Source organism: Oncorhynchus nerka, linkage group LG22 (genome assembly GCF_034236695.1).
Source record: "Oncorhynchus nerka isolate Pitt River linkage group LG22, Oner_Uvic_2.0, whole genome shotgun sequence".
Taxonomy (NCBI): domain Eukaryota; kingdom Metazoa; phylum Chordata; class Actinopteri; order Salmoniformes; family Salmonidae; genus Oncorhynchus; species Oncorhynchus nerka.
The window spans coordinates 21,239,681-21,376,174 of NC_088417.1; the positions used below are offsets into that span (position 1 = coordinate 21,239,681).

General features: G+C 42.8%; 2 protein-coding genes across 6 annotated transcripts in view; one reads left to right on the forward strand and one right to left on the reverse strand.

Annotated features, from left to right (window-relative positions):
• Positions 1–8,349, reverse strand: part of cntnap2a (contactin associated protein 2a) — a 383,710-nt gene extending 375,361 nt beyond the window's left edge. The window contains exon 1 of the mRNA XM_065007055.1: positions 8,070–8,349. Coding sequence (XP_064863127.1) covers positions 8,070–8,166 — 97 coding nt within the window. The 5' untranslated portion in view covers positions 8,167–8,349. The remainder of the gene's footprint in view (positions 1–8,069) is intronic.
• A 38,434-nt stretch (positions 8,350–46,783) lies between these two features.
• Positions 46,784–121,156, forward strand: tpk1 (thiamin pyrophosphokinase 1). 5 transcript variants are annotated; one of them, XM_029648373.2, is made up of 10 exons: positions 46,846–46,867; positions 46,977–47,029; positions 47,819–47,898; positions 69,508–69,582; positions 72,294–72,363; positions 73,915–73,987; positions 85,335–85,430; positions 99,410–99,556; positions 104,768–104,879; positions 119,177–121,156. In XM_029648373.2, exons 3-10 carry the CDS (start codon positions 47,853–47,855, stop codon positions 119,320–119,322), a joined length of 765 nt encoding a protein of 254 aa, XP_029504233.1. In that variant the 5' UTR covers positions 46,846–46,867; positions 46,977–47,029; positions 47,819–47,852; the 3' UTR covers positions 119,323–121,156. The 5 variants fall into 5 exon arrangements, with proteins under 5 accessions (XP_029504231.1, XP_029504236.1, XP_029504235.1 ...); XM_029648371.2 differs by lacking the exon at positions 46,977–47,029 and having other exon boundaries at positions 46,784–46,867; XM_029648376.2 differs by lacking the exons at positions 46,977–47,029; positions 99,410–99,556 and having other exon boundaries at positions 46,784–46,867.
• Positions 121,157–136,494: the final 15,338 nt, after the last annotated feature.

Genomic DNA, 136,494 nt, shown 5'->3' on the forward strand with positions numbered 1-136,494 from the left:
CCTCATCCCATTCTCCCTCATGACCAACGCTCTCTCCATTCTACAAGCTATCAAACCTCATCCCATTCTCCCTCATGACCAACGCTCTCTCCATTCTACAAGCTATCAAACCTCATCCCATTCTCCCTCATGACCAACGCTCATGACCAACGCTCTCTCCATTCTACAAGCTATCAAACCTCATCCCATTCTCCCTCATGACCAACGCTCTCTCCATTCTACAAGCTATCAAACCTCATCCCATTCTCCCTCATGACCAACGCTCTCTCCATTCTACAAGCTATCAAACCTCATCCCATTCTCCCTCATGACAAACGCTCTCTCCATTCTACAAGCTATCAAACCTCATCCCATTCTCCTCATGACAAACGCTCTCTCCATTCTACAAGCTATCAAACCTCATCCCATTCTCCCTCATGACCAACGCTCTCTCCATTCTACAAGCTATCAAACCTCATCCCATTCTCCCTCATGACCAACGCTCTCTCCATTCTACAAGCTATCAAACCTCATCCCATTCTCCCTCATGACAAACGCTCTCTCCATTCTACAAGCTATCAAACCTCATCCCATTCTCCCTCATGACAAACGCTCTCTCCATTCTACAAGCTATCAAACCTCATCCCATTCTCCCTCATGACAAACGCTCTCTCCATTCTACAAGCTATCAAACCTCATCCCATTCTCCCTCATGACAAACGCTCTCTCCATTCTACAAGCTATCAAACCTCATCCCATTCTCCCTCATGACCAACGCTCTCTCCATTCTACAAGCTATCAAACCTCATCCCATTCTCCCTCATGACCAACGCTCTCTCCATTCTACAAGCTATCAAACCTCATCCCATTCTCCCTCATGACCAACGCTCTCTCCATTCTACAAGCTATCAAACCTCATCCCATTCTCCCTCATGACAAACGCTCTCTCCATTCTACAAGCTATCAAACCTCATCCCATTCTCACTCATGACCAACGCTCTCTCCATTCTACAAGCTATCAAACCTCATCCCATTCTCCCTCATGACCAACGCTCTCTCCATTCTACAAGCTATCAAACCTCATCCCATTCTCCCTCATGACCAACGCTCTCTCCATTCTACAAGCTATCAAACCTCATCCCATTCTCCCTCATGACCAACGCTCTCTCCATTCTACAAGCTATCAAACCTCATCCCATTCTCCCTCATGACAAACGCTCTCTCCATTCTACAAGCTATCAAACCTCATCCCATTCTCCCTCCTCATGACAAACGCTCTCTCCATTCTAAACTATCAAACCTCATCCCATTCTCCCTCATGACCAACGCTCTCTCCATTCTACAAGCTATCAAACCTCATCCCATTCTCCCTCATGACCAACGCTCTCTCCATTCTACAAGCTATCAAACCTCATCCCATTCTCCCTCATGACAAACGCTCTCTCCATTCTACAAGCTATCAAACCTCATCCCATTCTCCCTCATGACAAACGCTCTCTCATTCTACAAGCTATCAAACCTCATCCCATTCTCCTCATGACAAACGCTCTCTCCATTCTACAAGCTATCAAACCTCATCCCATTCTCCCTCATGACAAACGCTCTCTCCATTCTACAAGCTATCAAACCTCATCCCATTCTCCCTCATGACAACGCTCTCTCCATTCTACAAGCTATCAAACCTCATCCCATTCTCCCTCATGACAAACGCTCTCTCCATTCTACAAGCTATCAAACCTCATCCCATTCTCCCTCATGACAAACGCTCTCTCCATTCTACAAGCTATCAAACCTCATCCCATTCTCCCTCATGACAAACGCTCTCTCCATTCTACAAGCTATCAAACCTCATCCCATTCTCCCTCATGACAAACGCTCTCTCCATTCTACAAGCTATCAAACCTCATCCCATTCTCCCCTCATGACAAACGCTCTCTCCATTCTACAAGCTATCAAACCTCATCCCATTCTCCCTCATGACAAACGCTCTCTCCATTCTCTCCACAAGCTATCAAACCTCATCCCATTCTCCCTCATGACAAACGCTCTCTCCATTCTACAAGCTATCAAACCTCATCCCATTCTCCCTCATGACAAACGCTCTCTCCATTCTACAAGCTATCAAACCTCATCCCATTCTCCTCATGACAAACGCTCTCTCCATTCTACAAGCTATCAAACCTCATCCCATTCTCCCTCATGACAAACGCTCTCTCCATTCTACAAGCTATCAAACCTCATCCCATTCTCCCTCATGACAAACGCTCTCTCCATTCTACAAGCTATCAAACCTCATCCCATTCTCCCTCATGACAAACGCTCTCTCCATTCTACAAGCTATCAAACCTCATCCCATTCTCCCTCATGACAAACGCTCTCTCCATTCTACAAGCTATCAAACCTCATCCCATTCTCCCTCATGACAAACGCTCTCTCCATTCTACAAGCTATCAAACCTCATCCCATTCTCCCTCATGACAAACGCTCTCTCCATTCTACAAGCTATCAAACCTCATCCCATTCTCCCTCATGACAAACGCTCTCTCCATTCTACAAGCTATCAAACCTCATCCCATTCTCCCTCATGACAAACGCTCCATCTCATTCATCCCATTCAAGCTATCCAAACAAACCTCATCCCATTCTCCCTCATGACAAACGCTCTCTCCATTCTACAAGCTATCAAACCTCATCCCATTCTCCCTCATGACAAACGCTCTCTCCATTCTACAAGCTATCAAACCTCATCCCATTCTCCCTCATGACAAACGCTCTCTCCATTCTACAAGCTATCAAACCTCATCCCATTCTCCCTCATGACAAACGCTCTCTCCATTCTACAAGCTATCAAACCTCATCCCATTCTCCCTCATGACAAACGCTCTCTCCATTCTACAAGCTATCAAACCTCATCCCATTCTCCCTCATGACAAACGCTCTCATCCCATTCTACAAACGCTATCAAACCTCATCCCATTCTCCCTCATGACAAACGCTCTCTCCATTCTACAAGCTATCAAACCTCATCCCATTCTCCCTCATGACAACGCTCTCTCCATTCTACAAGCTATCAAACCTCATCCCATTCTCCCTCATGACAAACGCTCTCTCCCATTCTACAAGCTATCAAACCTCATCCCAATCTCCCTCATGACCAACGCTCTCTCCATTCTACAAGCTATCAAACCTCATCCCATTCTCCCTCATGACCAACGCTTTCTCCATTCTACAAGCTATCAAACCTCATCCCATTCTCCCTCAAGACCAACGCTCTCTCCATTCTACAAGCTATCAAACCTCATCCCATTCTCCCTCATGACCAACGCTCTCTCCATTCTACAAGCTATCAAACCTCATCCCATTCTCCCTCATGACAAACGCTCTCTCCATTCTACAAGCTATCAAACCTCATACCATTCTCCCTCATGACAAACGCTCTCTCCATTCTACAAGCTATCAAACCTCATCCATTCTCCCTCATGACAAACGCTCTCTCCATTCTACAAGCTATCAAACCTCATCCCATTCTCCCTCATGACAAACGCTCATCTCCATTCTTCTACAAGCTATCAAACCTCATCCCATTCTCCCTCATGACAAACGCTCTCTCCATTCTACAAGCTATCAAACCTCATCCCATTCTCCCTCATGACAAACGCTCTCTCCATTCTACAAGCTATCAAACCTCATCCCATTCTCCCTCATGACAAACGCTCTCTCCATTCTACAAGCTATCAAACCTCATCCCATTCTCCCTCATGACAAACGCTCTCTCCATTCTACAAGATATCAAACCTCATCCCATTCTCCCTCATGACAAACGCTGTCTCCATTCTACAAGCTATCAAACCTCATCCCATTCTCCCTCATGACAAACGCTCTCTCCATTCTACAAGCTATCAAACCTCATCCCATTCCTCCATCCTTTGTTCATCCTTCTTGAACCGTTTCCAATCGAGGTCGATGTGTTCTGACTTGTGCTAATAAGAACACATTCCACTAGAATAACTTTAGATTCTGCTCTCTCTACGCCTCCCTCTATCCATCTCCGCCTCTCTCGCTCGCTCTCTCTCTCTCACACACACACACACACACACACACACACACACACACACACACACACACACACATACGGACACCCACACACACAAACACACACACACACACCCACACACCCACACACACACACGGGTATGGTAGTCGTGGTAGTTGGACATTGTTAAAGGAATTATCCTGCATGGGTTGTCACTGTGCATTGACACAACCAGGAATTTGTTTCCTTGATAAAGCATAGAATCATCTTGGTATTCATGTCCCTATATGAAAAACTGAATGGAATAAAGATATTCCACTACTCTTGGAAGGAAATTGTATCTCTACTAAAGAGGTGTTTTATAGAAAAACAACATGTTTCAACATTATGTTCAGATTCAGATACAGTTCTATATCCTAATCATGTGTTACACCAAGGAGAGGGAAAGGGGAAGAGTTGTATGTAAAAGCCCCAGAGAGATTCTCTAGAGAGAATCCTGGTAGAAGGGAGTTTTTAGTAATCAGGTAGCGAGAGGGGAATAGGTGGAGGAGAAAAGGGGTGTAGCGGAGGAGAGACAAAATGAGGCAGAGCGAAAGAGAAGAACTGAAGAATGGAGAGAGATAGAGCGTGGGAGATGGGGATGGAGAGAGATAGAGCGTGGGAGATGGGGATGGAGAGAGATAGAGCGTGGGAGATGGGGATGGAGAGAGATAGAGCATGGGAGATGGGGATGGAGAGAGATAGAGCGTGGGAGATGGGGATGGAGAGAGATAGAGCGTGGGAGATGGGGATGGAGAGAGATAGAGCGTGGGAGATGGGGATGGAGAGAGATAGAGCGTGGGAGATGGGGATGGAGAGAGATAGAGCGTGGGAGATGGGGATGGAGAGAGATAGAGCGTGGGAGATGGGGATGGAGAGAGATAGAGCGTGGGAGATGGGGATAGAGAGAGATAGAGCGTGGGAGATGGGGATGGAGAGAGATAGAGCGTGGGAGATGGGGAGGGAGAGAGATAGAGCGTGGGAGATGGGGATGGAGAGAGATAGAGCGTGGGAGATGGGGATAGAGAGAGATAGAGCGTGGGAGATGGGGATAGAGAGAGAGATAGAGCGTGGGAGATGGGGATGGAGAGAGATAGAGCGTGGGAGATGGGGATGGAGAGAGATAGAGCGTGGGAGATGGGGATGGAGAGAGATAGAGCGTGGGAGATGGGGGTGGAGAGAGATAGAGCGTGGGAGATGGGGATGGAGAGAGATAGAGCGTGGGAGATGGGGATGGAGAGAGATAGAGCGTGGGAGATGGGGATGGAGAGAGATAGAGCGTGGGAGATGGGGATGGAGAGAGATAGAGCGTGGGAGATGGGGATAGAGAGAGATAGAGCGTGGGAGATGGGGATGGAGAGAGATAGAGCGTGGGAGATGGGGATAGAGAGAGATAGAGCGTGGGAGATGGGGATGGAGAGAGATAGAGCGTGGGAGATGGGGATGGAGAGAGATAGAGCGTGGGAGATGGGGATGGAGAGAGATAGAGCGTGGGAGATGGGGATGGAGAGAGATAGAGCGTGGGAGATGGGGATGGAGAGAGATAGAGCGTGGGAGATGGGGATGGAGAGAGATAGAGCGTGGGAGATGGGGATGGAGAGAGATAGAGCGTGGGAGATGGGGATGGAGAGAGATAGAGCGTGGGAGATGGGGATGGAGAGAGATAGAGCGTGGGAGATGGGGATAGAGAGAGATAGAGCGTGGGAGATGGGGATGGAGAGAGATAGAGCGTGGGAGATGGGGAGGGAGAGAGATAGAGCGTGGGAGATGGGGATGGAGAGAGATAGAGCGTGGGAGATGGGGATAGAGAGAGATAGAGCGTGGGAGATGGGGATAGAGAGAGATAGAGCGTGGGAGATGGGGATGGAGAGAGATAGAGCGTGGGAGATGGGGATGGAGAGAGATAGAGCGTGGGAGATGGGGATGGAGAGAGATAGAGCGTGGGAGATGGGGGTGGAGAGAGATAGAGCGTGGGAGATGGGGATGGAGAGAGATAGAGCGTGGGAGATGGGGATGGAGAGAGATAGAGCGTGGGAGATGGGGATGGAGAGAGATAGAGCGTGGGAGATGGGGATGGAGAGAGATAGAGCGTGGGAGATGGGGATAGAGAGAGATAGAGCGTGGGAGATGGGGATGGAGAGAGATAGAGCGTGGGAGATGGGGATAGAGAGAGATAGAGCGTGGGAGATGGGGATGGAGAGAGATAGAGCGTGGGAGATGGGGATGGAGAGAGATAGAGCGTGGGAGATGGGGATGGAGAGAGATAGAGCGTGGGAGATGGGGATAGAGAGAGATAGAGCGTGGGAGATGGGGATGGAGAGAGATAGAGCGTGGGAGATGGGGATGGAGAGAGATAGAGCGTGGGAGATGGGGATGGAGAGAGATAGAGCATGGGAGATGGGGATGGAGAGAGATAGAGCGTGGGAGATGGGGATGGAGAGAGATAGAGCGTGGGAGATGAGGATGGAGAGAGATAGAGCGTGGGAGATGGGGATGGAGAGAGATAGAGCGTGGGAGATGGGGATGGAGAGAGATAGAGCGTGGGAGATGGGGATGGAGAGAGATAGAGCGTGGGAGATGGGGATGGAGAGAGATAGAGCGTGGGAGATGGGGATGGAGAGAGATAGAGCGTGGGAGATGGGGATGGAGAGAGAGAAAGAAACGGAAGGGTGGATCAGTGGGGGAAGAGAAAGGGAGAGGTATGGAAAGAGACAGTAGAAGGAAGAAACAAAGAACGGTAGAGAGAAAGAAGAATGGACAGGGTCATCTCCAGAGGGAGAAGAGAAGAGAAGAGAGGAGAGGAGAGGAGAGGAGAGGAGAGGAGAGGAGAGGAGAGGAGAGGAGAGGAGAGGAGAGGAGAGGAGAGGAGAGGAGAGGAGAGGAGAGAGGAGAAGAGAGGAGAGGATTGGAGAGGAGAGGAGATAAAGAGAGAGAGAGAGAGAGAGAGAGAGAGAGAGAGAGAGAGAGAGAAATGGCAGTGCAATTAACAGCTAACAGTCTGGTTTCCCTCTCCTTACTCAACTGTCACTGAGCATGATTAATCTACAGACCACACACACACACACGCACACTCACACACACACACACACACACAGCTTCATGGATGCAGTTAAAATGAGATGTTGTAAATAAGACTGAGGAGGACAATACATACTGTAACAGTGCGCTGGACCAACATTAATAGTTCATATTGTTATAGTAGAGATCAGATTTGATGTGATCTGATCTAGGGCACATCTATGATTTATACCAGGGGCGTCAATCCTCCTATAGGTGTGCTGGTGTCCTGAGGATCATGTAGATGCAGGTATGTAAGAGCAGGGTTGGAACACAACCAAGCAGGCGCACTACAGTTCATGTATAGCCTACACTGAATCCAAATATAATCATCATCTTTATTGTGAATTATTTATTTGTCATAGATATTCACTACAGAGAAAATAATAATAATAATAACTGACCACCCACCAAATTACACATTAACTCTAAACACGCTACAGACAGGTCTCCAAAATAATCTAGGCGATCTGCAATGGTAACCCCATAGTTTTAGCTAGATACACGTTGACAAACTCTCAAAAAAAATGTAAGTGGCAACCAATCAAAGCATGAAGTTCCACCACCACCAGCATGTTTTTCTCATATAGCCTACCTTTTCCTCTCCGCACCGGCTAGGCGAGCATCCCTTCATGTATAACTGACCCTAGACAACAACACCAGCCCGGTTCTAATAGCGTAAGACCATTTAGCTTTGGGGGAATAAGAGGGAAATGGTCTGGAGCGTCGAAGCTGCACCATCACATACATTCACACACGAAACACTAATGACTAAATACAATCAGTTGACACCATCTACAAAAATACATGTTCATAACGGCATCAAGCCGTATCCATTCCGTGCATCAGCGTGCAGATCGGTTCTCAGCCCTCCCTTCCATCATCCCCTGCCCCAGGATGCACCCGAGAGCCACCACCACCACTAAACGGAAAATGACGAAGAAACAAACCGGTAACTTACGTGCGAAAGGGAGAGCTCCGTGCAGGCTGCGGAAACTGTTAAAAATCCACAGCATTGACGTTAACGTGAATGTTGAGACCAGCCCAGGACGGTGCATCTTCGCGTTGATAAAATCCCGAGGGAGAAAACAGGATAAATGAAAGTGGCGGAGAAATATATCCTTTTAGCACGAGACAATGCCTCCCTGCCGCTCGAGAGCTACAGACTGGCGAGGAGAAGACTCCGCGCGCGCGAATCTCTCTTTTCTACCACTTGTTCTCTCTCTCTCTCTCTCTCTCTCTCTCTCTCTCTCTCTCTCTCTCTCGTCTCTCTCTCTCTCTCGTTCTCTCTCTCTCTCTCGTTCTCTCTCTCTCTCTCTCTCCCTCAATCTTATTGCCTACCAACCAACAGTAGCTATCCTATCTTATCAAGAGAGCGGTGCTCGCGATCCCCAACTTTAACGACGCCACAACCAATAACTACATTAGAGGATAGATAGAGACTGTTAATAATTGTTACAATATCAAGCCATTTTTCAGGTAGGCAGCACTCAATGCACTGTCGACTAGTAAGATTGAAAGCTATTTGCTGATGGCTTCATGAAAGAAGCTTCGTTTCGCTCGGAAGTCCAGTGCTGATTGGTGCTGAAGTTCCTCTCTCGCTCTGTCCCTCTCTCCGCTTCCCACTTTCCGGTGGCAGTTGGTATGTTCCTCGCGACGTTCCCGCTGGAATCCTCTTGGGACACCATGTATTTGTAACCCGCTCTCATATTTAGAAAAGATTGTCAGACCTGTTGATTTTTATGCATTTAGGATTATTTGAGCATAGATCTACTGTGTTTTCCAGTGATATTCAGTGAAACGACACCTAATTACAATAGCAATTATACACATTATAGATAGCATATGGGCTATATAGGCCTACTCTACACATTTAAAAGGGATTGATTCAGGGATTGATTCAGGTGATTCAGTCATGATTCAGGTATTACATTCACTTTAAGTGTTAAATTATCAGTCATTGGTGTAAAAGAACCACGGTGTTGGTGTTAATAACCAGTGTCAGCCCAAAACCACACCTATCAATATCACATTTCCCAGCATGCTCTGTTTTTGGAATTGTTTGTTTCAATATCTATGTTTTTACATGCACATTGATTGAGTAATTCATATTATGCTACTCATATATAAGTAACATACATTTGTCTAAACCAATCTGTTACCTGGATTTTTGCACTCACTATTAAAATAGTTATTCCAGTTGAAAAGGTTATATAAGATGTATACAACAGTAAAAAGGGTAGGTAGTCTCATAGTGTAGTCTTCCCAAGCTAGCAGTCATTCTGGATGCAGGTTGTGGGTGAATAGTCATTCTAAATGTTGGATATCCCTACTCTGCTGAATTCCAATAGAAATTACACATCATTTTGCAAGCCAGCATAATGTGATTTACAGGCCTGATGTGACCTGTAAACAAACTTTGAGATTCAGGCGACTGTAAAACTATGCCTGCGAAATAAGGCCTTCTGAAATACTTGCTGTATTGCGTTAAGGATTTACATTTTAATTATAACATATTTAATTTCGATTTCACTTGGTGAAGGCCACAGGACTGAAAATAGTTTAAAGAAACAACCATGTCTCTTGTCACTAACAGATACACATGTACAGTCATGGGTGGTAACTCTACAATTCAATCAAAAGGCAAGGCATGGTATAACTTATGCAAATAAAGCTGTAGACGAAGCAGTGTGTTAATGTAACCCTGAAAAGTGTGGACCCAGTTTAACACTGGAGAATATGCTGTATAGTCAACAAGAGTGGGATAGAGAAAGGGTAGGTTGATCACTCGGTCACATGTGAATTTGCATTCCAAAAATGTCAAATGTTAATGTATCTATCCCTTCAAGAGTATCTTAAATAAGACAAAACATCTGTCGTCAAAACATCTGTCGTCAAAAAATAAAAAAGCTGTGCTTTACTTTTCCTACTAGCACTGACTTTGCTGATAGCTTCTTTATTGAGGAAAAATATACTGACTACGACTGTTATATGTGGGGGTCTCTCCTAGCTATCTTAAGATGAATACACTAAGTCGCTCTGGATAAGAATTTCTGCTAAATGAGTCAAATGTGAAGTGTGAAAATGTAAATTAGTTTCATGATATGATCTTGTAGACCTATATTTGATAGATACTGAAGTATACTAAACTCAGAAGCATGTCAACTAAAATGACTGTAAATTAGTTTTTTCAAAGTTGCCAAATGCTAAGTATGTCCACTTATATCAGTGCATTCGTAACCACCTAACCATTACACAACTTATGTTAGAGCAAATAAGCTTCACGCAGCAAATTAGCAATGACATTTTTTGTTAACCAAATTCCACTCTCTCGTTGACATCCTTACAAAATTCCTCACTTTGTGGTCTTATTTTCGTGGGCAGATTTTGTGCGGAGGAGACGCTTCACCGTTTCCTCTCTGACAACACATAAGAATGCCAAAATGGCTCCTACACTAGACTATATTTTCAGCATTTCGCTCCTAAATGAAATTCTGCAGAATTGACTTATGTTAATTAGTGACCTTCAGTGTCAATCGCTCTGTGGATTATTAGCATATTCTCAAAATAGCACTGGAAGTACTGAAGATTATAAACATCTACACTGTCTTGTGCACTAAGCTTTCCATATGTCTGCTTGTATTATGTCACACTTTACACCATTATTATAATAATACCGTATGTAGTCTAAAGTCTGACCAAATACAAGAAGACATATACATTTCAGTAGGCTAATGTTAGAATATTACTAATATTAGTAGTAATATTATAATATGATTAGTATCATATGTATTATGATATTATATAGCCTAGCTTCTATCAGAATAGATCATTGTATGTTATAGTATCTGAATATACGGTTAGCCTACATGTTATATTGTCAGAATGTACTGTGTACTGTACTTGTGTACAGTATGTTGAATGACTGAAATATGCAAAAAGAAAAGAGGGTTGAGCACACACCTGTGGAGGAAAACATTTTGGAGTATACAAGTATACCAATGTTCTGGGGTTCAAATAGGTGTTAACTCCAATATACTCCCATTTGTTTTTGTAAGCATACTACTGTTGTAGATCAGTGTGTTGTGAAAAGCCAGAGCAAGGCTTGAACCAGTGACCTCGTAATTACAGGGTAAGCACATTATCTCCTGTGCCATAAATGCACAGACTACTATGTCTGGATTCTTGAATGTCAGGACAATCCTAGTCCGACAGAGAAAATGTATTTTTATAGTAGAGCTACATATATATTTTTTATTATTTGAACTTTTTCTAAATATTTTCAATATTATTCATTTCCATGTCAGGAAATTCCCTTCTAACCCCTCTAAGATACATTTTCTTGTCAATATTTGGAATACATTTTTAATCACTGTTCTGCAAAATATGCTTAAATTATTGAAGTACATTACACGGCCAAAAGTATGTGGACACCTGCTCATCGAACATCGAATTTCAAAATCATGAACATTAATATGGAGTCGGTCCTCCCTTTGCTGCTGTAACAGCCTCCACTCTTCTGGGAAGGATTTCCAATAGATATTGGAACATTGCTGTGGGGACTTGCTTCCATTCAGCCAAGAGAGCATTAGTAAGGTCGGGCACTGATGTTGGACGATTAGACCTGGCTCGCAGTCAGCGTTCCAATTCATCCCAAATGTGTTTGATGGGGTTGAGGTCAGGGCTCTGTGCAAGCCAGTTACGTTCTTCCCAACGATCTCGTCAAAACATTTCTGTATGGAAATTGCTTTGTGCACGGGGCCATTGTCATGCTGAAATAGGAAAGGGCCTATCCCAAGCTGTTTCCACAAAGTTGGAAGCACAGAATCGTCTAGAATGTCATTATATGCTGTCGTGTTAAGATTTCCCTTCAGTGGAACTAAGGGGCCTAGCTCGAACCATGAAACACAGCGCCAAACCATTATTCCTCCTCCACCAAACGTTACAGTTGGCACTATACATTCGGGCAGTTAGCGTTCTCCTGGCATCTGCCAAACCCAGATTTGTCCGTTGGACTGTAGGATGGTGAAGCATGATTCATCACTCCAGAGAACACATTTCTACTGCTCCAGAGTCCAATGGCTGTGAGTTTAACACCTCTCCAGCCGATGCTTGGCAATGCGCATTGTGGTCTTAGGCTCGCGTGCTGCTATGAGGCCATGGAAACCCATTTCATGAAGCTCCCGACAAACAGTTCTTGTGCTGAAGTTGCTTCCAGAGGCAGTTTGAAACTCGGTAATGAGTGTTGCAACCGAGGACAGATTATTTTTATGCGCTACGTGCTTCAGCGCTCGCCGGTCCCGTTCTGTGAGCTTGTGTGGCCTATCACTTTGCGGCTGAGCTGTTGTTGCTCCTACATTTCCACTTCACAATTAAACACAAAACACAATTATTTTCCATCAATATTGCCCCTGTCTATCGGTGTGGTGCGTGCGTTTGTCTAACACTGTGTGTAGCCAGTTGTGATAACCATCTTGTGGCTGGGTTGAAATAAATACTTTCCCCAAAACCTTATCAATTTAATGTTAACTGCAAAATAGGCTTACCTAACAGAAGTATATCATGACTAAGTATATTATTTGTATCTATTATTTGTTATTTGCAATCTTTGCCATGAAATGAGCAGCAGCAATACCAAACCATCTGCTATACCGTCACATTAGATGACACTTTCATTACTAGCTAGATGCACAATTAAAGGGCCAGATATGCAATTAAAGGGGCATTACACCAACAAAAAAAAAATCGAAATTTGTTTGTTTTCTTCCAGACTTTTTCTTAATTAAAAAACAATTCTGATCTGATTTACACATTGACATGGACACAGAACATTCAAGTTTGTTGTTTCTGTATGAACAATTGTAATTCTAAAATCATGAACATTTTCAGAGTGGTGCAGCGGTCTAAGGTACTGCAACTCAGTGCAAGAGATGTCACTACAGTCCTTGGTTCAAATCCAGGCTGTGTCACATCCGGCTGTGATTAAGAGTCCCATAGGGCGGCGCACAATTGGCCCACCGTTGTCCAAGGTAGGCCGTCATTGTAAATAAGAATTTGATTTGAAGTGATTTGCCTAGTTAAATAAAGCTTAAAATAAAATTGAGAACATAATTTGGGAAAATAAAGATTTTATTACAGTTTTTTATGAACCCTTATTTTACCAGGTATATTGACAGAAAACTTTTATAGTGCAACTCAATATTAGGAAGGTGTTCTTAATGTTTTGTACACTCAGTGCTATAAAACAAAACAAAAATAAGTTTGGAGATGTCTATTACGTATTTGAATCATCTGATGTTAGAATGAAACAATCCAGGCCTTTAAACACTCCTCGGACAATACATGTAGATGTAAAAAGCCTTTTATGTTGTCTGACGGAGTTGACATAAATCCACTTTATTGCATTTTATGAAGATTCATTTTTTAAAAGTTGTTCATTTACATAGACCAAAGTATCAGCTATCACACTATCTAAATATATACAGTGGCTAGAAAGGTATGTCAACCTTTGGATTTCCTGAATTACCTGGATTTCTGCATACATTTGATCTTCATCTAAATCACAACAATAGACAAACACAGTGTAGAGAAACTAATAACACAAACATTATTGTATTTTTCTTGAATACATCATTTAAACATTCACAGTGTAGGTTGGAAAAAGTATGTGAACTCCTAGGCTAATTAATGACTTCTCCAAAAGCTATGAGATTAAGAAGAATCCTAGAGTGTCAGCTAAAGACCTCCAGAAACCTCTGGAACATGCTAACATCTCTGCCGAGTCTACAATACGTAAAACACTAAACAAGAATGGCGTTCATGGGAGGACACCAAGGAAGAAGCCACTGCTGCTGCACCTCTGAAGTTCGCAAAAGAGCACCTGGATGTTCCACAGCGCTACTGGCAAAATATTCTGTGGACAGATGAAATTAAAGTTGAGTTGTTTGGAAGGAACACACAACACTATGTGGGAGAAAAAAGGGCACAGCACACCAACATCAAAACCTCATCCCAACTGTAAAGCATAGTGGGGGGAGCATCATGGTTTGCGGCTGCTTTGCTGTCTCAGGGCCTGGACAGCTTGCTATTATCGACGGAAAAATGAATTCCCAAGTCATTTTGCAGGAGAATGTTAGGCTATCTGTCTGTCAATTGAAGCTCAACAGAAGCTGGGTGACACAACAGGACAACGACCCAGAACACAGAAGAAAATCAACAACAGAATGGCTTCAACAGAAGAAAATACGCCTTCTGGAGTGGCCCAGACAAAGTCCTGACCTCAACCCGATTGAGATGCTGTGGCATGACCTCGAGAGAGGTTCAAACCAGACATCCCAAGAATATTGCTGAACTGAAACAGTTTTGAAAAGAGGAATGGTCCAAAATTCCTCCTGACCGTTGTGCAGGTATGATCTGTAACTACAGAAAACATTTGGCTGAGGTTATTGCTGCCAAGGAGGGTCAACCAGTTATTAAATCCAAGGGTTCACATACTTTTCCACCCTGCACTGAGAATTTTTACACAGTGTGTTCAATAAAGACATGAAAACGTATAATTGTTTGTGTGTTATTAGTTTAAGCAGACTGTGTTTGTCTATTGTGACCTAGATGAAGATCTGAAGATCAGATCAAATTGTATGACCAATTTATGCAGAAATCCAGGTGATTCCAAAGGGTTCACACACTTTTTCTTGCCACTGTAGTTAATATAATGAAAAGATTATAGATTGTCCCATCGTTCAAACATCTCTGAGGTAGATGATGCAGTGCTCTGTCATACAGAGATGTCTACTTTGGTTGCCACTAAGCACTGGTCCACTTCACCCATTAACTGTCATGTTGCTATCTTCAGGTTTCTGCACCCAACATTCTGCTAATAGGCTATTCATTCCATGACAATACCTACTTCTGGATGATGTAGCGTTTCTGTATTCTTGTAGTTCCAAGCCTCCAGCCAGCCAATGACGTTAACATCTATTCAGTATTCAGGATAAAAGATCCAATATTGCCATGGCCTCGCAGTCATATGTTCATTCACTCCCCAAATTAACTAGAGATCCAATTTAGCACCTTCATAATGTTCTCCCGTATCTGATCTCAAGCTCTTTTCAACCCCAATAACATGACACAGAGGAGAATTCAAAGGTCTGTCATATCAACGCAGGTGAAAGCTACTGTACATACTAAGAAGAGAGAGAGTAAGAAACAGAGAAAGGGAGAGAGGGGAAGAAACCATCACTTTAGAGCAGCGGTCTCCAACCTTTTCATCAGAGCTACTTTTTTTTTTTAAGTAATATCTTGCGAGTTGCTCATTTTTTTCTAGCTTTCAAATGATAGAATAACTATCTTTGAAGTAATGACTCGGGATGTCGGTTGTAAGATGAACACTTATTTGTAGTAATAATACTTCTGTTACATTTTACCACTTAGAATTCTACAAAACAAAAGGAAGTTGCTAGCAAAAGCCAGAATAATCACTTGTCACTTGTACATAACTGCCGCGCTCTCTTTTTTCTTACTTCCTGTTTCAAGGTATTTTGGTACTTGTACATTATTGTACATATGTAAAAAACTGTAAAAGAAAAATCTTTAGATACAGCTCAATTAATTAACTGTAAACATTCACTCTCTAACCCATTAAAGTTACAACACAAGAAGGCACATTCTTCTCTTCTTCTCTCCCTTGCAACTCTTCCGTAGGTCCTTAGTGTACAAGAGAAAGTAGTGCACAATACACCTGGTAAAATAATGGTTCATTAACAACTCTAAGGGGGGAGGGGGGGGCTATAAAATCAGAGATTTTTTCCCGAAGTCTGTTTGATATTTTCCCAAATTATCTTCTCAGTTGACTTTTCCTGGTTTTAGATTACTTTTGTATTTTTTTATGTCTGGAAGAAAACATTACATTTATATATTTTTGTGTAATTCCCCTTTAATTGAGCATCTGGCCCTTTAATTGCACATCTAGCTAGTGAGGAATGTGCCGTCTAATGTGCTGGTCTAGTGATGGTTCTGTACTGCTGCAGCTCATTTCATGGTAGAGTTTGCAAATAACATATAATATACAAATTATATACTTTCTCATGATATACTTCTACTAGGTAAGCCTACTCTGCAGTGAACATTTAATTGAGTAAGTTTTGGGGAAGGTATTTCTGTCAACCCATAAGTTATCACATCAACTGGCTACACAACTGGATTGATAGACAAACACTCGCACCACACAGACAGACAGACGGGCAATATTGCTGGAAATTAATTGTCAGATATTGTGTTATGTTTGGCTTTTTAAGCCAAGAATGGCTAACCAGGGGTGTGATAATGTCAACATTGCGTTGATTAGATAATAGTTGAGAGCTCGCCGTGTCAGATACTTGTGAGATTTGTTTATGACAGTTTGTGGTGTACCGTGAAAATTGCATGTACTTTCAGAATTGTTTGGCGAGCTGCTCGTAGGTGGACTGCGAGCTACTGGTAGCCCATGATCAACCTGTTGGAGACCTCTGCTTTAGAGTGAAATAAAAAGACAAAAAGAGAAAGGAAATTGCTGACCTCATTGATTTACTGTTAGCAAACAGGAAAAACAATTTCCCTTTCCAATAACCTCTAGGGTCATACAAGTTTCATTTTCTCAAAAAAAAGAGAGAGAGGGAGATAAAGTAAGTGCTCTCACATAAGCAGCTTTATTGTAATGAATAATGTCAGGGAGTAATTGGTTTCTGAAACGTTTCATGAGCTCAATTAGCTAAATGAGTCTAAAGGATGGAGAGAAGAGGGGAAAGAGAGAAGGAGAGGCAGAAGTAGGGACATAGAGAGAACAAGCGAGAGATAGAGAGAGAGGGAGAGAAACAGAGAGAGAGAGAAGGGGAAAGAGAGAAGGAGAGGCAGAAGTAGGGACATAGAGAGAGCAAGCGAGAGATAGAGAGAGAGGGAGAGAAACAGAGAGAGAGAGAAGGGGAAAGAGAGAAGGAGAGGCAGAAGTAGGGACATAGAGAGAGCAAGCGAGAGATAGAGAGAGGGAGAGAAACAGATAGAGAGAGAAAGGGAAAGAGAGAAGGAGAGGCAGAAGAAGGGACAGAGAGAGAACTAGCGAGAGATAGAGAGAGAGGGAGAGAAACAGAGAGAGAAAGGGAAAGAGAGAAGGAGAGGCAGAAGTAGGGACATAGAGAGAGCAAGCGAGAGATAGAGAGAGAGGGAGAGAAACAGATAGAGAGAGAAAGGGAAAGAGAGAAGGAGAGGCAGAAGTAGGGACATAGAGAGAGCAAGCGAGAGATAGAGAGAGAGGGAGAGAAACAGAGAGAGAGAAAGGGAAAGAGAGAAGGAGAGGCAGAAGTAGGGACATAGAGAGAACAAGCGAGAGAGAGAGAGAGGGAGAGAAACAGAGAGAGAGAGAAAGGGAAAGAGAGAAGGAGAGGCAGAAGTAGGGACAGAGAGAGAGCAAGCGAGAGATAGAGAGAGGGAGAGAGGGAGAGAAACAGATAGAGAGAGAAGGGGAAAGAAAGAAGGAGAGGCAGAAGTAGGGACAGAGAGAGCAAGCGAGAGATAGAGAGAGAGGGAGAGAAACAGAGAGAGAGAGAAGGGGAAAGAGAGAAGGAGAGGCAGAAGTAGGGACAGAGAGAGAGCAAGAGAACATATAGAAAAAAAAGCAGAAGAAAGAAACGGCACAGATCCTGATGACCCGACACCCTCTCTCTCCTTCCCCCATGATTGGTTGGGCAAGGATTCTGAATATCTACTTCCTTTGTCCTCATTGGCCCTCAGATCTCTAAGAGCTTAGGATAGGTGGAAGAGAGGAACATTGGGGGCATTAACCACAGAACTGTTCACATCAGAAAGTTTAGTTCATTATAGCATTACAGAATGGTGCTGTCCTCACACAGGTCAAAGAAGGAAGACACTGATGGTGGTATTTTGTATTTGTATTTATTATGGATCCTCATTAGCTGCTGCCAAAGCAGCAGCTACTCTTCCTGGGGTCCAGCTAAATGAAGGCAGTTCATACCATTTTAAAACATTACAATACATTCACAGATTTCACAACACACTGTGTGCCCTCAGGCCCCTACTCCACCACTACCACATATCTACAGTACTAAATCCATGTGTATGTATAGTGCGTATGTTATCGTGTGTGTGTGTGTGTGTGTCTGTGCCAATGTTTGTGTTGCTTCACAGTCCCTGCTGTTCCATAAGGTGTTTTTTGAATCTGTTTTTTAAATCTAATTTTACTGCTTGCGTCAGTTACTCTATGTGGAATAGAGTTCCATGTAGTCATGGCTCTATGTAGTACTGTGTTCCTCCCATAGTCTGTTATGGACTTGGTGACTGTAAGGAGAGACCTCTTGTGGCATGTCTGTTGGGGTATGCATGGGTGTCCGAGCTGTGTGCCAGTAGTTTAGACCGACAGCTCGGTGCATTCAACATGTCAATACCTCTCATAAATAAAAGTAGTGATGAAGTCAATCTCTCCTCCACTTTCAGCCAGGAGAGATTGACATGCATATTATTAATATTAGCTCTCTGTGTACTTCCAAGGGCCAGCCGTGGTGCCCTGTTCTGAGCCAATTGCAATTTTCCTAAGTCCTTTTTTGTGGCACCTGACCACACGACTGAACAGTAGTCAAGGTGCGACAAAACTAGGGCCTGTAGGACCTGCCTTGTTGATAGTGTTGTTAAGAAGGCAGAGCATCACTTTATTATAGACAGACTTCTTCCCATCTTAGCTACTACTGCATCAATATGTTTTGACCATGACAGTTTACATTCTAGTGTTACTCCAAGCAGTTTAGTCATCTCAACTTGCACAATTTCCACATGATTTATTACAAGATTTAGTTGAGGTTTAGGTTTTACTGAGTGTTTTGTTCCAAATACAATGCTTTAAGTTTTAGAAATATTCCTTGCCTCCCACTCTGAAACTAACTGCAGGTCTTTGTTGAGTGTTGCAGTCATTTCAGTCGCTGTAGCAGCTGACGTGTATAGTGGTGGGGAAGTTATTATTATTATTATTATCTCAGAGCTCATAACCTGAGGGGAGATGCAGTTAGTTTCAGAGTGGCCCGAGAGCCCGTGGCCTGAAGGGAGATGCATATAGACCACATCCCCCTCATCCAGATTTAATGTCAAAGTATTAGATATGTACTCATTATACCCATCATCCTGGTCATTATTATACATCAGTCTCTTGTCATTGTGGTAAAGGTAAACACCAAGGGTTTGTAAACTGCGCTCCTCAAAGGCAGTGCATCTGATGTAGTAGACTTCTCTCACTGGTGCTGTGAAGATGCCTGCATCAGAGGAGAAGCAGGGAGTGATCATCACTGTCCATCTCTCATAGACACTGCTAGTAATACTGAACTGTAGCTGGATCCAGTGTGTGTTCAACTCACATTTGATTTGTCACATGGGCTGAATACAACAGGTGTAGACTTTACTACGAAATGCCCCAAGACAATTCGAACTGGCAACAGACAAACAGAGAACACAGGTATAAATACACAAGTGATAATGGGGCGGATGGCCGACACCTGGAGGGGGGTGGAGACAAGCACAAAGACAGGTGAAACAGATCAGGGTGTGAAAGTCAGTGTCGAGGCACAGATCTGGGGAAGGGTATCAAAAAATGTCTGCAGCATTGAAGGTCCCCAAGAACATGCCTCCATCATAAAATGGAAGAATTTGGAACCACCAAGACTCTTCCTAGAGCTGGCCGCCCGGCAATCGGGGGGCTTGGTCAGGGAGGTGACCAACAACCCGATAGTTCCTCTGTGGAGATGGGAGAAACTTCCAAAAGGACAACCATCTCTGCAGCACTTCACCAATCAGTCCTTTATGGTAGAGTGGCCAGACGGAAGCCACTCTTCAGTAAAAGGCACATGACAGCCCGCTTGGAGTTTGCCAAAAGGCACCTAAAGATTCTCAGACCATGAGAAACAAGATTCCCTGGTCTCGTGAAACCAAGATTAAACTATTTGGCTGGAATGCCAAGCATCACATCTGGAGGAAACCTGCCACCATCCCTACGGTGAAGCATGGTGGTGGCAGCATCATTCTGTGGGGATGTTTTTCAGTGACAGCAACAGGACAATGACCCTAAGAACAAAGCCAAGACAATGCAGGAGGGGCTTCAGGACAATTCTCTGAATGTCCTTGAGTGGCCCAGCCAGAACCCGGACTTGAACCCAATCTAACATCTCAGGAGAGACCTGAAAATAGCTGAGCAGCAATGCTCCCCATCCAACCTGACAGAGCTTGAGAGGATCTGCAGAGAAGAATTGGAGAAACTCCCAAAATACAGGTGTGTCAAGCTTGTATCATCGAGGCTGTAATCGCTGCCAACGGTGCTTCAACAAAGTACTGAGTAAAGAGTCTGAATACTTATGTAAAAGTCAAGGGGTCTGAATACTTTCCAAAGGCACTGGATATACTCTCACAAGCTGTCACTCTGGCCTCCCTGGCTGAAACAACATGAAGAGAAGCATTAATAAATCAAAAACACAATGAAAACCAAACATCAATTCTACTTTTTTTATAAACAGGAATTCAATTTGAGTTAATCAAAAATGTTGATTAGACCATTAAGTAACAATTAGATTGAATGATCAGTGTTCATTTCCTTTCTCTTCATCTCCTCCAACTCCGTCTCACTGGAACTCAGTCTGCCCTCCAAGACTGCGGTTAGTGAAAAACAGTAGTTAACCAATGTAATGGAGTTGGTCTGGTGAGCCATGCTCCTGTGATGAGTAACCTGGACTGAGAACTAAAGGCTTGCATTATCTCCCCAATCTAAGCGTCTTTTAGGACAGACAACCAAGGTTCAAACCCACTCTGTCACACTCACATACACTAAAATTATGCAAAGGATTATAGTGAATCTCTTCTTTTCCTTACCTGCTTTCCCACTCTCGCTGGCTGTCACTTTGGCCTCCGGGGTTAACATCAAGACTCTCACTTGCAACCAACCACAGTTCCCCTGATTGTTCTAAAGGAACAATCAGTCCAATTATGTATATATCAAGTAATAAATATAAACAAAGAAATGGAATTTCAACTGTAATTTATTCTTACACAATGATTATGTGTGATGTGGCTTTATAATATTACCTGCATTCTCTGTCTTCAGCTCCTCCAACTCCTCACTGGCTGTCACTCTGACCCCCATGGCTGACAGTTCAGCTGCTTGTTCTAGAATTATGGGAAATATTTTCTCCAAAATCTGTAGATATTTTACTGTACTGACTTCACAATGAACCAAACAAATGTTAATGTTTCTACATAATGAGGCATTACCTGCATTGTCTTTCTCCAGCTCCTCCACCTTGTTCTTCTGGAGCTGCTGTTGAGTAGTGGTGATGCTCAGCTCCTCTCTAAGAGCCGTCACCTCCTTTTTCTGCTCCTCCACCTCCTTCTCACTGGCTGTCACTCTGGCCCCCATAGCTGACAGTTCAGTTGTTGATCCGCCAATGAACTGACCTCATTAATCCCAATGCTTCTAATAAATCCTGCTACAACCTCCGACGAGCCATCAAACAGGCATAGTGCCCATACAGGACCAAAGTTGAATCCTACAATGCTGGCTCTGACGCTTGACAGATGTGGCAGGACTTGCAAACTATCACGGATTACAAAGAGAAACCCATCTGAGAGCTGCCCAGCGATGCGAGCGTACCAGACGAGCTAAATGCCTTCTATGCTCGCTTCGAGGCAATCAACACTGAACCATGCATGAGAGCAACAGCTGTTCCGGATGAATGTGTCATCTCGCTCTCCATAGCCGATGTGCCAGTCTAAACTGGGCTGTACCCAGTACCCTCTGTAGTGCCTTACGGTCAGATGCGGAGTTGTTGCCATACCAGGTGGTGGTGCAACCTGTCAGGATGTTCTCGATTGTGCAGCTGTAGAACTTTTTGAGGATCTGGGGACCAATACCAAATCTTTTCAGTCTCCTGAGGGGGAAAAGGTGTTGTCGTGCCCTCTTCGCGACTGTCTTGGTGTATTTGGACCATGATAGTTTGTTGGTGATGTGAACACCAAGGACCTTGAAACTTTTGACCTGCTCCACTTCAGCCTCTTTGGCCCTTCTTTTCCTGTAGTCCATGATCAGCTCCTTTGTCTCGCTCACATTGAGGGAGAGGTTGTTGTCCTGGCACCACTTTGCCAGGTCTCTGACCTCCTCCCTATAGTCTCATCATTGCCGGTGATCAGGCCTAACACTGCTTGGCCACGCGGTCGTGGGTGAACAGGGAGTACAGGAGGAGACTAACCACGCACCTCTGAGGGGCCCCAGTGTTGAGTATCAGCGTAGCAGACGCGTTGTTGCCTACCGTTACCACCTGGGGGCGGCCCGTCAGGAAGTCGGAAGAGGACACAACAAAGCCTCTTCCCCCATTATGGGCTCTCAGATCCTCAAAAAGTTCTACAGCTGCATCATTGAGAGCATCTTGACTGGCTGCATCACCGCTTGGTAGGACAACTACAAGACACTCGACCGCAATGTGTTACAGAAGGTGATGAGTATGGCCCATTACATCACCGGGGCCAAGCTCCCTGCCTTCCAGGACCTCAATATCAGACGGTGCCAGAGGAAGGCCTAAAACATTGTCATTGACTCCAGACACACATTTACTCCAGACACCCAAGCCATAGACTTTTCTCCCTGCTACCGCATGGCAAGCGGTACTAGTGCACCAAGTGTGGAACCAACAGGACCCAGAACAACTTCTACCCCCGAGCCATAAGACTGCTAAATAGCTAACCAAATAGCTACCCAGACTACCTGCATTGATCCTTTTTTGCACTAACTCTTTTGCACTGACTATATGCACACACACTGGACTCTACCCACACACTCACACATACTTACACTGACACCCCAACAAACACACACACACACACACACACACACACACACACACACACACACACACACACACACACACACACACACACACACACACACACACACACACACACACACACACACGCACGCACGCACGCACGCACACACACGCTCACAACATACGCTGCTGCTACTGTCTATTATCTATCCTGTTGCCTAGTCACTTTACCCCTACCTACAGTATATGTACCATAGCTAACTCAATTACCTCGTACCCCGGCATATCGACTTTGTTCGACTTTGTTCCCTTTATACAGCCATGTTGTTTTTCATCGTTAGTGTCACTCTATATACACTGTGTTAATTCCTTCTGTCACTATTTACATTTTTTATCTTATTGTTTTAATCTTATCTTTAACTGACATTGTTAAAAAGGACCCGCGTAAGTAATGCCACGTTTAGATGGTACGAGGTAGACGGTAGACCAGATGTCATTCTTTTCAATGAGAGCACAACAGTAAATGCTGTCGCATTCTGTTCCTCCAGCCAACGTTGAAATCGTTGCTCATCTACCAGGTCCCCACTGTCCTTCAGTTTTATCTCCATCTCTTTATTCTAAGACTCAATCATGGACACTCTTACTGACAGTTTAATCTCTATCTCTTCATTCTAAGACTCAATTATGGACACTCTTACTGACAGTTTAATCTCTATCTCTTCATTCTAAGACTCAATTATGGACACTCTTACTGACAGTTTAATCTCTATCTCTTCATTCTAAGACTCAATTATGGACACTCTTACTGACAGTTTTTCTAAGACTCTATCTCTTACATCTCTCAATTAATGGACACTTCTGAAGTTTTACTCATCTCTTCATTCTAAGACTCAATTATGGACACTCTTACTGACAGTTTAATCTCTATCTCTTCATTCTAAGACTCAATTAATGGACACTCTTACTGACAGTTTTATCTCCATCTCTTCATTCTAAGACTCAATTATGGACACTCTTACTGACAGTTTAATCTCTATCTCTTCATTCTAAGACTCAATTATGGACACTCTTACTGACAGTTTTATCTCCATCTCTTCATTCTAAGACTCAATTATGGACACTCTTCCAATTTGTAAGTCGCTCTGGATAAGAGCGTCTGCTAAATGACTTAAATGTAAATGTAAATGTCTTACTGACAGTTGTGGCTGCTTGGCGTGATGTTTTGTTGTCTCTACCTTCTTGCCTTTGGGGTGTTGTCTGTGCCCAGTAATGTTTGTACCATGTTTTGTGCTGCTGCCATGTTGTTGTTATGTGGTGTTGCCATGCTATGTTGTTGTCTTAGGTATCTTTTTATGTAGTGTTGTGTTGTCTCTCTTGTCATGATGTGTGTTTTGTCCTATATTTTTTTTTATCCCATCCCCCGTCCCCACAGGAGGCCTTTTGCCTTTTGGTAGGTCATCATTGTAAATAAGAATTTGTTCTTAACTGACTTGCCTAGTTAAATAAAGGTTAAATCAAATAAATTCAGCCTGGCTTCAATGTTCTTCAGCAGTCTTGGACAGTCAGCTCTGCTCTCTGTTTCACCACCATGTCTCTCAGCTCCTTTAGCCATCTCTGTAGCTTCAGTCTTTTGGCTCTCGATATGAACCACTTCCACCCTGATCTTTCCCTTCACTGTGACCTTGTTGAGTGATGCCATTATCTCTGACCCCTCCACTCTCTCTCTGAGCCCATGCTCCAGACAGACAGACCAGCAACACCAGCAGAGCTACAGCACCACTTTTTCTGAAATAAAACCCCTTCGGAAATGATGTAGCCTATGAATCTCAGTCCCCTTCTTTCTTTAAATACACTCACAACATAGTGAGCCAATGAATTAGAATTTAGCATATGTTTCTGAAGCACACTTTAAAACTGAAGCCAAGTATTCGGATAAAGGGAGAAACTGGGTGAAGTGACCACATAGCAGGTCATTTAAATATGTTGCAAAAAGGCCTTTGGAGAGGGTGTATTTTTATATTCGGAAGATTTTATCGGTAAACTGGTCACCAAAAAACACTTGTATCACTTAATCAATGTTCGTAATCGCCAACATGTTGAGTTGTGTGGGGTGTCATATGTTGTACGGGTTGTATCTCTGTGGCGTTACCACGGTGACAGTGGGAAAGTTTGTGTCAGAAAGTCATGTGCTGCAATGGCTTAGGCTGATAAGTAACATGACTGAGTCATCGTTTTAGGTCTGCCTCTGCCGCATATGCCTCCACTCCTCCCTTCTCCCCCTATCTTCCTCATCTCTCCCCTCCATACTCCTCCTTTCCTTTCTCTTCCATAATCTTCCCCTCTTCTCCTCTCTCTTTCCTCCATCCCCTGTTCTCTCCCTCCCACTTGATCTCCTCTTTTCTTTCTTTCTTTCTTTCTTTCTCCTTCCTTCCTTCCTTCCTTCCTTCCTTCCTTCCTTCCTTCCTTCCTTCCTTCCTTCCTTCCTTCCTTCCTTCCTTCCTTCCTCTCTTTCCCTCTCCCCTCTCTCGCACATCGACATTAACCTAATTATCTAGTGGCTGTTAGTTTACAGTAGGAAAAGAAGAGAAACCATTTCCAATTACCTCTAGGGTCATACAAGTTTCATTTTTCCAGGAAAGAGAGAGAGAGAGCTACGGTATGGTCTCAAATAAGCAGCTTTATTTTAGTAATGTCAGGGAGTAATTGGTTTCTGAAACGTTTCATGAGCTCAATTAGCTAAACGAGTATAAAGGATAGAGAGAGAAGGGGAAAGAGAGAAGGAGAGGCAGAAGTAGGGACATAGAGAGAACAAGCGAGAGATAGAGAGAGAGGGAGAGAAACAGAGAGAGAGAGAAGGGGAAAGAGAGAAGGAGAGGCAGAAGTAGGGACATAGAAAGAGCAAGCGAGAGATAGAGAGAGAGGGAGAGAAACAGAGAGAGAGAGAAGGGGAAAGAGAGAAGGAGAGGCAGAAGTAGGGATATAGAGAGAGCAAGCGAGAGATAGAGAGAGAGGGAGAGAAACAAAAAGACAAAGAGAAGAGGTCAAATTTGAGAAAAACGTCAAGGATCCTGATAAAGCAATAATCCCCTTTCTCCCTCACCCATGATTGGTTGATAAGGATTCAGATTCGGTAACTCTCTCCCCTTCCTCTGCCCTCATTGACCCTCAGATCTCTAAGAGCATAGGATAGGTGGAAGCTGTATACTATAGCTCCAACTTTATCAGGATAAAGCAATAACAATCACTTCAAGTTGCTGATACTAACATATCAATGATACAAGAGAGGGTTATCTGGCTTTTGTAATGCTTATTTATTGGTTAGAGAGGAACATTGGGGGCATTAACCACAGAACTGTTCACATCTGTAAACAGGATTAATTACAGCATGGTGCTGCCTTCACATAGGGCAGAGAAGAAAGCCACTGAATGGGGTGAAGTTATTATTATTATCCCAGAGTCCACGGCCTGCAGAGAGACGCATGTAGACCACATCTCAGCTCTAGAGACAAAGCATTAGATATGTACTCATAATACTGATCATTGGTGTCATTATTAAACATCCGTCTCTTGTCATTGTGGTAAGGGTAAACAGCCATGGCTTTCCCAGTGCGGTTTTCAAAGGCGGTGAACCTGAAGTAGTAGACTCCTCTCACTGGTGCTGTGATGATACCGGTATCAGAGGAGAAGCAGGGAGTGATCATCACTGTCCATCTCTCAGACACCGTTAGTAATACTGGACTGTAGCCTGATTCAGTGTGTGTGTGGTCAGTACTTGTAGTTGTTTTGTAGGCCCTGTTGGTGAAGACTTTACTGTAGATCAGTGTGGTGTCAGTATTGAAGGGTCCTACCCCTCCTGAACGAGTCAAAGCAGCAGAGAGGCCACTTTTGATCTGTCTGAACACAGATGATGTACTGAAAATAAGCACACATTATTCAAATGCATCTTCATGGCCTTCAGACCCAGGTTTGATCCCAGGCTGTGTCACGACTGGCTGTGACCAGGAGTCCCATAGGGCAGTGCACAATTGGCCCAGCGTCGTCCGGGTTAGAGGCTTTGGAGGGCGGACTTTACTTGGCTCATTGAGCTCTAGCGACTCCTTGTGGTGGGCTAGGAGCCTGCAGGCTGACTTCGGTCATCAGTTGAACTGTTTTTTTCTGGTGCAGCTGGCATCCAGGTTAAGTGGGCGGGCATTAAGTAACGCGGTTTGGCAGGTCATGCCTCTCCCGAGCCCGTTGGGGAGTTGCAGTGATGAGACTAGATCACAATTGGATATCACGGAATTGGGGAGGAAAAGGGGGATTTAAAAACAAATGCATCTTCATACTGAGAAGAATAATTTATATTTTTTGTCAACGACTAAATTATAATGACCTTACAATCAATGTAATGAGTTTTTAATGGCGTTCTGATTTACCTGCGTTCTCTGCAAGCACATGTGCATATAAAATACACTGCTGGAACGCCGATTACGGTGTTTACTAATAATAAGAATAAATGCTCAGGAAAGGAGAGACAGAAAAGGTTGTCATTTTCAAATAAAATGGAATTCAATATAAGATGATGTTGATTAGATGATGTTGATTAGGCTTATCAAGTAACAATTAACTTTACTCATCTGTTTTACCTGCATTCTCTCTCTTCAGCTGCTCCACCTCCCTCTCTCTGGTTTGCAGTTTGGCCTCCATAGCTGGATTTAGAAAGAAACATTTGTGCAGTTTTACTCAGTTAACCTATGTAATGTAAGTGGTTAGGTGAACCACGCTCATGTGATGAGTAACTGTCACATCTACTCCCTCTTCCCCCCCTCCCGGAGTTTGACATCGGCAGTATACTAACATAGGTCCTGGAATCCATCATTTCACACAACTGGCACCAATCATTACGCACACCTGCACTTCATCATGAGGCACTCCTGGACTCCATTACCTCGCTTATATCCTCCCCTATATCTGGAAGTCCCTTAGGTTTTTCCCCAGTCAGTATTGTTTATGTGTAGACGCCACTGCTATGTTGTCTCGGTCTGTGTTTGTTGTTTTATTAAACGTACCACCTGCTTCTTGACTCTCAGTGTCTTTGTTACAGAATACTGATTCAAACAATGGAAGCAGCAGGAAAACAGTATCTCCCAGACAGTCGATGAGCAGGGATACCTTCTTTGTCAAGACCACGACCAGCTGGCACAACTGGGGACTGCTATGGAAGAGGTTCTTCGCAGTGTGCAGCGTCTCGAACATACCCAGGAGGCGTTGCCGTCAACTAGCGGAGGATACTCTACAACCAGTCGACCCAGCAAGCCAGCACAACAGCCCATTCTGCAACTCGCTCAGGTCAGCAATGCCCGTTTTTCCCTCCCGGATAAATATGACGGCACCCCATCTAAATGCCGGGGCTTCCTACTTTAGTGCTCCCTTTACTTTGCCACCAGATGGGAGTCCCCACCATCAGGAGGTCCAAGGTTGCCATGGTTATTTCTCTAATGACTGGGCGGGTGTTGGAATGGGCCACAGCCGTCTGGGAGAGAGGAGAGGAGATGAGAGGAGGAGCTAGATTCATATGCGGGGTTCATGGCTCTGTTTAAATGTATCTTCGATAATCCCTCGGAGGGCAGGGAGGAGGGGGGGTGGTGGTGAGTACCTACTCCAATTACGGCAGGGGGACGAGATGGCACCATCCAGTGGATGGAATTAGCCGGTGCTTTGTACGGTATTCAGAAGAGGTCTGCGCGAGGAGGTCCAGACGGAACTGGCCTGTTGAGACGACAACCTCTACATGGACGCACTCGTTGCGATGGCCGTCTATCTGTATAATCTACTTCGCAAGCATCAGTACTCTCATCGCCTCTCTCCCTCCCTCAGGGAACACTCTGGTTCAGAGCCTGAACCCACTGAGGTAGGGGTCACACGCCTCCCTGCAGCAGAGCGATGCAGACGGAAACATCTGGGGCTCTGTCATTATTGTGGTCAAGGAAGGCACCAGCTCCAGCAGTATCCTGTACTTCCTAACCTGGGATCCATCATAGCAGCACCATCATCTTCCACCTCCTGGGGAATGAGTGAATATTCCCTCTTCGTCACTTCTTGCTAAACTCTTTTTCGTGTCCATCACACTAGTTGACTGTCCCTCATGTACTGTGTCTACAGCATTAGTGGATTCCGGTGCTGCGGGGAACGTTTCGGGAGAGGGTCCTAACCAGATTGCACCTATAATCCCATCCTTTCCCAGCCCCTGTGGTCTGGGACGTAGATATGAACATCCGTCAGGCTCTGGAGAGGGGGCCCGCACCCACTAACTGTCCTCCTGAGCGCATCTATGTTCCCACAGGGATAAGGGATTGACTGCTGACCTGGGCACACACAGCTGTCATTGCTGGTCATCCAGGTATTTCTCGCACTACCAAATCCATCTCTGAAAAGTACTGGTGGCCAACCTTGGTGCAGGATGTCACTCGCTACGTCGTTGTTACTGATCTCCCCTCTTCTGACGGTTTCGCCACCATTTTGGTGGTTGTGGATATATTTTCCAAATACTGTCATTTTATCCCTCTCTGGTCTCCCAACTGCTCTCCAGGTTGCTGAGGCACTATTCCAGCAGGTCTTCCGGCATTATTCCCTTCCGGAGGATATTGTCTCTGACCGTGACCCCCAATTCACATCACGGGTATGGAGAAGCTCAGGGTCACGGTCAACCACACTTCCGGGTATCGGCCTCAGTCCACCAGGCAGGTGGAAAGGATGAACCTGGAGCTGGGGAGGTTCCTGAGGAGTTACTGTCAGGACCGGCAGGTAGAGTGGGCCCGATACCTTCCATGGGCCGAGTACGCCAAGAATTCGCTACGTCACTCTTCCACTGTGCTGACTCCCTTCCAGTGTTCTGGGTTTTCAGCCGGCCCTGGCTCTGTGGACCCCAGTCCAGACCGAAGCTCCTGCAGTTGATCAGTTCAGGCATGCAGAGGTATGGAGCGACATTCATTTGAGACTCCAGTGTGCTGTCCACCATCAGAAGGAGCAGGCAGCCCGCCACCGCAGTGCGACCCCCGTTTTCCATCCTGGAGATCATATCTGGCTCTCTGCCAGGAACCTCCCACTCCGCCTGCCCTGTAAGAAGCTGAGCCCCTGGTTTGTGTTGCCGTTAAACGTTCTCTGGAGGATCAACGAGGTGATGTATAGGTTACAGCTTCCCAGTGACTACCGTATCTCACCTTTTCATGTCTCCCTTCTCAGGCCGGTGGTTCCTGGTCCCCTAGCTGATGCTGTCCCCACAACACCCCTCCGCCCCCCCTGGACATCGAGGGGTTCCGGCCTATGCCGTCAGATCCCTACTGGACTCCTGACGTCGTGGGGGTCGGCTCCAGTACTTAGTGGACTGGGAGGGGCATGGCCCAGAGGAGCGGTGTTGGTTTCTGGTGGAGGACATTCTGGATCCCAACAACATCTGTGATTTCCACCTTTGCTGCCCGGACCGGCCCACTCCTCGTCCTTGGGGCCGTCCCTCTGGTTTGTGTCATCCTGCCGTAGGAGCCGCGTGTCGGGGGGTACTGTCACGTCTACTCCCGTTCCTCCCCTCCAGCGTTCGACATCGCCGGTATACTAACCACCAGTCCTGGCATCCATCATTACGCGCACGTGCACTTCATGAGCGACACCTCGACTCCATTACCTCCCTTAGATTCTTTCCCCAGTCAGTATTGTTCCTGTGTTCATGCGTAGATACCACTGCTATGTCTCGTTCCATGTTTTACTGCTTCTCGACTCTCAGCGTCTTTGTTACAGTAACCTTGACTGTCCCAAGCTAATGGCATATCTGACTGACGGTCTTGCAGCATGCAGAAAATGCCAGTTCAAACCCAGTCACTCACCTACTTATACAACAGATGGCACTGTCTTGTTTTCCTTATGTGGTCTCAATCTCACTGGCTGTCACTCTGGTATCCAGGAATAACACCACACGAAAGGAAAATCAGTTAACTCAACAGTCACTTCTGAATGAACCAGTTCAATGATCACGAATTGCTACGAAATTGTAACTTTCATTAATTCTTACACATTGGTCATGTGTGATGTGGATTCAAATCACCTGCATTCTCTTTCTGCAGATCCTCCACCTTGTTCTCTCTGGCCGCCACTCTGGCCTTCGTGGCTGACAGTTCCGCTGCTTGTCCTGGAATTATGGGAACACTATTTCATTCTCAAACTGATCTTTTACTGAATTATCCTCAAAGAATGACCAAATGATCTTCCATATCCATGCATAGTGGTCGCTTACCTGAGTTCTGTTTCTCCAGTTCCCCCACCTTGTTCATTTGGCGCTGCAGTTCAGTCAGTGACAGTCAGCTCTACTATGCTCCACCACCATGTCTCATCTCCTTCAGCTCAGTCCAGATGTCAGGGGTGGTGGTAGTCTGGCCAGCCATCTGTTTGTGGGTCGTCTCTGTAGCTTCAGTCCCTTGGCTCTCAATCTGAACCTCTCTCTCCTTGCTCTCTCCCCCTTCACTGTGACCCTGTTGAGTGATGTAATTCTCTGACACCTCCACTCTCTCCCTGAGCCGATGCTCCAGACAGACAGAAGAGCAGCACCAGCAGAGCAACAGCACCACTTATTCTGAAATAAAACCTCTTCAGAAAGGATGTGGCCTGTGAATCTCAGTCCCCTTTCTTTATATACAGTCACAACATAGTGAGCCAATGAATGAGAATTGAACGTGTTTCTTACATAAGCTTTAAAACTCAAGCCAAGTATTCTGACCTCATAGAAGGTACTTTGAATCAGATGTTATAAAAAGGCCTTTGGAGTGGTGTATTTTGATATTCCTATGCTTAACAGTAAACTGGTCAATCTTATGCTTTGTTGGTAAACTGGTCAATAAACTCTCCTCTTCCACCTACATTTCCCTTCTCTCCCTCCTGCTCCATCTGCTCCTTTCTCCCTCACTCTCTCCCCAACAAGCTGTCAGTCTCACTGCAGAATTAGACGTTCATCCACGTTTTCCAAACGTCACATTTTCAAAGTGTTTTTGTTGCTCATGCTGCTCTGTATCGTTCCATTTCTCCAAATGTCAAAATTTGATGTTAAGGGTTAAGTTTAGGCACTAATTCCCTAAAGTTTATTGATTCACTGGTGTGTCAATCTAAGTTAAAAAAACAAAACATCCCCATAACAATCTGTCAGTTTAAACTAGAGACATGTTTTTTGTCCATTGGATGCGTCTCAATCCACCACATCAACCAGTGTCGCACTTCCGTATCTGTGGTGAAAGGTGGCAGAGCTACAGCGCTGTTTGTCAGATCATGAGACATAATGAAAATTGGTCTTCTCACAAAAACGTCTGTAGGGTCCAAACTGTTTGACCTACAAACTTTTATTATGACCACTTTCAGTTTCAGAGGACTCGTCTGAAGTCGGTACCATCGATGTGCCAACATCTGTTTGTAGCGTCCGAACCGTTTGGGCTACAAACTAATGTGACCCCACTGTGGAAAGGGGAGATTCCCACAAACAATGTGGTGTACTCCATTGTGCTCTTCGACCCCTACAAGTGTCACGGGACTTGTCTAAAGGTAACTGGTACCGTTTGTTTTATGAATGGAACAATGAAGGTGAAAGGGGATTAATGAAAAGGGATTAAATACAGTGCCTTAAGAAAGTATTCATACCCTTTAAGTTATTCCACATTTAGTTGTTACAGACGGAATTCAAAATGGGTTAAATATATTTGTTTTCTTACCCAGCTACACACAATACACCATAATGACAAAGTGGAAACATGTTTTTAGACATTTTTGCAAATTAATTGAAAATGAAATACAGAAATATCTCATGTACATAAGTATTCACACCCCTGTGTCAACACTTTGTAGAAGCACCTTAGGGTAAGCGATTACAGCTGTGAGTCTTTCTAGGTACTTCTCTAAGAGCATAGCTTTCCTCACCTGGATTGTGTAACATTTGCACGTTATTATTTTCCAAATTCTTCAAACTCTGTCAAATTGGTTGTTGATCATTACCAGACAATCATTTTCAGGTCTTGCCATTGATTTTCAAGTAGATTTAAATCAAAACTGTAACTCGACCATTCACTGTCTTAATGGTAAGCAACTCCTGTGTAGATTTGTTTTATGTTTTAGGTTATTATCCTGCTGAAAGGTGAATTAATCTCCAAGTGTCTGGTGGAAAGCAGTCTGAACAAGGTTTTCCTCCAAGATTTTGCCTGTGCTTAGCTCCATTCCATTCATTTTGTATCCTGAAAAACTCCCCATTACTTAACAATTACAATCATACCCATAGCAGCCACAATTATGCTTGAAAATATGGAGAGTGGTATTCAGTAATGTGTTGTACTGGATTTAGTGCATTGTTGCAAACAGGGTCCATGTTTTGGAAGAAATGTATTCTGTACAGGCTTCATTTTCTTCACTCTGTCAATTAGGTTAATATTGTGGAGTAACTGCAATGTTGTTGATCCATCCTCAGGTTTCTCCTTTCACAGCCGTTCAACTTTGTAAATCTTTTAAAGTCACCATTGGCCTCTGTTTTCTTCCTCCCCGGCAACTGAGTTAGGGAGGACGCCTGTATCTTTGTAGTGACTGGGTGTATTTATACACCATCCAAAGTGTCATTAAGAACTTCACCATGCTCAAGGGATATTCAATGTCCATTTCTTTTTATACCCATCTACCAATAGGTGCCCTTCTTTGTGAGGAACGGAAAAACATCCCTGGCCTTTGTGGTTTAATCTGTGTTTGAAATTCATTGCTGGACTGAGGGACCTTCCAGATAATTGTATGTGTGGGGTACAGAGATGAGGTAGAATACTTATTTATTTCAAGACATTTCAGCTTTTCCATTGTCATTCGTTTGTAAAAATGTCTAAAAACATTAGACATTGTGTGTAGGCCAGTGACAAAGAAATTTAAGTTTGATCTATTTTAAATTCAGGCTGTAACACAACAAATGTGGAAAGTCAAGGGGTGTGAATACCTTCTGAAGGCACTGTAATGAATGAATGAAATTCATTACATTTTATTTTTGTGTCTAATCTCCAGTTGGCAACCCATCACTTATGGGATTAATTGACACATAAACATTACAATAATAATGATAATTCTTCTTTCGGTGTTCTCTGCAGTGCGCATCGCATACAGAGTGAAACAAATTAAAGATAAAATCAATACGTAATAGTAAATAAGGTTATCCAAACAATAATTATGTCCCTAGAGCAGTAAAAAATATACTTATTGTACATACATACGTACATACATACATACGTACATACATACATACATACATACTGTACATACTGTACATACTGTACATACATACATACATACATACGTACATACATACTGTACATACTGTACATACTGTACATACTGTACATACATACATACATACGTACATACGTACATACATACGTACATACATACGTACATACATACATACATACGTACATACATACGTACGTACATACATACATACGTACATACGTACATACATACATACATACATACGTACATACGTACATACATACATACATACGTACATACGTACATACATACATACGTACATACATACGTACATACATACATACATACATACATACATAACATATACAGATAAATAAATAAAATAAAATGAAACAGAAGGCATTTGAACCCAGTCTGACACAAACAGACGATTCATGTGGGAGACAATTTCAGTTTCTCCTCATCACTCAGCCTCATAATGCCAGGGTATATCTGGTGTGCTTTCTGGAATAAGATCAAGCGTATATCGTGGTACAAAGGGTAATAGAGAATAACATGAGTTTCATTCTCTATTTCTTCGAGGTCACAATAGTTACATCGTCTTTTCTCTTCCATTTCACCACAATACCTGTTTCAATACGCAGACACACTATCCCTGATCATACCTGTTTTAATACGCAGACACAATATCCCTGATCTTACCTGTTTCAATACGCAGACACAAAATCCCTGATCGTACCTGTTTCAATACCAGACACAATATCCCTGATCGTATCTGCTTCAATATGCAGAGACAATATCCCTGATCATATCTGCTTCAATATGCAGAGACAATATCCCTGATCTTACCTGTTTTAATATGCAGAGACAATATCCCTGATCTGACCTGTTTTAATATGCAGAGACAATATCCCTGATCTTACCTGTTTTAATATGCAGAGACAATATCCCTGATCTTACCTGTTTTAATATGCAGAGACAATATCCCTGATCTTACCTGTTTTAATACGCAGAGACAATATCCCTGATCTGACCTGTTTTAATATGCAGAGACAATATCCCTGATCTAACCTGTTTTAATATGCAGAGACAATATCCCTGATCTAACCTGTTTTAATATGCAGACACAATATCCCTGATCTTACCTGTTTTAATATGCAGAGACAATATCCCTGATCTAACCTGTTTTAATATGCAGACACAATATCCCTGATCTAACCTGTTTTAATATGCAGAGACAATATCCCTGATCTAACCTGTTTTAATATGCAGAGACAATATCCCTGATCTAACCTGTTTTAATATGCAGAGACAATATCCCTGATCTAACCTGTTTTAATATGCAGAGACAATATCCCTGATCTAACCTGTTTTAATATGCAGACACAATATCCCTGATCTTACCTGTTTTAATATGCAGAGACAATATCCCTGATCTAACCTGTTTTAATATGCAGAGACAATATCCCTGATCTTACCTGTTTTAATATGCAGAGACAATATCCCTGATCTTACCTGTTTTAATATGCAGAGACAATATCCCTGATCTAACCTGTTTTAATATGCAGAGACAATATCCCTGATCTAACCTGTTTTAATATGCAGACACAATATCCCTGATCTAACCTGTTTTAATATGCAGAGACAATATCCCTGATCTTACCTGTTTTAATATGCAGAGACAATATCCCTGATCTAACCTGTTTTAATACGCAGAGACAATATCCCTGATCTTACCTGTTTTAATACGCAGAGACAATATCCCTGATCTTACCTGTTTTAATATGCAGAGACAATATCCCTGATCTAACCTGTTTTAATATGCAGAGACAATATACCTGATCTAACCTGTTTTAATATGCAGAGACAATATCCCTGATCTTACCTGTTTTAATATGCAGAGACAATATCCCTGATCTAACCTGTTTTAATATGCAGAGACAATATCCCTGATCTTACCTGTTTTAATATGCAGAGACAATATCCCTGATCTGACCTGTTTTAATACGCAGAGACAATATCCCTGATCTAACCTGTTTTAATATCCCTGATCTTACCTGTTTTAATATGCAGACACAATATCCCTGATCTTACCTGTTTTAATATGCAGAGACAATATCCCTGATCTAACCTGTTTTAATATGCAGAGACAATATCCCTGATCTTACCTGTTTTAATACGCAGAGACAATATCCCTGATCTTACCTGTTTTAATACGCAGAGACAATATCACTGATCTTACCTGTTTTAATATGCAGAGACAATATCCCTGATCTAACCTGTTTTAATATGCAGAGACAATATCCCTGATCTAACCTGTTTTAATATGCAGACACAATATCCCTGATCTTACCTGTTTTAATATGCAGAGACAATATCCCTGATCTAACCTGTTTTAATATGCAGAGACAATATCCCTGATCTTACCTGTTTTAATATGCAGAGACAATATCCCTGATCTTACCTGTTTTAATATGCAGAGACAATATCCCTGATCTTACCTGTTTTAATATGCAGAGACAATATCCCTGATCTAACCTGTTTTAATATGCAGAGACAATATCCCTGATCTAACCTGTTTTAATACGCAGAGACAATATCCCTGATCTTACCTGTTTTAATATGCAGAGACAATATCCCTGATCTAACCTGTTTTAATATGCAGAGACAATATACCTGATCTAACCTGTTTTAATATGCAGAGACAATATCCCTGATCTTACCTGTTTTAATATGCAGAGACAATATCCCTGATCTAACCTGTTTTAATATGCAGAGACAATATCCCTGATCTTACCTGTTTTAATATGCAGAGACAATATCCCTGATCTGACCTGTTTTAATACGCAGAGACAATATCCCTGATCTAACCTGTTTTAATATCCCTGATCTTACCTGTTTTAATATGCAGACACAATATCCCTGATCTTACCTGTTTTAATATGCAGAGACAATATCCCTGATCTAACCTGTTTTAATATGCAGAGACAATATCCCTGATCTTACCTGTTTTAATACGCAGAGACAATATCCCTGATCTTACCTGTTTTAATACGCAGAGACAATATCACTGATCTTACCTGTTTTAATATGCAGAGACAATATCCCTGATCTAACCTGTTTTAATATGCAGAGACAATATCCCTGATCTTACCTGTTTTAATACGCAGAGACAATATCCCTGATCTTACCTGTTTTAATACGCAGAGACAATATCCCTGATCTTACCTGTTTTAATATGCAGAGATAATATCCCTGATCTTACCTGTTTTAATATGCAGAGACAATATCCCTGATCTAACCTGTTTTAATACGCAGAGACAATATCCCTGATCTAACCTGTTTTAATATGCAGAGACAATATCCCTGATCTAACCTGTTTTAATATGCAGAGACAATATCTCTGATCTTACCTGTTTTAATACGCAGAGACAATATCTCTGATCTTACCTGTTTTAATATGCAGAGACAATATCTCTGATCTAACCTGTTTTAATATGCAGAGACAATATCCCTGATCTTACCTGTTTTAATATGCAGAGACAATATCTCTGATCTAACCTGTTTTAATATGCAGAGACAATATCCCTGATCTTACCTGTTTTAATATGCAGAGACAATATCCCTGATCTAACCTGTTTTAATATGCAGAGACAATATACCTGATCTAACCTGTTTTAATATGCAGAGACAATATCCCTGATCTAACCTGTTTTAATACGCAGAGACAATATCCCTGATCTTACCTGTTTTAATATGCAGAGACAATATCCCTGATCTAACCTGTTTTAATATGCAGAGACAATATCCCTGATCTTACCTGTTTTAATATGCAGAGACAATATCCCTGATCTGACCTGTTTTAATACGCAGAGACAATATCCCTGATCTAACCTGTTTTAATATCCCTGATCTTACCTGTTTTAATATGCAGACACAATATCCCTGATCTTACCTGTTTTAATATGCAGAGACAATATCCCTGATCTAACCTGTTTTAATATGCAAGGACAATATCCCTGATCTTACCTGTTTTAATACGCAGAGACAATATCCCTGATCTTACCTGTTTTAATATGCAGAGACAATATCCCTGATCTAACCTGTTTTAATATGCAGAGACAATATCCCTGATCTTACCTGTTTTAATACGCAGAGACAATATCCCTGATCTTACCTGTTTTAATACGCAGAGACAATATCACTGATCTTACCTGTTTTAATATGCAGAGACAATATCCCTGATCTTACCTGTTTTAATACGCAGAGACAATATCTCTGATCTAACCTGTTTTAATATCCCTGATCTGTTTTTAGTGTAACAGTAACGTTAAAGGCCTACCATGCTATGCCATTATATTCAGTTCTGTTATGTAAAATACTAATCATTATGTGATCTTGCATGACACTGATTCAGCTTCAGAAATTATTTCCCAGAAATGATTTTTACCAGCTCTGTGTATTTGCAAATTGAATAAAAGTGAGGGGGTGCCGCTCCCGCGCACAATGGCAGCACTACATCCCTGCTCAGCTGTCTTCCTAAGCCCCTGATCCCCCCCCACCATTAAAACCCACCAGACTCAAATGAGAAAACCTGCTTCAGGAAACTACATCATTCCCAGCTAGCACATTTGCTTCCTTGAAAGTTCCGGGAACGTAAGTTTTTTGTTCCCCATTGGTTCTGGGAACATAGCCATAAGTTTCTTGTAAAACTGCACGTTATTCAAACTTTATGAGACCGGAAGTGAATATTTAGCCTGTTCTTGGAATGTACATTTTTAGGTTGCCGGAAGGTTCTGAGAACATTCTGAGAATTCTAAATCAGGGTTTCCTTGGGACCCCAAGGGGTTCACGTTTTTGGTTTTTGCCCCAACTAATCATCTAGTTTTGATCATTTGAATCAGCTGTGTGGTGTTAGGGCAAAAATGTGCACCCCTTAGAACTACGTTTGGGAAATGCTGGGTACACTGTTTTGGAATCCAAGCATATAGAAATGATTTTGCTTAGGCATTAATCATTCAAACCCCTGCCGGAAGCTGGGGCCGCAGTGTGCGTGGCCCTTTACAGTCCTGAGGAGGATAAATGAGGTGTGTTATAGGTTACAGCTTCCTACTTACTATCTTATTAACCCCTCGTTTCATGTGTCTCTCCTCAGGCCGGTGGTGGCTGGTCCCCTGCAGGAAGGTGAGGTGCCGGAGGTCCCTCCGCCCCCTCTGGACATCGAGGGGTCCCCGGCGTACACATTACGTGCTATTCTGGACTCGAGACGCCGGGTGAGGGGCCTACAGTACCTCGTGGACTGGGAGGGGTACGGTCCGGAGGAGAGGTGCTGGGTACCGGTGGGGGACATTTTGGACCCTTCTCTACTGAGGGACTTCCACCGCCTCTGCCCGGAACGCCCAGCGCCTCTCCCCCCGGGTCGCCATCGGGGCCATTGGCGGCTTGCTGCAGGAGCCGCGCATCGGGGGGGGGGGGGGTACTGTCACGACTCCCACCGGAGGTGGCTCCCCTGCCTGCTTGGACGGTGCTCGGCGGTCAACGACCGCCGGTCTACTAGCCGCCACCGATCCCTTTTTCCTTTTCTGTTCGTTTGGTCTTATTAGTTGCACCTGTTCCTGTTTGTTTTCCTTGATTTTTGTCTATTTAAGCCTGTTAGGCCCGCCTAGGTTTGTGCGGAATTGCTATGCTGTTAGTTTGTGGATGTTCGTTTTTTTTGTATTTTTCCGGACAGTTTTGGGTCCTGTGTATGGGCCGGTCAGTTGATGTGCTTTGTGTTTTTGGCGTGACCGTTTTTTCCGGTCATATTTAAAAAAATAAAAGAATAATTGTCTGCTCTCTGCGTCTGACTCCAAACCCACTGTTCTTGAAGAACTCTGACAGCTCTAGCTGGGAGAGAAAGAGAGTCCCCCCCCCACAACCCTGCACACTTGGCATAACCCATGACTCAAGTTCCACTCTGATAACACCAATGTACACAAGCAAAACTCCACAACGTCCACAAACACACAGCATGCACTCTCTCGCTTTTCCTCTTCTCCTACTTCTCCCTGCCATCTTGTTCCATTATAAGGCATCTTTACACCCAGGCTGGTATTAGTGTTATGTTAGTGGTGAGTGGGTGGGATTGGCTCCTATATAAAACCTGATTATAGTGATTAGGAAGGATATTTTGTGGTGCAGTTTAGCAACTGATTTGAGATGCCTGGTCAGTAAGTATATGGAATCAGAGGGAGCTGAAAGTAATTTACATATGCCCGCTGCACTGTTGTATGATAATACTGATTTATTTCATTTGTACAGTACACTTTTTATTTTTAAATCATCATCGCTAGGTGCTTAACGGCAATCATAAAACAGATTCTCTCTCTCCATCTTTCTCTCTCTCACTCTGTCTCTCTCTCCATCTCACTCTCTCTCTGTCTCTCTATCTCTCTCTATCTCTCGCTCTCTCTCTGTCTCTCCATCTCTCTCACTCTGTCTCTCTCTCCATCTCACTCTCTCTCTGTCTCTCTATCTCTCTCTATCTCTCGCTCTCTCTCTGTCTCTCCATCTCTCTCTCTCTGTCTCTCTCTCTCTCTCTCTCTCTACCTATTGGCATGCACATTCTTAGTCTCTAACTTTCTTTCTTCCTCTCTTTCTCTTGTCTCCAAGAATATTGCCGTTCAAATTCTTAAGCGCTGGATCCACCCAGAGGGGGAAATACAAGCGTTTATATTTGATCTCGTCTCCTCTCTTCCTGTGTGTGTGTGTGTGTGTGTGCGTGTGTGTGTGTATATATATAAATATATGCACGTGTATGTGTGTTTGTTTGTTAGTATGTGTGTGTGTATGCGTGTGTCAGATGAGGTAAATAAGAGCAGGCATCCCCATCCATCGCTGTCTCCATCGATCTCTAGAGATGACAGGCAACGTGCTGACACCACCTTATTTACTCTCTCTCACACACACACACACACACACACACACACACACACACACACACACACACACACACACACACACACACACACACACACACACACGAGCGCACGCTGACACCAACATATTCTAGAATTGAATTTAATAAATCATAAATTTCTGGTTTAATGTAAGAGGCAAATCATGGGCAAATAACTCTCTTGTTTCTGTCTCCCTCTTGTTTCTCTGTCTCTGATGTTTCTGTCTCTCTCTCCCTCCTGTTTCTCTCTCTCACTTTCCTCCCTCCTGTTTCTCTCTCTCTCCCTCCTGTTTCTCTCTGCCTCCTGTTTATTTCTCCCACCTGTTTCTCTCTGCCTCCTGTTAATTTCTCCTACCTGTCTCTCTCCCTCCTGTTTATTTCTCCTACCTGTCTCTCTCCCTCCTGTTAATTTATCCTACCTGTCTCTCTCCCTCCTGTTAATGTCTCCTACCTGTCTCTCTCCCTCCTGTTAATTTCTCCTACCTGTCTCTCTCCCTCCTGTTAATTACTCCTACCTGTCTCTCTCCCTCCTGTTAATGTCTCCTACCTGTCTCTTTCCCTCCTGTTAATTTCTCCTACCTGTCTCTCTCCCTCCTGTTAATTTCTCCTACCTGTCTTTCTCCCTCCTGTTAATTTCTCCTACCTGTCTCTCTCCCTCCTGTTTATTTCTCCTACCTGTCTCTCTCCCTCCTGTTAATTTCTCCTACCTGTCTCTCTCCCTCCTGTTTATTTCTCCTACCTGTCTCCCTCCCTCCTGTTAATTTCTCCTACCTGTCTCTCTCCCTCCTGTTTATTTCTCCTACCTGTCTCTCTCCCTCCTGTTCATTTCTCCTACCTGTCTCTCTCCCTCCTGTTAATTTCTCCTACCTGTCTCTCTCCCTCCTGTTAATTTCTCCTACCTGTCTCTCTCCCTCCTGTTAATTTCTCCTACCTGTCTCTCTCCCTCGTCTGTCTGCTTCCTCTTTCTATTTCACACCGTTCTCTCTCTCTGCCTGTTTTCTCTTCCTCTCTCTGTCTTTCACTACTCTTTCTTTCTCTCTCTCTATCTCTCTCTCCTCTCTTAATTATCCCTGGCGAAGACGCATCCAGCTGTATAAGGTATACAGTATAAGGTATGTATGATATAATATACTGTATAAATACATACAGATCATTTTAGCATACTTTATACCACAGAGTATTCAAATTAACCTTCACATTCAAATCAGTTCCCTGATGATGGAAAGGTAAACAGAAAAATACAAGCATTTGTTGAATATAAACTGATCTTTGTTTCCCTGTAGCCTATAACCTTGCTTTCTTTTATGTGTGCATTTCATTAGATTCCTGTACAGCCATTAATGCTAGAGTGTGTGCATGGGAAATAAAACATGTTTTTTATGGGAGGACATCTTTCACGCACACGCACGCACACACACACACACACACACACACACACACACACACACACACACACACACACACACACACACACACACACACACACACACACACACACACACACACACACACACACACACACACACACAGAGCCACTAGGAGTTCCTATAAGCACCCTAGTGTGTGTGGTCATCTCGCACCATGAGGAGGAGATCTGTCATCTTAGACCAACAGTATTTTTCTCTCCCTCTGAGCACAACATTGTGCCTCAGTCTGACTTTGTTTATAATTTGTTAAGTGAAATGTTGGGGTTGGGACAGGTGAAGTTGGAAAGACATTCATCTCTACCTTGCCTCCCTTCTCTCCTGTGTAACTAGCCAGAGGGGATGTGTGTGTGTGTGTGTGTGTGTGTGTGTGTGTGTGTATGTGTGTGTGTGTGTGTGTGTGTGTGTGTGTGTGTGTGTGTGTTTGTGTGTGTGTGTGTTTTGTGTGTGTGTGTGTGTGTGTGTGTGTGTGTGTGTGTGTGTGTGTGTGTGTGTGTGTGTGTGTGTGTGTGCGCGCGTGCGTGTGCCAGCCCTAGCCAGAGCAGACGTTTCAAGCAGGGTGACAGATTGGCTAGACGATTGCTTTTAACAAGCCAGGAAGAAAGTAGGGCAAAAATACTAATGTCTTTCCCCATAGGCTACTATCCTACTCTTTATACACACTCTCTTTCCAGACAACTGGATAGAATGTGCGTGTGAGTGTGTGTGTGTGTGTGCTGGTGTGTGTGTATAAATGCCATTCAATGTATTTTTGCATTCCTGCATGTGGGGGGCAGGGGTTGTATTTGTATGCACTTGAAAATGACTGAAGGTTTTAGTAGACTGATTAGTTCATGGGCTCCATATATTTATACCCCTGATTCACAGTATATTTTGAATTCACCCCCTGTATTGTCTGTCATGTTGCAGGATACCCTTCAGATTAAGGTTTTTACTTTTGGAGGATTAAACCCCCATCGGACAGACAGCTGGTGTACTGTGAGTGTGTGTGTGTGTGTGTGTTGGTTTTGGGGGGCATGGATTATGATTCACTGTTGCTGTGTGTGGCTCCTAAGACTCCAACACAATCTATTTACATATATATATATATATATATATATATATATATATATATTTAAATTTGACCCCTTTTTCTCCCCAATTTCGTGGTATCCAATTGTTTTAGTAGCTACTATCTTGTCTCATCGCTACAACTCCCGTACGGGCTCGGGAGAGACGAAGGTTGAAAGTCATGCGTCCTCCGATACACAACCCAACCAAGCCGCACTGCTTCTTAACACAGCGCCATCCAACCCGAAAGCCAATGTGTCGGAGGAAACACCGTGCACCTGGCAACCTTGGTTAGCGCGCACTGCGCCCGGCCTGCCACAGGAGTCGCTGGTGCGCAATGAAACAAGGATTTCCCTACCGGCCAAACCCTCCCTAACCCGGACGACGCTAGGCCAATTGTGCGTCGCCCCACGGACCTCCCGGGCGCGGCCGGTTACAACAGAGCCTGGGCGCGAACCCAGAGTCTCTGGTGGCACAGCTGGCGCTGCAGTACAGCGCCCTTAACCACTGCGCCACCCAATCATTAAGTTTGCCGATGGCACGACGGTAATAGGCCTGATTACCTCCTATAGGGAAGAGACCTGGCAGTGGGGTGCAAGGACAACAACCTCTCCCTCAACGTCAGCAAGACAAAGGAGCTGATCGTGGACTACAAGAAACTTAGGGCAGAGCACGCCCCCATTCACATCGAAGGGGCTGTAGTGGAGCGGGTCGAGAGCATCAAGTTCCTCGGTGTTCACATCACTAAGGATCTACCATGATCCAAACACACCAATACATTTGTGAAGAGGGCACGACAAAGTCTATTCCCTTTCAGGAGCCCGAAAAGATCTGGCATGGGTCCTCAGATCTTCAAAAAGTTGAGAGCATATTGACAGGCTGCATCACTGCTTGTTATGGCAACTGCTTGGCATCCGACCACAAGGAGCTACAGAGGGTAGTGCGTACGGCCCAGTACATGACTGGGGACGAGCTCCCTGCCATCCAGGACCTCTATACCAGGCGGTGTCAGAGGAAGACCCTAAAAATGGTCAAACTCTCCAGCCACCCAAATCATATACTGTTCTCTCTGCTACTGCATGGCAAGCGGTCCCAACGCACCAAGTCTGGAAGCAACAGGACCTTGAACATCTTCTACCCCAAAGCCATAATACTGGTAAATATTTAGTTAAATATTTAACCAAATAGCCAACTGGATTATCTGCATTGACCCTTTTTGCAGTAACTTTTTTGACTCCTCACATACGCTGCTGCTACTATTTACTATCTGGCACTTTCTTCCTAGTTACAGAGTGCATTTGGAAAGTATTTAGACCCTTTGACTTTTCCCCCATTTTGTTACGTTTCTACCTTATTCTAAAATTGATTAAAACATTTTTTTTTCATCAATCTACACCACAATACCCGATTATGACAAAGCAAAAACATTTTAAAAAAAAATATTTGCAAAATAAATACAGAAATATCACATTTACATAATTATTCAGACCCTTTACTCGGTACTTTGTTGAAGCACCTTTGGCGGCAATTACAACCTTGAGTCTTCGAGTCTTCTTGGGTATGACACTTCAAGCTTGGCACACCTGTATTTGTGGAATTTCTCCAAATCTTCTCTGCAGATCCTCTCAAGCTCTGTCAGGTTGAATGGGGGGCATCGCTGCACAGCTATTTTCTGGTCTCTCCAGAGATGTTCGATCGGGTTCAAGTCCGGGCTCTGGCTGGGCTACTCAAGGACATTCAAAGACCTGTCCCAAAGCCACTCCGGCATTGTCTTGGCTGTGCGCTTAGGGTTGTTGTCCTGTTGGAAGGTGAACCTACACCCCAGTCTGAGGTCCTGAGTGCTCTGGAGCAGGTTTTCATCAAGGATCACTCTGTACTTTGCCTCGTTCATCTTTACCTCGATCCTGACTAGTCTCTCAGTCTCTGCCACTGAAAACATCCCCACAGCATGATGCTGCCACCACCATGCTTCACCGTAGGGATGGTGCCAGGTTTCCACCAGAAGTGACGCTTGGCATTCAGGCCAAAGAGTTCAATCTTGGTTTCATCAGACCAGACAATCTTTTTTCTCATGGTCTGAGAGTTCTTTAGGTCCCTTTTGGCAAACTCCAAGCAGGCTGTCATGTGCCTTTTACTGAGGAGTGGCTTCCGTCTGGCTACTCTACCATAAAGGCCTGATTGATAGAGTGCTGCAGAGAGGGTTGTCCTTCTGGAAGGTATTCCCATCTCCACAGAGGAACTCTAGGGCTCTGTCAGAGTGTCCATTGGGTTCTTGGTAACCTCCCTAACCAAGACCCTTTCACCCCCTGATTACTCAGTTTGGCCGGGAGGCCAGCTCTAGGAAAAGTCTTCTTCCATTTAAGCCACTGTGTTGTTGGAGCCTTCAATACTGCAGAATATTTTTGGTACCTTCCCCAGTTCTGTGCCTCTACACAATCATGTCTCGAAGTTCTACGGACAATTCCTTTGACCTCATGGTTTGGTTTTTGCTCTGACATGCACTGTCAACTGTGGGACCTTATCTAGACAGGTGTGTGCCTTTCCAAATCATGTCCAATCAATTGAATTTACCACAGGTGGACTCCAACAATGTCTCAAGGATGATCAATGGAAACAGGATGCACCTGAGCTTAATTTCGAATCTCATAGCAAAGGGTCTGAATACTTATGTAAAAAAGCTATTTTCTGTTTTCACTTTGGCATTATGGGGTATTGTGTTTAGATTGATGAGGACATTTTTTTATTTAATCACTTTTAGAATAAGGCTGTAACGTAACAAAATGTGTAAAACGTCAAGGGGTCTGAATACTTTCTGAATTCACTGTATACCTTAATTACCTCGTACTCCCCTGCACATCAACTCTGTACTGACACCCCGGGTATGTAGCCAAGTTATCATTACTTTCTGTGTATTTATTATTACATGTTTTATTTTTCTATTATTTGTCCATTTAATTTTTCTCTACATTGTTGGGAAGTAAGTATTTTATTGTTAGTGAACACCTGTTGTTTACGAAATATGTTACAATTCTAATTTGATTGAGGCACAGATCTAGGATTCATTCTCAGTACTGGATAGATGGACCTATAACCTAAAAGTCATACCCGGCATATTGTTATTATATTTTATGTTGGTTCACCGATAGATGGCGCCATCACAGAGTCTATGGACCTTTTCCACCAGAGCAGGATGTCTTGCTGTCAAATCCGGAGCTGTTGTTGACTATACACAAATCTGACCAGGAACTCTTGCCGTTAGTTACTTTACTCAGTGAGTATGAATTTACACCTAAATACGACATACATAATTGTTCTACCAAAGTCACATAGCTAGATGTGTTGAGAGTAACTGGCGATTGTAATGTGTTTGTGTATCTAAGCATGTGAGAGCAAACTCGGCATCTCTGTCCTTGCCGACTCCCGGTTTACCGAGGTAAAATGAGTTAATATTGAATATTCGTTTTTTTATTCACAATCGGGAAGATGGACAAATGTATTTTTATTTTTGGGGTCTTTCAATCTTCAATAGCTCTTACACAAAGCGTGCCATGACTATGAAAATGATCCTGTATATTCTGAATCAGGGAGGATAGAGAAAAATATAAACAATTTGTACTTTTTCGTCGTTGTTGTTGTGTTTGTTGATTATTTTACTCCCTACAGAATTTCTTCTGTATAATGGGAACCTGTTGACACCATCTGTCTTTAACCATGTCACATGTAAAACCTCACAATATATTGACTGTTGTCATAGTATCTGCCTCTCTGTCACTTTCAGTTACCCTCAAATAATCCTTCAGAACTATTCCCACCACTCTTCATATTGTTGAGATGTAACTAACTGGTATGAAGCTGCCAATGGCTAACTGATCAAAAGTTCAGGTTGCAGAGTAGAGATTAAATTATTTTGCAACGCTCAGATAAGCAATCAGTGTTGGGGTCAGAGGTTGTTAGAATGTTGGGAAACCTGTTCCTTTAACTTATTCCTCCTAGAGTCTGCCTCTTGGCTTGGCAGGTATGGTATGTTGTTGACATGTAATTGGGAGGAATTGCCTTAATAGTGAGAGTTTATGATAATGGTTTGTTACTTGTTTTCAAACTGTTGGGTGTCAGATACTTTAGGCCATCGGCAATTATTTCGAAGGTTTGATGAACTCTGAAGAAAGAAAGAAATAAAGGAAGAAAGAATAGTATGGAGTGACTGTGTGTTTCTCTGTTCCAGTTGAGTACTTCTGCAGAAGAGACGGAACATCTGGATGATCATGGATGAATTCACTCCTTTAGACTGTCTGCTGCCTACAGGTACTGTATTCCCTCTCTCTCTCTGACAGACACACTTAAAAAAAAATATATATATATATATTTCACCTTTTTTTAACCAGGTAGGCTAGTTGAGAAGAAGTTCTCATTTACAACTGCGACCTGGCCAAGATAAAGGAAAGAAGTTCGTCACATATAACAACAAAGAGTTACACATGGAATAAACAAACATACCGTCAATAATACAGTAGAAAATAAGTATATATGCAGTGTGTGCAAAGGAGGTAAAATAAGGGAGGTAAGGCAATAAATAGGCCACAGCGGTGAGGTAATTATAATATATATAGCAATTAAACACTGGAGTGATAGATGTGCAGAAGATGAATGTGCAAGTAGAGAAATTGGGGTGCAAAGGAGCAAGATAAATAAATAACAATATGGGGATGAGGTAGTTGGATGGGCTATTTACAGATGGGCTATGTTCAGGTGCAATGATCTGTGAGCTGCTCTGACAGCTGGTGCTTGAAGTTAGTGAGGGAGAAATGAGTCTCCAGCTTCAGTGATTTTTGCAGTTCGTTCCAGTCATTGGCAGCAGAGAACTGGAAGGAAAAGCGGCCAAAGGAGGAATTGGCTTTGGGGATGACCAGTAAAATATACCTTCTGGGTTGGTGCTGCTATGGTGACCATTGAACTGAGATACGGCGGGGCTTTACCTAGCAAAGACTTGTAGATGACCTGGAGCCAGTGGGTTTGGCAACGAGTATGAAGCGATGAGCCAGCCAATGAGAGCATACAGGTCGCAGTGGTGGGTAGTATTTGGGGCTTTGGTGACAAAACGGATGGCACTGTGATGGACTGCATCCGATTTGTTGATTAGAGTGTTGGAGGCTATTTTGTAAATGACATCGCCGAAGTCGAGGATCGGTAGGATGGTCAGTTTTACGAGGGTATGTTTGGCAGCATGAGTGAAGCATGCTTTGTTTGCGAAATAAGAAGCCGATTCAAGATTTAAATTTGGATTGGAGATGCTTAATGTGGGTCTGTAAGGAGAGTTTACAGTCTAACCAGACACCTAGGTATTTGTAGCTGTCCACATATTCTAAGTCAGAACCAACCAGAGTAGAGGTCGACCGATTAATCGGAATTGCCGATTAATTAGGGCCGATTTCAAGTTTTCATAACAATCGGAAATCTGTATTTTTGGGCATTTGCCGATTTTTTTAAATGTATTTTTTTATACCTTTATTTAATCTTTATTTAACTAGGCAAGTCAGTTAAGAACGCATTCTTATCTTTAATGACGGCCTAGGAACGGTGGGTTAACTGCCTTGTTCAGGGGCAGAATGACAGATTTTCACCTTGTCAGCTCGGGGGACTCAATCTTGCAACCTTAACTGGTCCAACGCAATAACGACCTGCCTCTCTCTCGTTGCACTCGACAAGGAGTTAAGCGAATGCAGTAAACCGATGTAAGTTGCTAGCTAGCATTAAACTTATCACCCCCCCCCTTAAAAGATTTAGATGCACTATTGTAAAGTGGCTGTTCCACTGGATGTCATAAGGTGAATGCACCAATTTGTAAGTCGCTCTGGATAAGAGCGTCTGCTAAATGACTTAAATGTAAAAATGTAAATAAAAAACAATCAATCATAATCACTAGTTAACTACACATGGTTGATGATATTACTAGATATTATCTAGCGTGTCCTGCGTTGCATATAATCTAACTGAGCATACAAGTATCTGACTGAGCGGTGGTAGGCAGAAGCAGGCGCGTAAACATTCATTCAAACAGCACTTTCGTGCGTTTTGACAGCAGCTCTTCGTTGTGCGTCAAGCATTGGGCTGTTTATGACTTCAAGCCAATCAACTCCCGAGATGAGGCTTGTGTAACTGAAGTGAAATGGCTAGCTAGTTAGTGCGCGCTAATTGTCGTTGTGTTGCTGGTTCGATCCCAGGGGGGAGCGAGGAGAGGGACGGAAGCTATACTGTTACACTGGCAATACTAAAGTGCCTATAAGAACATCCAATAGTCAAAGGTTAATGAAATACAAATGGTATAGAGGGAAATAGTCCTATAATTCCTAAAATAACTACAACCTAAAACTTCTTACCTGTGAATATTGAAGACTCATGTTAAAAGGAACCACCAGCTTTCATATGTTCTCATGTTCTGAGCAAGGAACTGAAACGTTAGCTTTCTTACATGGCACATATTTGACATGGAACATATTGCACTTTTACTTTCTTCTCCAACACTTTGTTTTTGCATTATTTAAACCAAATTGAACATGTTTCATTATTTACTTGAGGCTAAATGGATTTTATTAATGTATTATATTAAGTTAAAATAAGTGTTCATTCAGAATTGTTGTAATTGTCATTATTACAAATAAACCAATAAAAAGCGGCCGATTAATCGGTATCGGCTTTTATGGTCCTCCAATAATCGGTATCGGCGTTGAAAAATCATAATCGGTCAACCTCTAATCCAGAGTAGTGATGCTGGACGGGTGGGCAGGTGCAGGCAGCGATCGTTTGAAGCATGCATTTAGTTTTGAGAGCAGGAGAGTTGTATGGCATTGAAGCTCGTCCAAAGAAGACCTTAGAATGGCAGGGTAGGATAGATACAGGTCTGTAGCAGTTTGGGTCTAGAGTGTCTCCCCCTTTGAAGAGGGGGATGACCGCGGCAGCTTCCCAATCTTTGGGGATCTCAGTCAATACGAAAGAGAGGTTGAACAGGCTAGTAATAGGGGTTGCAACGATCTCGGCAAATAATTTTAGAATGAGAGGGTCCAGATTTGTAGCCGTAGAAAAATGCTATCGGTGGTGACAGTGTTTATCGGTGGTGACAGTGTTTATCGGTGGTGACAGTGTTTCCTAGCCTCAGTGCAGTGGGCAGCTGGGAGGAGGTGTTCTTATTCTCCATGGACTTTACAGTGTCCCAGAACTCTTTTGAATTTGTGCTACAGGATGCAAATTTCTGTTTTGAAAAGCTAGCCTTAGCTTTCCTAACTGATTGTGTATATTGGTTCCTAACTTCCCTGAAAAGTTGCATATCACGGGGGCTATTTGATGCTAATGCAGTATGCCACAGGATGTTTTTATGCTGGTCAAGGGCAGTCAGGTCTGGAGTGAACATAGGCACATACAGGAGTTTTCCACTGCATAATGCAGCCATTCAGTGTTTCCTCTTTGTTGTGGGCTATGTTGGGCATCATGCTTTGTTGTGGGCTATGTTGGGCATCATGCTTTGTTGTGGGCTATGTTGGGCATCATGCTTTGTTGTGGGCTATGTTGGGCATCATGCTTTGTTGTGGGCTATGTTGGGCATCATGCTTTGTTGTGGGCTATGTTGGGCATCATGCATTGAAGTAGCCTATCTAAACAATTCAGTGATTTGCCCTGCAGATATATTGTAGTAGATAACATAGAAATCTAACTCCTAAGACAATTCACGGTAGCCAAAGTATTTTCCTATTACAGTAAGTGGGACTGAGTGTCTGAGTTGTTTAAACACCTCCAGCCCCTAGAGTTTTCCTGGGCTTTACTATTTTTACAGAGAGCAGAGCTCAAGGCAAAACAAGAGACATGCATCTATTAACATGGTCTGGAATAACTCTGACATGGTCCTGCACTTAACAGAGGGCTAAAATATCGCTGCTTTGTTCCCCCGGTAGTTTACACACATTCTATCCTTCCTTATCCCACTCTCTTTCTGTGTTGGTTTTGAAATTCAGAATAGGGAGGAAAAGAGGGGCGATGAATTCATGAGCCACTCCTAAATCACTGTTATCTACTGTTAATACACTGCCTAGAAGTGTGTGTGTGTTTGGGTTCGCGTGTGTGTGTTTGGGTTCGCGTGTGTGTGTTTGGGTTCGCGTGTGTGTGTTTGGGTTCGCGTGTGTGTGTTTGCGTTCGCGTGCGCTCGCTGTGCAAGTGAGTGCAGGCACATTTGTTCTGAAACAGGCTTTTCATTCTGCTATATGTCTCTATATCGGTGATGTTCAATTGCAGAAAGGACCATATCTGATTATTATTTTTATTGAAGATATAATACCATATTCCAGACATCTGAGTGTGTTGGACATGTTGTTTGTGCTTGTAGAGAAAACTCACAGGTTTTGTATTATCTCTTCTCCCCTCTCTCTTTCTTGATCTCCCCCTCACCATTTCTCCATTCCACTCATGAGTCAGACTCTTCTAACATGAGACTAGCTTAGTCCTGAGTGATTCATCGAAATGCTGGTTATTTTTTGTTTTTTAAACATCTAATTCACCTATGTAGGTTCAATTATTTGAATTCCATTTTGTTTTTGTTTTTTTCTTCTGTGAACTCAATGTGAACATTGCAGTTTCTCCAGAGATAAATCAGATCCAGACTGAACTTTGCGATGTAGTACGGAGTTGTAGTTTCCAACTGGCCAATATTCTACCATAATCCATTGCTCATCTACTTGTCCAGTCTGTGCTTCTTTTACGCCTGCTACAGAAGAGGAAAGAATGCATGATGAACAGCTGTTGCTTTGCAAGTTATCTAAGTGACTCATAGTTGTTATTCAGCAGTCATAAAAATGCCTTATTTATTTTGAAGAACAACAAAACAGTGATTTTTTTCAGACAGCATAGGCAGCAGCTCTATAGAGATGAGGACTTGGAATGAAATAAAGAAGTCATCAAATAAAACAAATGTAAAATACACAACTGAAATATTTTATTAAATTCAAATAATGTTAATAAATTGTTAATAATTGATAAGCAGTAATGGGCAGTCACTACCATCATGAGACTTTTATTAATTAAAAATAATTGAAATCAATTAAAACTGTGATTATTTTGTAATAATCTAACCGAATCAGACCTAAAAAAAACACTAATCGCTCAGCACTAGACTAGCGCTACATATTTATTACACGTAGGTATTCCATGAGGTGTATTAGGATCATATTATGAGTCCAGCATGCTAATTTATTAGGAGAATGTTCCATTGTATTTTAATGAACACAAATTCCCTTAGCACAGTCATTTGGGTTATATGATAATGTGTAAGTGACAGACGGCTATCTGCAATAAGACACTAAATGAGAGTTGATGAAAACAGCTTGGCTCTCTTGCTGTCAACAGATCCTCATTAAGAGGAGACATGAAAGTATATAGACTGTCAGACTGGATTGACAGATAACTGACAGAGAGAGAGAGAGGGATTTCCTCAACCATAGTAGCTGACTATTGTTGTACCAGTGCCCATTTAAGAGTCCTTGAAATAACTATTCCGACTTTTTCAAAGTGTTTAAAAAAAATATATAAAAACAAAGAACATAACATTACGTACGACTGAAAAACAGAAAACAACAGTACCAAAACTTGAACGGTCATTGAAAAAATCCTCTCAACAGAAAGTACAAGTTTCCTTTGATAAAATGACGGTAGTCCTTGAAATGACATTAGTCAAGAGATGATAGTGTAATAAAAAGCAAGGTATTTAAAAGCTTGTCACCAATAGACACCAATACATTACCTCCCAAAACAGTCTTTCATGGGCCACTCCCCATTTATAAAGCTGGCACCCATACACACATACACTACCATGACCAAAGGTATGTGGACGGTTGCTTGTTGAACATCTTCCAAAATCATGAGCGTTAATATGGAGTCAGTCCCCCCTTTGCTGCTATAACAACATCCACTCTTCTGGGAAGGCTTTCCACTAGATGTATGAACATTGCTGCGGGGACTTGCTTCCATTCAGCCTAAAGAGCATTAGTGAGGTTGGGCACTGATGTTGGGTGATCAGGCCTGGCTTGCAGTGGGCGTTCCATTTCATCACAAATGTGTTCGATGGGGTTGAGGTCAGGGCTTGTGCAGACCAGTCAAGTTCTTCCACACCTATCTCGACAAACTATTTCTGTATGGACCTCGCTTTGTGCACAGGGGCATTGTCGTGCTGATATAGGAAAGGACCTTCTCCAAACTGTTGCCACAAACTGTTGCTCCAAACTGTCACACTCTGCGATACCAATCTGTGAGCTTGTGTGGCCAACCACTGCACGGCTGAACCGTTGTTGCTCCTAGACGTTTCCACTTCACAATAATAGCACTTACAGTTGACCGGGGCAGCTCTAGCAGGACAGAAATTTGACAAACTGACTTGTTGGGAAGGTGGCATCCTATGCCAGACCCACGTTGAAAGTCACTGAGCTCTTCAGTAAGCCATTGTACTGCCAATATTTGTCTATGGAGATTGCATGGCTATGTGCTCGATTTTATACACCTGCCAGCATTGGGTGTGGCTGAAATAGCCAAATCCACTAATTTGAAGGTGTGTCCACATACTTTTGTATATGTAGTGTATAAATACAAAGTTGTATCTTCACCTTTCACCAGGCTTTGTATCTGATCTCCTCACCACCGAGAATGTTAAAATCTCTAACTGCCTTCTATGAAAATGGACAAAGCATCATTAGTATAGTAACAGATTTGTTATAACATATCAGCACAAAAGATTGATGAGTTAGTATTAATACAAATGATGTTATGATGAATATGGAGTTGTTTTAAAGGTATTACAAACGTTCAATATACAGATAGCTCATTTCTTCTGGCCAGACTTGTTCCCAGTGCAGTAGACCTCCTTAGTCTTGTTGCCAGAGCAGATGACACTGGTGGTCTTGTTGCCTTTGCAGTAGTCACCGATCTTCTTGTTGCCAGGGCCATAGACACGGGTCTTCTTGTTGCCAGGGCAGATGTCACCGGTGGTCTTGTTGCCTTGTGTTGCCAGGGCAGTAGTCACCGGTCTTCTTGTTGCCAGGGCAGTAGACACTGGTCTTCTTGTTGCCAGGGCAGTAGTCATAGGAGGTCTTGTTGCCTGGGCAGTAGTCACCGGTCTTCTTGTTGCCAGGGCAGAAGTCACAGGAGATGTTGTTGCCAGGGCAGTGGACACCGATGCAGTGGCTGTAGTGTTCTGTTTAGAAGTCTCCCTCCAGTGGAAATGGTTGAGCTGCAGGTTCCTCTGCTTCCATTGGAAATGTGAAAGCTGCAGACAGGAATGGACACATTACCAATGAGGGTCAATAATAAATTGCTCTGGATAAGAGTGTCTGCTAAATGACTAAAATGTAATGTAAGAGTAACAGTGATGGGCACTGATCAATCTATCGATATTGGTTGGATATTCCTTCCATTACTCTATCGGTAAATATTGTGGTTAAACAAAAAAATACTACAACTGTATGAATGTTCATTTCCACAGCTCTGTCCAGACAACCGTTTGTGGATTGGCAGGGCTCTACGCTGACCTTTTCTTACAAAGGAGCATGTGTGCGTGGCGCTTATGTTGAAAAATGTAGGTGCATACAAAGAAATTTAGGAGCACAACGAAAAGATATTTGAGATTATACATTTTTGAGGTAATAAAAGTTCTTAATTTTTCGAAGCGCACTGGTGCTCCTAAATAAAAATTCCAAGTCGCAAAATATATAATATGTACTGTATACTGAAAAAATATATAAACGTAACATGTAACAATTTCAAAGGTTTTGCTGAGTTACAGTTCATATAAGGAAATCTATGGATTTCACATGACTGGGCAGGGGCGCAGCCATGGGTGGGCCTGGGAGCGCATAGGATAACTTGGGAGCCCGACCGACCCGCTGGGGAGCCAGGCCCAGCCAATCAGAATGATTGGGCTTTATTACAGACAGAAATACTCCTCAGTACTTATGGAACATTTCTGGGATCTTTTATTTCAGCTGATGAAACATGGGACCAACACTTTACATGTCGTGTTTATATTTTTGTTCAGTGTATATGCAAGTCAAATGCTTGCACTGTAAAATGCTGAATTGGCCATTTGGCCAGGTGTGAATTTTCTGACGGCTTAATCCTACCCACTCAATATGAATTCAATGGACGCCCAGACAAATGTGTGAATGTTTGCTTTTCTTTTCACTTGCATGCCTCAGTCCAGACAACTGTTTGCAGATAGGTTATAATGCCAGGTGTGAATGTTCGTGGTGTAGGACCTACCCAAAAAGTGTGAATTCAATGGGAAATCCATCCACCTTTATGGCCCATCATTTTTCAAATGTAAGAACAAATAGTTTGTGTTTTTAACTAATAAAAACATCACCATGTTAGGATTGTGTATTGGAGGCGAAGTTAGGTGCAGGAGAGCAGAGTGTAGTGAACAGGTGCACTTTTTATTCCGGTCAAAATGACAGCACAAAGTAACATAAAATGTGCCCAAAACACGGAAAATAGACAAAAAGTAATGCGCTAACAATATCCACAATATCAAAATACACGTAACACAAAACAATCCTACACAAAGACATGGGGAACAGAGGAATAAATCCATATGAATTGATTGGGGAATGAAAACCAGGTGGATACACGAAAAATGGAGCGGCGATGGCTAGAAAGCCGGTGACGTCGACTGCCGAACAAGGAGAGGAGCCGACTTCGGCGGAAGTCATGACACACCATGTGAAGATATTTGTAAATATATATGTATATATTATAGGTACATTTAGTAGTTTTATCAGTTGTTAGTTGTTTTAGCAGTAGTTTTTATTAATTGTAGCAGTAGTTTTTATTAGTTGTAGTTGTAGCGGTAGTTTTAATTAGTTGTATTAGTAGTTTTTATTAGTTGTTTTAGTAGTAGTTATGTTAGTTGTATTAGTAGTTTTTATTAGTTGTTTTAGTAGTAGTTATGTTAGTTGTATTAGTAGTTTTTATTAGTTGTAGCAGTAGTAGTTATGTTAGTTGTATTAGTAGTTTTTATTAGTTGTTTTAGTAGTAGTTATGTTAGTTGTATTAGTAGTTTTTATTAGTTGTTTTAGTAGTAGTTATGTTAGTTGTATTAGTAGTTTTTATTAGTTGTTGTAGCAGTAGTTGTTATTAGTTGTAGCAGTAGTTTTTATTAGTTGTAGCAGTAGTTTTTATTAGTTGTAGCAGTAGTTTTTATTAGTTGTAGCTGTAGTTTTTATTAGTTGTATTAGTAGGTGTAGCAGTAGTTTTTATTAGTTGTAGCAGTAGTTTTTATTAGTAGTTTTTATTAGTTGTATTAGTAGTTGTTATTAGTTTTAGCTGTAGTTTTTATTAGTTGTAGCAGTAGTTTTTATTAGTTGTATTAGTAGGTGTAGCAGTAGTTTTTATTAGTTGTATTAGTAGTTTTTATTAGTTGTAGCAGTAGTTGTAGTTTTTATTAGTTGTGTTAGTAGGTGTAGCAGTAGTTTTTATTAGTTGTAGCTGTAGTTTTTATTAGTTGTAGCAGTAGTTTTTATTAGTTGCAGCAGTAGCTGTAGTTTTTATTAGTTGTGTTAGTAGGTGTAGCAGTAGTTTTTATTAGTTGTATTAGTAGTTTTTATTAGTTGTAGCTGTAGTTTTTATTAGTTGTAGCTGTAGTTTTTATTAGTTGTATTAGTAGGTGTAGCAGTAGTTTTTATTAGTTGTAGCAGTAGTTTTTATTAGTAGTTTTTATTAGTTGTATTAGTAGTTGTTATTAGTTTTAGCTGTAGTTTTTATTAGTTGTAGCAGTAGTTTTTATTAGTTGTATTAGTAGGTGTAGCAGTAGTTTTTATTAGTTGTAGCAGTAGTTTTTATTAGTAGTTTTTATTAGTTGTATTAGTAGTTGTTATTAGTTTTAGCTGTAGTTTTTATTAGTTGTAGCAGTAGTTTTTATTAGTTGTAGCAGTAGTTTTTATTAGTTGTATTAGTAGGTGTAGCAGTAGTTTCTATTAGTTGTAGGCCTATTCGTAGTTGAACTTTTTTATGTTGTTTATGTACATTTGTATTATTATTTAATTGTTATTATTATTATTAGACAGTAGTTGCCATATTATTCTTCTTACTAAGTATTGTGTTGTTTTTTAAATGTTCTTTTGGACACCTGAAAACGAGATGGTGCATCTCAAGAGATGTCATCCTGCAAAATGTCTACTAAATAAAATAACCTTTTAAAGTAGGCCGAGTTGAGTGCCTGCCTTTGAGAGGGTTTTGTGTATTTACACAATAGCCTGCCTGCTAGCATATTGACTATTGACGACAAGTGCACTAGTAAGTAGCCAATAATACTTTTCAATCAAGAGAGCAGCATTCTTAACCAAGAAAGTTCACTTGTTTTCACAATTCTCATGCTGAAAGCTGTTCTGAGAACTCCAAAAATGAACTCACCTTCAGTAATCATTTGGTATTTGTTTTCTTGGCAATCAGACTCCTGCTCAACCTGACCCATCTAGTACCCAGCCTCTTCCTTCTTGATCTAAGTCAGTGTGGGCTCTAGGTCCCCCTGGTTCTGTCCTACAGTGGGGGCTCCACTCCTGCTCACATGGCTGCTGGTGTTGGTGTTGTGGCTCAGGGGAAACCTCCAGCCTGCTGCTTGCAGTCCAACTCAGCAGGGAAGGAGAAAGAGTTACACGTATAACTAACTAGTTAGGCAGTAGATACTTTGGGCCAGTTTCCTTGACCCACATAGAGCCTAGCTAGCCAAGCTAGCCAAGCTAGCTAACTAGCGAAGTTACAGTCCTGCTGACTGACACAATTCCATTGAAGATTCTCCATTGAACAAACTTTTTAATCCAGTGGAAACAAACCTAGTGTACAATGCATTCGGAAAGTATTCAGACCCCTTAACTTTTTCCACATTTTTATGTTACAGCCTTATTCTAAAATGTATAAAATATTTTTTTCCCCTCATCAATCTACACACAATACCCCATAATGACAAAGCAAAAATTGAAATATCACATTTGCATAAGTATTCAGACCCTTTACTCAGTACTTTGTTGAAGCGATTACAGCCTCGAGTATTCTTGGGTATGACGCTACAAGCTTGGCACACCTGTATTTGGGGAGTTTCTCCCATTCTTCTCTGCAGATCTTCTCAAGCTCTGTCAGGTTGGGATGGGGAGCGTCACTGCACAGCTATTTTCAGGTCTCTCCAGAGATTTTTACATTTTTTTATTCACCTTTATTTAACCAGGTAGGCTAATTGAGAAGAAGTTCTCATTTACAACTGCGACCTGGCCAAGATAAAGCAAAGCAGTTCGACACATACAACAACACAGAGTTACACATGAAATAAACAAACATACAGTCAATAATACAGTAGAAAAAAGGCAATATACATTGTGTGCAAATGAGGTAAGATAAGGGAGGTAAGTCAATAAATAGGCCATGGTGGCGAAGTAATTACAGTAATTGCAATTAAACACTGGAATGGTAGATGTGCAGAAGATGAATGTGCAAGTAGAGATACTGGGGTGCAAAGGAGCAAGATAAATAAATAAATACAGTATGGGGATGAGGTAGTTGGATGGGCTATTTACAGATGGGCTGTGATCTGTGAGCTGCTCTGACAGCTGGTGCATAAAGCTAGTGAGGGAGATATGTGTCTCCAGCTTCAGTGATTTTTGCAGTTCGTTCCAGTCATTGGCAGCAGACAACTGGAATGAAAAGCGGCCAAAGGAGGAATTGGCTTTGGGGGTGACCAGTGAGGTATACCTGCTGGAACACGTGCTACGGGTGGGTGCTGCTATGGTGACCAGTGAGCTGAGATAAGGCGGGGCTTTACCTAGCAAAGACTTGTAGATGACCTGGAGCCAGTGGGTTTAGTGACAAATATGAAGCGAGGGCCAGCCAACGACAGCGTACAGGTCACAGTGGTGGGTAGTATGTGGGGCTTTGGTGACAAAACGGATGGCACTGTGATAGACTGCATCCAATTTGTTGAGTAGAGTGTTGGAGGCTATTTTGTAATGACATCGCTGAAGTCGAGGATCGGTGGGATGGTCAGTGTTACGAGGGTATATTTGGCAGCATGAGTGAAGGATGCTTTGTTGTGAAATAGGAAGCCGATTCTAGATTTAATTAGGATTGGAGATGCTTAATGTGAGTCTGGAAGGAGAGTTTATAGTCTAATCGGACACCTAGGTATTTGTAGTTGTCCACATATTCTAAGTCAGAACCGTCCAGAGTAGTGATGCTGGACGGGCAGGTAGGTGCGGGCAACGATCGGTTGAAGCATGCATTTAGTTTTGCTTGCATTTAAGAGCAGTTGGAGGCCATGGAAGGAGAGTTGTATGGCATTGAAGCTCGTCTGGAAGTTAGTTAACACAGTGTCCAAAGAAGGGCCAGAAGTATACAGAATGGTATCGTCTGCGTAGAGGTGGATCAGAGAATCACCAGCAGCAAGAGCGACATCATTGATGTATACAGAGAAGAGACTCGGCCCGAGAATTGAACCCTGTGGCACCCCCATAGAGACTGCCAGAGGTCCGGACAACAGGCCCTCTGATTTGACATACTGAACTCTATCAGAGAAGTAGTTGGTGAACCAGGCGAGGCAATCATTTGAGAAACCAAGGCTGTTGAGTCTGCCGATAAGAATGTGGTGATTGACAGAGTCGAAAGCCTTGGCCAGGTCGATGAATATGGCTGCACAGTATTGTCTCTTATCGATGGCGGTTATGATATCGTTTAGTACCTTGAGCGTGGCTGAGGTGCACCCATGACCAGCTCTGAAACGAGATTGCATAGCGGAGAAGGTACGGTAGGATTCGAAATGGTCTGTCATCTGTTTGTTAATTTGGCTTTTCGAAGACCGTAGAAAGGCAGGGTAGGATAGATATAGGTCTGTAGCAGTTTGGGTCTAGAGTGTCTCCCCCTTTGAAGAGGGGGATGACCGCGGCTGCTTTCCAATCTTTGGGAATCTCAGACGATATGAAAGAGAGGTTGAACAATTTTGGCAGATAATTTTAGAAAGAGAGGGTCCAGATTGTCTAGCCCGGCTGATTTGTAGGGGTTCAGATTTTACATTTTTAAATTTCTCCCCAATTTCGTGGTATCCAATTGTTTAGTAGCTACTATCTTGTCTCATCGCTACAACTCCCGTACGGACTCGGGAAAGACTAAGGTTGAAAGTCATGCGTCCTCCGATACACAACCCAACCAAGCCGCACTGCTTCTTAACACAGCGCCATCCAACCCGGAAGCCAGCAGCACCAATGTGTCGGAGGAAACACCGTGCACCTGGCAACCTTGGTTAGCGCGCACTGCGCCCGGCCCGCCACAGTGCGGGCTGGTGCGCGATGAGACAAGGATTTCCCTACCGGCCAAACCCTCCCTAACCCAGACGACGCTAGGCCAATTGTGTGTCACCCCACGGACTTCCCGGTCGCGGCCTGTTACGACAGAGCCTGGGCGCGAACCCAGAGTCTCTGGTGGCACAGCTGGCGCTGCAGTACATCGCCCTTAACCACTGCGCCACCCAGGAGGCCGGGGGTTCAGATTTTGCAGCTCTTTCAGCTATCTGGATTTGGGTGAAGGAGAAATTGGGGAGGCGAGTTGCTGTGGGGGGTGCAGGGCTGTTGGCCGGGGTAGGGGTAGCCAGGTGTAAAGCATGGCCAGCCTTAGGAAAATGCTTATTGAAATTATTGTGGATTTATCGGTGGTGACAGTGTTTCCTAACCTCAGTGCAGTGGGCAGCTGCGAGGAGGTGCTCTTATTCTCCATGGACTTTACAGTGTCCACAAACTTTTTTGAGTTTGTGCTACAGGATGCAAATTTCTGCTTGATAAAGTTATCTTTAGCTCTCCTATCTGCCTGTGTATATTGGTTCCTAACTTCCCTGAAAAGTTGCATATCACGGGGGCTATTCGATGCTTAAGCAGAACGCCACAGGCTGTTTTTGTGCTGGTCAAGGGCAGTCAGGTCTGGAGAGAACCAAGGGCTGTATCTGTTCCTGGTTCTAATTCTTTTGAATGGGGCATGCTTATTTAAGATGGTGAGGAAGGCACTTTTAAAGAATAACCAGGCAACCTCTACTGACGGGATCCTTCCAGGATACCCGGGCCAGGTCGATTAGAAAGGCATGCTCGCTGAAGTGTTTTCTGGAGCGTTTGACAGTGATGAGGGGTGGTCGTTTGACCGCAGACCCATTACGGATGCAGGCAATGAGGCTGAGATCTTTGTTGAAAACAGCAGAGCTGTATTTGGAGGGAGAGTTGGTTAGGGTGATATCTATGAGGGTGCCTGTGTTTACTGCTTTGGGGTTGTACCTGGCAGGTTCATTGATAATGTGTGTGAGATTGAGGGCATCAAGCTTAGATTGTAGGATGGCCGGGATGTTAAGCATGTCCAAGTTTAGGTCACCTAGCAGCACAAGCTCTGAAGATAGATGGGGGGCAATCAGTTCACATATGGTGTCCGGAGCACAGCTGGGGGCAGAGGGTGGTCTATAGCAAGCGGCAACGGTGAGAGACTTGTTTCTGCAAAGGTGGATTTTTAAAAGTAGAAGCTCGAGTCATTTGGGTACAGACCCGGATAGTAAGACGGAACTCTGCAGGCTATCTCTGCAGTAGATTGCAACACCGCCGCCCCCTTTGGCAGTTCTATCTTGTCGGGAAATGTTATAGTTAGGGATGGAAATTTCAGGGTTTTTGGTGGTCTTCTTAAGCCAGGATTCAGACACGACTAGGACATCCGGGTAGGCAGAGTGTGCTAAAGCAGTGAATTAAACAAATTTAGGGAGGAGGCTTCTAATGTTAACATGCATGAAACTAAGGCTTTTACGGTTACAGAAGTCAACAAATGAGAGCACCTGGGGAATAGGAGTGGAGCTAGGCACTGCAGGGCCTGGATTAACCTCTACATCACCATAGGAACAGAGGAGGAGTAGGATAAGGGTATAGCTAAAGGCTATAAGAACTGGTCGTCTAGTACGTCCGGAGCAGAGAGTAAAAGGAGCAGGTTAGGCGATAGAATAGATTCAAGGCATAATGTACAGACAAAGGTATGGTAGGATGTGAATACAGTGGAGGTAAACCTATGCATTGAGTGATGATGAGAGAGATATTGTCTCTTGAAACATAATTTAAACCAGGTGATGTCATCGCATGTGTGAGAGGTGGAACTAAAGGGTTGGATAAGGTATATTGAGCAGGGCTAGAGGCTCTACAGTGAAATAAGACAATAATCACTAACCAGAACAGCAATGGACAAGGCATATTGACATTAAGGAGAGGCGTGCGTAGCCGAGTGATCATAAGGGTAGTGAGGCTGGTTGGAGACAAGACGATTCAGACAGCTTGCGGGCCAGGGATAGCAAGCTAGCAGATGGGCCTCAGAGGGACGTCGCGACGGAGGAAGTCTGTTTATAGCCTCCTCGTGCGTTTACGTCGGAAGAAAATTCTTGATGGATTAGTAGGGTTCCGTTTGGTAAAGGGGACCAGTCCAATTGGCAAAAATAGGTATAGTGGCCCAAGAAATTGGCTAATGGACCTATTCAGCTAACAGTTCCAGTTCCAGTTCTCTGCTGCCTGTGACTGGAACGAATTGCAAAAATCGCTGAAGTTGGAGACTTTTATCTCCCTCACCAACTTCAAACATCTGCTATCTGAGCAGCTAACCGATCGCTGCAGCTGTACATAGTCTATCGGCAAATAGCCCACCCATTTTTACCTACCTCATCCCCATACTGTTTTTATTTATGTACTTTTCTGCTCTTTTGCACACCAATATCTCTACCTGTATATGACCATCTGATCATTTATCACTCCAGTGTTAATCTGCAAAATTGTAATTATTCGCCTACCTCATGCCTTTTGCACACAATGTATATAGACTCCCCTTTTTTTTCTTCCTTTTGTGTTATTGACTTAATTGTTTACTCCATGTGTAACTCTGTTGTGTTGTCTGTTCACACTGCTATGCTTTATCTTGGCCAGGTCGCAGTTGCAAATGAGAACTTGTTCTCAACTAGCCTACCTGGTTAAATAAAGGTGGAAAAAAAAAACAGCCGATATGCTCTAGACCGCTAGCCGGCCGCGGCTAGCAGATGGGCATTCAGGGGACGTCGTGACGGAGGAAGTCTGTTTATAGCCTCCTCGTGCAGAGCCTTCTCGTGCATTTACGTCGGTAGACCATTCGTGATGGATTAGTAGGGTTCCTTGTGGTAAAGGGGACCAGTCCAATTGGCAAAAATAGGTGTAATGGCCCAAGAAATTGTGCAATGGACCTATTCAGCTAACAGCTGATATGCTCTAGACAGCTTGCGGGCCGCGGATAGCAGGCAGGCAGACGGGCATTCAGGGGACGCCGCAACGGAGGGGCCAGATGAATAACCCCCTCGGGCAGATTACGTCGGTAGTCCAGTCGTGAAATGGCCGGTGGGTCTCCGCACCGGCAGTAAAATGTGTCCAGGCCAATTGGCAAAATAGGTATTGTAGCTGTTGTTCGATCGGGTTCAAGTCTGGGCTCTGGCTGGGCCACTCAAGGACATTCAGAGACTTGTCCCAAAGCCACTCCTGCGTTGTCTTGGCTGTGTGCTTAGGGTCACCCAAACTCCCTGGCTGGAGAGTTTGTGTGATGAAAGTTGGACAGAGGATTTCGAAATCTCTGTGCAAGAAACACTTTGAACGAACTTCAAAAAATTATGTTAGGCTATTTTCTGGCAATTGTGCCGTTATTATGTGCCAGATGTTTATAAATGGCCTATTTGCGAGATTGACTTGTTATTTCAATAGGCGTAGGCTACTGACTAAATTCTGGGTTTAGAATTGCAATTTAACTTCGCCATGGTTTGCTGAGCTAGATGCAGGTAGCTTATAGCCACTGATAGCCCAACATCGAATTTCAAGGAAAAGTCCACAATGAAACTGACATTAAGTGTTGCGATAGAGCTGTGACCATGATCACAATGGATAACTTTCAATTGAATTAACTAAACATGGCCATTAATAATTTCATAATAACAACAACAACACACAGCGTTTTAGTCTGTTTATTACATCAGTTTGCCAGCTCCAGGTAGGCTACACAAGTGGCACAAATTGATTTACAATGACTACAGTGATATTGTATTTATTGTATCAAATGGTAGATTACAGTAGCCTACAATGGCATAGAAATGAATAGCCAACAGATGAAAATGTACCCTATCATTCTCCACATTAAATGTATTTGTTAGTGTGGTCTTTGTGGACTCATCTAAAGAGCTGTAGTGCGCCTAAAGTTGTTTTCCAATGCTTTGTCGGCTGTCATATCAGTTCTAGCGCGTCGATGTTTCATGGAAAAAGGGTGTCTCCATAATGACCAATCTAAATAGCCTACCAACAACTGGTCAAAAAAAGTTGTCACGACGTGCGTGCTGCTCTGTTTCCGTAGCTGTGTTCGAATACTCATAATAACCGCACTAACCATACTATTTGTGACACAAATTGTTAATGTGTAGTATGCTTATTGGTCATAGTATGGATATAGTTATTCTTTTTTTTTTCTTTAACTAGGCAAATCAGTTAAATAACAAACTCTTATTTACAATGATGGCCTACCAAAAGGCCTCCTGCAGGGAACGGGGGCTGGTAGTAAAATTACAAAAATATATAGGATTACATCAAGTTTACTGAAATGAACTAATAGTATGTAGTATATACTCATTAAGTATGTAGTATACAGTATGTTATTATGGGTAAACGAACACAGCTCGTGACTCAGCTGGCTCTGCTGCAGCACTCTCTCAACCAGTGCTCTCTCAATGCACACACCCCCCCCGACCCTCCCTCTCCCCACCATTTACTCACTCACTCATTAACAGCCTGCTCACTGCCTGATAGTCAGCAGCAAGTAACAGTGAAATATATAGTAAAAAAATACAAAAGAGAGAAATGCCATGGCGCCCGCAGTGCAGTTTAGAAGTAGCTCACCAATACATTTTCACCCACGACATCGTTTTCAGCGTAGCCTAATTTCGTCTGAAAACCACGAACATGGCAACACTGCACAAAAGAGTGTAGCAAGATGGCTGCGTCCCATGAGAGATGAAAACATGGGGCGCCTCTCGACACCTATAGGTCAGGGGAGAGCTGCACGTCCGCTGGAGCCAAACATACAGTACGTCTCTCTATCTTGCGGGGTAAGCGTGGTCCCCAAACTTGAAGGCTAAAACCGTGAGGGTTCCCGGTGGACAGGCAGGTCACACAGACAACTAAGACAAACCCTCAGTGCCGCAATACAGTATTGGTCAACCAAACCGAGTATCTCCCAGGTTGGTACACTGTCACAAGTAATCAAAACAAGGACAAAACTCAAACGAGATGGCTCAAGCCAAACTGAGTGAGGGGACAGCATAGCACCCAGATGGAGAGGCTAGCTGCTCCAAGCTATTGATTAGCAGCGGGTATACTTCTGCGATTATACACTACATAGAGCTCTTACCAAGCGAATCCTCTTCTTCTTTAAGTTTCTATTGGCGGATTGCAACCAACTGACGGGTGCATACACACCTACTATACTAGAGTGCAAGGCCAGTCACGACCTATCTATAACGGGGGTTCCCAAATGTTTTCACTAGGAGCCCCCCTTTTAGCATTGGGGAACATCCCACACACCCCTGCACACGCCACATCTATTTCTATGATCACAAGCACTGTTCATGACACAAACTGTTCACACCCCTCTTGATGGTGGAGAGAATTTTTCAGGTTTAAAGCTTATTTTCTGCAATTCTACACATTTTGTCATGGGATGCAGAGAACATTTTACAGGTTTAAAGCAATTGTTCTTGTAATTCTGTAAAAAAAATTCATGTCTAATGTGTATTCATGTGATATTTGAGTGACAAAAAAATGACAACATCTATTGGCTAAAAAAAACGAAATAAAAAACTTTAACTGGCGCGCGCCACAGTTTGGGAACCACTGATCTATACCACTAACTCTGAATTTCGAATAAAATAAAATAATTTCCTACAAACCTCACTACTCCCATCACTCCCACCCAAAATAACACCCACTCCCTATTCCAGTGCAACCTGTCAAACAACCTCTTTTGTTCAACCGTTTCCTCTGTCATACAGCCATTACTCATTCCAGTACCATGTTTCCCTATCAATTTCAAAGAGGAATTCAATCCCATATGCCCTAATCTCATCCTAGATAACATAACTTCCTCCCTTTTGCTCCCATTATATGACACTATCCTGCGTACAGATTTCCTTGTAAGAAAATCCTCTCTGGAATGACCCGAGAAAAGGAAGAGGTGGACTTCTTCTTCTGTGGTTTTTATATGGCAATTGGCAACGAACTTTAAGGTACTGCCACTAACTGGACTGGAGTGTGAACCAGAGACAGTGAAAGTCTAAATCCTACCCAATATTATCGTTTCCCTAAGGAAACGAAGTACATAATAAAAAACTACTACTACTTCCCCAGCAGTTCACTTAATCCTTGCTCTTTTTATTTTCATTTTAATTTAACTAGGCAAGTCAGTTAAGAACAAATTCTTATTTTCAATGACGGCCTAGGAACAGAGGGTTAACTGCCTGTTCAGGGGCAGAACGACAGATTTGAAACTGGAAACACTTATCTCCCTCACTAGCTTTAAGCACCAACTGTCAGAGCAGCTCACAGATTATTGCACCTGTACATAGCCCACCTATAATTTAGCCCAAACAACTACCTCTTTCCCAACTGTATTTCATTTATTTATTTATTTTGCTCCTTTGCACCCCATTATTTTTATTTCTACTTTGCACATTCTTCCATTGCAAAACTACCATTCCAGTGTTTTACTTGCTATATTGTATTTACTTTGCCACCATGGCCTTTTTTGCCTTTACCTCCCAACTCACCTCATTTGCTCACATTGTATATAGACTTGTTTATACTGTATTATTGACTGTATGTTTGTTTTACTCCATGTGTAACTCTGTGTCGTTGTATCTGTCGAACTGCTTTGCTTTATCTTGGCCAGGTCGCAATTGTAAATGAGAACTTGTTCTCAACTTGCCTACCTGGTTAAATAAAGGTGAAATAAATAAATAAATAAAAATGTGTACCTTGTCAGCTTGGGGGCTTGAACTTGCAACCTTCCGGTTACTAGTCCAACGCTCTAACCACTAGGCTAAAGCTGCACCTGTCCTCCCTGGTTTAGGGTCCTTACATCCATCTGTGAATATATTCAAGAAAGCATAGTATTGTGTTTTTAAATGTTCACATACAACTGAATCTACTCCTCAACAGCTTCTTCCTCAGCTTAGGTAAATAAGGTATTTCTGTTTTTTATTTTTAATACATTTGCAAACATTTCTAAATACCGGTTTTCACTTTGTCATTATGGGGTATTGTGTGTAGATTGTTGAGGATTTTTATTTATTTAATCAATTTTAGAATAAGACTGTAACGTAACAAAATGTGGAAAAGGTCAAGGGGTCTGAATACTTTCCGAAGGTGCTATATATAGCATTTTCAACACCATTCTATCTGCCCCTCACTTCATTCCTGACAAGCAATGCATCATATTCAATATTTTCTTTCCTTTGACAACTACCCTGACACTAATATGGTCCGCCCATGTCATTCGAGTGTCAAACCAGACACCCAGGAACCTAAACACCTTCCTCTCCAGATTCCTTCCATACAGCTTCAAGTAAATTTCCTCCCCAACCTTCCTTCTAGAAAAAAACTGTGTGTTTTTTCAATTGAGAACTTGAATCCCCCCCACCTGAGGGACCACCGCTCAACTTCACTAATCGCTTCATGAACTCTTCTGGCTGTATGGATAATATTTCTCCCTCTCTTCCACAGTGCCCCATCATCTGCAAATAATGACATCCCAATATCAGATCTCAACTGGGAGAATACATTGTCAGTGATAATGAAGAATAACAAAGGACTAATGACACTTCCCTGGGGGGTACCATTATCTACCTCATAGCTTTCTGACATAGAGCTCCCCACCATCACTTGTAATGATTGCCCAAAAATATAATCCTTTATCCAGTTATAAGCCCTTCCTCCAACCCCCATGCTATTCAGCTTGATAAGTAGGCCTGCCTTCCACATCATATCATATCAGGTGCTGGTAATTATGGGACCGTTTCATCATTCTGAAAGCCCTGTTCCTACACTTCACTGCTTCTCTACATTCTTTAGTCCGCTACGGACCCCAACCCGGGTCTGTAGTAATACCTCTAACACTGCGAAACAGTGCCTCATACCGCTGCGCTACTCGGGAGGCCCTCGAATGTAGGCATTTTTGTAGAGAATGCTAGCTAACTAGCTACCGGTGGTTAATACTAGTTATATAACCATGCACATCGTAGTCAAAATTTCGTACTATTGCCACCTGCTGGAGTGCAGTGCAACGGAGTCTACTGCATATTGTGATACCTCTTGATGTACTGTGAGTCATTATGGAAGGAGAAGGGCAAAGGGGATACCTAGTCAGTTGCACAACTGATTTGCATTCAACCGAAATGAGCTGTCTGATGCAAGCATTTGATATCTCTAAAACATTTAAATGATTGAATTCTCTTGTTGTAAAATGGAGCCCAAAAGGGAAATAGTTCTGACTCTCATCCCACACCCAACTGTAGGTAATGTTCAAACTCATTTCTGTTTCATCTCCGAACCAAAGCGTGATTCCTGTCTGGCTCATCCTCATTGTGGTTAACTATTTTTAACTATTTTAACTATTAAAACAACAAGAACACTGAGTGTTAAAGTAGCATTTGATTTCTCTCAGAGCTGTTGTGGAAGGAAGAGCAGTTTATGCCCTTACCGTACCTTTCTGAAGTAGACCTGCATTTCTGGTTCAGAATAGATCTGGTATTGTGTAACAAATGCAAGTAATGATCTCCCTGCCTCCCTACAGGCACACAGAAAATATGTCTGATCATTCTCAACCAGCCTTTGGAAAAAGACAGTCTTCACACACTCTGGAGTAAAGGTATCCATCTTGTAGCTTTTATATTCATTAGTGTTGGGCACCAACATTGATCATTCATATGATACCAATAATATGGTTTTTTCTTTCCTCTTAGCTTACACTATTGTGAAATAAAGCATACATGACCGTTGCACAAAACACTTTCTCAGACCTTCGTGCAGGCTATCAAGTCAGCATACTTAATTGCCCTGCTGATGGCCCATCAGAGGTGGATGATTTGAGATTGGTTGGCTTCCAGAATATTCACACCTGGCCGTTTGGCCAATTAGCAGTTGTCTGGACTCAGCAGAGCTGTGGGGGTGAATACTGAAGTGAACATTTACACCGTTTTTATTGGTATCTTGATCTTTCTTGGTATCTTTCCATATCAGTGCTCATCTCTACAAATAATCAGATTCTAAAATGTATCCTTTAGTGTAAAGTTAAGACAGCATTGTTAGGTCTGTACTGATATGGCTGTCTCTAAGCCAACCCTCCTCTTGGAGTGTCTTTCCCCATTGTTAGGTCTGTACTGATATGGCTGTCTCTAAGCCAACCCTCCTCTTGGAGTGTCTTTCCCCATTGTTAGGTCTGTACTGATATGGCTGTCTCTAAGCCAACCCTCCTCTTGGAGTGTCTTTCCCCATTGTTAGGTCTGTACTGATATGGCTGTCTCTAAGCCAACCCTCCTCTTGGAGTGTATTTTCCCATTGCTAGGTCTGTACTGATATGGCTGTCTCTAGCCAACCCTCCTCTTGGAGTGTCTTTCCCATTGCTAGGTCTGTACTGATATGGCTGTCTCTAAGCCAACCCTTCTCTTGGAGTGTCTTTCCCCATTGTTAGGTCTGTACTGATATGGCTGTCTCTAAGCCAACCCTCCTCTTGGAGTGTCTTTCCCCATGGTTAGGTCTGTACTGATATGGCTGTCTCTAAGCCAACCCTCCTCTTGGAGTGTCTTTCCCATTGCTAGGTCTGTACTGATATGGCTGTCTCTAAGCCAACCCTCCTCTTGGAGTGTCTTTCCCATTGCTAGGTCTGTACTGATATGGCTGTCTCTAAGCCAACCCTCCTCTTGGAGTGTCTTTCCCCATTGCTAGGTCTGTACTGATATGGCTGTCTCTAAGCCAACCCTCGTCTTGGAGTGTCTTTTCCCATTGCTAGGTCTGTACTGATATGGCTGTCTCTAAGCCAACCCTCCTCTTGGAGTGTCTTTCCCCATTGTTAGGTCTGTACTGATATGGCTGTCTCTAGCCAACCCTCCTCTTGGAGTGTCTTTCCCATTGCTAGGTCTGTACTGATATGGCTGTCTCTTAGCCAACCCTCCTCTTGGAGTGTCTTTCCCCATTGTTAGGTCTGTACTGATATGGCTGTCTCTAAGCCAACCCTCATCTTGGAGTGTCTTTTCCCATTGCTAGGTCTGTACTGATATGGCTGTCTCTAAGCCAACCCTCCTCTTGGAGTGTCTTTCCCCATTGTTAGGTCTGTACTGATATGGCTGTCTCTAAGCCAACCCTCCTCTTGGAGTGTCTTTCCCCATTGCTAGGTCTGTACTGATATGGCTGTCTCTAAGCCAACCCTCCTCTTGGAGTGTCTTTCCCCATTGTTAGGTCTGTACTGATATGGCTGTCTCTAAGCCAACCCTCCTCTTGGAGTGTCTTTTCCCATTGTTAGGTCTGTACTGATATGGCTGTCTCTAGCCAACCCTCCTCTTGGAGTGTTTTTCCCATTGCTAGGTCTGTACTGATATGGCTGTCTCTAAGCCAACCCTCCTCTTGGAGTGTCTTTCCCCATTGTTAGGTCTGTACTGATATGGCTGTCTCTAAGCCAACCCTCGTCTTGGAGTGTCTTTTCTCATTGCTAGGTCTGTACTGATATGGCTGTCTCTAAGCCAACCCTCCTCTTGGAGTGTCTTTCCCCATTGTTAAGTCTGTACTGATATGGCTGTCTCTAAGCCAACCCTCCTCTTGGAGTGTCTTTCCCCATTGTTAGGTCTGTACTGATATGGCTGTCTCTAGCCAACCCTCCTCTAGGAGTGTCTTTCCCATTGCTAGGTCTGTACTGATATGGCTGTCTCTAAGCCAACCCTCCTCTTGGAGTGTCTTTCCCCATTGTTAGGTCTGTACTGATATGGCTGTCTCTAAGCCAACCCTCCTCGTGGAGTGTCTTTCCCATTGCTACAGGCTGTTGCTCCAGCTCATACCTTTTTGTTGTGGGTATGTTTTGAATCTGTGCTTGAGAGTGGGAAAGTTCCTATAGAGAAGGGCGCTACATTCCTTATCACGGTGTGTTTGCCAGTACACACACTCTTGTGACACACGTGTGTGTTTAAAACAGAATATCTCTCTGCTGAATGCATTGGTTATTTTAAACAAGGTGCTTAGAGAATGCTTCTATTGCTCCTATGCAGTCTTTCCCCATGACACAAAAACAGACTCCTTAATAAAGCCACAGATTCAATTTGAATAGCATTAATAAATTGTGAAATTTGCAAACGGAATGCTTCAAATTCCCCAAAATACGAATAACATTAAAAGTTGGATCTGGGGACCGCATATTTTGTTTTTGGGTAAAATTAGAAAGGAGTTTTTTTTATTACTATTGTTACACATGCATTATGTTTGGGAGCAATAGGAAACAAAAGCAAAAAGTTGTTTGCACACAAAACAGATATATACATCTTAGCAAGATTCTTCCACCTCTTTCAGCTAAGCAAGGTCTCTCTCTCTCTGTAGCTCTCCTGCGGGCATGTGCAGATGGTGCGGCCAACCACCTGTATGACATCACCGCTGGACAACAAGACAGGTACAAGTAGCCACTCTGTGTGTTTGAATATTTCTCTCCTTCCTAAAGGACAGATACATTAACTCTGGGGTTCTCAAACGTTTTGGGTCTGGGCACCCCTTTTGTGATAGCAAATTCACTAGGGACCCCATCATAATCAGAACACAAGAGAATGCCAAGAGTGTGCAAACCTGTCATCAAGGCAAAGGGTGGCTATTTTGAAGAATCTCAAATATAAAATACAACACTTTTTTTGGTTACTACATGATTCCATATGTGTTATTTCATAGTTTTAATGTCTTCACTATTATTCTACAATGTAGAAAGTAGTAAAAATAAAGAAAAACCCTGGAATGAGTAGGTGTCCAAACTTTTGACTGGTACTATATATATATATTTTTTTATATACACAACATGACCAAAAGTATGTGGACACCTGCTCGTCGAACATCTCCTTCCAAATCATTGGCATTAATATGGAGTTGGTCCTCCCTTTGCTGCTATAACAGCCTCCACTCTTCTGGGAAGGCTTTCCACTTGTTGTTGGAACATAGCTCCGGGGACTCGCTTCTATTCAGCCACGAGCATTAGTGAGGTCGGGACACTGATGTTGGCCGATTAGGTCTTGCTCACAGTCGGCATTCCAATTCATCCCAAAGGTGTTCGATGGGGTTGAGGTCAGGGCTCTGTGCAGGCCAGTCAAGTTCTTCCACACCGATCTCGACAAACCATTTCTGTATGGACCTAGCTTTGTGCACAGGGGCATTGTCATGCTGAAACAGGAAAGGTAATTCCCAAAACTGTTGCCACGAAGTTGGAAGCACAGAATCGTCTAGAATGTCATTGTATGCTGTAGCGTTAAGATTTCCCAGCCCCAGACCATTATTCGTCCTCCACCAAATTTTACAGTGGCACTATACATTGGGGCAGCTAGCCCTCTCCTGGAATCTGCCAAACCCAGATTTGTCTGTCGGACTTCCAGATGGTGAAGCGTGATTCATCACGCCAGAGAACACAATTTCTCTGCTCCAGAGTCCAATGGCGGCGAGCTATACACCACTCCAGCCGCACTTGGCTGCTCGGCCATGGAAACCCATTTCATGAAGCTCCCGATTAACAATTATTGTGCTGACGTTGCTTCCAGAGGCAGTTTGGAACTCATTAGAGAGTGTTGCAACCGAAGACAGACGATTTTTACGCGCTACTCACTTCAGCACTTGGAGGTCCTGTTCTGTGAGCTTTTGTGGCTTACCACTTTGCGGCTGAGCCGTTGTTGTTCCTAGACGTTTCTACTTCACAATAACATCACTTATAGTTGACCGGGGCAGCTCTAGCACGGCAGAAATTTGACGAACTGACTTGTTGGAAAGGTGGCAGCTATGGAGATTGCATGGCTCTGTGCTTGATTTTATACACCTGTCAGCAACGGGTGTGGCTGAAATAGCCGAAACCACTAATTTAAAGGGTTGTCCACCTACTTTTCTGTATATATATATACGGACCCCCATATTTCCCAAACTGACACTTTCCAAAATCCTCTTCTCTCTTTATTTTTCTTGTTCTCTCATCTAGTTTTCTTCCAGACTACATCAGTGGGGACTTTGATTCTATTACTGCAGAGGTCAAAGCTTTCTACACAGAGAAGGTGACACACACACACACACACACACACACACACAGAGCGTGTGATTGTGTTCAGAGCCTAGGGTACATAAGTGTTTACTGTTTGAAATGGAGATGACACCCTGAGTGTTTGAGAGACGAGGAGTAGGCACCCAGCCATGATGACTCAGCCATGATGAGTCATGTAAATAGCAGCGTTCCCTGTCATCTAGGAGAATGAGCCCAGTTTAACACTGATCACCCATTATTCACTGTATGCATTATATTATGGTAGTGATATTAGAGGTACATCGCTCTGGTTCTTTACACCCACAGTACTCTGCTCCTTCTAATCAGAGACTGACTTGAACAACTGGCCAGTCACTATGTAGAGAAAAGAAAACCAATAAAAAACACATGACCTTCCAGTATCTACCTGGATTATGTTATGGTAATGTTAGAGATAATAGGGTTGGATTTATTCTAATGTTGCTCAGAGAATCACAAGCTATGGTAATGTTAGAGAGAGTAGGGTTGGATTTATTATAATATTACTCAGAGAATCTGAAGCTATGGTAATGTTAGAGAGTAGGGTTGGATTTATTATAATATTACTCAGAGAATCTGAAGCTATGGTAATGTTAGAGAGTAGGGTTGGATTTATTCTAATATTACTCAGAGAATACCCCAGGAATACGCGCAATGCCGTCGGGGGTACGCCAAATAAAAATGGGATTCATATTAAAAAAAATTAAACACATTTTCAAACAGTCCATTTATATTTTCCAACTGGGCTATACATTTGGGGGAGTTTTTTTTCTCGCCTGAGTAGCCTCAGTTCATTGCCAAAAATAACATTTAACCATCTAGGGTTCAGCGAAATAACAACACAATGTCAAATACAGTAGCCTAGTCAAATAATTAACATCCGATCACATTAACCGTTACTCTCTCGCAGGAATTCCACTAATGGTTGTCGTAGAATATCTAATCAAAAGGAAGAGAGAGTGCAGATTCTTTCAAACAACACTTTATCATAAGATTTGCAAAAATGGTGTATCAACCTCCCACTCAAAAGTGTATAGTTGAAAAGCTCAACAAACAGTGCCGGTTCCATGCTTTTATAGAGAAAATACATACAACCCCTTTCTGTATACGTGGCAGTCAGCAGATAGTATGTAAAAGGTAAATCATTGTCTGTGTAAACTTAAGATAGCACAAGGTTGATAGCCCGAGGAATCAACCGTCTAACTGCATTCACAACAACAAACACTATATCATACTCCTTTCTGCAAGGTTCCATACATGTGACTTTCTGTAGATAGTAAACCCACAGGATTTTACATGCTGCGGTTTCACCCAAACGTCTCTTAGCTGTAAGCCCATTCTTATGACTAGGTCACACCAATACAAGTTTGTATCAGGTTAGAAAAAACACTAGCATTTAACAAGAGGCTATTCTTTAAGCAGTAAAACATGGGATAGCATGACTAATTGTGTACTTTTCCATGACATTTCCTCCCTTTTGAGACTAAGTCTCAGCCTAATAGAAAATGACTTACAAGCATTTCCATTAAACAAGCATTAACATGAGGAAAAATAAAATACTTTCTTACACTTAGTACATTACAATTGTAAATGACCTCTGTTGTCATTGAGTTTCAACACTTCATAGAGTGCAATTCATTCTCAGAAAGGGGAAAGAAACATGAATTCAAACATCAGTACATACTTTATCACCACGCCCAAGGCAATAGCTTCGTTGAGATTATCCATATTGCCACAGGGTCACCATGACGGTAGGCCGTTAACTCTACTTTGGGAGCACCATTTACAGAACCCCCGCCATGAGCATGACCTATGGACAAGCTGCACCCATAACACCAAATAATGACCAAACCCATCCAAACGAATTCCAATCACCACTGAGCTCTTTCAGATGTAGAAGCTTGCCAATACAGTAGGCAAGTTACCCTCACCCTAGGGTATGAATGTACAGCGATGGTCGCCTATCATTTGGCACACTCTTATGCAAGCATTCTGTCTCCGTATGTACTTAGCCTCCGGCTACGAATACATTATGCACAATTAATCATTCTATTTAACCTGTCTAGGACTAGCGGAATCCCTCGCCAACCCCTCGCCAACAGCCAATGAAATTGCAGGGCGCTAAATACAAATCAACAGAAATCTCATGAATCAAATTTCTCAAACATACAAGTATTAGGCACCATTCTAAAGATAAACTTCTCGGTAATCCAGCCACAGTGTCTGATTTAAAAAATGCTTTACAGCGAAAGCTCCACAAATGATTGTTAGGTCACTACCAAGTCACCGAAAAACCCAGCCATTTTTCCAGCCAAAGAGAGGAGTCACAAAAAGCACAAATAGAGATAAAGTTAATCACTAACCTTTGATGATCTTCATCAGATGACACTCATAGGACTTCATGTTACACAATACATGTACAGTGCCTTGCGAAAGTATTCGGCCCCCTTGAACTTTGCGACCTTTTGCCACATTTCAGGCTTCAAACATAAAGATATAAAACTGTATTTTTTTGCGAAGAATCAACAACAAGTGGGACACAATCATGAAGTGGAACGACATTTATTGGATATTTCAAACTTTTTTAACAAATCAAAAACTGAAAAATTGGGCGTGCAAAATTATTCAGCCCCCTTAAGTTAATACTTTGTAGCTCCACTTTTTGCTGCGATTACAGCTGTAAGTCGCTTGGGGTATGTCTCTATCAGTTTTGCACATCGAGAGACTGAAATTTTTTCAGTTGATTTGTCAGAGGACAAACCATTCACAGAGACAAACTGATATCTTTCCGACAGATAAGATCTAAACCAGGCCAGAACTTATCCGTGTAGGCCAATTTGGGTTTCGAATCTCTCCAAAAGAATGTGGTGATCGATGGTATCAAAAGCAGCACTAAGGTCTAGTTAACAAACTATAGTTTTGGCAAGTCGGTTAGGACATCTACTTTGTGCATGACATAAGTAATTTTTCCAACAGTTGTTTACAGACAGATTATTTCACTTATAATTCACTGTATCACAATTCCAGTGGGTCAGAAGTTGGCATACACTAAGTTGACTGTGCCTTTAAACAGCTCGGACAATTCCAGAAAATTATGTCTTGATTTTAGAAGCTTCTGATTGGCTAATTGACATCATTTGAGTCAATTGGAGGTGTACCTGTGGATGTATTTCACGGCCTACCTTCAAACTCAGTGTCTCTTTTCTTGACATCATGGGAAAATCTAAAGAAATCAGCCAAAAATTGTAGACCTCCACAAGTCTGGTTCATCCTTGGGAGCATTTTCCAAACGCCTGAAGTTACCACATTCATCTTTACAAACAATAGTACGCAAGTATAAACACCATGGGACCACACAGCCATCATACCGCTCAGGAAGGGAACGCGTTCTGTCTCCTAGAGAGGAATGTACTTTGGTGCGAAAAGTGCAAATCAATCCCAGAACAACTGCAAAGGACCTTGTGAAGATTCTGGAGGAAACAGGTACAAAAGTATATATAGTCACAGTAAAACGAGTCCTATATCGTCATAATCTGAAAGGCTGCTCAGCAAGTGAGAAGCCACTGCTCCAAAACTGCCATAAAAAGTTGGTTTGAAACTGCACATGGGGACAAAGATCATACTTTTTGGAAATACGTCCTCTGGTCTGATGAAACAAAAATAGAACTGTTTGGCCATAATGACCATCGTTATGTTTGGAGGAAAATGGGGGAGGCTTGCAAGCCGAAGAACAACTGTGAAGCACGGGGGTGTCAGCATCATCTTGTGGGGGTGCTTTGCTGCAGGAGGGACTGGTGCACTTCACAAAATCGATGGCCTCATGAGGAAGGAAAATTATGTAGATATATTGAAGCAACATCTCAGGACATCAGTCAGGAAGTTAAAACTTGGGTCTTGGGTCGCAAATGGACAATGACCCCAAGCATATGACCCCAAGGACAACAAAGTCAAGGTTTTGGAGTGGCCATCACAACGCCCTGACCTCAATCACATAGAACATTTGTGGGCAGAACTGAAAAAGCCTGTGCGAGCAAGGAGGCCTACAAACCTGACTCACCTACACCAGCTCTGTCAGGAGGACAACATTTTTTTTTGGAAGCTTGTGGAAGGCTACCTGAAACGTTTGACCGAAGTTCAACAATTTAAAGGCAATGCTACTAAATACTAATAGAGTGTATGTAAACTTCTGACCCACTGGGAATGTGATGAAATAAATAAAAGCTGAAATAAATCATTCTCTGTACTATTAATCTGAGATTTCACATTCTTAAAATAAAGTGGTGATCCTAACTGACCTAAGACAGGGAATTTTTACTTGGATTAATGTCAGGAAATTAGTTAAATGTATTTGGCTAAGCTGTATGTAAATATCTTACTTCAACTGTACATATAAATATATAGATGAGCCATGGCCGTGCGGCATAGGCAAGATGCAGTAGATGGTATAGAATACAGTGTATACATATGAGATAAGTAATCGGTGATATGTAGACATTATTAAAGTGGTGTTATTTAAAGTGATACATTTATTAAATTGGCAAGAGATTTGAGTCTGAATGTTGGCAGCAGCCACTCTATGTTAGTGATGACTGTTTAACAGTCTGATGGCCTTGATATGAAAGTTTTTGTCTCTCGGTCCCAGCTCTGATGCGCCTGTACTGACCTCGCCTTCTGGATGATAGCAGGGTGAACAGGCAGTGGCTCTTTTTATCCTTCCTGTGACATCGGGTGCTGTAGGTGTCCTCGAGGGCAGGTAGCTTGCCCCCGGTGATGCGTTGTGCAGACCACACTACCCTCTGGAGATCCTTGCGGTTGTGGGCAGAGCAGTTGCCGTACCAGCCCGACAGGATGCTCTCGATTGTGCATCTGTAAAATGTACTCACATACCCAAGCTCTGTTCAAATACCCATACTAATATACTATACTACTACTACTACATGCTTAATGAGTATATACTATATACTATACTATTAGTTCATTTCAGTACAATGTAACCAAATGATAACCTTTTAGTTGAGCTTTGCATGTCTACCGGAAGTTAATGCTTTTGCTTTGCAGCCTGTTGCTAGCATAGCAAATTACTAGTTAGACATTTTACTACTTTGTGTTTTGGAAATTCTGTGTTTTGGAAATTCTGACTGTTTAGAGCACACACTGCCCTCTCTAATACAGTGCCCTACACTAATATTGGCATCCTTGGTAAATATGAGCAAAACAGGCTGTTAAAAAAATATAAATGTGCTGTTTATCCTCTTGGTCTTTCATTCAAAAATCAAACCTTTAATTGAAGTAAAATGATTGAAAAAAAATGTATGTGAAATAAATATTTTTCTCACAATTATTGGCACCCCTAGAAATTCTTATGAGTAAAATCTAACTGCAGTATATTCCCATTCATATTTCTTTATGTTTTTAAGTTCACCTGAGTGATTAGCAACACTTAAGTGTTAAGCCATGACATCCTGTTTCACTGGGGTATAAATATGAGGTGACACACAGGCCAAGTTCCCATAGTCATCCATCACTATGGGAAAGATCCGAGAATATAGTAATGATGTGTGACAAAAGGTTGTTTAACTGCACAAATCAGGAAATGGCTATAAGAAAATAGCTTGAAAATGTCCACTATCAGGGCAATAATTAAGACGTTTAAAGCAACTGGAGATGTTAACAATCGGCCTGGAAGAAAACTATTGACCCCATGCACAGTGAGGAGGATGGTTCGAGTGGCCAAAAAATCTCCAAGAATCACAGCTGGAGAATTGCAGACGTTAGTTGGGTCATGGGGTCAGAAAATCTCCAAAACTACGATCAGATGCCACCTACTTAACATAACCACTAGGGATGTCCTTATCTCATCGCGCACCAGCGACTCCTGTGACGGGCCGGGCGCAGTGCGCGCTAACCAAGGTTGCCAGGTGCACGGTGTTTCCTCCGACACATTGGTGCGGCTGGCTTCCAGGTTGGATGCGAACTGTGTTAAGAAGCAGTGCGGCTTGGTTGGGTTGTGTATCGGAGGACACATGACTTTCAACCTTCGTCTCTCCCGAGCCCGTACGGGAGTTGTAGCGATGAGACAAGATAGTAGCTACTACAACGATTGGATACCACGAAATTGGGGAGAAAAAGGGGTAAAAAACAAACAAAAAAAAAACTAAAAAACATAACCACTAGTTATTTGGGAGGGTTGCAATAAAAAAAACTTTGCTGTCATCAACAACAAACTCAAGCGCCTACAGTTTGCCAAACTTTCAATGGGACAGGGTTCTATGGTCAGATGAGACCAAAATAGAGCTTTTTTGGAAACAAACACCAGAGGTGGGTTTGGTGTAGACAGAAAGATATCCATGCAGAAAAGTACCTCATCCCCACTGTATTTGTATGCATTGTGGATCTCCATTAGCTGCTGCAAAATTAAGCCAGATTGTGAAGTATGGTGGTGGATCTTTGATGTTCTGGGGCTGTTTTTCTTCCAACTTTCTTCCAAAGGCCCGGAGATTCTGTATGGAGGAATGGTCTCAGATCCCAATTTTTTCCACAGCTCATTTTGCTCATATTTACCAAGGGTGCCAATATTAGTGGAGGGCACTGTATATGCCAATTTAACCATTTTCTAAGGTAGTGATACCCAATTCCCCAGAGTGTAGTTATGGTATTTGTGCCTTTTAATTGGTAACGGTTTTGATACCTTGTATTAGAAACAATACTGGAATGTCTGCCAATTTATTACTGGAGAATGTGTTCAAAATGACGCATCCACTCACTGATACTCCCGGCAGGTCTGAGGTGGGTCCCTCTCTGCTCCGTTTTAGTTGGAGTGTGTGGTACCCTGAGCCATGTCTAACGGCGCCCCTGCCGCAATTTAACCTCGGTCCCCTGGGAACAATCAGCAAGCGTAGTTAGCATCCCACCGCTGTCAACAATTTGTCGTGGAATATCTAATCAAAGGGAAGAGAGACTGCAGATTCTTTCAAACAACACTTTATCAGAAGATTTGTAAAAATTGAGAATCAACCTCCCACTCAACAGTGCATAGTTGAAAAGCTCAACGAACAGTGCCGGTTCCATGCTTTTATAGAGAAAATACAGTGGGGCAAAAAAGTATTTAGTCAGCCACCAATTGTGCAAGTTCTCCTACTTAAAAAGATGAGAGAGGCCTGTAATTTTCATCATAGGTACACTTCAACTATGACAGACAAAATGAGAAAAAAAATCCAGAAAATCACATTGTAGGATTTTTAATGAATCGATTTGCAAATTATGGTGGAAAATAAGTATTTGGTCAATAACAAAAGTTTCTCTCAATACTTTGTTATATACCCTTTGTTGGCAATGACAGAGGTCAAACATTTTCTGTAAGTCTTCACAAGGTTTTCACACACTGTTGCTCGTATTTTGGCCCATTCCTGTTGCTGGGCAACACAGACTTTCAACTCCCTCCAAAGATTTTCTATGGGGTTGAGATCTGGAGACTGGCTAGGCCACTCCAGGACCTTGAAATGCTTCTTACGAAGCCACTCCTTCGTTGCCCGGGCGGTGTGTTTGGGATCATTGTCATGCTGAAAGACCCAGCCACGTTTCATCTTCAATGCCCTTGCTGATGGAAGGAGGTTTTCACTCAAAATCTCACGATACATGGCTCCATTCATTCTTTCCTTTACACGGATCAGTCGTCCTGGTCCCTTTGCAGAAAACAGCCCCAAAGAATGATGTTTCCACCCCCATGCTTCACAGTAGGTATGGTGTTCTTTGGATGCAACTCAGCATTCTTTGTCTTCCAAACACAACAAGTTGAGTTTTTACCAAAAAGTTCTATTTTGGTTTCATCTGACCATATGACATTCTCCCAATCTTCTTCTGGATCATCCAAATGCTCTCTAGCAAACTTCAGACGGGCCTGGACATGTACTGGCTTAAGCAGGGGGACACGTCTGGCACTGCAGGATTTGAGTCCCTGGCGGCGTAGTGTATTACTGATGGTAGGCTTTCTTACTTTGGTCCCAGCTCTCTGCAGGTCATTCACTAGGTCCCCCTGTGTGGTTCTGGGATTTTTGCTCACCATTCTTGTGATCATTTTTGACCCCACGGGGTGAGATCTTGCGTGGAGCCCCAGATCGAGGGAGATTATCAGTGGTCTTGTATGTCTTCAATTTCCTAATAATTGCTCCCATAGTTGATTTCTTCAAACCAAGCTGCTTACCTATTGCAGATTCAGTCTTCCCAGCCTGGTGCATGTCTACAATTTTGTTTCTGGTGTCTTTTGACAGCTCTTTGGTCTTGGCCATAGTGAAGTTTGGAGTGTGACTGTTTGAGGTTGTGGACAGGTGTATTTTATACTGATAACAAGAAATCTTGCTTGTTTGTAGGTGACCAAATACTTATTTTCCACCATAATTTGCAAATAAATTCATAAAAAATCCTACAATGTGATTTTCTGGATTTTTTTCTCTCATTTTGTCTGTGATAGTTGAAGTGTACCTATGATGAAAATTACAGGCCTCTCTCATCTTTTTAAGTGGGAGAACTTGCACAATTGGTGGCTGACTAAATACTTTTTTGCCCCACTGTACATACAACCCCTTTCTGTATACGTGGCAGTCAGCAGATAGTATGTAAAAGGTAATTCATTGTCTGTGTAAACTTAAGATAGCACAAGGTTGATACCCCAAGGACTCAACCGTCCAACTGCATTCACAACAACAAACACTATAATGTGGTTCTTTCTGCAAGGTTCCATACATGTGACTTTCTGTAGATAGTAAACCCACAGGATTTTACATGCTGTGGTTGCACCCAAACGTCTCTTAGCTGTAAGCCCAGTCTTATGACTAGATCACACCAATACAAGTTTGTATCAGGTTAGAACAAACACTAGCATTTAACAAGAGACTATTCTTTAAGCAGTAAAACAAGGAATACCATGACTAATTGTGTAATATTCCACAACAAGGTCCGTATGTAGCCAAAAGTAGGTGCTGCTCATGTTGGTATCTGTACTGATGATACATATACAAATACCATGACAGGGAGACACAGTGAAGTGGTAACGCGCGTGCAAGCAGTTGCTCCCGACACCACTTGGGTGACTGCAGCATCCACCGAGAGGCTCTTCCTGCCAAAGGAATGCCTGACAGCTTGAAAGCCGTTTTGGACACTACAGTGAAAATGGTTAACTTTGTCAAAGCAAGGCCCCAGAACTCTCGTGTATTTTCTGCACTATGCAATGATATGGGCAGCGACCATGTAACTCTTTTACAACATACAGAAGTGCACTGGTTATCGAGGGGCAAGATATTTACACGTTTGTTTTATTGAGAGACGAGCTTAAAGTTTTCTTTATTGACCATAATGTTCACTTGTCTGACCACTTGTATGACGAGTTTCTCACACAACTGGCCTATCTGGGTGATGTTTTTTCTCTCCTGAATGATCTGAATCTAGGATTACAGGGAATCTCCGCAACTATAGTCATCGTGCAGGACAAAATTGAGGCTGTGATTAAGAAGTTGGAGCTCTTCTCTGTCTGCATTAAGGACAACACACTGGTCTTTCCATCATTGTATGATTTTTTTGTGTGCAAATGAACTCAAGCTTACGGACAATGTCAAATGTGATATAGTGATAAGTACCTGAGTGAGTTGGGTGTACAATTACGCAGGTACTTTCCCGAAACGGATGACACAAACAACTGGATTCGTTATCCCTTTCATGCACTGACTCCAGTCCACTTACCGATATCTGAACAAGAGAGCCTCATCGAAATTGCATCAAGCGGTTCTGTGAAAATTGAATTTAATCAGAAGGCTCTGCCAGATTTCTGGATTGGGCTGCGCTCAGAGTATCCTGAATTGGCAAATCGCGCTGTTAAGACACTGATGTCCTTAGCAACCACGTACCTATGTGAGACTGGATTCTCGACCCTCACTAGCATGAAAACTAAATACAGGCACAGACTGTGTGTGGAAAATGATTTAAGACTGAGACTCTCTCCAATACAACCCAACATTGCAGAGTTATGTGCATCCTTTCAAGCACACCCTTCTCATTAACCTGTGGTGAGTTATTCACCATTTTCGAAAAACAAATAAGGTTTTACATGTAAGATGGTTAAATAAAGAGCAAAATTATTCATTATTATGATATTATTATTGGTGCCCTGGTCCTATAAGGGCTCTTTGTCACTTCCCACGAGCCGTGTTGTGACAAAAACGCACAGTAATAATTTTGTTTAGTAAATGTATTGTGTGTGTGTGTGTGTGTGTGTGTGTGTGTGTGTGTGTGTGTGTGTGTGTGTCAGGCTTACAATGATGACAAAAAACAACATTTGAGAGTGCGCTGACCCTGGTGCTAGAGGGGATACGCAGCTAGAGGTTGGATGTTTGACGGGGTACGGGACTATAAAAGTTTGGGAACCACTGTTATAGAGAATAGGGTTGGATTTATTCTAATATTACTAAGAAAGAATCACAAGCTATGGTAATGTTAGAGAATAGGGTTGGATTTATTATAATGTTGCTCAGAGAATCACAAACCATGGTAATGTTATAGAGAATAGGGTTGGATTTATTATAATGTTGCTCAGAGAATCACAAACCATAGTAATGTTATAGAGAATAGGGTTGGATTTATTATAATGTTGCTCAGAGAATCACAAACTATGGTAATGTTAGAGAGAATAGTGCAAGACATCTAGGGACTTTAAGGTGTTTCAGGAGATGTGCATAACTCTACATAAATGAAATAGAGACAGAGGGGAAGGAGGGAGAGAGGGATAAAAGTATTCATCAGGGGATGGAGGAGGCATAAAACGGAGCGGGGCAGTGAAAGAGTGAGCTGACATGAATAGAACAAAGGCTGTGTGATTCCTGCTGCGAGCAGGAACTCACCTGGAACTAACTACCGTTTAGGGGCATTCACTGGAACGTTGTGTGTGGGGGTACGTTGAGTTTGAGAGAGCTCAGAGACTTATTTACAGAATAAAGAAGAGGGATTTCTGCTCTTTTTGTCTCTCTCTGTATCTGTCTGTCTCACCTCCCCTCTCCCCCACACCCCTCCTCTCTCTCCCCCACACCCCTCCTCTCTCTCCCCCACTCCCTCCTCTCTCCCCCCACCCCTCCTCTCTCTCCCCTGCCCCCTCCTCTCCCCCCCCCCCTCCTCTCTCTCCCCCGCCCCCTCCTCTCCTCCCCGCCCACTCCTCTCTCTCTCCCCCACACCCCTCCTCTCTCTCCCCGCCCACTCCTCTCTCTCTCCCCCACACCCCTCCTCTCTCTTCCCCGCCCCCTCATTTCTCTCCCCCGCCCCCCCTCTCTCTCCCCCGTCCCCTCCTCTCTCTCTCCCTCTAGAAGTGTCGGTTGATAGAGACCGCTGATCAGGAGCTGACTGACTTCACTAAATGTCTGGCCATCATGGTGGAGGAGATCAAGAGAAAACAGCTTCAGGTAATCGTCCTCTTCCTCCCCCTCTTCCTCCACCCCTGTCCTTCCCCTCCGTCCTCCCCCTCCGTCTTCCCACTCTGTCTTCCCACTCTGTCTTCTGCCTCTTGCTCACCTGTCAGAGAGGGTGTGTGTGTGTTTGTCTCTCAACTGTCAGAGAGGATGTGTGTTTATCTGGTGTGTTATTCACCTTAAGACCCTCACTGCACACATGGACCCTTCATTCTTATTGCACACACACACACACACACACACACACACACACCTGATTAACTGTCAGACAGTGAACCAGTGTCCTCAAACAGTCTGTCTAGTTAATCAGTGAGACAGATTTAGACTCTGAGCTTTGTGCTAAAACAACCATTTGAACCTTCTGTTTGTTCTTTTGAGTAATGTCTAACCTCCATATCCCTAAAGTATACACATAACCTGTTGCAGTGTTGAAAGTATGACTACAATGAAAAAGACAGACAGCGTATAGTCATGGCCAAAAGTTTTGAGAATGAGACAAATGTTAATTTTCACAAAGTTTGCTGCTTCACTGTCTTTAGATATTTTTGTCAGATGTTACTATGGAATACTGAAGTATAATTACAAGCATTTCATACGTGTCAGAGGCTTTTATTGACAATTACATGAAGTTAATGCAAAGAGTCCATTTTTGAAGTGTTGACCCTTCTTTTTTAAGACCTCTGCAATCCGCCCTGGCATGCTGTCAATTAACTTCTGGGCCACATCCTGATTGATGGCAGCCCATTCTTGCATAATCAATGCTTGGAGTTTGTCAGAATTTGTGGGTTTTTGTTTGTCCACCCGCCTCTTGAGGATTGACCACAAGTTCTCAATGGGATTAAGGTCTGGGGAGTTTCCGAGCCATGGACCCAAAATATCGATGTTTTGTTCCCCGAGCCACTTAGTTATCACTTTTGTCTTATGGCAAGGTGCTCCATCGTGCTGGAAAAGGCATTGTTCATCACCAAACTGTTCCTGGATGGTTGGGAGATGTTGCTCTTGGAGGATGTGTTGGTACCATTCTTTATTCATGGCTGTGTTCTTAGGCAAAATTGTAAGTGAGCCCACTCCCTAGGCTGAGAAGCAACCCCACACATGAATGGTCTCAGGATACTTTACCGTTGGCATGACACAGGACTGATGGTAGCGCTCACCTTGTCTTCTCCGCACAAGCTTTTTTTCCGGAGGCCCCAAACAATTGGAAAGGGGATTTATCAGAGAAAATGACTTTACCCCAGTCCTCAGCAGTCCAATCCCTGTACCTTTTTCAGAATATCAGTCTGTCCCTGATGTTTTTCCTGGAGAGAAGTGGCTTCTTTGCTGCCCTTCTTGACACCAGGCCATCCTCCAAAAGTCTTCGCCTCACTGTGCGTGCAGATGCACTCACACCTGCCTGCTGCCATTCCTGAGCAAGCTCTGTACTGGTGTTGCCCTGATCCCGCAGCTGAATCAACTATAGGAGACGGTCCGGGCCTTTGCTGGACTTTCTTGGGCGCCCTGAAGCCTTCTTCACAACAATTGAACCGCTCTCGTTGAAGTTCTTGATGATCCGACAAATGGTTGATTTAGGTGCAATCTTACTGGCAGCAATATCCTTGCCTGTGAAGCCCTTTTTGCGCAAAGCAATGATGACGGCACATGTTTGCTTGCAAGTTACCATGGCTGACAGAGGAAGAACAATGATTCCAAGCACCAACCTCAATTTGAAACTTCCAGTCTGTTATTCGAACTCAATCAGCATGGGGTGGCAGGGTAGCCTAGTGGTTAGAGCGTTGGACTAGTAACCAAAAGGTTGCAAGTTCAAATCCCCGAGCTGACAAGGTACAAATCTGTTGTTCTGCCCCTGAACAGGCAGTTAACCCACTGTTCCTAGGCCATCATTGAAAATAAGAATTTGTTCTTAACTGCCTTGCCTAGTTAAATAAAGGTTAAAAAAATATATATATAAAAAATCTCCAGCCTTGTCCTCGTCAACACTCACACCTGTGTTAACGAGAGAATCACTGACATGATGTCAGCTGGTTCTTTTGTGGTAGGGCTGAAATGAGGTGGAAATGTTTTTGGGGGATTCAGTTCATTTGCATGGCAAAGAGGGACTTTGCAATTAATTGCAATTCATCTGATCACTCTTCATAACATTCTGGAGTATATGCAAATTGCCATCATACAAACTGAGGCAACAGGCTTTGTGAATATTAATTAAATATTTGTGTCATTCTCAAAACTTTTGGCCACGACTGTAGTGAGTAACTACGATGTAATGTAACAGTCCACGTCTGGCGTGTTTCCAGCCAGACAGATTTCTGGGAATTCGACTAATTGATGGATCCTCATTAGATTTATCTCCCTGACAGTTATCATCAAAATGATCACATTATTACATTTTCAAGGCTGGAGTATCATCAGCAACAGAATGATTCTTTTGATTATGTTGTCTCTCAATAATAAGAGAACAGGCGCTCTCTGCAGATTTGTGGGGGCTGAAGTAGAAAGTGCTGTGTAACGGTATTTCAGTAGCCTGGTCCCAGATCTGTACGTCAATAACAGGAGGTGGGTGACACCTTAATTGGTGAGGACGGGCTCATGGTAATGGGCTCATGGTTGGTGGAATGGTGTCACATGGTTTCTACGTGTTTGATGCCATTCTATTCACTCCGTTCCAGCCATTATTATAATCTGTCCTCCCCTCAGCAGCCTCCACTGACTTCAACCATGACAACAATTAGGGCCAGGACGATACCAGTATCGCAATACTCGTTAGTATCGTGGCAAGGATAAAAAAACACTAATCGGATTTAACGTCTGTAGGAAAACTGCACTAATGTTGGAAACAAACATCATTATGAGCTCAACCAAGGGCACATTTATTTATATTCCACAACACACTATTAACATACAGCAGGTTATTAAATGACCAAAGAGTTTGGTATGCTTTGTACTTGTATTGTTACAGCCCTGACGACAATAGTCATGTACTTGTATTGTCACAGCCCTGACGACAATAGTCATATACTTGTATTGTTACAGCCCTGATGACAACAGTCATATACTTGTATTGTCAAAGCCCTGATGACAACAGTCATGTACTTGTATTGTCACAGCCCTGACGACAATAGTCATATACTTGTATTGTTACAGCCCTGACGACAACAGTCATATACTTGTATTGTTACAGCCCTGACGACAACAGTCATATACTTGTATTGTCACAGCCCTGACGACAACAGTCATATACTTGTATTGTTACAGCCCTGATGACAACAGTCATATACTTGTATTGTCACAGCCCTGACGACAACAGTCATATACTTGTATTGTTACAGCCCTGACGACAACAGTCATATACTTGTATTGTCACAGCCCTGACGACAATAGTCATATACTTGTATTGTTACAGCCCTGATGACAACAGTCATATACTTGTATTGTCACAGCCCTGATGACAACAGTCATGTACTTGTATTGTCACAGCCCTGACGACAATAGTCATATACTTGTATTGTTACAGCCCTGACGACAACAGTCATATACTTGTATTGTTACAGCCCTGACGACAACAGTCATATACTTGTATTGTCACAGCCCTGACGACAACAGTCATATACTTGTATTGTTACAGCCCTGATGACAACAGTCATATACTTGTATTGTCACAGCCCTGACGACAACAGTCATATACTTGTATTGTTACAGCCCTGACGACAACAGTCATATACTTGTATTGTCACAGCCCTGACGACAATAGTCATATACTTGTATTGTTACAGCCCTGACGACAACAGTCATATACTTGTATTGTCACAGCCCTGACGACAACAGTCATATACTTGTATTGTCACAGCCCTGACGACAATAGTCATATACTTGTATTGTCACAGCCCTGACGACAACAGTCATATACTTGTATTGTCACAGCCCTGATGACAACAGTCATATATTTGTATTGTCACAGCCCTGACGACAACAGTCATATACTTGTATTGTCACAGCCCTGATGACAACAGTCATATACTTGTATTGTCACAGCCCTGACGACAACAGTCGTATACTTGTATTGTCACTGCCCTGACGACAACAGTCATGTACTTGTATTGTCACAGCCCTGACGACAACAGTCATATACTTGTATTGTTACAGCCCTGACGACAATAGTCATGTACTTGTATTGTCACAGCCCTGACGACAACAGTCATATACTTGTATTGTCACTGCCCTGACGACAACAGTCATATACTTGTATTGTTACAGCCCTGACGACAACAGTCATATACTTGTATTGTTACAGCCCTGACGACAACAGTCATATACTTGTATTGTTACAGCCCTGACGACAATAGTCATATACTTGTATTGTTACAGCCCTGACGACAATAGTCATATACTTGTATTGTTACAGCCCTGACGACAACAGTCATATACTTGTATTGTTACAGCCCTGACGACAACAGTCATATACTTGTATTGTCACAGCCCTGATGACAACAGTCATATACTTGTATTGTCACAGCCCTGACGACAACAGTCATATACTTGTATTGTCACTGCCCTGACGACAATAGTCATGTACTTGTATTGTCACAGCCCTGACGACAACAGTCATATACTTGTATTGTTACAGCCCTGACGACAATAGTCATGTACTTGTATTGTCACAGCCCTGACGACAACAGTCATATACTTGTATTGTCACAGCCCTGATGACAACAGTCATATACTTGTATTGTCACAGCCCTGACGACAACAGTCATATACTTGTATTGTCACTGCCCTGACGACAATAGTCATGTACTTGTATTGTCACAGCCCTGACGACAACAGTCATGTACTTGTATTGTTACAGCCCTGACGACAATAGTCATGTACTTGTATTGTCACAGCCCTGACGACAACAGTCATATACTTGTATTGTCACAGCCCTGACGACAACAGTCATATACTTGTATTGTTACAGCCCTGATGACAACAGTCATATACTTGTATTGTCACAGCCCTGACGACAACAGTCATATACTTGTATTGTTACAGCCCTGATGACAACAGTCATATACTTGTATTGTTACAGCCCTGACGACAATAGTCATATACTTGTATTGTCACAGCCCTGATGACAACAGTCATATACTTGTATTGTTACAGCCCTGACGACAACAGTCATATACTTGTATTGTCACAGCCCTGATGACAACAGTCATATACTTGTATTGTCACTGCCCTGACGACAACAGTCATGTACTTGTACTGTTACAGCCCTGACGACAATAGTCATATACTTGTATTGTTACAGCCCTGACGACAACAGTCATATACTTGTATTGTCACAGCCCTGATGACAACAGTCATATACTTGTATTGTCACAGCCCTGACGACAACAGTCATATACTTGTATTGTCACAGCCCTGACGACAACAGTCATATACTTGTATTGTTACAGCCCTGATGACAACAGTCATATACTTGTATTGTTACAGCCCTGACGACAACAGTCATATACTTGTATTGTTACAGCCCCGACGACAATAGTCATATACTTGTATTGTTACAGCCCTGACGACAACAGTCATATACTTGTATTGTCACAGCCCTGATGACAACAGTCATATACTTGTATTGTCACAGCCCTGACAACAATAGTCATATACTTGTATTGTTACAGCCCTGATGACAACAGTCATGTACTTGTATTGTCACAGCCCTGACGACAATAGTCATATACTTGTATTGTTACAGCCCTGACGACAACAGTCATATACTTGTATTGTTACAGCCCTGACGACAATAGTCATGTACTTGTATTGTCACAGCCCTGACGACAACAGTCATATACTTGTATTGTCACAGCCCTGATGACAACAGTCATATACTTGTATTGTTACAGCCCTGACGACAACAGTCATATACTTGTATTGTTACAGCCCTGACGACAATAGTCATATACTTGTATTGTCACAGCCCTGACGACAACATTCATATACTTGTATTGTTACAGCCCTGATGACAACAGTCATATACTTGTATTGTTACAGCCCTGACGACAATAGTCATATACTTGTATTGTCACAGCCCTGATGACAACAGTCATATACTTGTATTGTTACAGCCCTGACGACAACAGTCATATACTTGTATTGTCACAGCCCTGATGACAACAGTCATATACTTGTATTGTCACAGCCCTGATGACAACAGTCATATACTTGTATTGTCACTGCCCTGACGACAACAGTCATGTACTTGTACTGTTACAGCCCTGACGACAATAGTCATATACTTGTATTGTTACAGCCCTGACGACAACAGTCATATACTTGTATTGTCACAGCCCTGATGACAACAGTCATATACTTGTATTGTCACAGCCCTGACGACAACAGTCATATACTTGTATTGTCACAGCCCTGATGACAACAGTCATATACTTGTATTGTCACAGCCCTGACGACAACAGTCATATACTTGTATTGTCACTGCCCTGACGACAATAGTCATGTACTTGTATTGTCACAGCCCTGACGACAACAGTCATATACTTGTATTGTTACAGCCCTGACGACAATAGTCATGTACTTGTATTGTCACAGCCCTGACGACAACAGTCATATACTTGTATTGTCACTGCCCTGACGACAACAGTCATATACTTGTATTGTTACAGCCCTGACGACAACAGTCATATACTTGTATTGTTACAGCCCTGACGACAACAGTCATATACTTGTATTGTTACAGCCCTGACGACAATAGTCATATACTTGTATTGTTACAGCCCTGACGACAATAGTCATATACTTGTATTGTTACAGCCCTGACGACAACAGTCATATACTTGTATTGTTACAGCCCTGACGACAATAGTCATATACTTGTATTGTCACAGCCCTGATGACAACAGTCATATACTTGTATTGTTACAGCCCTGACGACAACAGTCATATACTTGTATTGTCACAGCCCTGATGACAACAGTCATATACTTGTATTGTCACAGCCCTGATGACAACAGTCATATACTTGTATTGTCACTGCCCTGACGACAACAGTCATGTACTTGTACTGTTACAGCCCTGACGACAATAGTCATATACTTGTATTGTTACAGCCCTGACGACAACAGTCATATACTTGTATTGTCACAGCCCTGATGACAACAGTCATATACTTGTATTGTCACAGCCCTGACGACAACAGTCATATACTTGTATTGTCACAGCCCTGATGACAACAGTCATATACTTGTATTGTCACAGCCCTGACGACAACAGTCATATACTTGTATTGTCACTGCCCTGACGACAATAGTCATGTACTTGTATTGTCACAGCCCTGACGACAACAGTCATATACTTGTATTGTTACAGCCCTGACGACAATAGTCATGTACTTGTATTGTCACAGCCCTGACGACAACAGTCATATACTTGTATTGTCACTGCCCTGACGACAACAGTCATATACTTGTATTGTTACAGCCCTGACGACAACAGTCATATACTTGTATTGTTACAGCCCTGACGACAACAGTCATATACTTGTATTGTTACAGCCCTGACGACAATAGTCATATACTTGTATTGTTACAGCCCTGACGACAATAGTCATATACTTGTATTGTTACAGCCCTGACGACAACAGTCATATACTTGTATTGTTACAGCCCTGACGACAACAGTCATATACTTGTATTGTTACAGCCCTGACGACAACAGTCATATACTTGTATTGTTACAGCCCTGATGACAACAGTCATATACTTGTACTGTTACAGCCCTGACGACAACAGTCATATACTTGTATTGTCACAGCCCTGACGACAACAGTCATGTACTTGTATTGTCACAGCCCTGACGACAACAGTCATATACTTGTATTGTCACTGCCCTGACGACAACAGTCATATACTTGTATTGTTACAGCCCTGACGACAACAGTCATATACTTGTATTGTTACAGCCCTGACGACAACAGTCATATACTTGTATTGTTACAGCCCTGACAACAACAGTCATATACTTGTATTGTTACAGCCCTGATGACAACAGTCATATACTTGTATTGTTACAGCCCTGACGACAATAGTCATATACTTGTATTGTTACAGCCCTGATGACAACAGTCATATACTTGTATTGTTACAGCCCTGATGACAACAGTCATATACTTGTACTGTTACAGCCCTGATGACAACAGTCATATACTTGTATTGTCACTGTCCTGACGACAACAGTCATATACTTGTATTGTTACAGCCCTGACGACAATAGTCATATACTTGTATTGTTACAGCCCTGACGACAATAGTCATATACTTGTATTGTTACAGCCCTGATGACAACAGTCATATACTTGTATTGTCACTGCCCTGACGACAACAGTCATATACTTGTATTGTTACAGCCCTGACGACAACAGTCATATACTTGTATTGTCACAGCCCTGACGACAACAGTCATATACTTGTATTGTTACAGCCCTGACGACAATAGTCATATACTTGTATTGTCACAGCCCTGACGACAACAGTCATATACTTGTATTGTTACAGCCCTGATGACAACAGTCATATACTTGTATTGTTACAGCCCTGACGACAATAGTCATATACTTGTATTGTCACAGCCCTGACGACAACAGTCATATACTTGTATTGTTACAGCCCTGATGACAACAGTCATATACTTGTATTGTTACAGCCCTGACGACAACAGTCATATACTTGTATTGTTACAGCCCCGACGACAATAGTGATATACTTGTATTGTTACAGCCCTGACGACAACAGTCATATACTTGTATTGTCACAGCCCTGACGACAACAGTCATATACTTGTATTGTCACAGCCCTGACGACAACAGTCATATACTTGTATTGTCACAGCCCTGACGACAATAGTCATATACTTGTATTGTCACAGCCCTGACGACAACAGTCATATACTTGTATTGTCACAGCCCTGACGACAATAGTCATATACTTGTATTGTCACAGTCCTGACGACAACAGTCATATACTTGTATTGTCACAGCCCTGACGACAATAGTCATATACTTGTATTGTCACAGCCCTGACGACAACAGTCATATACTTGTATTGTCACAGTCCTGACGACAACAGTCATATACTTGTATTGTCACAGTCCTGACGACAACAGTCATATACTTCTATTGTCACAGCCCTGATGACAACAGTCATATACTTGTATTGTCACAGCCCTGACGACAACAGTCATATACTTGTATTGTTACAGCCCTGATGACAACAGTCATATACTTGTATTGTCACAGCCCTGACGACAATAGCCATATACTTGTATTGTCACAGCCCTGACGACAACATTCATATACTTGTATTGTTACAGCCCTGATGACAACAGTTATATACTTGTATTGTCACAGCCCTGACGACAACAGTCATATACTTGTATTGTCACAGTCCTGACGACAACAGTCATATACTTCTATTGTCACAGCCCTGATGACAACAGTCATATACTTGTATTGTCACAGCCCTGACGACAACAGTCATATACTTGTATTGTTACAGCCCTGATGACAACAGTCATATACTTGTATTGTCACAGCCCTGACGACAATAGTCATATACTTGTATTGTCACAGCCTTGACGACAACAGTCATATACTTGTATTGTTACAGCCCTGATGACAACAGTCATATACTTGTATTGTCACAGCCCTGACGACAACAGTCATATACTTGTATTGTTACAGCCCTGATGACAACAGTCATATACTTGTATTGTCACAGCCCTGACGACAATAGTCATATACTTGTATTGTCACAGCCCTGACGACAACAGTCATATACTTGTACTGTTACAGCCCTGACGACAACAGTCATATACTTGTATTGTCACAGCCCTGACGACAATAGTCATATACTTGTATTGTTACAGCCCTGATGACAACAGTCATATACTTGTATTGTCACAGCCCTGACGACAACAGTCATATACTTGTATTGTCACAGCCCTGACGACAATAGTCATATACTTGTATTGTCACAGTCCTGACGACAACAGTCATATACTTGTATTGTCACAGCCCTGACGACAACAGTCATATACTTGTATTGTCACAGCCCTGACGACAACAGTCATATACTTGTATTGTCACAGCCCTGACGACAACAGTCATATACTTGTATTGTCACAGCCCTGACGACAACAGTCATATACTTGTATTGTTACAGCCCTGATGACAACAGTCATATACTTGTATTGTCACAGCCCTGACGACAACAGTCATATACTTGTATTGTCACTGCCCTGACGACAACAGTCATATACTTGTATTGTTACAGCCCTGATGACAACAGTCATATACTTGTATTGTCACAGCCCTGACGACAATAGTCATATACTTGTATTGTCACAGCCCTGACGACAACAGTCATATACTTGTATTGTTACAGCCCTGATGACAACAGTCATATACTTGTACTGTTACAGCCCTGACGACAACAGTCATATACTTGTATTGTTACAGCCCTGACGACAACAGTCATATACTTGTATTGTTACAGCCCTGACGACAATAGTCATATACTTGTATTGTTACAGCCCTGATGACAATAGTCATATACTTGTATTGTTACAGCCCTGACGACAATAGTCATATACTTGTATTGTCACAGCCCTGACGACAACAGTCATATACTTGTATTGTTACAGCCCTGACGACAACAGTCATATACTTGTATTGTTACAGCCCTGACGACATCAGTCATATACTTGTACTGTTACAGCCCTGACGACAACAGTCATATACTTGTATTGTTACAGCCCTGACGACAATAGTCATATACTTGTATTGTCACAGCCCTGACGACAATAGTCATATACTTGTATTGTTACAGCCCTGACGACAATAGTCATATACTTGTATTGTTACAGCCCAGACGACAACAGTCATATACTTGTATTGTTACAGCCCTGATGACAACAGTCATATACTTGTATTGTTACAGCCCTGACGACAACAGTCATATACTTGTATTGTTACAGCCCTGACGACATCAGTCATATACTTGTATTGTTACAGCCCTGACGACATCAGTCATATACTTGTATTGTTACAGCCCTGACGACAACAGTCATATACTTGTATTGTTACAGCCCTGATGACAACAGTCATATACTTGTATTTTCACAGCCCCAGTCATATACAGTTGAAGTCGGAAGTTTACATACACTTAGGTTGGAGTCATTCAAACTTGTTTTCAACAATTTCTTGTCAACAAACTTTAGTTTTGACAAGTTGGTTAGGACATCTACTTTGTGCATGACACAAGTCATTTTCCCAACAATTGTTTACAGACAGATTATTTCACTTATAATTCACTGTATCACAATTCCAGTGGGTCAGAAGTTTACATACACTAAGTTGACTGTGCCTTTGGAAAATTCCAGAAAATTATGTCATGGCTATAGAAGCTTCTGATAGGCAAATTGACATCATTTGAGTCAATTGGAGGTGTACCTGTGGATGTATTTCAAGTCCTACCTTCAAACCTAGTGCCCCTTTGCTTGAAATCATAGGAAAATCAAAAGAAATCACCCAAGACCTCAGAAAACAATTGTAGACCTCCACAAGTCTGGTTTATCCTTGGGAGCTATTTCCAAACGCCTGAAGGTACCACGTTCATCTCTAAATACAATAGTACGCAAGTATAAACACCATGGGACCACGCAGCCCGCCATACCACTCAGGAAGGAGACACGTTCTGTCTCCTAGAGATGAACGTAATTTGGTGCGAAAAGTGAAAATCAATCCCAGAACAACAGTAAAGGACCTTGTGAAGATACTGGAGGAAACAGGTACAAAAGTATCTATATCCACAGAATATAGATACCTATAGAGTCCTATAATCGACATAACCTGAAAGGACACTGAGCAAGAACGATGCCACTGCTCCAAAACCACCATAAAAAGTCAGACTACGGTTTGCAACTGCACAAGGGGACAAAGATCATACTTTTTGGAGAAATGTCCTCTGGTCTGATGAAACAAAAATAGAACTGTTTGGCCATAATGACTATTGTTATGTTTTGGAGGTAAAAGGGGGAGGCTTGCAAGCCGCAGAACACCATCCCAACAGTGAAGCACGGTGGTGGCAGCATCATGTTGTGGGGCTGCTTTGCTGCAGGAGGGACTGGTGCACTTGGCATCTTGAGGAAGGAAAATTATGTGGATATATTGAAGGAACATCTCAAGACATCAGTCAGGAAGTTAAAGCTTGGTCGCAAATGGGTCTTCCAAATGGACAATGACCCCAAGCATACTTCCAAAGTTGTGGCAAAAATGGCTTTAAGGACAAAATGGTCAAGATATTGGAGTGGCCATCACAACGCCCTGACCTCAATCCGATAGAAAATGTGTGGACAGAACTGAAAAAGCATGTGCGAGCAATGAGGCCTACAAACCTGACTCAGTTACACCAGCTCTGTCTTGAGGAATGGGCCAAAATTCCCTCAACTTATTGCTGAAATCAGCTGAAATAAATCATTCTCTGTACTATTATTCTGACATTTCACATTCTTAAAATAAAGTGGTGATCCTAAGAGAGGGAATTTTTACTAGGATTAAATTTCAGGAATTGTGAAAAACTGAGTTTAAATATATTTGGCTAAGGTGTACGTAAACTTCCGACTTCACCTGTACTTATATTGTCACAGGCCTTACGACAAAAGCCATATACTTGTATTGTCTCAGCCCTCACGACAACGGTCGTATATTTGTATTGTCACAGCCCTGACGCAACTGTCAGATACTGGTATCGTTACAGAGTTAACAACAACAGTCAGATAATGGTATTGTCACAAACTTAACGACAACAGTCAGATGCTGGTATGGTCACAGCCCTAACAGTCAAAGGGGTTGGCTAAAGCACATACAGATCTGGGACCAGGCTTCTTAGGTAGTTACATAAGTTGTGTAATATAGGCTATTCCATTGGTTTGTCCTGTTTCCCTTTATGTTGTCTGTCTGTCCTGGCAGAAGTTTATTTATTTGTCTTGTTCTAGACTGTGGTTAAAGGTGCTGAAGTTGCAAAGTAAAGATTTAACATAATACTTTCTTTCTGTTTTATAATCTCTCTCTGTCTCCAAGGACCGTAGCTTGGCAACGCTTGTTTACAGAACGCTGTCATTCAGATGATAAGACAAATTATTTTCTAAAGCAGTTCGGTGTTTATTCATGCGTGGGTGTGTTTGTGTGTGCAGCCTAATAAGAGAAAGGGTTTTTCTAAAGCTGTCCTCTGTTGTGTGTATGTGGGTGTTTGACAGATGTGGATTTAACCTCAATAAGCACATTTCTAAATCAGTTTAGAAGATGTAAATTAAGACGATCACTGTCTCCAAGTCATTATCATATCTTAACTAGGGTCCAAGTGCCGTGGCGTGTCAGACAGTATGCAAGTGTTTGTGCTTATGCAGTGCTATACGGAGTGCAATTCCACCGAGAGCAAACCAACTAGTACACTATCTTTATTTCCTCAATGTAAAATGGTTGCACACCATGAACTCTCCAAACTCTCTGCGACATTGTGTCCTTAGAACACTCTTGGGGAGAGAGTGAAAGATATGGTGGGCGAGACACAGAGGGAGAGAGCTAGACTGAAGAGAGAGACTGGTAAAGTAGAGAGAGGAGGAGGAGGGAGTAAAGGAGAGCGGGGGTACATTGGGAGAGATGGGTATGAGGTCAGAAGAAAAGAGGGAGAGAGAGAGGTTTGGGTAAATTATAGTTATTACGATGGCTCTCCGGATGTTTCAAGTGCTGAAAAGAACTCAACCTTTCTGTCTAAAGGCTACATGTTTCTCCTTCCAGACATAAATAGCATACTTACAGTTTGTAATATGTTCCAAAGTTTTCTAAAGTGGTCTGAAGTTGTACCACCTGGTGGACCCATGATTGGGAGATTATGATAATGAATCCCCCCACCCCACCCCTCCTCCCCCAGGTGGATACTATAGTGACTCTGGGTGGTCTAGCAGGAAGATTTGACCAGACCATGGCTTCAGTAGAGACTTTGTACCACGCCCTCAATATGACAGAACTACCTCTGGTGGTTCTACAGGGATGCAGTCTGGCCTACCTGCTACGACCGGTAACTATACGCACGCACACACGTTTGTTTTCAGTGGTGGAAAAAGTACACAATTGTCATACTTGAGGAAAAGTAAAGATACCTTAATAGAAAATGACTCAAGTAAAAGTGAAAGCCACCCAGTAAAATACTACTTGAGTAAAGGTCTAAAAGTATTTGCTTTTAAATATAATTAAGTATCAAATGTAATTGTAATTGCAAGTATAAATCATTTCAAATTCTTTATATTAAGCAAACCAGTTGGCAAAATTGTATTTTTTATTTTATTTACGGATAGCCAGGGGCAGACTCCAACACGCAGACACATTTTACAAACTATGCATGTGTATTTAGTGAGTACACCAGATCAGAGACAGTTTGAACAGGGATGTTCTCTTGATAAGTGCGTGAATTGGACCATTTTCCTGTCCTGCTAAGCATTCAAAATGTAGCAAGTACTTTTGGGTGTCAGGGAAAATGTATGGAGTAGAAAGCACATAATTTTCTTTCGGAATGTAGTGAAGTAAAAGTAAAAGTAGTAAAAATGATAAATAGTGAAGTAAAATACACATACCCCCAAAAAATGATTAAGTAGTACTTTAAAGTATTTTTAATTAAGTACTTTACACCACTGTTTGTTTTACTATACTTGAGGACTTTTTGGGGACCAACAATTGATTCCCATCCAAAATCTTATTTTCCCTTAACCTCCTAATTCTAACCCCCCCCCCCCCCTCCCCCCAAGGGACTACAAAGCACTTTAGTTACAAATGTTGGTATAAGGGTCCTTGACAAGGTTGTGTTGATCTTTGAATTTAACCATGTACGTTCAGTCAGTTCATTACATCCAGACTGCAGTGACAAACCAGCTTGATTAAGTGTGTGTGTGTGTGTGTGTGTGTGCGCACGTCTGTCAGAGGAGATTAATTGGAGGTATGTACATATGAAGCAGCAAATGAGAACATCTATTTAATAATGACAAATGAGAGAGGGGGGGGAGAGGAGAGAAATATGGAGAGGGGGGCGAGAGAGACAAGGGAAGAGGAGAGAAATATGGAGAGGGGAGAGAGAGAGACAAGGGAAGAGGAGAGAAATATGGAGAGGGGGAGAGAGAGACAAGGGGAGAGGAGAGAAATATGGAGAGGGGGCGAGAGAGACAAGGGAAGAAGGAGAGAAATATGGAGAGGGGGAGAGAGAGACAAGGGAAGAGGAGAGAAATATGGAGAGGGGGCGAGAGAGACAAGGGAAGAGGGAGAGAAATATGGAGAGGGGGAGAGAGAGACAAGGGAAGAGGAGAGAAATATGGAGAGGGGGAGAGACAAGGAGAGAGACAAAGGGAAGAGGAGAGAAATATGGAGAGGGGGAGAGAGAGACAAGGGAAGAGGAGAGAAATATGGAGAGGGGGCGAGAGAGACAAGGGAAGAGGAGAGAAATATGGAGAGGGGGCGAGAGAGACAAGGGAAGAGGAGAGAAATATGGAGAGGGGGAGAGCGAGACAAGGGAAGAGGAGAGAAAGATGGAGGGGGAGAGAGAGACAAGGGAAGAGGTGAGAAATATGGAGAGGGGGAGAGAGAGACAAGGGAAGAGGAGAGAAAGATGGAGGGGGAGAGAGAGACAAGGGAAGAGGAGAGAAAGATGGAGGGGGAGAGAGAGACAATGGGAAGAGGTGAGAAATATGGAGAGGGGGAGAGAGAGACAAGGGAAGAGGAGAGAAAGATGGAGGGGGAGAGAGAGACAAGGGGAAGAGGTGAGAAATATGGAGAGGGGGAGAGAGAGACAAGGGAAGAGGAGAGAAAGATGGAGAGGGGGAGAGAGAGACAAGGGAAGAGGAGAGAAATATGGAGAGGGGGAGAGAGACAAGGGGAAGAGGAGAGAAAGATGGAGAGGGAGAGAGAGACAAGGGGAAGAGGAGAGAAATATGGAGAGGGGGAGAGAGAGACAAGGGAAGAGGAAAGAAAGATGGAGAGGGGGAGAGAGAGACAAGGGAAGAGGAAAGAAAGATGGAGAGGGGGAGAGAGAGACAAGGGAAGAGGAGAGAAAGATGGAGAGGGGGAGAGAGACAAGGGGAAGAGGAGAGAAAGATGGAGAGGGGGAGAGAGAGACAAGGGAAGAGGAGAGAAAGATGGAGAGGGGGAGAGAGACAAGGGGAAGAGGAGAGAAAGATGGAGAGGGGGAGAGAGAGACAAGGGAAGAGGAGAGAAAGATGGAGAGGGGGAGAGAGAGACAAGGGAAGAGGAGAGAAAGATGGAGAGGGGGAGAGAGAGACAAGGGGAAGAGGAGAGAAAGATGGAGAGGGGGAGAGAGAGACAAGGGAAGAGGAGAGAAAGATGGAGAGGGGGGAGAGAGAGACAAGGGAAGAGGAGAGAAATATGGAGAGGGGGAGAGAGAGACAAGGGGAAGAGGAGAGAAAGATGGAGAGGGGAGGGAAAAGGGGGGGAAGGGGGAGAGGGAGTGAAAAAAGTGGGTATGTTTGTAGTATTGCTAGAGCAAAAGATGGAAATGACTGTGCTCAGCCTCACAGTAAACTCAATCATCTGAGAAGAGGGAAGGAGGGAGGGAATGGATTGATTTGGAGATGATGTAATTTTGGAAAAGCAAATTAGACACCCTCATAACAACAAACGATTTAGGGTAATAGGAGAGGGAGATGTGTGTGTATCTGCATGCGTGTGTGCGTGTGTGTTCTACAAATGAGATTGCAGGTATTTGGTTCGAAAATACTGTATATGCTTGTTTACAATGACCTTTTAGTAGGGCATGTCAGGAGCGGAGGTGATTTACATGATGGAGGATTGTACTGTGGTGAACTGCAGCTGCTGAAGGGATGAACATGGACAGATGCAGACAGATCCCATAGACAGATGACTTTGACATTCTAAGTTTTATAGAACAATACAATGGAATGAAGAATACAGATACTCTAGAGATGTCCTTGACAAAAATAACTGCAACATTTCAAGGCACTTAATCCAAATTGAGTTTTGAAAATTCCAGCTCTCATAAAGGCTTTTCAATTAAATCCCATCATGAGATTTCTGGGCTCCCGAGTGAAGCACTGCATCTCAGTGCTAGAGGCGTCACTACAGACCATGGTTCGATTCCTGGCTGTATCACAACCAGACGTGATTGGGAGTCCCATAGGGCGGTGAACAATTTGCCCAGCGTCGTCCGGGTTAGGGTTTGGCCGTCATTGTAAATAAGAATTTGTTCTTGCTTATGTACATTGCTGTGAGGCTACGGTCTCTCTCTCTCCACCTCTCTCTGTACATTTTGTTGTCCCTCCATGTCTCTGTAAAGTATGTGTGGGCTGAATCTCAGGTGGGAGAAAGTTGTATTAGTGAGGATTCTATATCTCAGAGGCGTTCTATGATCACTGGTATTTATAAACCAAGCAACATAAAGCTACTGAGAAAGCTGCTTAGAACACACGCGTACACACACACACCCTGAGGCCAGATTAGCACAACAGCAAGAGTTGGAGATTATTCTGTCTCTCAGAGTTTCCTTCCTTTAGGAGTTGAGAACATTCCATCTATCCCTATCTTTCTCCCTCTGGCTACTGTCTTTACACCGCCAAGGAGGAAACATATCCGCCATTTTACCTGTCATCGTTTCAGACAGAGTTGTTCAGCTTCAAACTTTTCTCTTTGGGGTCCTTCTGCTAACTTTCCTTGAATGCACTGACTGTAACATCACATCCAAAATTATTGGCACCCCTGTTAAAGATGCAAAAAAGACTATATAAAATAAATAATATAAATACTGAGCTATATTGTATGCTCAAAACAATATTTTGTTTAACAATTAATCTTTAAAAAAAAAGAAAGATACATGTCAAAATGATTGGCACCCCTGTTTTCAGTGCATTGTGCCCCCTCCCCTTGTGAGCATAGCAGAACTTAGCCTTTTTCTGTCATTCTTTATGGGATTGAAGTACACATTGGGAGGTATCTTAGATCTTTCCTCCATACATAATCTTTACGGACCCTTGATATCCTTCGATCTGCTCTCATGGACTGCCTTCTTTAATTCAAACCACAGGTTTTCAATAGGGTACAAGTCCAGAGCCTGAGATGGACATAGCAAAATGTTGATTTTGGGTCAATTAACCCTAACCCTAACCCTATTTCTTTGTGGATTTTGATGTGCGCCTTGGGTTATTGTCTTGCTGAAAGAGCCACTTGAGGCCAAGTTTCAGCCTCCTGGCAGAGGCAACCAGGTTTTTGGTTAAAATGTCCTGATACTTGGTAGAGTTCATGATGCTGTTGATCTTAAGCAGGGGTCCCCAGGACCAGTGGAAGCAAAACAGCTCCGTTACATCAAAGATCCACCACCATATTTTACAGTACATATGAGGTTATTGTCTGCATATGCATCCTTCTTTCGAGGCCAAACCAACAAGTTGTGTGCTTGGCCAAAGAGCTCTATTTTCATGTCATCTGACCACAGCACCTGGTTCCAGTCCAAGTGCCAATGCTGTTTAGCAAACTCCAGGCATTTACATTAGTTGTTTGCTCTCAATAAAGCTGTTTTATGGCAACCCTTTCCGAATAGCTTATTGGCATGGAGGTGGTGTCTAATTGTAGTTTCCAGTAATATATCCTCCCTTTGCAACTCTACGGATGACAAATGGATTTTACATGCGTGTTACCTCATTTTTATACCCCAGTGAAACAGGAAGCCATGAAAGGCCACCATACAGTTCTTTCAACTGATATTCATTTTAATTCAGATTGCTGTTTGATTTTTATTCATAACAATCGTTCGGGGTGCCATTCATTTTGACATCTATCTTTTTAAGATTGTGTTTTACTTGTTAAACAACATCTCTTTCTCTGAGCAATTGTATTAGTATAAAATAAGATAATTTCCCCATTTCTTTGAGCATACAATATAGCTCAGTATTTGTGTTGTTTATTGGAGTATTTTTTGCTCATCTTTATCAAGGGAGCCAATCATATCAGATGTGACTGTAGGTGGGAATTGTCAGCGCTACGACAGTATTAGATCCAGAGTTATTCTGGAAGCTCATTCTGTGTGTCTGTGTGTGTGTGTGTGTGTGTGTGTGTGTGTGTGTGTGTGTGTGTGTGTGTGTGTGTGTGTGTGTGTGTGTGTGTGTGTGTGTGTGTGTGTGTGTGTGTGTGTGTGTGTGTGTGTGTGTGTGTGTGTGTGTGTGTGTGTGTGTGTGTGTGTGTGTGTGTGTGTGTGTGTGTGTGTGTGTGTTTTATTTAGGACATGAGACACAGGTTGGGAGTGAATACAGGACTGGAGGGGGAATGGTGCAGTCTAATACCTATAGGAGGACCATGCAAAACACACACCACTGGACTCAAATGGAACCTGGGTGAGCACACACATACACACACAGTGACACACACGAGCACTCATCTTCCCTACGCTTTGTTCACACAATCACACAAAATCCCACACACCCCGTCTGTCCCCTTGTGGTTTGTCCCAGTCCTAGGCCCAGTGGCCAGCTGTGTTCTTAATGAGTTGGCTCAGACCACTGCACCACCGGTACAGGGCGGGACCTCAACAATCTGTTGGTTGTATAACTCAGTGTCAAGGGGAATCCAGGCAGGAAGTGTGTGTGCGTGTGTGCATGCGCTTGTTGGTTGGTTGGCTGCTGGCCTGGGAATGTGTGTGTGTTACTTTCCCAGTCAACCTGTTACCTCGGCACCTGATTGATAATGCTGTGGGATTATGCGTGAGAGGCTCCTTCAGATTAACCAGTCATAATAAAATGCATAATTAATCACACACATAATTAAAGAGGAGGCAGTGGAATATTTCCCCGGGGATCAGATGGATGAAGGTAGAAAATAAGAAATACACACTTTTACAAAGTGGACCCTCAGCTTTTGTGTGCGTGCGTATGCAAATGTTCCATCTTTCTGTAGGTTGATATGTGCAAGTACCTTGGTTATAGTGTTTAAAGGGGCAATCTGCAGTTTTTTTAAATTAATGAAATGATTCTTGAAGAATATCTCATAAATGCCTCATGACCTTAGTTCAACTGTCTTACCCCATCAGAACCCAAAATATAAGCTTTTTTTACTCTACTGTTTGTTAACAAAGTGAATGTCAACAAACACTATATAGCCTCAAAACTTGGTTAGAAAATATCATTTTGATATTCTTCTGGGCCCTATAGTTGGTTTGAGTTCATTTGAAGGTCAATTTCATTTTTGCTGCTCACTAATACGTTTCTATATCCTGTAAAAGAAGAGTCCTTATTAGTATTGCAAATGGTGAAAGTCACTGTAGAGCTGCAGATATTATCAAACTCCATCCTTCTTGCAGTCAATTTGTAGAAGCAATTTGCTGAAGCACCTGGATCTGTGTCAACTTTCCTCCCGTGCAGAGAAGTCTCGGAGTGAGCTGGGATGTCACAGAGGATGTCTTCACATTTCAGGTGTCTTCAGCGGAGAAACCATACACTAGACGTGGAGTCTTGTTGACGATCAACAGCTTGTTCGACCCACTTTGATTCCCCGCCCCAGTAAGCATTCGAGGAAGGTCTCTACTTAGAGAGCTCTCCATGGAGGATTGTGACTAGATGCCCCTCTCCCAGAAGTGAAGTTCAAGGAATGGAAGGTATGGAGAGACTCTTTGAAGGAGCTTGAGCAGGTCAAGATCTCTCCCATGTACAGATCAATCTCTCTCATACAAAAAAGAGATGTGCGTCTTCAATGATGCATCCACAAACGCCATCGCGGCAGTAGCCTACCTGAAGACAACTGATGCCAGTGGGAATATGGATGTTTGCTTCATCTTTGGTAAAGGTAAGCTCGCTCCACGTTCTGAGATCCCCGTTCCAAGACTCAAGCTGTGCGTCGCTGTTCTAGCTGTGGAAATAGCTGAAGCAATCGGCGATGAGATTGACATCCAACTCGATGTTGTCACATTCTACTCTGATAGTGGTCCTGGGTTACATACAAAACGACTCCAGGTCATTCTACATGTATGTGAATAAGAGGGTGCAATGTATTAGGAGATATATTTGCCCAGAGCAGTGAAAGCACGTCCCTACTGACCAGAACACTGCTGATCATGTCTCGAGATCAGTCCCAGCAAGCAGCCTGACTCATAGGACATTGTTGACAGGACCAGCTTTCTAGTTCAGGTCAGCAAAGCCAGAAATCTTTCACGCACCTTTTGACTTGGTTGACCCCCGGATCTTACTACAAGATTCACCCCCAAGTTGCTTGTCACACCACCATTGTCTCAAGCAACAAGTTAGACTCCAAGGTCCTTGAGAGGTTTACAAGGCTTGCGCATGTGTTAGGAAGGCAGCAGCTGCAAAGAATGGCACATTTGCAACAAACCCTGCTCCACCGAAGATCTGGATCAACTCAAGACCATCCTAATCCGCAGTCTGCAACACAATGCCTTTCAATGCATCAGTGAACGTAAAGCCATTCCTAAGCTGAGCCCACTCTTCAGGGTCCTTACATCAGCCTTTCTTAAAGTATGAGTCACGGACGGTGGGTCACGACGGGTCAGAGCAAATGTATAATTATTTCATTAATTACTGGAATGGATTTGGCCAAGTGCATCTGTGCTCTCTGCTTAGCAACAGTCTCTGCTTGGTTTGGCAGCTGCGCGAGTATGAGAGGGAGATGCCCGTGTGCTTTGCGGTTTACCAGATCTTTTTTTGTGCCGTTTTCTTGAAGATCACTCTGCGATGCACAGCTGCCGTTCAGCAGCAGATGATGCGCTGTCAGCCACTGACTTGTCATTCCCACTCGCCATCACTCACTGCTGTCATCAAATGGACTCATGCTAGCCACCACTTCTGACTCAGCTCAATTGTCATGAAATGCATATACAATGATGAGTTTCTCTCTCTTTCATACAAACTTATAACGAAGATCGCCCACAATGTGTTTTGTGCGGGGAAGTGCTTAGTAATGAGTCTCTCATAACGAACAAATGAATAAAAGGACACGCCCCGACCTAACATCCACAGCTTGATGGCAAACCCAGGGAGTTCTTTCAGAACAGGACAGAATGCTTCAGGAAACGGTGCTTCGACAGTGGAAAAGTAAGTCAACTAGCAAGGCATTGTTGTCATTTTATAACAGGTGATGATAAGCAGAAATAAGGGAGTACTAACTAACTCTTATAGTAGTACAGTTGGAAGTTTACATACACTTAGGTTGAAGTCATTAAAACTTGTTTTTAAACCAATCCACAAATTCCTTGTTAACAAACTATAGTTTTGGCAAGTTGGTTAGGACATCTACTTTGTGCATGACACAAGTAATTTTTCCAACAATTGTTTACAGACAGATTATTTCACTGTACCACAAATCCAGTGGGTCGGAGGTTTACATACACTAAGTTGACTGTGCCTTTAAAAAGCTTGGTAAATTCCAGAAAATGATGTCATGGCTTTAGAAGCTTCTGATAGGCTAATTGACATAATTTGAGTGAATTGGAGGTGTACCTGTGGATGTACTTCAAGGCCTACCTTCAAACTCAGTGCCTCTTTGCTTGCCATCATGGGAAAATCAAAAGAAATCACCCAAGACCTCAGAAAAAACATTGTAGACCTCCACAAGTCTGGTTCATCCCTGGGAGCAATTTACAAACGCCTGAAGGTACCACGTTCATTTGTACAAACAATAGTGTTAGAGACGATTTGGACATATTTGTATAAAAGACAGAACATACAGAGCTCCATGTACATTTGTGTAAATATATTAAATATTAATGTACATGATGAAATATTAGGTACGTACATTTATGATTTATATTTACCTGATTGAGATATATTAATTTGTTGTTATTGTAACTCAGTTTTGCCCCCCCCCCCCCCCCCCCTCTTGCCCATTCATTGTATTGTGGTAAGTGTGTTAGGATAAAGGCAGGAAGTTGGGCCTTCGGGGAGTCCTTGCTAGACGTGGGAGCGGTATAGTTTTTTGACCATACAAACAGGTCATATTATGTATTTTCCATGTCAAGTAATCTATGCTTTAATAAGTTGATTGGATATTCATTTTTTTGTTAGATATAAGAAGAATAAACCTTTTTGTTGCACCATATCCCTGGATTTCATTGAATGTTTTGGCTGTTTGGAAACCTTGACTGTGAACTGTATGCTTACGAAAACCCCGCTTCAGGCTAGGGCAGTGGCTAAGGTTAAGAGGAAAGGAAGCCACTACAATCAAGTCAAAAAACTCCTGTACAAACAATAGTACGCAAGTATAAACACCATTGGACCACGCAGCCGTCATACTACTCAGGAAGGAGGCGCGTTCTGTCTCCTAGAGATGAACGTACTTTGGTGCGAAAAGTGCAAATCAATCCCAGAACAACAGCAAAGGACATTGTGAAGATGCTGGTAGAAACAGGTACACAAGTATCTATATCCACAGTAAAACGAGTCCTAAATCAACATAATCTGAAAAGCCACTCAGCAGGGAAGAAGCCACTACTCTAAAAACACCATAAAAAAAGCCAGACTACGGTTTGCAACTGCACAAGGGGACAAAGATCATACTTTTTGGAGAAATGTCCTCTGGTCTGATGAAACAAAAATAGAACTGTTTGGCCATAATGACCATTGTTATGCTTGGAGGTAAAAGGGGGAGGCTTGCAAGCCGAAGAACACCATCCCAACCTTGAAGCATGGGGGTAGCAGCATCATGTTGTGGGGCTGCTTTGCTGCAGGAGGGACTGGTGCACTTCACAAAATAGATTGCATAATGAAGAACAACAATTATGTGGATATATTGAAGCAACATCTCAAGTCAACAACATCAGTCAGGAAGTTAAAGCTTGGTCGCAAATGGGTCTTCCAAATGGACAATGACCCCAAGCATACTTCCAATGTTGTGGGAAAATGGCTTAAGCATAACAGGGTCAAGCTATTGGCGTGGCCATCACAAAGCCCTGACCTCAATCCTATAAAAACTTTGTGTGCAGAACTGAAAAAGCATGTGTGAGCAAGGAGGCCTACAAATCTGACTCAGTTACACCAGCTCTGTCAGGAGGAATGGGCCAAAATTCACCCAACGTATTGTGGGATGCTTGTGGAAGGCTACCCAAAACTTTTGACCCAAGTTAAACAATTTAACGGCAATGCTACCAAATACTAATTGGGTGTATGTAAACTTCTGACCCACTGGGAATGTGATGAAAGAAATAAAAGCTGAAATAAATATTCTCTGTACTATTATTCTGACATTTCACATTCTTAAAATAAAGTGGTGATCCTAACTGACCTAGGAGAGGTTAAATGTCAGGAATTGTGAAAAACTGAGTTATAATGTATTTGGCTAAGGTGTATGTAAACTTCCGACTTCAACTGTAGATGTGAGTTTCTCTTTCAAACAGTCCCCTGACCTTGTACACAGCTAATAGCTAACATTTGCCAAAGCCAGCTAGCTACTGATAGTGCGACCCTAGTAACAGTACAGATGAAGATGAAAAATGATCAGGCCCACTGAAATTATTGTTGAAAATTAGTCTGGGTTGGAACTGTTGCTGTTAAAATACAATAATAATTTTTATTCTTAACTGGAATAAACTGATTGAAGCAAGATGCTTTTTGAGGCAAATACTCACACAGTTCTGGGTTGCTCATCTGCAGCAGGAAGCAGGCTCCTGCCTGACTGAGAAAGCAGTAGATGTTCTGGTCCAGTTTGGCACCACATATCTATGCAAGTCAGGGTTCTCAACTCTGACATACTTGAAAAACAAGTACAGAAACAGTTTCAATGCTGAGCATGACCTCAGTGTTACACTGTCAAAAACAGAGCCCAGAATAGATATGCTCTCATTAGGACTGTGTGTGTTCTGGTCTACATCTGTGTGATGTGATCAATCAGTTTATTCCAGTTCAGAATAAAACATATGTATTGTATTAACAGCAACAGTTTCAACCTAGACTTTCTTTCAACAATAATTTCTACAGTAAGATGTATAATTTTTCATCTGTACTGTTACTTAGGGTTGCATTATCAAAAAGCCTGTGTGTGTGTTCTGTTATTCATCTGTGTGATGTGATCAATCCGTATATTCCAGTTCAGAATGAAAAAGATTTATTGTATTTTAACAGCAACAGTTCCAACCTAGACAGATATGTAAGAGTGTTTTTAATGGGGAGAATAAACATTAATAGATATTTATATGGATATTTAATTCCATTGTTCTTTGTTTTTGTCTATATTGCATTTGTTTTAGGCATAAGGGCAATGAAATGTACAGATATTTATGTATAGTTGCATATTTTCCTAAGCTTGGGTCCCAGGAAAACACCAAATTTCTCATTTGGGTCCCAGGCTGAAAAAGTTTAAGAACAACTGCCCTACATTGACGATTCAGGCCCACTGAGGATTGCAGGACACCTGTCCCAAGCAAGTCTAGGTAAAGATTAAACCAAACCTCTTACTGACACCACCACGAGCAGGCCCATCATCAAGGACACCACTTCACTGAGGGCGCTTTGAGAACAGTTGGGTCTGTGGCCCAGAGGCCTGCAGAGAGTTGAAGATGGAGACTGTTTAGAGCGGGAAGAAGGTCCAACAGTACCAGAGTGACAAAGGGTGTACTTGGGTCTTCAATCCACCGCACGCGTCTCATATGGGAGGCAGCTGGGAGAGAATGATCGCCGTCCATGATGCTGAAGGTGGGTCCATCCAAGCTGACTTATGAAGTCCTGATTACATTCATGGCGGAAGTCTCAGCCATTGTGAGTGCTCGTCCATTAGTTCCTTGATGACAGCAAAACTGTTCTCCCAAAAGGTTGGTGCAGCCTCCCCCCAAGGTGAATTCAATGAGAAAGATATCTTCAGTCGGCAGTGACGGCAAGTTCAAAGCCTTGCCAACACCTTCTGGCACCGCTAGAAGAAAGAGCATCTTCCTTCCCTGCAAAACCAAAGGAAGTGGCAGAAAGAGAAGCCCAACTTTCAGGAGGGAGACATTGTGATGCTGGGAGACAGTCAAGTGAAAAGGAACGACTGGCCCATGGGCATCTTCGTGAAGACCTTTCCTGGCAGAGGTGGGAAATTAAGAAAGGTTGAAGTCAATACAGCAAGAGATGTGTCATGCGAGACTTTTCTGTATCCAGTTTCAGAGACTACTAGTGATGTACTAGTGATGTTCTAGTGATGTTCTATTGATGTACTAGTGATGTTCTATTGATGTTCTAGTGATGTACTAGTGATAATGGTGGCATCCTTACAGATACTAGGCGGGGAGTGTTCTGGCCCCTGTAGTAGGTTTGAGTTCATTTTAAAGTCAATTTAATTTTTGTCCTCTGTGTGGCACTGCTTACTGATAAGGCCTACGTTTCTATGTTCTGTCAAATAAGAATCCTTGTTAGCGTTGCAAATGGTGAAAGTCACTCTGTGGAGCTGCAGATATGATCAAACTCCATCCGTGCAGTCAATTTGAGAAGAACTATTCTGTATGGATGATCGTTTAAGTGATAGATTTAAGTATTTTCTTGATGGCTGCATGGTTGGCGATATCTGTTCTATTTAATTGATCTTGCCATGTTTGGGGAATTATTATTGCATACGGCAGCATATTTTTGAGTTCATGATAATATAACATACGTAAAAAAAAAAAAAAAATTAAAACATTTAACCTTTATTTAACTAGGCAAGTCAGTTGAGAACAAATTCTTACTTACAATGTCGGCCTACCAAAAGGCAAAAGGCCTCCTGCGGGGACAGGGACTGGGATTAAAAATAAAAATATAGGACAAAACACACATCACGACAAGAGAGACAACACAACACTACATAAAGAGAGACATAAGACAACAACATAGCATGGCAGCACCACATGAAAACACAGCATGGTAGCAACACAACATGACAACAACATGGTAGCAACACAACATGACAACAACATGGTAGCAACACAACATGACAACAACATGGTAGCAACACATCATGGCAGCAACACATGAAAACACATCATGGTAGCAACACAACATGACAACAACATGGTAGCAACACATCATGGTAGCAACACAACATGGTAGAAACACAACACGGCAGCAGCACAAAATGGTAGCAGCACAAACCATGGTACAGACATTATTGGGCACAGACAACAGCAAAAAGGGCAAGAAGGTAGAGACAACAATACATGACATGCTGTGCTGTGCTGTTAGTGAAGATGAAGCTTTAATAATCAACATCATCTTACTTCTGGTTGTTTTTCCTTCTTCTATGTCAGTTTTACTCCGTTTCTAATACTGTACCTACGAACTGGTGGTAATAAATCATTATGCAATACGATAGATCAACTCTATCCAGCAACTATCTGCTAAACTTAAGAAGGGGACTCTTGCAAGGGCAGAATAGATATTGTGAATGATTAGTCCTTGCATCCATAGCTTATGAAGTTGAGAGTGGTTCCATTTCTCCAACCTCATCCCTTGTAGAAGCATTGCTTTTTTCCCGAAACAAGGGGTGGTGGGAACACTTTGATATTGTTTCAACTGCTGATTGCTGCTTAGTTGACAGATGATTTTAAAGAGTGCGTGCTTGTGTGTGTGTTAGAAGTCCATATAAATGATTATCCCTTTTTAAAGCGTGATTGGAATGAATAATATATGCTGTATTATAAAGAGAGACCTGAGCAGTTAGCGGCTGTCTGGCCTAAAGGGACTTAGTGTCAGGGCTTTGGCTTTGTTCGAAGTATGCACATTAAAGAGAGAAAGACAGAGAGAACCTGCACTACAGGGCATACAGATCTGTAGTGTGGCAACTGGTTCAACCCCTGTAGATCCATGTCAGAATTCAAAGTTGACAGTACAAGTTAGTTAATTGTAACCCCATTATCTATGTGAAACCTACTTATTGAGCATACTTTATTTTGTGAAGCAGAGCCCTGAGGGTATATCAGGTTGTTTTAGTTGAGCATTCTGTTTGACAGGGGTTACTGTTTTAATAATGATGTTGTTTGAGGGTGTTGATGGTGGAGTTTAAAAGTCGGGGCTTAGTGGAGGAAGAAGGTAGGAGAGTAGATAAATAAATCATCTGAGAAAATGTCAGTCATCAACATCTCCGCTCTGCATTTTGATCCACACACACACACATACACACAACAAATATTTCAGAAGTGGTTGATATACGTGAACACACAGGAGGAGGGAGGGGGAGAGAGGAAGTATTCTCCTTAGCAGTAAGTCTAGTTGTGGCCTTGAACTGACTGTAACATTGGCCTCAGTCCTTCGTCTTTAAAGCACCTGCATTGTGTGTGCCAGGCGGTGACTGTGATTTAAATAAAGTTATGGGGGATTCAAACATGGCAAGATCCCCAAAATGGCAGCTGGGCAGACACTTAGTAAGAGTAGCCTCTGACCCCCATTAACTTTAATGGCTCTGTTGAGCAAAGCTACAACCTCTCTAAAAGATCACAAAGTTAATGGAGGGCAATGTAGGAGGCCCAATTGAAAAGCTGTGGTTTTATAGAGATTCAATGTACAGTTGAATTATGTACAGTAGCATAAGTGATGTGTGTCATCGACCATTTCAGTTTGTTTTCTAGTATTCACATTTCACACACGGTCTTCCTTGTATTGTAATTAATGATGACATCACACGGTGAATCTCTCTTCTCCTCAGTTGTGGAAAGACAGGACCCGTAGAGAGAGAAAGTCATGTGTGTGTGGTGTGTGTGCTATGCTCAGTAAGACATCTGTAGGAACTATTGTAGGATGTGTTTGGAGGATTAATTCAATCTGTAATTGTTCTAACTGAAGTGTGTGGTTGGATGGGTAAGGTTTAATGCTTGTCGTCGGGAGAGTTGAGTCAGAAGGAGATTATTTTTTACAAAAACCAAAAGGATTACTTTTGCTCTTATATTTGCCCCTTTTTCTATGATGTAATCAATGATGGAACTTTGGGCACTGGCTAGCTGGCCTAGTAGATCACATTTTCTACTAGCCCGGTCTGAAAAGTACTAGCCACAGGATTGCTTAATTTCCATCCCTGGTTGAAATGATGTAACTTTAGGTTACGCACCTACAAAAACCTAACTGTGTGTGTGAGAGAGAGAGAGAGAGAGGTAAGAGTAAGTAACATCAGACAATAGTAAAAATAAAACAGTATACATTTCCATACTGTCTAGACAGGAAGTGTTTAGAAAGGTGAAAATATGTCCTCATACTAACTGCTAGAGTCAAGCCACCTCTCTATCTCTCCTCTGATCTCTCCTTTGCTTTCTCTGTTTGTCTCTCCTTGTTCTTAGAGAAACCAATCTGTAATGATGCACTCTTTTTTTCTTTCTTTGCACACACACACACACACACACACGCACGCACACACACACACACACACACACCTGAATCTACTGTCAGTCAGTGAGACAGTGTCCTCAAACAGTCTGTCTAGTCAATCAGTGAGACAGATTTAGACTGAGCTTTGTGCTAAAACAACCATTTGAACCTTCTGTTTGTTCTTTTGAGTAATGTCTAACCTCCATATCCCTAAAGTATACACATAACCTGTAGCAGTGTTGAAAGTATGACTACAATGAAAAAGACAGACAGTGTAGTGAGTAACTACGATGTACTGTAACAGTCCACGTCTGGCGTGTTTCCAGCCAGACAGATTTCTGGGAATTAGACTAATTGATGGATCCTAGATTTATCTCCCTGACAGTTATTATCAAAATGATCACACTATAACATTTTCAAGGCTGGAGTATCATCTGTGTTTTCTTTACTTTCTTGCTCACACGCACGCACACACACAGGTGGATGAATACATATATTTCCGTTACCTATAGCTGCAGTATCCCTGTGAAACCTCCTGTACTAATAGCTGTCTGGGTTTGGGTTTATTCCCTGCAGGCAAAGAGAGAGGGAAGGAGAGGGAAAGGGAGTGAGCTAGAGAGTTTTCTCTTGGACGGATTCAGATGTTGCTGAGCTATCCGGCTCTCACCTTGGCAGTCTCTTTTCTTTTTCCCCTTCTTATTCCCACTTTCTCTCTCTCTCTCTCCCCCATCTCTGTCTTAAAGTCTATAGAAAGAGCAAAACGAGAGGGAGATTAAGTACCCTGTAAGTATTCTCCAGCCATGCTGTGGGAGGGAGGGAAACTGCCATAGTACAGTTTCATTTTTTCCTTTTAGATCTGAGTCATGCTGGGAGAGGAGGAAATGGACAAATACCTGATGTGAACCACACACATACACACAGGTTTAGGGGAAGGTTGGGGGGGTGTACAGCTACCTCAGCTGACCCTGTCAAGGTACAGCATTTGACCACACACACACACACAGTTTCCATCCTCAATTACCCACACAAACAGACTATGGAGCCTGAGGATAGCTTCATTAGTAATCCTCTCCTCAGCCCTGATAACGATCGATGGCGGCCGGTGTTGCGCTGGGGACCGGAATGAGCGTCGCACCTCCACTGATAACAATAAAGCTGTTTGCTGGCTGTAATTGCATTTCCAGACTGAGACCAGAGAGGGTGACCGCTTTAAATACCCACATTTACACTACAAATTACTCTGGAGAGAGAGGTGGGAGGGTGGGGTATGTGTGTGGGGGGGGTGATTCCAAATAGTCTCTAGGGGAAGGGTGTTTTCTTTCTCCTGTTTAAAATGTTATCAGGCGCGGAGCCGCAACTTAAACTAGATTCATTAGCCCTATCCTATCTGCCAGTAAATGATAGGACTGACTATTAAATGTTTATGATGGATTGTGTGTGTGTGTGTGTGTGTGTGTGTGTGTGTGTGTGTGTGTGTGTGTGTGTGTGTGTGTGTGTGTGTGTGTGTGTGTCAGAAAATTATGTGCATGTATCTGACAGTCTCCCCTCTTTCCACAGTGCAGCGCTTCCCCTAGTGGTTTAATTAACTACTACAGTGTCTTCAGCATTGGTTCAGCAGAGAACGGTTTAGGCTATGGTATGCCTCTGCCTCAGTGTTCTCTACGGTCAATTACTTCCTTTCAGTACTGTTTTCACTCCCTATTCCTCTTATTGGTTGTCTAATATCATGGCTGTTCACAACACACTCACACACACAGTTTAATATCATGGCTATTCACAACACACTCACACAGTGTAATATCATGGCTATTCACAACACACTCACCCAGTGTAATATCATGGCTATTCACAACACACTCACCCAGTGTAATATCATGGCTATTCACAACACACTCACCCAGTGTAATATCATGGCTATTCACAACACACTCACACAGTGTAATATCATGGCTATTCACAACACACTCACCCAGTGTAATATCATGGCTATTCACAACACACTCACCCAGTGTAATACCATGGCTATTCACAACACACTCACACAGTGTAATATCATGGCTATTCACAACACACTCACACAGTGTAATACCATGGCTATTCACAACACACTCACCCAGTGTAATATCATGGCTATTCACAACACACTCACCCAGTGTAATATCATGGCTATTCACAACACACTCACCCAGTGTAATATCATGGCTATTCACAACACACTCACCCAGTGTAATATCATGGCTATTCACAACACACTCACCCAGTTTAATATCATGGCTATTCACAACACACTCACCCAGTGTAATATCATGGCTATTCACAACACACTCACCCAGTGTAATATCATGGCTATTCACAACACACTCACACACCCAGTGTAATATCATGGCTATTCACAACACACTCACCCAGTGTAATATCATGGCTGTTAACAACACACTCACCCAGTGTAATATCATGGCTGTTCACAACACACTCACACAGTGTAATATCATGGCTATTCACAACACACTCACCCAGTGTAATATCATGGCTATTCACAACACACTCACCCAGTGTAATATCATGGCTATTCACAACACACTCACCCAGTGTAATATCATGGCTATTCACAACACACTCACCCAGTGTAATATCATGGCTATTCACAACACACTCACACAGTGTAATACCATGGCTATTCACAACACACTCACCCAGTGTAATATCATGGCTGTTAACAACACACTCAACCAGTGTAATATCATGGCTGTTCACAACACACTCACACAGTGTAATATCATGGCTATTCACAACACACTCACACAGTGTAATACCATGGCTATTCACAACACACTCACACAGTGTAATATCATGGCTATTCACAACACACTCACACAGTGTAATATCATGGCTGTTCACAACACACTCACCCAGTGTAATATCATGGCTGTTCACAACACACTCACACAGTGTAATATCATGGCTATTCACAACACACTCACCCAGTGTAATATCATGGCTATTCACAACACACTCACCCAGTGTAATATCATGGCTATTCACAACACACTCACCCAGTGTAATATCATGGCTATTCACAACACACTCACCCAGTGTAATATCATGGCTATTCACAACACACTCACCCAGTGTAATATCATGGCTATTCACAGGGCTTTGAAGCAGAAGGGCGTCTTTGAAGTGTATTCATCCGCCTGTGGTCATTTGATTTGTTTTCTTTGCTGTGTTCTTTCTTCTCCTTCTGTTTGTTTAGTTCCATCCTGGAGACTATTTTTAATACACATTCAAAAACAAATGTATAATTCTACATATGTTTTGTTCTCCTGTCCCAATAGACGTTTGAAAAGCAAAGTAATTATGAGATGTGTTGAGTTGATGCAGTGGAATAGAATGCTTTTTGATCCTGACTGTCAGTAAAATGGGGTAATAGAATAACTTCATTGTTTCCAAGGGAACACCAGGTGTGTTGTTAGTTCATAAATCACAAAAGACAATGTAAACAATGGCAAAACCATACAGTCCATATGAGTTAAACACACAGAGCAGAATTTTCTGTCCATTAAACCAATCAATGAATCACTAAAACGTTATTTATAACCCCTTTTTACATCAACCCTTGAGGTTGAGTCTGTATTAAATAGATCTGGCATGACAATAAGACTTCTGATGTTAGTCATCCTGCAATACCAGAATTGGCCATAGGAGGTCAGTGTTGACCTGGATTCAAGGCTAACATCTTCAGTAACCTCCAAGACAAATATCATCCCCTTAGCTACAGTCCTCTCACTTTGTAATGAAAAGTCTCCACTTGTGTGTTGAAGCATGTTATTTTATTAATACTAATGGCACACGTGAAAAGAGAACCTGAAAACCCTCAACTTATTGCAGCTCTTCGGTGTAAGTCTCTCCTGCCTGTCTGGACCAAAAGGTTGGCTTGGAGAGGATTTGTCGACCCACCAGTTCCCAGTTTCTTTATGCTCAGTGGTCAAGCATAATGCTAGTCCTTGTGTCTCCCTCTCACCCGAGATGACCTTCCCTTCACTGTTTCCCAGGTCCCAGCTGAGTGCTTACACAGAATAGGGTGGACTCAGACTGGACCCCCCTGGGGGTTACACAGAGAGGACAGTGTATTTGTAAATGGTGGTGTGGTTGGAATGAACTTGCATTACCCCACAAGTGTTTTTCACTCCACTGCTTGCTGAGTTTTTTTAAATGTTACCTTTATTTAACCAGGCAAGTCAGTTAAGAACACATTCTTATTTTCAATGACGGTCTAGGAACAGTGGGTTAACTGCCTGTTCAGGGGCAGAATGACAGATTTGTACCTTGTCAGCTCGGGGAGTAGGTTCTGTAGGCTAAGGAGCATGTCTGACTGACTCTGTGTGTTATAGACAACCAGGTACTGCAGTTCGGGAAGCTGGTGAGCACATCCAACACCTACGAGCCTGTCGCCCAGGGAGACCAGAGGAAGCCTGTAACCGTGACAACGGACCAGCCACTGCTCTGGAGCATGGGCATCTGCAGGGACAGGAAATGACATCATCGACCAGGGTGCTCCACCTCTTTCCAGAATGAACAAATGGGTGTCATTTAAATAGGCTAATGGCTTCCTCTCTCTCCCCAACTGGAAATTCACACTTCTGCCTAGTTGAAATAGTGTAAAAATGCCTCTTTCCTTCCTTGGTGAAGGAATCTCTGAACGGTCACAAGAGGAAGCCACTTTACATTATAGATTCACCACTAGCCTAGAAAACTCTGTCCTGATTCCAAACTGGAGACTTGTCCCTTCCCCTTAAAGACTAACCATTGCATATCTGAGGTGGGGGTCAAATCCATACTTCTCAAGGGTGGATTTTAGGGTGCAAGTCTACGGTTTGGAACTCAGCCCCAATGTGCCTTCACCGTTGTCGCTTAACAAACAGAGATACACATTATATACAAGTCAAACATAAGTTAAGCTGCGTATTTCTTTGATTTATTAACACAGTCAAATAAAAATGCAATGTTTTTAAAAAATGGCATCCCTTCACTATCCTCCCACCACCACTTTTCCACATTGCCCTGCTGCCAAAGGTCTCTGGTTATTGTAGTTTTGTAGTAGTTCTGTAACATCTCCAGAGGTTAAACCGCCCCTGAGAGAGATAAGAGAACTCACAATAACAGGGCCACACAGAGGCTAATTCAGTTTCTCCCCTTTACCCAAAAGTATACAATCATCCACACCTCTTAACTGTAGTGGCAGAAATGCTATATGCCTTATGATTTAAAATAGTGTGTTTCACGCATTCCATCAAATCAAATAGAACTGCAAAACATAGTTTGATATTATCGCAGACCTACATGCATCTATGCACATATCTTGATAACAAATTAATCATATATGTGGATCTTGTAGACAGGTAGCATTAGTGCACTTTAGAACACTGTAGTCAAATCACCCTAACCTAAAAAAGCCAAATGAACTTGAATTGTTTTCTGCCAATAATGTGCACAATACAGTACTGACTGACTACTGTCCAACTGACTCCTGGTGTGTGTGTCCTGCAGTGTCTTGTCCTATGTTGAAGGTGTGGTCCTACTTTCACAATGTTATTGTTGAAGATGTGGATGAGCTTGACAAAGAACCCGATGAAGCTCATGATGGCAAACCCAATCACTGTCGCCATGGCAATCTTCTGGAATTCTAGAACAGAGATCAAGAGAGATGGTACAATAATATTCTCTCGTCATGACATTTTACAGACCTACAATTCCAGAGAACTCCACAAGAACCTTCTTGATCGATGTGGTTCCAAATCAACGTTTCTTTCTGAGAAAGATGGAACTTTTGTCAGCAAGGCAATGATGACTGTTTTACAGGAGTTTTATTGAATCTGTATTGATGTTTTCGACGGTGGCCTGGTTTGGCAATCTTAATGTTTGTAACAAAAACAGGCTAGACAGTGGTAGAGGTGGCCAGCAAGGTCATCGGGGTGCAGCAGACACAGCTCTTAGAAATGTTTAGGAAGTAAGTGATGAGGAGAGCTAACAGTATCCTAGACTGTCCTAATCACCCGGGCATTGACGATTTTGAGCTCGTCCCTTCAGGTCATTGTTTTCAACTTCCCAATTTCAAGAGCAATAGATCCAAGAACTCATCCCACAGGCCATAAACTTTCTAAATCTACACATGAAAATAAATCATGCATATTTATTGATGCACGTTTGCACAATGACTGCGCCTTTTATTGATCGTACACTCTAACCAATCGCATGATGTATATCTGTTGTATGGTTGTCACTGTTTTTAAATGTTGTCTTTATTGTTGAACCCTGACTGCACAACACATTTCCCAATTGGGACAATAAAGACATTGGATTGTTTGATTGAAGGGGTTTAAAATATAAACATGGCTACTTCATTCACTTGATGTCATGCTAAAATAACTAGATTCCTTTGGATTATGATCTGTGGTTATGTTACAGCCAAATTCTACAGTGGATTAAATAAAATAAAAAGTCCCCTAATCTACACCCCATAATGACAAAGCGAAACAGATTTTTTAGAATGTTTGCAAATGTATTAAAAATTAAAAAACAGAAATACCATATTTACATAAGTATTCAGACCCTTTGCTATGAGACTCAAAATTGAGCTCAGGTGCATTCTGTTTCCATTTATCATCCTTGAGACTGTGGTAAATTCAGTTGATTGGACATGATTTGGAAAGGCGTACACCTGTCTATATAAAAGGTCCCACAGTTGACAGTGCATGTCAGAGCAAAAAAAACAAGCTATGAGGTCAAAGGAATTGTCCGTAGAGCTCCAAGAAATTATTGTGTAGAGGCACAGATCGGGGGAAGGGTACCAAAAAATGTCTGCAGCATTGAAGGTCCCCAAAAACACAGTGGCCTCCATCATTCTTAAATGGAAGAAGTTTGAAACCACCAAGACTCTTCCTAAAGCTGTCAAACTGGCCAAACTGAGCAATCGGGGGAGAAGGGCCTTGGCCAGGCAGGTGACCAAAAACCCAATGGTCACTCTGAAAAAGCTGCAGAGTTCCTCTGTGGAGATGGGAGAACCTTCCGGAAGGGACAATCATCTCTGAAGCATTCCACCAACCTGGCCTTTATGGTAGAGTGGCCAGACGGAAGCCACTCCTCAGTAAAAGGAACATGACAACCTGCTTGGAGTTTGTCAAAAGGCACCTATAGGACTCTGACCATGAGAAACCAGATTCTCTGGTCAGATGAAACCAAGATTGAACTCTTTGGCCTGAATGCCAAGCGTCACATCTGGAGGAAACCTGGCACCGTCCCTACGGTGAAGCATGGTGGTGGCAACAGCATGCTGTCAGGATGTTTTTCAGTGGCAGGGACTGGGAGACTAGTCAGGATTGAGGGAAAGAAACGAAGCAAAGTATAGATCCTTGACGAAAACCTGCTTCAGAGCACTCAGACTGGGGCGAAGAGTCACCTTTCAACAGGACAACGACCCTACACAGCCAAGACAATGCAGGAGTGGCTTTGGGGACAAGTCTCTGAATGTCCTTGAGTGACCCAGCTGGAACCTGGACTTGAACCCGATCGAACATCTCTGGAGAGACCAGAAAATAGCTGTGCAGCGACCGCTCCCCATCCAACCTGACAAAGCTTAAGAGGATCTGCAGAGAATCGTCGCATCATACCAAAGAGAAGGCTGTAATCGTTTCCAAAGGTGCTTATACAAAGTACCAAGTAAAGGGTCCGAATACTTTGTTTTTTATTTTTAATAAATTTGCAAAAATGTGTTTTTGCTTTGTCATTATGGGGTATTGTGTGTAGATTGTTGAGGGAGTAAAACTATTCTAAAATGGATTAAGTTGGTAAAGTAATACAATTTGGAAAAAGGGAAGGGGGTCTAAATACTTTTGGTTATGTAGCTGTGCATTTGGAAAGTATGTGGACACCTGCTCATCGAACATCTCGTTCCAAAATCATGGGCATTAATATGGAGTTGGTCTCCCCTTTCTGCTATAACAGCCTCCAGTCTTTTCGGAAGGCTTTCCACTAGATGTTGGAACATTGCTGCGGGTTTAGCCACAAGGGCATTAGTGAGGTCGGGCCCTGATGTTGGGCGATTAGGCCTGGCTTGCAGTCAGCGTTCCAATTCATCCCAAAGGTGTTCAATGGGGTTGATATTGGGGCTCTGTGCAGGCCAGTCAAGGTCTTCCACAGCTATCTTGAGACACCATTTCTGTATGGACCTCGCTTTGTGCACAGGGTCATGATGAAACAGGAAACAGGAAAGGGCCTTCCCCAAACTCTTGCCACGAAGTCGGAAGCACGTCTATAATGTCATTGTATGCTGTAGCATTAAGATTTCCCTTCATTGAAACAGGGGCCTACCCTAAACTATGAAAAACAGCCCCAGACCATTATTCCTCCTCCACCAAACTTTACAGTTGGCACTATGTATTTGGGCAGGTAGCATTCTCCAGGCATCTACCAAACCCAGATTAGTCTGTCAGACTGCCAGATGGTGAAGCGTGATTCATCACTACAGAGAATGCATTTCCACTGCTCCAGAGTCTAATGGCGGCGAGCTTTACACTACTCCAGCCGACACTTGGCATTGCGCATGGTGATCTTAGGCTTGTGTTTGGCTGCTCAGTCATGGAAACTCATTTCATGAAGCTCCCGACAAGCTCCCGACAAACAGTTATTGTGTTGTTTCCAGAGGCAGTTTGGAACTCGGTAGTGAGTGTTGCAACCGAGGACAGACGATTTTTACTCACTTCAGCACTCGGTGGTCCTGTTCTGTGAGCTTGTGTGGTCTACCACTTCGCGGCCAAGCCATTGTTGCTCTTAGACCTTTCCACTTCACAATAACTGCACTTAGTTGACCGGGGCAGCTCTAGCAGGACAGATATTTGACAAACTAACTTGTTGGAAAGGTGGCATCTTATGACGGTGCCAGGTTGAAAGTCACTGAACTCTTCAGTAAGGCCATTTTACTGCCAATGTTTGTCTATGGAGATTGCATGGCTGTGTGCTATATTTTATACACCGGTCAGCAAAAGGTGTGGCTGAAATAGCCAAATCTACTAATTTGAAGGGGTGTCCAAATACTTGTGTATATATAGTGTATATATATACACTAAACAAAATATAAACTTAAGTGTTGATCCCATGTTACATGAGCTGAAATAAAGATCCCAGAAATTGTCCATATGCACAAAAAGCTTATTTCTCTCACATATTGTGTACACATTTGTTTACTTCCCTCTTAGTGAGAATTTATCCTTGGCCAAGATAATCCATCCACCTGACAGGTGTGGCATATCAATCAACAAGCTGATTAAACAGCTGCACCTTATGCTGAGGACAATTAAAGGCCACTCTAAAATTTGCAGTTTTGTCACACAACAATGCCACAGATGTCTGAAGTTTTGAGGGAGATTTGCCAGGTAATTTATTGCTAATTTATCTACCATATGGCGCTGACTGCCAGAAGAGAATTTGGCAGTATGTCCAACCGGCCATACAACGCAGACCACGTGGAACCACGGCAGCCAGGACCTCCACATCTGGCTTCTTCACCTGCGGGATTGTCTGAGACCAGCCAACCAGACAGCTGATGAAACGGTGGGTTTACACCAACTGTCAGAAAGCGTCTCAGGGAAGCTCATCTGTGTGCACGTCGTCCTCACCAGGTTCTTGACCTGACTGCAGTTCGGCGTAGTAACTGACTTCAGTGGGAAAATGCTCACCTGCAATCGCTACTGGCATGCTGGAGAAGTGTGCTCTTCACTGTTGAATCCCGGTTTCAACTGTACTGGGCAGATGGCAGACAGCGTGTTTGGCGTCGTGTTTGCTGATGTCAGCGTTGTGAACAGAGTGCCCCATGGTGGCGGTGGGGTTGTGGTATGGGCAGGCATAAGCTACTGACAACTAAACCATTTGCAATTTATTGATGGCTGTTTGAATGCACAGAGATACTGTGATGAGATCCTGAGGCCCATTGTTGTGCCGTTCATCTGCCGCCATCACCTACTGTTTCAGCATGATAATGTACGGCCCCATGTCGCAAGGATCTGGACACAATTCCTGGAAGCTGAATATGTCCCAGTTCTTCCATGGCCTGCATACTCACCAGACATGGATCAACGTGTACGACAGCGTGTTCCAGTTCCCACCAATATCCAGCAACTTCACACAGCCATTGAAGAGGAGTGTGACAACATTCCACAGGCCACAATCAACAGCCTGATCAACTCTATGCGAAGGATATGTGTCATGTTGCATGAGGGAAATGGTGGTCACATCAGATACTGAATGGTTTTCTGATACATGCCCTTACTTTTTTTTGTTGGCTTCTCTGACCAACAAATGTCAGTGTATATAATGCTGAAACAATCCACCCTCAGAATAATTCAACATGTCAACCACATTGACAGAAACATCTGTTACCCCCAATAAAAAAAAATGCCGTATCCACAAAAACTTTCAACCTGGCATTTCTGCTTTCTGCAACCCAAGATGTTGACAACGTCATAGCTTTCATTGGTAAGATTCACTTTATTCACTATCAAAGTGTCCTTTGACACAGCATATTGATGAGCACAAGATTTCTGAACACACAAAGGAACAGCCATGGAAGCTCCATCAGTCCACACTGTAGTTCCACCAATCTGCCTTACAGCCTCTAAATATGATGCATTATGACTGATTCTACATCTCTGAGCCTCTCTCTCTCTCTGCAGCTAGAATCCACCAAATGCTGCACTATGTTCTCCCCCACAATTACAACACTAAACCTTCACATTGCTCCCACATTCACCCCAATCATGTTCCCCTCTACACTTGGCACATCTTTTCTTTCCTTCACACTGAACAGCTACATGTCCCATCTTTGGCATTTTAAACACTGCAATGGAGATGGGACAAATCCTCTGACATTGAAACTAAGGAATCAAATCTACTTTTCCAGGAGAAACCTTCTCAAACCTCAACAGCACTGATAAGCTTTCACTTCTGTGACTCTTTCCTACTGATGAACCTTTTGGCCTCAATCACTCTGCCTCCCTTCACATTTGATTTACTATCATCTATGGACATAGATGCTGTGACCCCTGTAATACTCCCCTCAATCTAGCATAAGCCCCAGGGACATGGCTTTTAATCTTCTTCCCATTAAGCTTTTCCATTGGCAGAACCTTCCCTTGCTGAGCCTGGCTACCACAAAATATTAGCAATCTACCATTTCCAATTAACCGTGCTAGCTCGACTTCACCCATCTCTTTCTCTATGGCAATGGTTAACCAAAGGGTGTAAATTACAACTTTCCTCTCCAACACATTATTACTCTTGCTTCCTACTTTGGCCCTCTTAATGCTTTTTTACTAGACGCTCCACTGCTTTCAGTATCATGATCTCTACTTCCTGTCTTTCAGTATCATGATCTCTACTTCCTATGTCTTTCAGTATCATGATCTCTACTTCCTATGTCTTTCAGTATCATGATCTCTCTACTTCCTATGTCTTTCAGTATCATGATCTCTCTACTTCCTATGTCTTTCAGTATCATGATCTCTCTACTTCCTATGTCTTTCAGTATCATGATCTCTCTACTTCCTATGTCTTTCAGTATCATGATCTCTCTACTTCCTATGTCTTTCAGTATCATGATCTCTCTACTTCCTATGTCTTTCAGTATCATGATCTCTACTTCCTATGTCTTTCAGTATCATGATCTCTCTACTTCCTATGTCTTTCAGTATCATGATCTCTCTACTTCCTATGTCTTTCAGTATCATGATCTCTCTACTTCCTATGTCTTTCAGTAGCATGATCTCTCTACTTCCTATGTCTTTCCACTACATTCCATTCAGATCCTTGACTCTCTTCCTCCCACTCCATATCAACTGTTACTCATATTGTTTGCATTCCAGCTGTTGCTTCTCCAACCTTTTCTCCATTTCCTCCACTTTGTCCGCACTACTCGCTGACATTTCCAACCATCTGCCACACGATCCTGCTGGGAAGGTCCGTCTCCAGAATTCCAAGTCCCTTTGGCTAGCCAGCCGTTATCCGCTCTGCTGCCGTGTGCTTCTCATATATCCCAGCTTTACATGGGTCGGGAGAAATTCTTCGTCAAACATCAATAACACAGAAAACATGTCCTCCTTCAGTCCATTCACAGTGTGATTTAAGAGGCGTAAATCACATTCCTGGCATGTTCATTTTTAAACCATGAAGCCTCAATATCCACAGAGACACCTGATATGACACCTTTTATCGGTGCCCTATTCCGATAATCATAGCTTTCCACTTCATGCGTCAATGATTTGCACGGTGCTTTCACCTTTTGTTCTTTTGACACATGAAATCAACACTCCTGGTCACTCTGTCTGACTCCACTTCTCCCAAGGCTTCCTTCCATCTTTGTGATTGCAAACAGGTTTCCCCCAAAAACATCCTTGTTCATGAATCACACTCCAACAACACATGAGGCATTAATCACCCCCCTCATTTCTAATTGGCATATCACTCCTCACCTGATGGGTGGTGCGCATTGCGGCATAGAAATGGTCGCTGGGCATCACTCAGGTGGGTGGTGAACGTTGGAGGCGGGTGAAGTGAGTGTGGACTGATGGAGCTTCCATGGCTGTTCTTCTTCCATGCCTCGGTTTTTGAAGCGCTGTGCCTTTTTGTTCTGTAGATTATATATGGCGGTTATCAACCAACTTTAAGATGTTTTACCGCCACCAACTGAAGTGGAGTGTGGACCAGAGAAAGAGAAGGTCTAAATCCTACCCTATATTCTCATCTCCCTAAGGAAATGAAATACATCATTAAATACTACATCCCCTGAAGATTTCCCCAGCACTTCACGTAACCTTGGATCTTCAACCCCTTTACTCCTTAAATCTAATAACAAATTCTCAGAGATGACTACTCTGTCTGGCCTCACCTCCTCCACCCACTCAGCCAAGAGTATTTTTTGATTTAACCTTTATTTAACTAGGCAGTATGTCCAACAACTCCTTTGTGTAAAAAGATAAATTAACCATTGCTCTTTTTATCACTTCCACCTTAAACTCAGGAACATTAAAGCTGCACCTGTCCTCCCTGGTTTAGGGTCCTTTGATCCATCTGTGCATTCAGAAAATGTTCAGACCCCTGGACTTTTTCCACATTTTGTTACATTAGACTTCTAAAATGTATTAAATATTTTTTTTTCCTCAATCTACACAGTATTGCATAATGACAAACCAAAAACAGGTTTTTAGAAATGTTTGCACGTTTATAAAACTTTTTAAAATTTTAATTACATAATTATTCAGACCCTTTACCTTTGGCAGTGATTACGGCCTCGAGTCTTCTTGGGTATGACGCTACAAGCTTGACACACCTGTATTTGGGGAGTTTCTCCCATTCTTCTCTGCAGATACTCTTAAGCTCTGTCAGGTTGGATGGGGAGCGTCTCTGCACAGCTATTTTCAGGTCTCTCCTGAGATGTATAATCGGGTTCCGGTCTGGGCTCTGGCTGGGCCACTCAAGGACATTCAGAGACTTGTCCCGAAGCCACTCCTGCTTTGTCTTGGCTCTGCGCTTAGGGTTGTTGTCCTGTTGGAGGGTGGTCTGCGGTCCTAAGCGCTCTGGAGCAGGTTTTCACCCTCGATACTGACTGGTCTCCCATTCCCTGCCACTGAAAAACATTCCCACAGCATAATTCTGCCACCATCATGCTTCACCGTAGGGATGGTGGCAGGTTTCCTCCAGACATGACGCTTGGCATTCAGGCCAAAGAGTTCAATCTTGGTTTCATAAGACCAGAGAATCTTGTTTCTCATGTTCTGTGAGTCCTTTAGGTGCCTTTTGGCAAACTCCAAGCTGGCTGTCATGTGCCATTTACTGAGGAGTGGCTTCCTGGCGACTCTATCATAAAGGCCTGATTGGTGGAGTGTTGCAGAAAAGGTTGTCCTTCTGGACGGTTCTCCTATCTCCACAGAGCTAGGAGAAGCTCTGTCAGAGTGACCATCGGGTTCTTGGTCACCTCCATGACCAAGGCCCTTTTCCCCTGATTTCTCAGTTTGGATTAGTGGTCAGCTCTATGAAGAGTCTTGGTGGTTCCAAACTTCTTCCATTTAAGAATGATTGAGGTCACTGTGTTTTTGGGGACCTTCAGTGCTGCAGACATTTTTTTAGTACCCTTCCCCAGATCTGTGTCTCGACACAATCCTGTCTAGGAGCTCGATGGACAATTCCTTTGACCTCATGGCTTGGTTTTTGCTCTGACATGCACTGACATGCACTGTCAACTGCGGGACATCAACTGATGTCCAATCAGTTGAATTTACCACAGGTGGACTCCAATCAAGTTGTAAAATCATCTCAAGAATACATTTGAGTCTCATAGCAAAGGGTCTAAATACTTGTAAATAAGGTATTTCTGTTTTATTAACACATTTGCATAAATGTTTTTTTAAACTGTTTTTGTTTTGTCATTATGGGGTATTGTGTGTCGAAGGGTTAAATATATTTTTTTCTTATAGATTTTAGAATAAGGTTGTAATGTAACAAAGTGGAAAATTGTAACCTTATGTCCTTGTAGATTTACCCAATTGTTTAGTTGTTGTATTCTTAACTTTTCCGGCATCTCTCCCAACTCTACCTGCTTTGCTGTCACCGGGGAGGTCCTGATTGATCCACAACATATTCTTCGGGCTTGGGTCTGGATTACATCTAGTTATTATTTGTTTTAAATATGTCTGAGCTGCTGATCCATATGCTACTGTCGTGGAAATTCTACACAGGGACACTAAGTCTATCTTAAGTTAATCATTGTTTATTATCAGCACGCTGGAGAGGTTCCAACCAACTCAATGCACCAAGTACACATGTCAATCAGAATCTCTACCCGGGGCAGTACTGTTAGTTCTCTTATATACAGACAAGTTATATTTGCATGTTTTATCTTATACATCATTCATCCTTAACGTTTGTTTACTTCATGTGACCATGCATGTGTGGGTCATGCATGTGATAGACCAATAACTGACGAGGCTTCTTCTTTAAGCTGAGACCTAGAAACTGAGATAAAACGAATCCTCACTATCAGTCACTTGCATGAACACAGAAATTGTTTATTAGAAAAGCACATGACTAGAACACAGAAATTGTTTATTAGAAAAGCACATGACTAGAACACAGAAATTGGTTATTAAAATGGCATAAACATTTCCATCCCTTCCCTAATCTAGTGATGACCTTAACAGCACTATATATACTGTATATATATATATATATATATATATATATAGCATTTTCAATGGCATTCTATCTGCCCCACACTCCATTCCAGACAAAGAACGCATCACATTCACATTTTCTTTCTTTTGACAACTACTCTGACACTAATATGGTCCGCCCGTCATTCGAGTGTCAAACCAGAACCCCAGGAACCAAACACTCCCTCCCTCCCTCTCCAGATTCCTTCCATACAGCTTCCTCCCCAACCGTTTTTTCTAAAAACAAAACAGTCTGTTTTCTCAACTGAGAACTTGAAGCCCCACCTGAGGGACTCAAATTTACTGATCACTTCTTGAACTCTCCTTGTTGCATGGGGAAAATGTCTGTCTGTTTCACAGTGCCCCGTCATCCGCAAACAATGACCGCCCAATATCGGGTCTCACCTGGCAGAATATATCGTCAATCATAATGGAGAACAATAAAGGACTAATGACACTTCCCTGGGGGGTACCATTATCTACTTCATATCTTTCTGACATAGAGCTCCCCACCATCACTTGTAATGATTGCCCAAAAATATAATCCTTTATCCAGTTAAAAGCCCTTCCTCCAACCCCCATGATATTCAGCTTGATAAGTAGGCCTGCCTTCCACATCATATCATAGGCCATCTCTACATTGAAGAAAACGGCTACCATCACCTCCTTATTTTCCTGTGCCTTCAGTATGACTGACTCAAGGCACAGTACAGGATTCATCGTTCCCCTACCTTTCTTGAACCCAGTTTGAGCTGGTGACATTAGTCCTCTACTCTCCAGAAAGTAAGTCAGCCTTTCCGTTATCATCCTTTCCATAAGGTTACATACATCAGATGTTAACGCTATCGGCCTATAGCATGAAGGGCTAGTAGGGTCTTTCCCAGGTTTCCATATCGGCATCACTACCTCCTGCTTCCAACTTCCAGGCAGTTTCTCTTCCTCCCCCACCTTATTGTAAAGACTCAATACTTTCCCCATTGCAGTGCCATTGAGATGAGCCATCATGCTGTAACACATCTCATCCTTCCCAGGAGATATTAGGGCGGCGTACAATTGGCCCAGCGTCGTCCGGGTTTGGCCAGGGTAAGCCGTCATTGTAAATAAGAATTTGTTCTTAACTGACTTGCCAGGTTTAAAAGTATGTTACCTCAACTTTATCTAATGCTCTCTTCATCTCAGCCAATGTAAAAGGGGCATTCAATGCAGCCCCTACCATCTCTCTGATTCAGGACCCCCGGATGTTCTCTTCTGACACCCTAATGTCACATTATTTGAGCTGTGCACCTTCACAAATGCCTGGGCTAACATCTCTGCCTTCTCCATATCTCTCACAATCATGCCACTTTTCAGCACAGGGAGATCCTATCTTGTCTGACCCCACTCATCCTCTTAATCATCTCCCGCAGGAGTGGTCTGGTCTGTTTCCGTCTGTTTCCACAGAACAGTACAGGCTCTTAGCTGACCTAATGGTCCTTCTTACTACTTGTGCTTGTTTATACTGTATCAGGTGCTGGTAATTATGGGACCTTTTCACCATTCTGAAAGCCCTGTTCCTACACTTCACTGCTTCTCTACACTCTTCAGTCGACCATAGAACTGCATTATTCCTTATTTATTTATTTTTATTCCACCTTTATTTAACCAGGTAGGCTAGTTGAGAACAAGTTCTCATTTGCAACTGCGACCTGGCTAAGATAAAGCATAGCAGTGTGAACAGACAACAACACAGAGTTACACATGGAGTAAACAATAAACAAGTCAATAGCATAGTAGGAAAAAAAATCTATATACATTGTGTGCAAAAGGCATGAGGAGGTAGGCAATAAATAGGCCATAGGAGTGAATAATTACAATTTAGCAGATTAACACGGGAGTGATAAATGATCAGATGAACATGTGCAGGTAGAGATACTGGTGTGCAAAAGAGAAGAAAAGTAAATAAAATAAAAACAGTATGGGGATGAGGTAGGTAAATTGGGTGGGCTATATACCGATGGACTATGTACAACTGCAGCGATCTGGTGAGGGAAATAAAAGTCTCCAACTTCAGCGATTTTTGCAATTCGTTCCAGTCACAGCCAGCAGAGAACTGGAAGGAAAGGCGGCCAAATTAGGTTTTGGCTTTAGGGATGATCAGTGAGATACACCTTCTGGAGCACGTGCTACGGGTGGGTGTTGCCATTGTGACCAGTGAACTGAGATAAGGCGGAGCTTTACCTAGCATAGACTTGTAGATGACCTGGAGCCAGTGGGTCTGGCGACGAATATGTAGCGAGGGCCAGCCGACTAGAGCATACAGGTCGCAGTGGTGGGTGGTATAAGGTAGTAACAAAACGGATGGCACTGTGATAAACTGCATCCAGTTTGCTGAGTAGAGTATTGGAAGCTATTTTGTAGATGACATCGCCGAAGTCGAGGATCGGTAGGATAGTCAGTTTTACTAGGGTAAGTTTGGCGGCATGAGTGAAGGAGGCTTTGTTGCGAAATACAACGCCGACTCTAGATTTGATTTTGAATTGGAGATGTTTCATATGAGTCTGGAAGGAGAGTTTGCAGTCTAGCCAGACACCTAGGTACTTATAGATGTCCACATATTCTAAGTCGGAACCATCCAGGGTGGTGATGCTAGTCGGGCGTGCGGGTGCAGGCAGGGAACGGTTGAAAAGCATGCATTTGGTTTTACTAGCGTTTAAGAGCAGTTGGAGGCCACGGAAGGAGTGTTGTATGGCATTGAAGCTTGTTTGGAGGTTAGATAGCACAGTGTCTAAGGAAGGGTCAGAAGTATACAGAATGGTGTCGTCTGCATGGAGGGGGATCAGGGAATCGCCCGCAGCAAGAGCAACCTCATTGATATATACAGAGAAAAGAGTCGGCCCGAGAATTGAACCCTGTGGTACCCCCATAGAGACTGCCAGAGGACCGGACAACATGCCCTCCGATTTGACACACTGAACTCTGTTTGCAAAGTAATTGGTGAACCAGGCAAGGCAGTTATTAGAAAAACCGAGGCTACTGAGTCTGCCGATAAGAATATGGTGATTGACAGAGCCGAAAGCCAGATGGATGAAGACGGCTGCACAGTACTGTCTTTTATCGATGGCGGTTATGATATCGTTTAGTACCTTGAGCGTGGCTGAGGTGCACCCGTGACTGGCTCGGAAACCGGATTGCACAGCAGAGAAGGTACGGTGGGATTCGAGATGGTCAGTGATCTGTTTGTTGACTTGGCTTTCGAAGACCTTAGATAGGCAGGGCAGGATGGATATAGGTCTGTAACAGTTTGGGTCTAGGGTGTCTCCCCCTTTGAAGAGGGGGATGACCGCGGCAGCTTTCCAATCCTTGGGGATCTCGGATTAATTTTTAAAATTAGAAGTTCGAACTGTTTGGGCATAGACCTGGAAAGTATGACAGAACTTTGCAGGCTATCTCTGCAGTAGATTGTAACTCCTCCCCCTTTGGCAGTTCTATCTTGACGGAAAATGTTATAGTTGGGTATGGAAATCTCAGAATTTTTGGTGGCCTTCCTAAGCCAGGATTCCGACACGGCAAGGACATCAATGTTGGCAGAGTGTGCTAAAGCAGTGAGTAAAACAAACTTAGGGAGGAGGCTTCTGATGTCGACATGCATGAAACCAAGGCTTTTTCGATCACAGAAGTCAACAAATGAGGGTGCCTGGGGACATGCACGGCCTGGGCTTACCTCCACATCACCCGAGGAACAGAGGAGGAGTAGAATGAGGGTGCGGCTAAAGGCTATCAAAACTGGTCGCCTAGAGCGTTGGGGACAAGGAATAAAAGGAGCAGATTTATGGGCGTGGGAGAATATATTCAGGGCATAATGTGCAGACAGGGGTATGGTGGGGTGCGGGTACAGCAGAGGTAAGCCCAGGCACTGGGTGATGATAAGAGAGGTTGTATCTCTGGACATGCTGGTTATAATGGGTGAGGTCACCGCATGTGTGGCAGGTGGGACAAAGGAGGTATCGGAGGTATGAGGAGTGGAACTAGGGGCTCCATTGTAAACTAAAACAATGATAACTAACCTGAACAACAGTATACAAGGCATATTGATATTAGAGAGAGACATACAGCAAGGCATAAAGTAATCACAGGTGTTGATTGGAAGAGCTGGCTAAAACAACAGGTGAGACAACAACAGCTAGTCAGCTAACACAACAACAGCAGGTAAAATGGCGATGACTAGGCTAGACTAGGGTCGGATTAACTACACACTGAGTTCGCGGCTGGGGCCGACTGATAAAACATAAATAAGCAGAATGGTGTACCGTGATTAATGGACAGTCCAGCAGGCATCAGTTATGTAGCCAAGTGATCATAGTGTCCAGGGGGCAGCAGTAGATGGAACAGGGAAACCGCCACTACGCTAGCACGCGGGCGACATGGCGTTTACAGTTAGTAGCCCAGGGGTGGTAGGGGGGTCTGCTCAGACGGAGGCCGGTTGAAGGCACAGCGGATGGAGTATTCGTCGGCAGACAAGACGTGGTGGTGCGGCGGGGTGCCGTGTCGATAGAGAATCCAAGCCAGATGGCGAAAGAGGTATTGTAGAATTTTGTTTGCTAGCCGGGAGATGTGCCTGGCTTACGGATAACTGGTGCTAGCTTCGTGGCAGTGGCATTAGCCACTATAGGCAATCGGTAGCAGCGGTGATCCGGTGCAAAGGTCCAGAGTTTACAGCCAGGATCCGGTGGAGTATTGGGCTCTAGCCGTGTATGAGTGGGGTTCGGGTGAACAGCTGAGTAGGCCGGAAGGTGGGCCTCAGGGATAGCTTCGGTACTGGGTGCCACGGAGGGTGCGAGCTAGCTGTGAAGATTAGAAGTAGTGGCCCAGGGATTACGGCAGGAATCCGGCTTTGCTGTGGAGAGACAGTCTGATACTGGTAGATTGGCGAGTAATATCCAGGCTAAGAACAGGGCTGGTATCTGTGCAGAAGGTAAAAGCCGCTAGCAGTGGCTAACATTGACTAAATAGCTTGTAGCTAATTAGCTGGTTAGCTTCTGGGGGTTCTTGAATGTGTTCTAAAGTTAAAAAATAATAGCGATTCCGTATCACATTGGGTGAGGCAGGTTACCGGAAGGTATAATCGAATTAAAAATCGAAAAGAGATTGAGAATTATTTTTTGAAATATATACAAAAAATACAAAAGTACACGAGAGGACGAACAAAACACGTCTTCACTGCTACGCCATCTTGGATTTTTTTTTATCGCCCTATACCAGGGTTCCCCAACTGGTGGCCCACGGGCTGAATTCGGCCTGCATTTGATTTTATTTGGCCCCCCACGTTTTCTAAGCAGAACAAAGTTGTTGGACATAACAGACTGTAAAAACATCAGCAATTCAGCTCCAATTGATTTTATTTGTGGAAATCTGTTCCAAAGTATTACGACGCAAATTAGCGAGAAATATTGTATGTGATCATATACAGATGTAAGCAAGGTTTGAAATTATTATTCTTTCGTCAAATATATCTGTTTGGGCTTCTTGCGGTACATTTTTAGTCTATAAATTCATTTTAATTATGTTTCGGTCCCCTGACCATCCTCTCAAGAAAAAAAACGTCCCACGACTGAATCTAGTTGATGATCCCTGCCCTGTACCCATAGGAATCGTCTTCTTTGTTCCTTCTCCCCCTTTTACCCATACTGTAGGAATCACCTGCTTTGCAGCCCCTACTATTGCTCCTCTTACTCCATCACTCACTCTTTCTATATCTGAACTGAGATCAACCTGAGACAGTCAACTCCTGAAACATACTCCGCTTTCCCAAAGATCCATCTCTCCACCCTCAATCCTACAGTACACATGATGGGATAGTGATCACTACCCCCTGTAGATTTCTACTAAACCTCCCAACTACATCTGCCTGCCATTCAACTTGAGATCAGAGTAAGATCCAGAGCAGATTCATTTCCAGTTACTGGGTCAATCCTGATTCCCCAGCCGTCATTAAGACTCACAAGCCCTTTCTCATCCAATATTTCCTCCAACACTTGTCCATTTACATCAGTCAGTACACTCTGGGGAGGGTTACAATGAGCATTAAAATCCCCACACCACATTACCCATCTCCTATCTTGACCTTCTACACTCCCATCAACTCTAGTCTCTTACACAGGTCGTAAAAGTTCACTATTACCATACTTCCCCCTCCCAACCACACCTCTTCCACGACATGCTCCTGTTCATCTCCCTCTCCCACATTCCTATATGAGATAGCACCCCCTGCCACACTACCTCTACGGACTGCAACAAAACATTGTATTACAAAATCTAGAGTAGGTTTAACCCATGTCTCCTGGAGACAAATCACATCAGGTTTGGCTGGTAACTCCTTAAGAAACTTGTTGAACTCTTGCCCATTCTCCATCAAACTTCTGGCATTCCATTGGAGGAATAACACCATTATGAAAATGAACCAATACATGATTCCTGGC

Bases quoted from the DNA above. Each gene is read 5' to 3' on its own strand.
- tpk1 (XM_029648371.2), top strand. From the start codon at position 47,853: ATGATCATGGATGAATTCACTCCTTTAGACTGTCTGCTGCCTACAG. The intron at 69,583-72,293 runs GTATCCATCTTG...CTCTCTCTGTAG, and splicing joins TCACACACTCTGGAGTAAAG to CTCTCCTGCGGGCATGTGCA. The intron at 72,364-73,914 runs GTACAAGTAGCC...TCTCTCATCTAG, and splicing joins ACCGCTGGACAACAAGACAG to TTTTCTTCCAGACTACATCA.